This window comes from Pantherophis guttatus, chromosome 2 (assembly GCF_059756535.1).
Source record: "Pantherophis guttatus breed Tessera chromosome 2, ASM5975653v1, whole genome shotgun sequence".
Classification (NCBI taxonomy): Eukaryota; Metazoa; Chordata; class Lepidosauria; order Squamata; family Colubridae; genus Pantherophis; species Pantherophis guttatus.
In genome coordinates, this window is record NC_142064.1 from 277,789,988 (window position 1) to 277,930,917 (window position 140,930).

The following is a 140,930-nucleotide window of genomic DNA, read 5'->3' on the forward strand; positions in this document are numbered from 1 at the left end:
TAACAATTTGTATACCTTGTTAAGTAGTTTCATTTTTTAAAAAATCTAGAGATAGCCTAGTTAGCACCTTCATTAATTTCTCTGACAGAGACTAAGAAGGAAAAGAGAATCTGGATCTATCTATCTATCTATCTATCTATCTATCTATCTATCTATCTATCTCCAGTGGTGGGATTCAATTTTTTTTACTACTAGTTCTGTGGGCGTGGCTTGGTGGGCATGGCATGGCATGGCATGGCTTGGTGGGAGTGGCTTGGGGATGGCAGGAGAAGGATACTGTAAAATCTCCATTCCCTCCCCACTCCAGGGGAAGGTTACTGCAAAATCCCCATTTCCTCCCGATCAGCTGGGACTCAGGAGGCAGAGAATAGATGGAGGCGGGACCAGTCAGAGGTGGTATTTACCGGTTCTCTGAACTACTCGAAATTTCCGCTACCGGTTCTCCAGAACTGGTCAGAACCTACTGAAACCCACCTCTGCTACCTACCTACCTACCTACCTACCTACCTACCCACCCACATTAGAAATACAAATGCTGCACTTTCTGAGATTCCAGGAGACTGGAAGAGGGATGCTGACCTCCCCATGGGCTATGCCACCCTGGTTTCTTCTCTTCAGACTCTGTGACTCCTGCTTTGGCCAAGTCAGCAGTGTGTGGCGGCAGCCAAAAAAGCTGATACGATCCTTGGTTGTATAAACAGAGACATAGAATCCAAATAACGTGTAGTAATTAATACAGCTTTATAAAGTACAGCCTTTATAACACACCTGGAATACTGCATCCAGGTTTGGACACCACATTGCAAAAAAAAGCGTTGAGACTTTAGAAAAAATGTAAAGAAGAGCAACTAAGATGATTGAAGGCCTGGAGAAAAAATTCCTATGAAGAACGGTTGCAAGATTTGGATTTGGCCAGTCTAGAGAAAAGAGGGGATGGGGGAAAAAATGATAGCAGTATTCCAATATTTGAGAGGCTGCCAAAAAGAGGAGGGGCTCAATTTATTTTCCAAAGGACCAAAAGGCAAGAGAAGAAGCAATGGAGGGAAACTAATCAAGGAGAGAAGCAACCTGCAGGTTAAGGAATCCTAATAATGAGGAAAATTAACCAGTGGAAAGCTTGTGTTCAAACATCGTGGGCGCTTCATCACTGGAGGTTTTTAAGAAGCGACTGGACAGCCACTTGTCTGAAATGGTGTAGGATCTCCTGCTTGAGCAGCGGGCTGGACTAGAAGACCTCCAAGTTCCCTTCCAACTCCATTCTGATTCTAATATTCAGTCCTGGTTAGATTGAATAGTCTCTAACTGCCCTGTTCAGGAGTTCCACCTTTTGAAGCACTGCTGTTTTCTTTCTTGGCTGTGTCTTTTTGGCAGAGCGCCTTCCGGAGCCTTCTGGGGCCTCCAGCTGCCATAGGATGCCTTGTGCTGCAAGGAGAGAAAATGGAGAAGTCAACCCGCCCCATCCCCAATTTTATATCAGGGAGGTGTGTTTATTCTCCACCCCTTAGATCTCTCTTTCCCCCCCCCCACTGCAACCTCAACAGGTCAAAGAAGAAACAGCCAAAGAAGAGAAAGGTTTGCAATTCTCCTCCACGTAGACTCCTCCTGGTCCTTCCCGGAGAGAGGAATTCCTGGAGAAGAGTCCACATTGGCTCAGAAAGACACAGGGGTGGTCATCAGAGGTTGGTGTTTCACTCACATCTCAGGAAGAGAATCCAAAGTCCCACGTTTATGGCAGCCACAATTGCCACAGGGATCCACCACATTGTAACTAAAGGAGGAGAAATTCAGAACTTCTGATTAGACAAAGGCTGGGGTCCCTGATGGGGAGATACTCAGCAAGAGAACATTTCCCAACCCGCACTGGCCTCCAGGCTGTGCTCCCACATGAAAGAAGCTAACTCTCTAACTCCTAACTGTCAGGAAAGTTCTCCTTAGTTCTAGAACCAACTTCTAACTGTCAGGAAAGTTCTTAGTTCTAGAACCAGCCTCTAACTGGTCTCTAAGTCTCTAACTAAGACTTTTTTATTTCATCAAGCTGGCCTGGCCTAAATCTTCTCCCCTTTTTAAATGTAAATTTTAATTTGTTTTTAAATTATGGGGTATTTTAAATTCAGCCAAATTATTTAATTCGTTTTTAATTTATTTTAAATTTTTGTATTTATGTGTTTTATCTTGTGGCTGTTCACCGCCCTGAGTCCTTCGGGAGAAGGGCGGTATAGAAATTTAATAAAATAAAATAAAAAATAAAATAACTAACTCCTGTCAGGAAAGTTCTCCTTAGTTCTAGAACTAACTTCTGTCAGGAAAGTTCTTAGTTCTAGAACCAGCCTCTAACTAACTCCTGTCAGGAAAGTTCTCCTTAGTTCTATTATTATTATTATTATTATTATTATTATTATTATTATTATTATTATTATTATTAATTAAATTTATATACCATCCCGAAGGACTTAGGGCGGTGAACAGCCAAAAAATAAAATACACATAGTACAAACGTTAAAAAACCATTTAAAACATATTAAATACTTTGGCCCAGAAAACAAATTTAAAACACCCCAATTTATAAGACAAATTTAAAATTTAAAAGCAATTTAAAAGAGAAGTTAGGCCAGGCCACCCTGCTGGAAAAGGAATGTTTTGAGGGCACGGCGGAAAGCCGGGATCCTCCATATCTCCGGAGGGAGCTCGTTCCAGATGGCAGGTGCCCCAACAGAGAAGGCTCTCCCCCTGGGGACTGCCAGTCGACACTGTTTGACCGATGGCACCCTGAGGAGCCCCTCTCTATGGGTGCGTACTGGTCGGTGAGAGGCTACTGGTGGCAGAAGGCGGTCTCATAGATATCCCGGTCCTAAGCCATGGAGCGCTGTAAAGGAGGTGACCAAAACCTTGAAGCGCACCTGGAAGACCACCGGGAGCCAGTGCAGCTCGCGCAGGAGGGGAGGTCACATGGAGCACCACATCACTCCCATAACCACCCACGTGGCCGCATTCTGGACCAGCTGAGCCTCTGGGTGCTCCTCAAGGGGAGCCCCATGTAGAGAGCATTGCAGTAGTCCAGGCGGGAAGTGACGAGGGCATGAGTGACTGTACTTAACAAGTCCTGATCCAGAAAGGGACGCAACTGGCAAATCAGGCGAACCTGATAAAAAGTCTCCCAGCCACAGCCGTCAAGTGCTGTTCTAAAACCCAAATTGCGAGCCCTCTCCGTGGAGGCCAACGACTCACCCCCAATAGTCAGTGATGGCACCAACTGACTATATCGGGACGTCAGAAACCACAGCCATCCGGTCTTGGATGGGTTGAGCCTGAGTCTGTTTCTCCCCATCCAGATCCGTACATCCTCCAGGCACCGGGACATCACTTCAAGGGCATCATTGGGGTGATCCAGGGTGGAGATGTACAGCTGAGTGTCATCAGCGTACTGATGGTACTTCACCCCGAAACCACGGATGATCTCACCCAGCGGCTTCACATAAATGTTGAACAGAAGGGGCGAGAGGACCAACCCTTGTGGCACCCCACATACAAGGAGCCTCTGGGTCGACTTCTGGCTCCCCATCAACACAAACTGCGACCGGTCGGAGAGAAAGGAGGAGAACCACCGCAACATGGTGTCCCCCACCCCTAACTCTTCCAACCGGTGCAGCATGATACCATGGTCGATGGTATCAAAAGCCGCTGAGAGGTCTAATAGAACCAGGACAGAGGAGCAACCCCTGTCCCGAGCCCTCCAGAGATCATCAACCAATGCGACCAATGCCGTTTCCATGCTGTACCCAGGCCTGAAGCCCGACTGGAACGGATCCAGATAAGCTTCTTAGAACCAACTTCTAACTGTCAGGAAAGTTCTTAGTTCTAGAACCAACCTCTAACTAACTCCTAAATGTCAAGAAAGTTCTCCTTAGTTCTAGAACCAACTATTGTCTATCCACTGCAGGATGAAAGCCTCTTCCATGTGTTTCCAACAAATACAATCGTGTCATGTATTATATATCATCATATACCATATACCATATGTATCTAGCGTCCATGAAAGAGATCTAAAACAAGATGGATCAACGACATCAGCAAGTGTTGCGGGCCCAATTGGCAAAAAAAAAAACAAAAAAAAAAAACACCTCAGGACCATATGGGTTGGAAACATGTGGGAGTGGCCTTCATCCTGCAGTGGATACATAATGGCTAAAATGATCTTATGATTATGATTATGATTAAGATGATGATTTATCATGTATCGTATGTTTTGACTTTTTCTCTCCTTTCCAACTCTGTTACTCTGTTAAAAAAGTTACCATTTGTACTGTAACTTCCCTGTCAGAAATCCCTTCTCTCCCATCACTAAATGTAGGACTGACTTTATTTATTTATTTATTTATTTATTTATTTATTTATTTATTTATTTATTTATTCTAATTATTTGTCAATAAGCACAAGGAAACAGTATCAGTATAGACCAGGCTTCGCAACCTCAAACACTCAAAGAGCCATAAAGGTCCTAACTGGAAGCCCCCCATTCAATTCTGGAGCCGACCGGAAGCAGGGGTGAAATGTAAAATTTGTTACTACTGGTTCTGTGGGCGTGGCTTGGTGGTGGTGGGTTAATGTGCCTAGGTGTGCGTGGCCAACTATTTTTTTTTAACTTTTCAAAGCATTTTTTCTAATGCTTTGAAAAGCCTCTGCCAATCAGGCAACTCAGCTGGGATCGTCAGAGACTTTTCAAAGCATTTTTTTTACCACCTCTTCGGCCAAGGGGTTGCAGAAAAAAATGCTTTGAAAAGCCTCTAATGATCCCAGCTGAGCCGCACGATCATCAGAGGCTTTTTTTTTTTTACTTTTAAAAGCATTTTTTCGTCGAAAGAGGTTGTAGAAAAAATGCTTTTAAAAGTAAAAAAAAAAGCCTCTGATGATCATGCGACTCAGCTGAGCATGGTGGGGGAGTGAGCAGGGATTTTTGCTACCAGTTCTCCGAACCATCTGCTGCCATCGCTACCGGATCGCGCGATCCGGTCCGAACCGGGAGCATTTCACCCCTGACCGGAAGTCCGCTTCCCCCACCATAGAGTCTCCTCCTAGCATGGCATCCTTTTTCCTCTACCTGTCCTAACCAAAAGCCCTATCAATTGTGGAGCCAACCAGCGACAAGGAGCCACAGCAGAGGGATGAAAGAGCCACATGTGGCTCCAAAGCCGCAGGTTGCTGACCCCTGGTATAGACGTAAACATGGACACGTAAATGGATAAAAAATAAGCAAAACATAGCCATAAACGTATAAAATGAGTACATATAAATGGGGACAGTAGGACAGAGACGGTAGAACGCTGGTGTGCTTATGCACGTCCCATTTGCTGCTCTCCACCTGAGAACTTGAGAGGGTGCAGCAGAAGACTTTCTTCTCCCCACTCTTTCCGACACTGGTGAAAAATCGACTTCTACACATCACAACCCCTCAGTCTCTCACCTGTTTCCTCCTTCCAAGCCAAGACCAGGGGCTCCTGCAAGCCCTTATGCTCCAAGTGACACCGAAAATGGCTCCTCTCCTTGGGGTTGATTTCAGTGCTGAGCCAGACATAATAGGTCCCGTCTGAGTTGGGGGCCACGTTCCTACGGAGGGTCTCGTACTTCCAGACCTCTCTTTTCCTCCACCAGGTGGCCTGGATCTCCTTGGGGTAGAAGCCATAGGCCTGGCAGATGAGGATCTCCAGGCTGTTATTAACCATTTTACGAGTCACTTTCCCCGCCGGGGGCTCTGCAGAAACAGCAACGCTACATTCCTGGAATGTCTAATATTTCTGTCAAGATGATTTAATAACAGGTAAGGCCTCATTTGGCCCTCCTCCCCCACTGCTCCCTCCTCCATGCTTGAACCTGGGAGAACCTCAAAGATGGGGCATTGAAGCTCTTTAGATTTAGCTTTGAAAGACACCCATGTTTTCCCGAAAATAAGACCGGGTCTTATTTTCTTTTGGGGCCCTAAAATAAGCAGTAGGGGTTGTTAGGGAATTGTTATTGCCCAACTGGTTGGTCAAGAAATATATCAACCAACATTGTGTGTTTGTAGCTAAAAGTATTATGTAGCTTTAAAAACTGTGTTGCATCATCACGCTCGGGGTGGATTCTAAATTTTTTTACTACCGGTTCTGTGGGCGTGGCTTATTTTGTGGGTGTGGCTTGGAGGTCATGTGACTAGGTGGGCGTGGCTAGCTGGTCAGAGTCATTTCTGGAAGGTCCTCGCACTTACGACCAGTCCTCGCACTTACAACCCGACTCATTTGTTTGCTTTTAACACTGATCAGCTGTAGGACGGCCCTTTGAAGCCCCGCGGCAAGAGTTTATTTATTTTATTTATTTATTTATTCAATTTATATACCGCCCTTCTCCTAGTGGACTCAGGGCGGTGCACAGCCAAAACTAAAATACATAACAATACAAAATTTAAAATTAATTAAAAGAATTATATACTTTGGCCCGAATTAAAACAGTGCGAATTAAAACCCATTAACAAATTAAAACTAATCAATTAATAACCATTAAAAACTAAAAAAGTTTAAACAGTTTTTTTCCCTCTAGTCATCAGCTGGGACTCAGGAGGCAGCAATAGATTGGGGGGTGGGACCAAATAAAAGGTAAGAATAACATGTGGGGGTGGGGGGGGTGGGAGGGCGGGGGATGGGAGAACCGGTTCGGTGACGTCATATTGTCACCGTTACCGGCTCGGCCGAACCGGACCGAACCGGGAGGAACCCACCACTGATCATGCCTCCTGATTGGCTGAGCTCTGTAGCCAATGTACTTAAGGAGAGCTGAATTATGGTTTGTGTGGACACTATACCATTTTACCTGCTGATATGCTGTAATTCTATATTTGATCTCTCAGCATGATCATTGCTTGATCATGGCTACTTATTGTTTTTCTAATATTTATTGACTGTTTTTATATTGAACTGTGTTCCTGATTGAAACTAAAGAAGATCTGTTTTATTGTATTTTTCTACAACTGGTAAGAAGGCTTTAAATATGAAAATATCCCTGGACTGATCTTTATCTCACTTTATATGTGAATGAGCCTGGTGGCGCAGCAGACTAATAGCCTGTTATTATCATCCAGCTGCCTGCAATTACTGCAGGTTCGAATCTCCCCAGGCTCAAGGTTGACTCAGCCTTCCATCCTTTCTAAGGTAGGTAAATTGAGGACCCAGTTTGTGGGGGCAATAAGCTGACTTTGTATAAATATACAAAAGGATGAAAGCTGTTGCTTAACGCCTTGTAAGCCGCCCTGAGTCTCCGGAGAAGGGCGGCATATAAATCAAATTTTTTTTAAAAAATGACTTGGAATGTTTTTGGACTATGATTTTGCATTTTCCCTAAAAGTAAAATAATAATAAAAAAAACCAGTTTGTTTGTATGTTAACTTTTATTATCCACAATCATTCTCAGTCGCTTTCGTGCGTAAACTAAAAGGGTACTCTGCTCAATAACCCACAACATTGGTTATGAGCCCAGTATATCCTTAACAGGGATTATTTTCAGGGTATCTTACTTTTTTCCATATACACTTCTGCTTGCTCGTCATCACAAAGCAGGGGGGATGGAGCTGCTCCAGGAGCCCCAAACCAGCTTACCTCAGGGCCCCCACATCCAGGCCACCCACGCCTCGACACCTGCCTTCTCTCAGGGCCATGGCCCCAACACATCGCTCAGCTTCCTGCTCTGTTGTGGCCGCGAGCAAGCAGAAGTGGGCCAGCAGCAACGTGGGCTCCTGCTGCACGTGGCTGCCAGTTCTGCCGCAATGAGGCAGGTGTTGGGACATGGGTGGCCTGGCTGCAGAGGCCCTGAGGTTATCTGATACCTGATAGATCTCTACTCTACTCTACTCTACTCTACTCTACTCTACTCTACTCAACTCTATCTACTTTACTCTACTCTACTCAACTCTATCTACTTTACTCTACTCTATTCAACTCTACTCAACTCTACTGTACTCAACTCAACTCTACTCAATTCTATCTACTCTACTCTACTCAACTCTATCTACTCTACTCTACTCTATTCAAATCTTTTACTCTACTCAACTCTATCTACTCTACTCTACTCTATCTACTCTACACTACTCAACTCTATTTACTCTAGTCTACTCTACTCTACTCAACTCTATCTACTGTACTCTACTCAACTCTATCTACTCTACTCTACTCTAATAAACTCTACTCTACTCTACTCTACTCTACTCAACTCTATCTACATTACTCTACTCTATTCAACTCTACTCAACTCTACTGTACTCAACTCAACTCTACTCAATTCTATCTACTCTACTCTACTCAACTCTATCTACTCTACTCTACTCTATTCAAATCTATCTATTTTACTCTACTCAACTCTATCTACTCTACTCTATCTACTCTACACTACTCAACTCTATTTACTCTAGTCTACTCTACTCTACTCAACTCTATCTACTGTACTGTACTGTACTGTACTCTACTCTATCTACTCTACTCTACTCTACTCTACTCTACTCAACTCTATCTACTCAACTCAATCCATATAGAAATAAGGGACAAACTTATCTTTTTGTTCTGATCCAATGTTAGTTTCTTTTGTTTTGCAAGATTTTCTCATGGAAATAGAACGAGACCTTCAGCATTAATTTCTTACTCGGGTAATGTCTTTGACTTTGAAGTCCTTATTTTTTGGGGGGGGCATTGAAGATTATTTTCCTTCTGTGATGTGGGATACTGCCTGACCTTTTTCTACAAAGGGTGGCCTGGCTATATAGGGAAGAAATAATATGGGGAGGAGGAGCCTATAGAAACATGCTCAGTGGAGATCCCCCTTTGCCACTCACCTGGCCTCTGCAGAGCCTCCTTCCCGTAGGACAGGTATCTCTGCAGCCCCTCAATGCAGCTCTCCTCCAGGAAGACTTTCACTTTCTCTGACCACCCTGGATCCTCCTTCCACTTCAGCTTGACATTCTCGACCTGGGGCTGAGCTGCCCCCAATCTGTGGGTCTTATTCTTGAAGCTGATGAAGTCCCACCTGTTGGAGCCATAGTGCAAAAACCCTCCTTTGCTCCCATTTTCCCTGAGCTCACAGCCCAAAATCACCTGCCAGATATGAAGCCCTGAGAGAGACCCAGAGAAGGGTGGATGAGAAGGGCTCAGGAGTCCTCTCCTCAGCCCCCCTCCCCTCCAGAAGGACCATTAAGATAAGAGCTTTGGTGGCGCAGCAGATTAAAGTGCTATTAAGTAGCACCAGTTGCCTGCAATTACTGCAAGTTCAAATCTCACCAGGCTCAAGGTTGACTCAGCCTTCCATCCTTTCGAGGTAGGTAAAATGAGGACCTGGATTATGGACTTGGTATAAAAAAGAACACCGCTTGGGGGTGGGGGCGAAAGCCCTACTAAGCAGGTATATACAAAAGTATGAAGGCTATTGCTTAACGCATTGTAAGCCGCCCTGAGTCTCCGGAGAAGGGCGGCATGTAAATCGAACCAATAAATAAATACAATAAATTAAGAAGTCTCAGGCAAGGGGTCTTGCCCTTATCTGACCAATCTCTCCATCCTTCCCCTCTTTATCCCACATGGAGGAACATGTTTTTGGGTTCAGAGAGCATAATCTGGGTGGGGTCAAGCCATGAAGAATTTCCAGGTGAGAGAGAAAATTCAGTTTGTGCGTGTGTTTGTGTCAGGGGTGGGTTCTACTTACCTTTACTGTCACTGCGTTATTTTATTTACCAGCTGAGCCAATTATTTCTGGACTATCAGACTTTCCGTACCTTGCCAAGAATTGTTATCAGAAACTACTACGCATGTGCATCCACCCACATTCCTTTACATTCCTTCATTCACACTCCTTCCTTTGTTCTCTTGCCAAAAAGGTCTGGCTGAGAAATAGCCGGCAAAAGCTATTTCAAAAATGTAGCAATTACTTTTCTCAGTTAGTGAGGTGTTTTATTTTCTTTATAACAAATAAATGAGTTTTATTAGAGAACTTTTCTTCGGGTTTTTCTTTTCAGAATATTGCAACAAGGAATAAGCCTCGATCCATCCTCATTAAACCAGGGTGATTTGTCCCAGAGCCAAACATGGGATTAATCAATGCCCTGACATTTACTACCAGTTCGCAACGGGTATTGTCTACATTTGGGTAGACAATATATCAAAAATGTGTACTATGACTTTAACTACTGTAAAGTAACTAATTGAGTAATTGGTTGAAACGGAATATAAGGAAGGCAGTAAGCTCAGCAATTCCCCCTTCCCCCTTTTTTCTTCGCATGTCGCTTATGCTTTGCTGATACTGCTCACTCCTACTCGTGATGTTTATTGCTGAGAGATATTGTGTCGGAGTTACGGAACTAGAAATGTAAGCAACAATGTTTTGTATTGAAAGCTTTATCTTTGTTTACGAGAAGCTTTGTTTGAACTATCACAGTAAAGACTATTCTTTTTACTAAAACGTTCAGAGTTTGGAAGTATCTGTGTTGCAACGCTGCCTGGTATACCACTGTGCTCTGCAGAGGGCAATTTACCCTCAACAGCTTCGCTCATGCGTGCATGCTTCTGCACATGTGCAGATCGTCAATTATGACATCCGGGCGGGTGGGCGGAGCCTCCCGCCACTTTTACTACCAGTTCTAAAGAACCGGACAGAACCGGGAGCAACCCACTACTGGTTTGTGTCTTTCCTTTGCAAAGCAGGGGATGTAATGCATGCATATTGTCAACGTTCCAGAAAGTCCCCAACTCCAAGTAAAAACTCCGTATTAGCACCAGAAGCTTCCATGCTGCCACATTGGAGGCCAAATGTGGCACTGCCTTTGCTCACCTCCAGCATGGTGGTCCTGTTTTGATAACTTCTCCTGGTCAGTCCTGAAAACCCACTCGGGGGCCAGGAAGGTCTGGTTTTCCACCCCCTCCATCCAGGGCACCAGAGGCTCCATCTTCCTGGTGAGGCTGTCAAAGCGAGCGATGGGCTGGTCATCCAAGTAGCCTCTGATGAAGGACTGAGGTGGCCCCTGGCTGGGCTCTGAGAGTTGCAGGTAGAAGTAGCACAGGGAGTGTGTGAGAGAGCCTGGAGAGGGAGGAAGAAGAAGGGTAGAATTAAGAAGTCTACACTCCGTCCCCTCCGACATTTTATTATCGCTGAGCATCTCCAACAACTGGGTTGCCCTCTTTCTCCTCTACTTGGAGGAGAAGCCTCAGCATCCATTGGCTGAGCTTAAAAACATCTGGGCAGGCCCACATCTGGTTCAGATCCCACTCCCACCTTGCCTGGACTCTTGGGATTCTCAGCCACCTGCTTGTGCGCCTGACTCAGATCACAACTCCCTTGCCAATTGTAGGGAACTGATGGACCTGGGACAGGACTGACCACATAATTGGCACTTAAAATTGCTTCGCCCCAATACATCTTACTCATTCCTGCATCTGCATCTTCACAGAATAACAGAGATGGCAGGGACCTTGGAGGTCTTCTAGTCCAACCCCCTGCTTAGGTAGGAAACCCTACACCACTTCAGACAAATGGTTGTACAAATCTCTTCTTTAAAACTTCCAGTGTTGGAGCATCCATAACTTCTGGAGGCAAGTTGTTCCATTGATGAATTGTTCTAACTGTCAGGAATTTTCTCCTTAGTTCTAAGTTGCTTCTCTCCTTGATTAGTTTCCACCCATTGCTTCTTGTCCTGCCCTCAGGGGCTTTGGAGAATAGCTTGACTCCCTCTTCTTCTTGGCAGCCCCTGAGATATTTTATTTATTTATTTATTTTATTCAATTTATATCCCACCCTTCTCCTAGTGGACTCAGGGCGGTGCACAGCCAGAACTAAAACACATACCAATACAAAATTTAAAATTATTAAAAGAATTATATAACTGTGGCCCCAAATTTAAAACATTGAAACTAAAACCCATTTGACAATTTAAAAAGCTAAAAAAGGCTAAAAAAGGAGCAATGCTATCATGTCACCCCTAGTCAGTGGTGGGATTCAAATAATTTAACAACCGGTTCTCTGCCCAAATGATTTCTTCCAACAACCAGTTCACCAAACTGCTCAAACTTTAAGAGCCTTGGTAGTACAGTGGTCTAAGGCACCCTGTTATTAAGCTGGTTATTAAGACCAGCTGCCTGCAATTACTGTAAGTTCAAATCTCCCCAGGCTCAAGGTTGACTCAGCCTTCCATCCTTTCTAAGGTAGGTAAATTGAGGACCCAGTTGTGGGAGCAATAAGCTGACTTTGTATAAATATACAAAAGTATGAAGGCTATTGCTGAGCACATTGTAAGCCGCCCTGAGTCTCCGGAGAAGGGTGGCATATAAATCAAATTAAAAAACAAAACAAAACAAAAAAAACGGTTCTCCCGAAGTGGTGCGAACTGGCTGAATCCCACCACTGCCCCTAGTCCTTCTTTTCATTAAACTAGACATACCCAGTTCCAGCAACCGTTCTTCATATGTTTTAGCCTCCAGTCCCCTATGTGGGAATCAGGTGGCCATAGTATATGTGTAGACCAGTCTAGCTGGTTGGACACGTGTACGGAGCTTGGCACCGAAATAATCTGAGTAGAAAAAGCAGGTTCAGCTGGATGATCACTGAAGGGCCCTATTCGTTCTCTCTTTGTTCATAATATTGTAGAACATAGGCTGTGTTTGCATAGCATAGACATCTCCTTGTAGAACATTCCTGAGGACTGAGGTAACCTCTGATAACGGGGAGATGGGCCTCTCAGCTAACAGAAGAATATGCTGGGAACGAAGCCAAATATGATAACATAGCAAGAGTTAAGTTTTGTTTTTACCTTAGGTATCGCTTTCCTAGAATTCACGTGATTTACTGTAATATTGTAGAATGTGAAACCTATATGGAAAATATATGGATGCTTTCCTTTTTCATGTATGTAATATGAGACGTGTAGCCATAATAACGCCTTTTGATGACGCTGTACTTTGATTGCTAATAAAAGAGATTGCGGGGCTTTGTGCTTTGCTCTCTCATCCCGAGAAACACCTGTCCCTGTGTCTTCTCTAATCTGGACTACTCATGAGGAGCCCACCAAGATGATTGCAACACCCCTAATCATCTTTGTTGCTCTTCTCTGCACTCTTTCTAGAGTCTCCACATCTTTTTTACACCGTGGCGACCAAAACTGGATGCAATATTCCAAGTGTGGCCTTACAAAGGCATTATATATATATTAAATTTGATTTATATGCCGCCCTTCTCCGGAGACTCAGGGCGGCTTACAATGCGTTAAGCAATAGCCTTCATACTTTTGTATATTCATACAAAGTCAGCTTATTGCCCCCCACAAACTGGGTCCTCAATTTACCTACCTTAGAAAGGATGGGAGGCTGAGTCAACCTCGAGCCTGGTGAGATTCGAACTTGCAGTAATTGCAGGCAGCTGAATGTTAATAACAGGCTATTAGTCTGCTGCACCACCAGGCTCTTTATTTATCAATATTTAAGTGATTGTCCTTTCTTTCATGATTTGTAACACACCCTTCCTGTGTTCAGCAACTCCATTCTCTCCCAGAGTTTGGGGGGGGGTACATTTTTCTACGGGTTATGCCTTTCTTTCTTTCTTTCTCACCCACTGCTGAAACATGTTAGATGTGAATTCTGTTTATAGCTGGCAAACCCTTGGATTGACCTACAGCTTCCTTGTTAGAGACCTGGCTGCTCTCCAGAGAATCAACCCAACCCTTTCCTGGCCCTCCAGCCCTTCCCAGGTGACTCTTATTTTCTGATAAGGTGGACTCCATAGCAGGTAAGGGGAGGAAAGAGATGGGAGAGAGACGGATTGAGTTCTGAAGGTTCCTCTGTGATGGAATAATTGAAGAAAGAATAAAATAAAGCTGCAAACTCTTCTACAAACAGCTTTTTCTGTGCCCCTCCTGTCAACCCCCCCCCCAATGTCTCCTGCTGCAACCTCTTTTCCTACTGACTGTTGTCCCTATCCTCCTCCCCCCACTTACATATGTAAATTAGACCAGTTCCAGAATCATGTATAAACTCAACCCTGGCTGTGTTTTCGCTGCCCAAATAGACCTTTGCTCTCTATTTCGACAGCTCCCCAGAAATACCAATGGAATTGATGGCAAAGAAACACCAAATGTTCTTAAACAAGGGTTGGTAAATCAAGAACCTCCTGGAATACGACTGATCCCGGACCTCCGGACCTTCCGTAAGGCCCTGAAGACTTATTTATTCCAGCAAGCCGGCCTAGCCTAAATGGTTTTTAATGGGATTTTAATTCTATCGACTTGGGGTTTTAAATTGGGAGGCCGATTGATTTAATCTTTTTTAATTATCTTAACTTTTGTATTGTATGTATTTTAATTTTGGCTGTTCACCGCCCTGAGTCCCTTCCAGGAGAAGGGTGGTATACTTACTAAATAAATAAATAAATAAATAAATAAATAAATAGGAAGATGTTTCTGTCTTGGAAATCAATCTTTCCTTCCTTCCCTCCCTCCCTTCCTTCCTCCCTTACTTGCCTTCCTTCCTTCTTTCCCTTTCCTTCCTTTCCTTCCTTTCCTTCCTTCCTTCCTTTCCTTCTCTTTCTTTCCTTTCCTTCCCTTCCTTCCTCCTTTCCTTTCCCTTCCTTCCTTCCCTTCCTTCCTCCTTTCCTTTCCTTTCCTTTCCTTCCTTCCTTCCCTTCCTTCCTCCTTTCCTTTCCTTTCCTTTCCTTTCCTTTCCTTTCCTTTCCTTTCCTTTCCTTTCCCTTCCTTCCTTCCTTCCTTCCTTCCTTCCTTCCTTCCTTCCATTCCATTCCATTCCCCTTCCCTCCCTTTCTTTCTTTCTTTCCTTCTTTTTCTTTCTTTCTTTCTTTTTCTTTCTTTCTCCTTTCTTTCTTCTCCTTCCTTCCTTCCTTCCTTCCTTTCCATTCCATTCCATTCCCCTTCCCTCCCTCCCTTTCTTTCTTTCCTTCTTTTTCTTTCTTTCTTTCTTTTTCTTTCTTTCTCCTTCCCTTCTCCTTCTTCCTTCCTTCCTTTCCTTCCTTTCTCCTTTCCTTCCGTCCCCTTACCTTTTCTTTCGTTCTTTTGTTCTTTCTTTTTCCTTCTCCTTTCCTTTCCCTCCCTCCTTCCTCTTTCTGTCTGTCTGTCTTTTTCTTTCCCCTTCCCTTCTCCTTCTTCCTTCTTTTCTCCTTTCTCCTTTCCTTCCATCCCCTTGCCCTTCCCTTCCCTTTTCTTTCTTTCTTTCTTTCTTTCTTTCTTTCTTTCTTTCTTTCTTTCTTTTTCTTTCTTTCTTTCTCCTTTCTTTCTCCTCCTTCCTTCCTTCCTACAGCCTTTCCTTCGTTCCTTCCCTCCCTCCCTCCGTTCCCTTCCTTTCCCTCCCATTTATCTGGAATAGTATCAGGTCTCCTGCTTGAGGAGGGGGCTGGACTAGAAGACCTCCAAGGTCCCTTCCAACTCTGCCATTCGGTTGTCCCAAAGGGGCTTTTTCCAAGACATTTCTGGGTTTTCTTTGAAGACTCATCCAAGAAGCGCGAGAGCTGAAGCAGCTCCTTGGATGAGAAGCGAAACGTCTTCAAGGAAAAACCGGAAAGTCCAGTTGCCTCTTGAGAAAGCCCCTTTGGGGCAACCAGGACCGAGAATCTCCCGAGACTGTGATTCTGCTATCGATGAGCTTGGAGGGGGAGAGACCCAGCCCAGGACGTGGCTCCCCCTCCTCTTCTCCTTCCTCTGCCCCCTTCCCCCCTTCCCCCGCAGCCCCAGGTGGCAAGTCCTTCCAGGAACTCACCGCAGCAGCTCCCGGGCACGAAGGCCCCCAGCACCGCTCCCACGAGCACGAGGGGCACCCTATGCAGAGCCATCGCCCTCCAGCCACGGTGGAGCTCTTGCCTCCCAATCAGTCAGGAGATCGTGAGTTCGATCCTAGGTAGAGGCAGATGTAGGGCCTCCTGCTTGGCCGGGGAGGTCGGACTAGATGACCTCCAAGCTCCCTTCCAACTCTGTGCCTCTGTTAAGAAGCTTGCTTCTTCTGGGAAGCCACGGGCGCCTTTCCACCCGAGACACCGGGTTGCACCCAAGAGCCCAACCGGATCAGGCAAAGGAAAGGCCCGCCCTGCCCTTCGCTCCCCACAGCGATGAGCCTCCGGGGCTGAGTGAAGCGGAGTCCTCGACTCCCCCGTCCAAGGCGGGCAGATCTGCCAAGGAAGAGAGGAAGAGAGCCCTGGTACCCTCAAGGGGGGCTTATGAGGTTGAGGACTGAGGTTCCCTGGTTCTTGGGGGGGGGGGAGAACTTCCTTCCTTCCTTCCTTCCTTCCTTCCTTCCTTCCTTCCTTCCTTCCTTCCTTCCTTCCTTCCTTTCCTTTCCTTTCTTTTCCTTTCCATTCCATTCCCCTTCCCTCCCTTCTTTCTTTCTTTCTTTCTTTCTTTATTTCTTTTTCTTCCTTCCTTCCTTCCTACAGCCTTTCCTTCCTTCCTCTTTCCTTTCCTTTCCTTTCCCCTTCCCTCCCTTCCTCCTTCTTCTTTCTGTCTTTCTCCTTCCCTTCTCCTTCTTCCTTCCTTCCTTTCCTTTCCATTCCATTCCATCCCATTCCCCTTCCCTCCCTCCCTCCCTTCTTTCTTTTTCTTTCTTTCTCCTTCTTCCTTCCTTCCTACAGCCTTTCCTTCCTTCCTCTTTCCTTTCCTTTCCTTTCCTTTCCCCTTCCCTCCCTTCCTCCTTCTTCTTTCTGTCTTTCTCCTTCCCTTCACCTTCTTCCTTTCCTTTCCTTTCCATTCCATTCCATTCCCCTTCCCTCCCTCCCTCCCTCCCTTCTTTCTTTCTTTTTCTTTCTTTCTCCTTCTTCCTTTCTTCCTTTCTTTTCCTTTCCCCTTCCCTCCCTTCCTCCTTCCTCTGTCTGTCTGTCTGTCTTTCTCCTTCCCTTCTCCTTCTTCCTTCCTTCCTTCCCTTCCTTTCTCCTTCCCTTCTGTCCCCTTACCTTTTCTTTCGTTCTTTCTTTTTCTTTTTCCTTCTCCTTTCCTTTCCCTCCCTCCTTCCTTTCTGTCTGTCTGTCTTTTTCTTTTTTTCTCCTTCCCTTCTCCTTCTTCCTTCTTTTCTCCTTTCTCCTTTCCTTCCATCCCCTTGCCCTTCCCTTCTTTCTTTCTTTTTCTTTCTCTTTCTTTCTTTCTTTCTTTTTTCTTTCTTTCTCTTTTTCTTTCTCCTTTCCTTTCCTTTCTCCTTTCCCCTTCTCTCCTCTACCCCTTCTAGAATCCTCTGTTCTTTCCTTTTCCTCGTCTTTTCCTTTACTGCCTCCCTTCTGAATTCAGTTGCTCTTTTCCTTTTATTGCCCCAAACCACAATCTAGAGATGGGGGAGGCTTGCCTGGGTCAAATGCCCCTCAAAATCTTCCCGTAAGGAGGGCTGTGTGTTCAGGCTGGTTCATCTCTAGCTGCTTCTCCCTAAATGAATTGCCAATGCTGCCGTTTGATGGCTTGTGCCCCACGAGTTTGTGTGACTTTTCCCCTTTCTTTGGCTCTGTCTTTCCCCCGTCACATCCCAGACAGGCATGATGAACCAGAGAGGAGAAAGATTTGAGGTTCCCCTCCACACAAACAGTTCTTCCATGGAGGAGTGCCAGGCACAAGTAACCAGGAACTGGAGTTGAGTTCAAAGTAATAAAATTTTATTACATGTTACCCATACACCAGGATCTGGTCTACTAACAGTTGAAGCTAAACTGACGCTTGATAAGGATCAATTGAATTAACTTGATATGTGTGGCTGGATTCTGAACTGATGACACGTGTCTATGGAGATTCTCCATCATCCAAGTCATGGTTGTCCCAAAGGGGCTTTTCCATAAGGCAGCTGGACTTTCTTGTTTTTTTCCTTGAGAATATTTTGCTTCTTGCCAAGAACTGAAGAAGCTTCTTGGACGAGAAGTGAAATGTTTTCAAGGGGAGAAAAATGAAGTCCAGCTGCCTTGTGGAAAAGCCCCTTTGGGACAAACTGGTGACTTGTTTAACCTGCCTTCCAGCTCAGCCTGTTGATCTCCTACAAAGAGCTTGGCCAAGATGGTCCTCTCAATGGACTCTTCAAGGGCTTCTAACCCTTGGAAGAACCACCTGCTCAATTTGACGCCCCTCCCACTGCAGCCAACTTCCATGAAGTTGTTAAAGGCAGCCCTTCTCAGAAGCTCTAGAGATGAACACCTGTGCTGTCTCTCCATCCGTTGTGCTTTCTTCATTCTTCAGTAGCCTCTCTTGGTGGTTTCAACCTCTGAAGTTGGTGCAGCACCGACAGATGGGGAATTGTGTTGATGTGTAAGTCAGAAAAGAAGTACGGTGACACCAGACAGTGCAAGAAGCAAAGGATATGAGGATGGGCTCCCTCCAAACCCATTCTTGGGAAAATAAATCAACCGAAGAAAGAATTTCTAGATTTTATTGTTCCTGCTTTTGGTTCCTTAGTGCTCTCTAAACCTCCAAGCACATAGCTGGGAAAGGGGCAGAGAGAGACACTTGGAAGAATGTGGCAAAGCCTCAGGATAGTGCTTCAAAGAGCATCTTGGTGGCGCCGGGGTTAAAATGAAGCATTGCAGGCTGACTCTTATATACTGCTCCATAGTGCTTTTACAGCCCTCTCTAAGTGGTTTACAGAGTCAGCATCTTGCCTCCAACAATCTAGGTCCGTGATGGCGAACCTATGGCACGTGTGCCACAGGTGGCACGCGGAGCCATTTTAGTGGGCACGCTAGCTCAGCTCTGGGGCGCATGCGCGTGCCGGACAGTTGATTTTCGGGCGTTCTGGGTTCACCAGAAGTAGGGAAACAGGCTGTTTCCTGCCTCTGGAGGGTCTGGTGGGGGGTGGGGAAGGCCCGTTTTTCTTTCTTACCTGCCTTCAGATCCTTTCTATGGATCTGGGAAGGGCGAAAAAAGCCTTTCCCACTCCCTCGGAGGTCCTACAGAGGCTGAAAGGGCCCATTTCCCGACTCCCGGTGGGACAGGAAGTGACGTTTTTTCCTGTCCCCAGCCTCCAGAGACTCCTAGAGAGGCTCCTAGAGACTCCTAGAGAGGCTCCTAGAGACTCCTAAAGAGGTTCTGGAGGCTGGGGACAGCAAAAAACATCACTTCCTGTCCCACCGAGAGTTGGGAAATGGGCCCTTTCAGACTCCGTAGGGACTCCAAGGGAGCGGGAAAGGCTGTTTTCGACCTTCCCGGATGCATAAAAAGGATTTGGAATCAGGTAAGAAAGAAAAATGGGCTTACCAGGAGCGGGGGTGGGTGGGGTTGCGTGCGCATGTGCATGTGCATGCGTGACCCTCCCCTGCCACCCCCCCTCTCCTGGCACGCGATGGCAAAAAGGTTAGCCATCACTGATCTAGGTCCCCATTTTACCCACCCTGGAAGGATGGAAGGCTGAGTCAACCTTGAGCTGGTGAGATTTGAACTGTTGACCTGCTCTGTTGGGTGTTTTGTGCCAGCCATGGCAGTCTCTTCAAAGGCCACCAGATGGGGGCAAAGAGGCACCTTTGATCCCACTGGTGGATCAAGGGGCTCCAGCCCCTGCAGCCCCATTGGGGAGAGTTAATGGCCCTCCAGCCCGCTCACACACATGGGTAAGGGAGGGGCCAGGGGCTCCTATAAGAACCCCTGCTCCCTGCCTTCTGCTTTTTTCCTTTTTTCCTTTTTCCCTGCTCTTGTTCTACTCTCCTATGGGACTGAGCCATGGGCTTAATCCAGGCATGGATGCCTCTATGCCTGGGAACTTATTTTACTCTACTTTTACTTCTAAATAAAGACTTAATTTGATTGCATCCCTGCGTGCTGACCATTTACTTATTTATTTATTTATTTATTTATTTAATTAATTACTTTTTATACCGTCCTTCTCCCGAAGGACTCAGGGCGGTGAACAGTCAAAATAAACATATATATAAAATGTGAATAGAAGCAATAGATAATAATTAAGTCAATTTGGCTTATCAGTTAAGTTAGGATCTTCAGAATAAAATTTACACAATTAGGAAAAGGAAAGAAAAAAAAAATTAATTATGCCAGCCCGGCTTGGTGAAAGAGGAAGGTCTTAAGTGCCCGACGGAAAGTACGAAGATTTTCTTGGAAGCGCCCTCAACGAACCATCGTTCTTCGTGAGATCCCTCACATGCTCACTCTAACCACTGCACCACCTCCGCTCTCACTTAAACATGAGTTCGCAGTGTACAGCAGCCACCAAAAAAGCTAAGAAATCCTTGGTTGTAGAAACGGGGGGCATAGCATAAAAATCACGTGAAGTATTAGTACAACTTTATAAAACCTTGGTAAGACCACAGCCGGAATACTGCGTCCAGTTTTTGGTTACCACATTACAAAAAGGATGTTGAGACTTTGGAAAAAGTACAGAGATGAGCAACCAAGATGATTAGGGGACTGGAGACTTAAAACATATGAAGAACGGTTGCAGGATTTGGGTTTGGCTAGTCTAGAGAAAAGAAGGACCAGGGGTGACATGATAGCAGTATTCCAATATTTGAGGGGCTGCCACAAAGAAGAGGGAGGGGGTCAACTTATTTTCTGAAGGCAAGACAAGAAACAACGGATGGAAACTTATCCATCCGTTGAGAGGAGCAATCTAGAACTATCTAGCAATCTAGAACTCTCAATCCGTTGAGAGAGAGAAGCAATCTAGAACTAAGGAGAAATTTCCTAACAGTGAGGACAATCAACCAGAGGAACAGATTGCCTTGAGATATTGTGGGTGCTCCATCACTGGAGGCTTTTAAGAAGAGATTGGTTGGAGAAAGCAAATTGCTGCCTTGTCTCATGGGGAGAGGGGGGGAAGGAAGTGTTTGTCTTCTTTGGGCTTTGCTTCCCACCAGCATAACGTTAGCATAATGGCTATGGGAGCACTCTGGGGCCTCGACTCTCCAAATTCCAGGAAGTTGTAAATGCCGCAGTTCTCACAAGTTTTGCAGATGAACATCTCTGCTGTCTCTTCATCTGTTGCCCCTCCCCCTTTTGTGTGTGTGTGGTTTGGGTATTTCTCTTGGGGGTCGCAGGCTCTGAGTTTGGTGCAGCAACAGCAGGTGCAAAATTGTGCGGATGTGTAAATCAGGGGAAGAAAAATATGATGCCCCATACAATGCATGAAGCAATGGACACCAAGATGGCCCCCCATTCCACCCAATCCTAAAAAAAAAAAAATCCACCAAGAATTTGTCTACATTTTATTGTTCGTGCCATCAGGGCCTTTCCATTTCTGTGGGGCTCTTTCAACTTCCAAGCACAGGGATTGCTGGGGAGGGGAAGAGACAGAGATCCTTTGAAGAAGGTGGTAAAATACCTTCATAAACAATCTGGATGAGGGAATCAAATTTGCAGATGATACCAAACTGGCAAGAATACCCAACACGCCAGAAGATAGGCTCAGGATTCAGATGGCCGGGACAGACTTGAATATTGGGCCCTATCTAAGAAAATGAAATACAGTGTACAGTGTAAAGAGCCTTGGTAGTACAGTGGTCTAAGGCACCCTGTTATTAAGCTGGTTATTAAGACCAGCTGCCTGCAATTACTGCAGGTTCGAATCTCACCAAGGCTCAAGGTTGACTCAGCCTTCCATCCTTTCTAAGGTAGGTAAATTGAGGACCCAGTTGTGGGGGCAATAAGCTGACTTTGTATAAATATACAAAAGGATGAAGGCTATTGTAAGGCTTAACGCATTGTAAGCCGCCCTGAGTCTCCGGAGAAGGGCGGCATATAAATCAAATTTTTAAAAAAAAAAAGTAAAGTTTTACACTTAGGCAAGGAAAACCAAATGCACAGGTACAGATTAGATCAGGAGTGTCAAACTCAAGGCCCGAGAGCCGGATCAGGCCCATGGGGTGTTTAGATCTGGCCCGGGGGGCCGCCCTGGAAACAGCGAAGGACTGGCCCACGGTGCCTCTGCCAGTGAAACCAGAGCTCAGGAGGGCCACAGGTGGCCTTCCCAAACTCTGTTTTTGCTGAGAGTAGGTTGCAGGAGGCCATCGCAGCCAAAAATGGATCCCGGGAGCCCGTTTTCACTGGCAGAGAGCTTGGGCCACCATAGGTGCCCCCAACACGAGTGATGTCGAGCTGGCCATGTTCACCCTGGCCACGCCCACCCCAAACCCCCCACCCCAAGGTCAAACAAAATCCTAATCTGGCCCTCAATTAAATCGAGTTTGACACCCCTGGATTAGGGGATGATCTGTCCCCGTCTACACACACACACAAACACAGCCAGCCGAGGGTTAAGAAAGTACTTGGCACACACACAGGTCGTTATCTCAAACTTGGCAGCAATATAAGCACCGTCTGCCAAGAGTTTTACTGCAACAGATAACATAAAATTACATACGCATTGCAAATAGTCCAGCAAAACAATATCCCTTCGGCAGCTTCAGACGTTGTTCAAGTGACTAGCCAGAGTTAGTTTTTGTTCGTCACAGATTTTTACCAGCCACCATCCTCTCTTATATAGTCTCTGGGGTGTGGTCCAGTGACTCAGCTATAATCCCTAGCACGCCTCCTTAACTGCTGCAACCGTTTATCACGCCTTTGTTGGCGTGCATCCAGGAACGACGGCTCTCCTTCCTTGCCCTCATCAGAGACACCTGGCTCCTGGCCAATCTCCCCTTCCTCGGCCGGCACCTGAGGCAGTGCCAGAGGGGAGGGGCCTGGAGAGGGTGGCCTGGCTGACTCCTCTCCCTCATGTTCGGAACCTTCTTCCTCCGATGAGATAGGCTCAGAGGGCGGGGCCACAACAGGGGAAACTTGGCTCAGTAGCAGTAACTGTGAGAGGGATCTTGGAGTCCTAGTGGACAATCACTTAAATATGAGCAGTGTGCGGCAGCTATCAAAAAAGCCAACACAATCCTAGACTGCATTTGCAGAGAGATAGGATTGCTTAATAATGCCTTGGTAAGACCACACTTGGAATACTGCATCCAGTTTTGCTTGCCACAATATAAAAAAGATATTGAGACTCTGGAAAGAATGCAGAGAAGAGCAACAGAAATGATTAGGGCACTGGAGCAGTGGTGGGTTGCCCCCGGTTCGCACCGGTTCTATAGAATCGGTAGCAAAGCCGGCGGGAGGCTCCGCCCACTGACCCCGATGTCACAAAAACGATTCTGTGCATGCACAGAAGAGTGCATGCACTTACGCGTGGCCCCAATGCGAACTGATAGTAAAGATAAGTAGAACCCATCCCTGGATTGGAGGCTAAAATATAATAAAGAGCCTCGGTGGTGCAGCAGACTAAGTGCTGTTAAGTGCTAGCACTTAGCTGCCAGCTGCCTGACATTAGTGCGAGTTCAAATCTCACCAGGCTCAAGGTTGACTCAGCCTTCCATCCTTTCGAGGTAGGTAAATTGAGGACCTAGATTGCGGGGGCAATAAGCCAGCTTTGTATAGAACAACACCGCTTAGGGGGGGCCAAAAACCCTAATAAGCAGGTATATACAAAAGTATGCAGGCTATTGCTATAATGCATTGTAAGCCACCCTGAGTCTATGGAGAAGGGCGGCATATAAATTGGACTAACAAATAAATAATAAATAAAGAACTCTTGCCGCAGGGCTTCAAAGGGCCGCCCTACAGCTGATCAGTGTTAAAAGAAAACAAATGACTAGACTGGTGCCTGCAAAAATAAATGGGTAGACCAGTGCCTCCAAAAACAAATGAGTAGACCACTGCCCGCAAAAATAAATGGGTAGACCAGTGCCTCCAAAAACAAATGAGCAGACCAGTGCCTGCAAAAATAAATGGGTAGACCAGTGCCTCCAAAAACAAATGAGTAGACTGGTGCCTGCAAAAATAAATGAGTAGACCAGTGCCTGCAAAAATAAATGGGTAGACCAGTGCCTCCAAAAACAAATGAGTAGACCGGTGCCTCCAAAAACAAATGAGTAGACCAGTGCCTGCAAAAATAAATGGGTAGACCAGTGCCTCCAAAAACAAATGAGTAGACCGGTGCCTGCAAAAATAAATGGGTAGACCAGTGCCTCCAAAAACAAATGAGTAGACCGGTGCCTGCAAAAATAAATGAGTAGACCGGTGCCTGCAAAAATAAATGGGTAGACCAGTGCCTCCAAAAACAAATGAGTAGACCGGTGCCTGCAAAAATAAATGGGTAGACCAGTGCCTCCAAAAACAAATGAGTAGACCGGTGCCTGCAAAAATAAATGAGTAGACCGGTGCCTGCAAAAATAAATGGGTAGACCAGTGCCTCCAAAAACAAATGAGCAGACCGGTGCCTCCAAAAACAAATGAGTAGACCAGTGCCTGCAAAAATAAATGGGTAGACCAGTGCCTCCAAAAACAAATGAGTAGACCAGTGCCTCCAAAAACAAATGAGTAGACCGGTGCCTGCAAAAATAAATGGGTAGACCAGTGCCTCCAAAAACAAATGAGTAGACCGGTGCCCTCAAAAATAAATGGGTAGACCAGTGCCTCCAAAAACAAATGAGTAGACCGGTGCCTGCAAAAATAAATGGGTAGACCAGTGCCTCCAAAAACAAATGAGTAAACTGGTACAGCTCTGCAAGCAGTTAAAGCCTGATAGACCAGTACCTCTGCTAAATCCTAAATAATTGTCACATGACCATGAAGCCACGCCCACAAAATAAGCCACGCCCACAGAATCAGTAGTAAAAAAACTTTAGAACCCACCCGTTACAGATACACAGAAAAAAAGAGTTAATGAAGCGAATAGATATTCAGATAGTTAAGAAAGTAAAATATTTAGGAATTCAATTAATGGCAAGATGTGTAACTATTAAAGAAGTTAATTATTATAAACTGATGCAACGAATTAAAACAGACCTGAAGAAATGGAAAAACCTGCAATTGTCGCTGACAGGAAAAATAGCTACTATAAAAATGAATATCCTGCGGAGTCTATTATATTTATTTCGAACAATTCCGATAAAGCTGGAAAAAAATTTTTTGGAAGAACTAAATAAAATAATATTAAGATATATTTGGCAAGGGAAATAAAAGCAAGAATAAGCTTGAAAATGTTGCAAGGCTTGAAAAATAGAGGTGGTTTTGGGTTGCCAGATTGGGAGTGGAATTATCAGGCGTCGGTAGTTACTTGGGTGAAAGAATTAATTGGTTTGTGGCACAAAAGACTGCTGACTTTGGAGGGACATGATCTTCAACTGAGTTGGCATGCTTCTTTATGGCATGAGAAAAACAAAATACATGGTTATTTCCAAAGCCATTGTATTAGAAATGCATTATTGTGTAAAATTGTGTGTGCCTTTAAAGAGAGACTGGACAATCATTCGTCTGAAATGGTACAGGCCAGTGATGGGGGGAGTGTGGGGAGGTTGCACGCCTGTGTGCCCACACCCATAATGCAATGCCCCCTGTGCTCTACTCCCCCCGCTTTTGGCATGCAACGGCAAAAAGGTTATTGGTGGGCCCAGAAGGCCTGTTTTTTGCCCTCCCCAAGCTCCAGAGGCTTTCTTGGAGCCTGGAGAGTGCAAAACAACCTTCCCCACATCCCCGGAGGCCCTCTGGAGGCCAGAAATGGCCCATTTCCTGACTTCCACTGGGCCCGGAAGGCCTGAAAATCAGCTGGCTGGCACGCATATACACACTGGAGCTGAGCTAGGGCAACGTTCGTGTGCCCACAGATATGGCCACCAGGCCCTTTGCATGAACCGGTCCGAACCGGCTGAATCCCACTCCCGTGTTTTGTGATTTTACCGTCCGGTGACATGCCTAGTGTTATGCACTCCAGAACCAATTTATAAACAGTCATAAAACTCTTACAGGTACAGTGGTACTTTGGTACTCAACTGCTTTGAAACTCATCGAATTTGGTACTTAACGCATTTTGACGTGGAAATGTTGTCTCAGTACTCATCGTTTGTTTGGTACTCAACACACAAGCTAGAATTTGTCAGTGTCGGCTGCCTTGTGACTCACTACATTATTCCTTATCGGAAAAATGATTTAGTACTCATCATTTTTGGTACTCATCCCATCTCCTGGAACCAATTTACGATGAGTACCAAGGTACCACTGTAAGTCTTAATTTCACTCTGCAGGTGTAAAAATAGAAACTCAGTGAAATCTCGGCTTGCAAACAAGCCACAGGGCTTAGTAAAGTTTAAGATAGAGTCAGTACAAATTCCACAAAGGTCGTAGTGTCCGAGCCTTCGTTTGTGTTCTTTCAAAGTCCTCCATCATCGTCCTCTGCTGCCTCTGGTCCTGGTCTCGCAACTAGTAGGCAAAAGACAAGAAAACTTTGCAGACTCCACAGGAGTCTTGAGCTCAGGAGGAAGGTAGACAAACAGGAGAAGACAACAGGAGAACAACTGAGCCAACCACCTGGAACTGAGGGCTGTTTTTATCAGCGAGATAGCAGTCAACTAACCACTTGTTCCTCATGGGACACATTTCCCTCCCCTTTTCGCCAAATATCTGAGTTAGCAAAGTAGATTCCAAAATAAGTGAAAAGAAAAACCTTGCAACAGGTTAATTTACATATGTTCCCCAACACTAAACACACCACACCACACAAACAAAACTGTTGCGGCCTATTGGCCGCCAGCCCCTCGAACAGCTGAATCAGATGAGGAGGAGAAGGCGTGGGAGTCAGGGTCAGCATCAAGGGAACCTGAGAGCTCCGAGGGAGAAGAGGGAATGGAGCTGGTGTTGTGACCTAAGCTTCCTGAGTCATTAAAACACCCGAGTAGTCCCAAAAACCGCTTTTATTGCAACAGCTGTGAATTACTTTCATTCACAGCTGAGTCCTTCAGGATAATCACCAACCTTTATCTCCCTTGACACGCTGCCAAAGACCTACTTGGCAAGGCCACACGGAGTCCAGAATCAAACAGAGATGCCGACTGGGAACAGAATTAACAACGCTGCTTTCCTGCAAAGGGCCCATGTGCCTTTGCTGCTCTTTTAAGCCTTATGGGAGGGGCCAATCATCTCCAGGCCTTGCTCTCAAGTCGTCCCTTTTGTTTTAACTGTTCTTGCCTTCTGGCAGCTCTGCACATGGGCTCCTCCTGTTCCTTTGCTTCTCTGATGTCTGACTCTGGAGGCTCTGGAGTCCGTGCATAACTCCCAGATGGCCCTGGCTCCATCTCTGCCTCCGACGCAGAGCCCTCATCCAAGCCTTCCCCAGACTCCAGAACTGGCCCATGTTCCTCCTCAGCCTCCTCACTGTCCGACTCCGCTGCCAGCTCCACAGGCTGCTGGCGAACCACAACAGCTGGCAGAGAGAGAGACAGAGACAGAGAGACAGAGGCAAAGCCTGGGCCGTCTGTCAGCCCTCAGATGGAGAGTCAACAGCCCCCAGGTCTGGAGGTGGCTGATGAGGAAGAGGAGGAACAGCTGGGTCCAGTGCCTGATGCACGGATGAGCAGAAGGCAGAGGAGAGGAGAGCAGTGGAAATCCATGGGCCAATCCTTGGGAAGGAAGAGCCACTGCTGCTAGCAAAGCCCCACCCTAGCTCTGGGGATAAAAGGCAGGGGGCGGAGATGAATAGATGTGGCAGACAACTATTATCTCCCTGCTGGATGGTCTTGTTAGCCTGAGGTAAAAGAGAAACATTTTGCCGGAGCTGCTATGCTTCTAATAAAGGAATCATTGCTTCAACTACAGATGGTTTGTCGTGTTTGGGGAGCTGCGTCAGAACAAAAACATACCCACAAGCCTTTCCAATACCAAACATTACTTTCATTCAGTTCAAAAGCAACAACATGAATTACCCATAGCTTTCCTACATATTTCAATTATCAAAACAAGGGGGAAAAAAGAATCTCGGGTCAGGAGAAAATACACTCCTTCTCTCCCACGTTCTCTTCTTCTCAGTCATACAATCTTTCACAGCCCTATTGAAGCATGCGGATCTTACTGGTCCCCCTTGCAATTCAGGGTTCTCTGGTCGTCACCCACCAGAGCTAGTAGAGATCTGGGGGCGTCTGGAATCCAGTTCGACACGCAGTTTTGAACAATAGGAAAATTTTACGACAAAGAGGTATCACTCACACAATAGAATTTCACAGGTTTTCACCAACCATGAAATGACTTAATTCATGCAACTGTTTGGCCCAAGACCCAAATTCCCTTTTCTACGTTCCAGGCCAAGCCACCAGCAAGACATCACCCTTTGGGCAAATGGCTCCATGCGCGGCTGTTTGGGGACTCAGCCCTCCAGGGGAGCTCTCATGACTCCTGGCTGCCTCACCAAAATTGTGGGAGAATTTGGTACCTTACCCAGTTCGCCCTCAGCCGGGTTGATAAAAAACACCAGGCCGCCGCATGAAATTGAGTTCTTTATTCCTCACACAAGAATGACGCAGGAAGCTGTTGGGTGGGAGGGCAACCAAGGTCCTTCCATCCAGGTTACCTACACTACAATGCGCCCCTCCTATAGAAGAACCAACCCCTTATACAGTCACTCATTTCCCTCCTCACGTCATTCCAGTTAAGGTCCAGGGGTCTTTTACGACTTGTGGACTTCAACTCCCAGAATTCTGGCAGAGGAATTCTGGGAGTTGAAGTTCACAAATCTTAAAATTGGAGACACCTGATGTAAGGAACTTCCTTCCTTGCCAGGGCCTTTAGGTTTTTCTGAGAATAATTATCTGAGAAGAATCCTTGGAATTATACCTTATCTACAGTAGCCTTAGAAGATATACTTTAACTCACTTTCCTGGCTAAACTACTTTTGAAGATTTATGGACACGGAAGTGTGAAAAAGTTTACAAATCTGAAAGTAAACCAGGAAACGTGGTTTGTGAGCCTTCATAAAAGTATAAATGCTCAAATAAGGTATTCTAGTACTATATCATAAAAATTATCCTAACAATGGAACGAGAGTGAACCAAGAGCTTCTTCAGGCATCGTCACATAGAGTCAGATTTCCTAGGTGTACTAGACAGGAAGCATGACCAGATAAGCTAAGTCCACATTATTGTAAGGCTACATTAACAGAACTTTGCAAGTCTGAAAGTACAATTCTCCTACAGTCCCCTTCACAGCCTAAGAAGCTACATCCCTTCCAAGTTTCTCACCCTGTCTATTATGCAACTCTGGGCTACAGGTTCTCTTATCTGACCCTTCCCTAGGCAGCATTTTTTCTCCCCTTCACTCAAGGTCTTTCACAGGCACTATTGCAGGTAATGCTAAAGGTATTGCATTAGCAGAGAGAAGACCTGGATTCTGATCTTGCTTCAGCCATGGAGCCCACTTCCTTGTTTTTCCCAGTGCAAGTTCTGAAGAGCAGAGCAACACGCTGTATTCAGGCTGACAAGGGGTCCCCTTAAGGCAATCTTGCTGTGGGTGGGGTGATCTGGTGGATCGCAGCCCCTCCCTCCTGGTAATCCCGACTACATTCCAACACAAGTAGAATACTAAAACATGATTGTTGCGCACTGCCTGGAATCACTTTCAATAAGGTGAGCGGCTAAATTTCTTTTTCTTTCTTTCTTTCTTTCTTTCTTTCTTTCTTTCTTTCTTTCTTTCTCTTTCTTTCTTTCTTTCTTTCTTGTCTCCTCTCTCTCTCTCTCATTCTCTCTCTTTCTAAGGCTAGGATACACACCTGAAACAAAAACTCCTTTGGATGAAGCTGGCTTACTATCTGCACCCCCACCCCTGCTCTTCCCTTCCACCCCTCCTCTTTCTTTCTTTTCTTTCTTTCTTTCTTTCTTTCTTTCTTTCTTTCTTTCTTTCTTTCTTTCTTCCTTCCTTCCTTCCTTCCTTCCTTCCTTCCTTTCTCTTTCTTTCTTCTCTCTCTCTCTCTCTCTCTCTCCCTTCCCCCTTCCCTCTCTCTTGCTAAGGCTCGGATACACACCTGAAACAAAAACTCCTTTGGGTGAAGCCGGCTTACTATCTGCACCCCCACCCCTGCTCTTCCCTTCCACCCCTCCTCTTTCTTTCTTTCTTTCTTTCTTTCTTTCTTTCTTTCTTTCTTTCTTTCTTTCTTTCTTTCTTTCTTTCCTTTCTTTCTTTCTCTTTCTTTCTCTTTCTTTCTTTCTTTCATACATACATACATACATACATACATACATACATACATACATACAATATTTTGTCAGAGTATATTCATCAACTGGAATAGGCCATGGTAACAAGGTCAGCCAATGAATAGGCATAGCAACTAAATCAGCCAATTAGGAGCTGAGACAGACTGGAGCCAGTCTGGAGACCAAACTAGTCTCTCTACTGTTCTCTGCGTGTGAACTTGTCTGCTGATCTGAACTGAAATGAAACTGATCTCTCCTGAAAGAACAACTGTTGGTATTGTAAATTTTCTTTATGTGTTATTATGAATATAAAGAAGTTAACGAATCCTGTTGAATCGGTTATCTGTTTTTTCTGGATTTAATTGTACAAGAAATTCTGATATATTTTGTTTCAGTACTAGAGATTTTATTTTTTTTTCCCTCTGATGAAAGAGATACGATCCTACAGCCTCGCACCCCCTACTTACCACTGGACGCAGTTCAAAACACCGGCTGGTGGCTGTAACAGAGAGATGAGAAAAATCAAGATCCAAGACAAAGTGAGATGTCTCCTTTAGTCAGATAATATATCGACGGGTTCACACACAAGCAACCACAAAGTCCTGGGCCTCTCCCTCATGTATTCCTCCTTTTTTAAAAAAAAAAAACATCAAGAGAGTTTCCTTTTGCCATCCGTCACCTCACAACATCTAGAACAAGGGTTCTCAACAGTGGAGGGATTCAAGTAATTTAACAACCGGTTCTCCGCCCTAATGATTTCTTCCAACAACCAGTGTGCCAAACTGCTCAGAAAGTTAACAACCGGTTCTCCCGAAGTGGTGCGAACTGGCTGAATCCCACCACTGGTTCTCAACCTTTTCTTCATCACGGACCCCTTTTAAATACCTTTTGTGCCCACAGGAAACCCCCCCCCCAAGACTTAACTCAAGATTCAAATCATAACATTTCTTCAAACCTTCGCAGGCCTCCTGTGATGATATCATGTCCCCCCGCCCAGGGGTCTGAGGACCACAGGTTGAGAACAAGTGATCTAGAACAGGGTTTTTCAAAATGTGTTCTGCGAGAACTTGATGGACATTTTTTTAAAAAATATGCACTCAAATCCTTAGTAGTTTTTCTACGATAAAGCAGGAAAGCAAAACTGGTGGCCCCTATCATTGCTCATGAAAATGCCTCAGACAAGGGTGATCTCCAGCATCAATCAATCAATCAATCAATCAATCAATCCATCCATCCATCCATCCATCCATCCATTGCCCTTTTGCTCGTCTTGACCCCGTCTCCCACCAACTCAGCCTGCCCCAGTGCTACTTCCCTCCCCTTTCCCCAAATGAGGTCTAATGGAAGGTTTCAGGGGGATTGTTAGGCACAGCCGACAATTTGTTTCATTTATTGTCACTTTTGCTAGAGCTTTGCCTCTTGATCAGGGTTGAAAGATAAATGAATAAAACATATTGTGGTTGATCAATGGAGTCTGACTTTTACTACAACATGTATGTTTCAGCTCAAATTCTCTGTGTGTGCGTGTCTCTCTCTTTCTCTGTGTGTCTTTCCCTGTTTCTCTCTTCCTCTTTCTTTCTTTCTTTGTTTCTCTTTCTCTGTTTTTTTCTTTCTCTTCCTGTTTCTCTCTCTGTGTGTGTTTCTCTCTTTCTTCATTTCTCTTTACCTGTTTCTCTCCTGTTTTTCTCTATTTCTCTTTTCTCTCTGTCTGTTTCTCTTTTTCTGTTTTTCTCTCCCTCTCTCCATTTCTCTCCCTTTCTCCCCGTTTCTCTCTCACACTGTTTTTCTCTCTCCCCGATTTCTTTCTCTCTGTCTTCCTGTTTCTCTCTGTGTTTTTCTCTCCCCCTTTCCCTGTTTCTCTGTGTTTTTCTCTCTGTTTCTCTTTTTCTCTCCCTGTTTCTTTCTCTCTCTCTATTCTCTCTCGTTTCTCTCTCTCTCCATTTCTTATCCCTCTCTTCGTTTCTGTTTCTTTCTCTCTCCATTTTTCTCTCTCTCCGTTTCTCTCTCTCTCCCCCCCCCCTTTCTCTCTCTCTCTCTGTGTCTGTGTTATTGTAAACTGCCCAGGGAGATTTGGCTACTGGGCAGATAACAAATTGTAATTTATAAATCAATAAATACACTGGTCTATAAAAAACTTTCTTCTATGTAACACGATCAGATATTTCCCATTGCAAAGGAAGCCATAAATTGCCACAACTTCATTTGGGCTGATCTGGATTGTTCCCCTTTCCACCCCAAAGGTGACAAACTGTAAAAAAATTACATTTCGTGGTCACTCACCCAAGATTTCTCTGCCCTTGGCTCCAAAACATTTGGCTGCAAGACAAAATCCAGAAATTAGAGGTTCCCACTTTAGAGACCCTTATTTCCCCCTCGGCCTTTGTTAGATGGGAAGTTCAGAGCCTCGGCGCTTCCTCAAGCAGCATCAAAAAGCCGTCGGACAGACTGGGAAGTCAGAAAACCATGCTCCTAAATCCATGGGTGCGAACCAGGGGTGAAATGCTCCCGGTTCGGACCGGATCACCCGATCCGGTAGTGATGGAGGTGGGTGGTTCGAAGAACCGGTAGCAAAAATCCACCCCCCATGCCCAGCTGCGCAATCATCAGAGGCTTTTTTCCTTTTAAATGCCTCTGACGATCCAAGCTGAGTTGCCCGATCAGAAGAGGCTTTTTAAAAAAGTGTCTGCCAATCAGGCAACTTAGCTTGGATCGCCAGAGGCATTTAAAAGAAAAAAAGCCTCTTTTTTTCTTTTAAATTAATGCCTCTGACGATCCAAGCTGAGTTGCCTGATCATCAGAGGCTTTTTTTCTTTTAAATGCCTCTGGCGATCCAAGCTGAGTTGCCTGATCGGCAGAGGCATTTAAAAGAAAAAAAGACTCTGATGATCAGGCAACTCAGCTGGGATCGTCAGAGCCTTTTGAAAGCATTTTTTTACAACCTCTTCGCCGAAGAGGTTGTAGAAAAAATGGTTTTAAAAGTTAAAAAAAAATTGGCCACGCCCACCCAGTCACATTACCCTCCCACCAAGCCACGCCCACAGAACCGGTAGTAACAAATTTTAGATTTCACCACTGGTGCAAACATATCATTGGCTGACCTTGATGGCTTTAAAGAAGCTAAGTAGGATCAATGCAGGTTAGTGCTTGGGTTTACCACTTTCAGCCTGCAGGCCTTGGATTTCTTGGTGGTCTCCCATCCCAGCACTAATCAAACCCAGCTCTGCTTTGTTTCTTAAAGCCTCCCAAGTTTGGCTTAATGATGCTACCAGTTAGGCAGAATTGCTACCAGCTGGCAAACTAAAACATCCAAGCTAAAAGCAAGTGGTATATAAATCAAAGTGCTATTGCTATTATGGCAATGTTTCTCAACTCTGGCAGCTTACATGGACTTCAATTTCCAGAATTCCCCAGCTAGAAGTCCACGTGTCTTCAAATGTCCAGGTTGAGAAACAATGGCTTAGGACTGCGATGGTGAACCTATGCACACGTGCCACAGGTGGCACACGGAGCCATGTCACCTGGCACGCCAGCCAGCTCCGGCCAGCTGATTTTCGGGCCTTCTGGGCCCACCAGAAGTAGGGAAACAGGCTGTTTCCTGCCTCTGGAGGGCCTCCAAGGGGATGGGGAAGGCTGTTTTCACCCTCCCCAGATGCATAGAGAGGATCTGGAGCCAGGTGAGAAAGAAAAATGGGCCTACCGGGCCATCACGTGCCAGGAGGGAGAGGGGGGTTGCGCACACATGCGCAGGGCGGGGCATATAGAATTATGGGTGTGGGCACACGCACGTGTGAAACCCCCCACCCCTTTTCTGGCACGCAATGGCAAAAAGGTTAGCCATCACTGGCTTAGGGTCTGTAGAGATTCTCAGTCATCCAGATCACAGTTGTCCCAAAGGTGCGTTTTTCAGGAGGCAACTGGACTTCCTTGTTTTTATTTTGAAGACGTTTCGCTGTCTGCAAGGAATATAAATCCTTCCATTCCCCACTAACCTGTCAGAGCTGAAGAAGCTTCTTGGATGAGAAGCAAAACGTCTTCAAAAGGAAAAAAACCAGAAAGTATAGTTGCCTCCTGAAAAAGCAACCATGACCTGGATGACTGAGAATTTCTATAGACTTTTAGCTATATAATTTGGGATGAAAACCAGTGGTGGGCTCCTCCCGGTTCTGCCCGGTTCCGCCGAGCCGGTAGCAATGACGATATAACATCACCGAACTGGTTCTGCCCCCTGCCCCACCCCTGCGTTATTTTTACCTTTTATTTGGCTACACTGGTCTATAAAAAAACTTTCTTCTATGTAACACGATCAGATATTTCCCATTGCAAAGGAAGCCATAAACTGCCGCAACTTCATTTGGGCTGATCTGGATTGTTCCCCTTTCCACCCCACAGGTGACAAATTGTATAAAAATTACATTTCGTGGTCACTCACCCAAGGTTTCTCTCCACGGGACTCCAAAACGTTTGGCTGCAAGACAAAATCCAGAAATTAGAGGTTCCCACTTTAGAGACCCTTATTTCCCCCTCGGCCTTTGGTAGATGGGAAGTTCAGCGCCTCGGCGCTTCCTCAAGCAGCATCAAAAAGCCGTCGGACAGACTGGGAAGTCGGAAAACCATGTCCGGAGAAGGGAATGGCCCCTAAATCCATGGGTGCGAACGTATCATTGGCTGACCTTGATGGCTTTAAAGAAGCTAAGCAGGATCAATGCAGGTTAGTGCTTGGGCTTACCACTTTCAGCCTGCAGGCCTTGGATTTCTTGGTGGTCTCCCATCCCAGCACTAATCAAACCCGGCTCTGCTTTGTTTCTTAAAGCCTCCCAAGTTTGGCTTAATGATGCTACCAGTTAGGCAGAATTGCTACCAGCTGGCAAACTAAAACATCCAATAAATACTTTCTTGTTTTTATTTTGAAGACGTTTCGCTGTCTGCAAGGAATATAAATCCTTCCATTCCCCACTAACCTGTCAGAGCTGAAGAAGCTTTTTGGATGAGAAGCAAAACGTCTTCAAAAGAAAAAAAACCCAGAAAGTACAGTTGCCTCCTGAAAAAGCAGCTTTGGGACAACCATGACCTGGATGACTGAGAATTTCTATAGACTTTTAGCTATACAATTTGTGATGAAGACCAGTGGTGGGTTCCTCCTGGTTCCGCCCGGTTCCGCCGAGCCGGTAGCAGTGATGATATGATGTCACCGAACCAGTTATGCCCCCTGCCCCCCACGTTATTTTTACCTTTTATTTGGTCCCACCCCCAATCTATTGCTGCCTCCTGAGTCCCAGCTGATCATCTAGAAGGAAAAAAACTGTTTAAATTCTTGCCGCTGGGCTTCAAAGGGCCGCCCTACAGCTGATCAGTGGTAAAAGTCGGTTTGGTGGTAGACCGGTGCCTCCAAAAACAAATGGGTAGACCAGTGCCTCCAAAAACAAATGGGTAGACCGGTGCCTCCAAAAACAAATGGGTAGACCGGTGCCTCCAAAAACAAATGGGTAGACCGGTGCCTCCAAAAACAAATGAGTAGACCGGTGCCTCCAAAAACAAATGAGTAGACCGGTGCCTCCAAAAACAAATGGGTAGACCAGTCCCTCCAAAAACAAATGAGTAGACCGGTGCCTCCAAAAACAAATGAGTAGACCAGTCCCTCCAAAAACAAATGGGTAGACCAGTCCCTCCAAAAACAAATGGGTAGACCAGTCCCTCCAAAAACAAATGGGTAGACCGGTGCCTCCAAAAACAAATGGGTAGACCGGTGCCTCCAAAAACAAATGGGTAGACCAGTCCCTCCAAAAACAAATGGGTAGACCAGTCCCTCCAAAAACAAATGGATAGACCAGTCCCTCCAAAAACAAATGAGTAGACCGGTGCCTCCAAAAACAAATGAGTAGACCGGTGCCTCCAAAAACAAATGGGTAGACCAGTCCCTCCAAAAACAAATGAGTAGACCGGTGCCTCCAAAAACAAATGGGTAGACCAGTCCCTCCAAAAACAAATGGGTAGACCGGTGCCTCCAAAAACAAATGGGTAGACCAGTCCCTCCAAAAACAAATGGGTAGACCGGTGCCTCCAAAAACAAATGAGTAGACCAGTCCCTCCAAAAACAAATGGGTAGACCGATGCCTCCAAAAACAAATGAGTAGACCGGTGCCTCCAAAAACAAATGGGTAGACCGGTGCCTCCAAAAACAAATGAGTAGACCGGTGCCTCCAAAAACAAATGGGTAGACCAGTCCCTCCAAAAACAAATGGGTAGACCGGTGCCTCCAAAAACAAATGAGTAGACCGGTGCCTCCAAAAACAAATGAGTAGACCAGTCCCTCCAAAAACAAATGGGTAGACCAGTCCCTCCAAAAACAAATGGGTAGACCGGTGCCTCCAAAAACAAATGAGTAGACCGGTGCCTCCAAAAACAAATGGGTAGACCGGTGCCTCCAAAAACAAATGAGTAGACCGATGCCTCCAAAAACAAATTGGTAGACCGGTACAGCTCTGCAAGCAGTTAAAAGCCTGGTATACCAGTACCTCTGCTAAATCCTAAAGAATTGTCACATGACCATCAAGCCACGCCCACAGAACTGCCAGTTAAAAAAATTTAGAACCCACCCCTGATGAAGACCCTTGGAATGGTGTGGGAGTAGGAATGGATTTTCAGAGGGGGAAAAATGCAGACTACAGGAACTCAGGTGACCCTGAGGACACAGATAAAACTCCAAGTGGCCTTAACAACTCTCTAGAAGAATGCAAATGACCAGCTGCCTGCTGTCCCATCATCCAGTTGGAGTTGAAGAAGCTTCTTGGAGGAGAAGCGAAACGTCTTCAAAAGAAAAAACAGGGAAGTCCAGTGGCCTCCTGAAAAAAGCACCTTTGGGACACTGATTTAAGGTACGACGTGGAGCAGCTCTCCGGGACCTTCAGGAGATCCGGAGGGTGGGTTCAGGGAGCTTGTAGGAAATACAGGTAGTCCTCGATTTACAACAATTTGTTTAGTGACCATTCAAAGTTACGACAGTACTGAAAAAAGGAACTTGTGACCGTTTTTCCACCGTTACAACCTTTGAAGCCTCCCCATGGTCACGTGATTTACATCCGGATGCCCGACAACTGGTTCATGTTTATGACCGTGTCTGTGTTCCCAGGGTCACGTGATCACCTTTTGTGACTTTCTGACACGCAAAGTCAGTGGGGAAGCAGGATTCCCTGAACAACCAGGTTACTAACTTGTCAACGGCCATAATTCACTTCACAGCTGTGGCAAGAAAGAGGGTGCAATGGGGCAAAACTCACTTAACAAATGTCTTGCTTACCAAGGCACAAGTTTGGGCTCAACTGTTGTAAATCAAGGACTAGTTGTACCTGGTTTTGGGGGCCTGGAAGTTGGCAGCCTACACTTTTTGTGAATGGTGGACCCCGTGCCAGTGGTGAAGTTCAAAAATTTTCCCTACCGGTTCTGTGGGCGTGGCTTGGTGGGGCGTGGCTTGGTGGTCATGTGACCGGGTGGGCGTGGCTTGGTGGTCTTGTGAACGGGTGGGCGTGGCTGCACAACAGACTCACACACCATATAAAAGCAGCTGGACTTCACACAAAATGGCCCCTGCAACAAGCAGGAACCTCACAGACAATCAGGCACAGCTGATTTTCTAACAGCTGATTGGTAGTAAAAAAATGCTAAAAAAAAAAAAAAAGTAAAAAAAAAAGTTCCAACATTGCCTGGCATAGCTAATTGTCGCACAGCTGATCTTCAGAACTGTTTTGTTTTGTTTTTTTTATTTTTTTAAGCATTTTTTTACTTTGATTTGGCCGAATAGGTAGTAAAAAACTGCTTTAAAAAGTAAAAAATAAGTTCCAACGATTGCGCGGCCCAGCTGATTGTCGTACTTCTTAAAGCATTTTTTTACTTTGATTTGGCCGAACAGGTAGTAAAAAAGTGCTTTAAAAAGTAAAAAATAAGTTCCAACGATTGCGCGGCACAGCTGATTGTCGTACTTCTTAAAGCATTTTTTTACTACCCGTTCAGGCAAACGGTAGTAATTATTACTACCGGTTCAGGCAAACCGGCCCAAACTGGTAGCATTTCACCCCTGCCCCATGCCCACCCAAGAGTTACTTACCAAAACAGAATATCACAAGAATGAAGGCCACAGCTGACACAACTCCAACAATGATCCACACTTTGTTGTCTGTTTTGGAGAAAAGGCAAAATGACTGGAGGAGCCCTGGGATTTCTCTTCCCTTGGAATGAACCAAGGGACAGTGCTCTAAAATTTCCTTAATAGTAGGCGCAGAACGTCTGATCCAGAGAGATGATGGATTTGCCCAGGATCAGCCCAACAGCCATCTTTCTGGGATGGTTTAAATTGGATGCCTGAACTGAGCAGGGGGTGGATTGGATGATCCCAAGGGACACTTCTAACTCAAGGATTTTGACATGCAGTCAAAACATGCTATAAGCCTTCCTCCCCTCCCCACACACTTGTTCCTTCTTCTGGCATCCCACAGGAGTCAAGTTTTACATACCACACTTCATACCAGGGTCACCGATCTTTCTTGCTCTACGGATCGACAGCAAAAGAGGCAGCGGCGGCGAGGGAGAACGGGATGGTCTTGCAACCTAGCTCCCATGCTTGCACAAATGAACCTTTGTGCACTCGCCTGCAGCTTGTGTGGCCCAGTTTCCAAACAGGCTGCGGCCCAGGACTGGTTTGTGATCCGGGCGTTAGAGAACCCTGCTCTGAAGTTTCTCCTCTTTCAGATGGCCTTAACCCACCAGCTCAGATTTACACAAAGATCTGGATGGTCGAACACACTGAACCTGGTCAAGGGTTCATTTGAACCTAAGGAAGGGTCTTTCGGGGCCTGGCGTGTTGAGTGAATTCAACCTGTGGCCAATTTAATAGCAATAGCGCTTAGTCTTGTATACCGCTTCATGGTGCTTTACAGCCCTCTCTAAGCGGTTTACAGAGCCAGCCTGTTGTCCCCAACAATCTGGGTCCTCACTTGACTGACCTCGGAAGGATGGAAGGCTGAGTCAACCTTGAGCCGGTGAGAATCGAACTGCCGAACTGCTGGCAGCCAGCAGTCAGCAGAAGTAGACTGCAATACCGCATTCTAACCACGGCGCCACCACGTCTCTTAATTTAAGGTCCACGCCATCAGGTGGTAAAGGAGGAAACTCCATCACCACGTTCATTATGTGATATGACCACTCAAGGGTCAAGTTTGCTCAGGTTCAACTGTATCTCACCCCACTTTCTCTCACCAGACTCCTCCCAGGCCACGATCAGAGGCTCCAACAGCCCAGCATGTTCCACGTAGCAGCGATAATGATTCCTCTTGTCCTCCGGGTCAACCTTGATGCTCAGCGAGGTATAGTAGGTCCCGTCTGAGTTTGGAAGAACACCTGACGAGGAGGTATTTTTGGTCCTGATTTCTCCATCCTCCCTCCAGGTGACATTCACCTCTTTGGGATAGAAACCGTAGACTTGGCAGACGAGGCCCTTGTACTGGATCGTGTGAGTTACTTCAACCACTGGGGGTTCTGTAGAGAACACAACTCCGGCATATTTTAACAGTGCACATGTGTAGCCTGGGGGACACTGTATCACAGGTTGAGCATTATTATTCTCACCCAGCTCCCCAAACACCACAAACCCTCTATGGCTAAATCAATGATTCCTTTATTAGGAGCGGCAGCAGCCCTAGCAAAAAAGTCTCTCTCTCTCTCTCACCGCAGGCTAACAAGTCTGTCTGGCAGGGAGATGAATAGTTGTCTGCCACACCTATTCATCTCCGCCCCCTGCCTTTTATCCCCAGAGTTAGGGTGGGGCCTTGCTAGTAGCGGTGGCTCTTCCATCCCAAGGATCGGCCCATGGATTTCCACTGCTCTCCTCTCCTCTGCCTTCTACGCATCCACGCATCAGACACTGGACCCAGCAGTTTCTCCTCTTCTTCATCAGCCACCTCCAGACCTGGGGGCTGTTGACTCTCCATTTGAGGGGCTGATGGACAACCCAAGCTACACCTCTGTCTCTATCTCTGACAGCTCCATTCCCTCTTCCCCCTTGGAGCTCTCAGGTTGCCTTGAAGTTGGCCCTGATTCCCACACCGCCTCCTCATCTGACTCGGCTGCTGGAGGGGCTGATACCTGACAGGCCACAACAACTATCCTGCGACATCACCAACCCTTGGCTCCCTCCTTCCAGCCTCACCTTTCCTCAGCAGGGAATCCTTTCCATACATGACGCACTTCTGAAGGAACTCAATACATTTTTCCTCCAAATAGTCATTCCAGATATGGGCGATCAAAGGATCAGCTTCCCACAGCCTCTTGATCTCCTGTGCGTGGACACTGACTGCGACCCAGGAGAGGGTCTTCTGATCCAAGCTGATGAAGTCTTCCCCATCATAGCCATACTGGTAAGTGCCCTGCTTCTGGCCTTCGTCACTCAGCTTGCAGCCAATCAAGTTCTGCCAGCTGTGAAACCCTGCCGAGAAAATGGGCACGGGATTGAAAGGTGACATCACAGGAAGAACAGATAACCATCTATGGAGATTCTCAGTCATCCAGATCATGGTTGTCCCAAAGGTGCTTTTTTCAAGAGGCAACTGGACTTCCTTGTTTGTTTGTTTGTTTGTTTTGAAGATGTTTCACTTTTCATTCAAGAAGCTTCGTCAACTCTGACTGGATGGTGGGGAATGGAAGAATTTATACCAGGGGTGAAATGCTCCCGGTTCAGACCGGATCGCCTGATCCGGTAGCGATGGCAATGGGTGGTTTGGAGAACCGGTAGCAAAAATCCCTCCCCCACCTCCACCATGCCCAGCTGAGCTGCACGATCATCAGAGGCTTTTTTTTTTTAACTTTTAAAAGCATTTTTTTCTACAACCTCTTCCGAAGAAAAAATGCGTTTAAAAGTTAAAAAAAAAAAAAGCCGCTGATGATCGCATGGCTCAGCTGGGATCGTCAGAGGCTTTTCAAAGCATTTTTTTCTGCAACCTCTTGGTGGAAGAGATGGTAAAAAAAAAATGCTTTGAAAAGTCTCTGGCAACTCCCAGCTGAGTTGCCCGATCGGCGGAGAGGTATTTTTTAAAATGCCTCTCTGACGATCCCAGCTGAGTTGCTTGATTGGCAGAGGCTTTTCAGAGCATTAGAAAAAATGCTTTGAAAAGTTCAAAAAAAAAAAAAGTTGGCCAGACCCACCCAGTCACATTAAACCCCCCCCACCAAGCCACGCCCACGGAACCGGTAGCAACAAATTTTACATTTCACCCCTGATTTATACTCCTTGCAGACAGCTGGACGTTTGCATTCTCTTAGAGAGTCACTGAGACCACTTGGATGTTTGTCTGTGTCCTCAAGGTCACCAGAAACTGCAGCTCCACAACACAGTCCTTTCAGCAGTTCCAGGAAGGATCCACACCCATTTGCACTACTCAAGTGACTCTGAGGAAACAGCAAACCTACAAGTGGCCTCAACAGCTCTGTAAAAGGATGCAAATGACCAGCTGTCTTCAAGGAGTATAAATCCTTCCATTCCCCACCCTCCAGTCAGAACTGAAGGAGCTTCTTGGCTAAAAAACGAAACGTCTTCAAAGAAAAACAAGGAAGTCCAGTTGTCTCTCGAAAAAAAACGCTTTAGGAAAATCACATCCCTGTCCCTATTTTTGACACACTTTTCGTGGGTTTTTTTCCCCCTCCACTTTGGTATTCGAGAATCTACAGATTGAGACGTATTTAGGGGATAGTTTTGTAAACAGCCAGTTCGGTGGTGAAATCTAAAATTTGTTACTATCGGTTCTGTGGGCGTGGCTTGGTGGGAGGGGGTAACTGGGTGGGCGTGGCCTTTTTTTTTTTTTTTTTACTTTTAAAACCATTTTTTCTACAACCCCTTCGGCGAAGAGGTTGTAAAAAAATGCTTTCAAAAGGCTCTGACGATCCCAGCTGAGTTGCCTGATCAGCAGAGGCTTTTTTAAAAAACTCCGCTTGGATCATCAGAGGCATTTAAAAGAAAATGCCTCTGACGATCCAAGCTGAGCCGCGCGATCATCAGAGGCTTTTTTTTACTTTTAAAAGCATTTTTTCAGCCGAAGAGGTTGTAGAAAAAATGCTTTTAAAAGTAAAAAAAAAGCCTCTGATGATTGTGCGGCTCAGCTGGACATGAGGGGCTCAGGGATTTTTGCTACCGGTTCTCTGAACCACCTGCCTCCATCGCTACCGGATTGGGCGATCCGGTCCGAACCGGGAGCATTTCACCCCTGAGCCAGTTTCTGTTGGATGAGAAGTGAAATGTCTTTAAGGAAAAACAGAATCCAGCTGTCTTTTGAAAAAAAACAAACACCTATGGGTTAAACATCTGTACCTTATAATAAAGGACAATCCTTTATTTTAGAAAGCTGACCTGTAGGTTTTTTGATCTTTTTTTTTTTAAAAAAAAACCTCACTGTTATCCTTTATTTTGTCCTTTTCACTTTCGCCATACAAAAACCCCTTAATTCAGTCTTCCACATTCATGCATAAAGTAAGGAAAGCATATGGTCTTTTTAATATAAATTTACACATACTGTTTTAGATATTTTGATTAGGATACGCACAAGCCCATTTTCTTTGCTACTATTTCCTACCCATCCAGATTCCTCTTGGAGAAGAAGAATGACCTGAGAAGGCCAAAAATCCATGGTCCCCAATCCCCCTTGCACCCAGTGATGGGATCCTTCCGGTTTAACAACTAGTTCGGTGATCACGCACTTCGCTGCACAGTTCAACGAAAAATTCCGCATTAGTGCTAGGGAATTAAAACAGCTGAGGTGGGGCAATCTGCTCTACCACACTAATGAGCTGTAAAGATAAAGTAAGGTGACCAGACGTCCCGCTTTTGGCGGGACAGTCCCGCTTTTGAGCAATTTGTCCCGCGTCCCGCGGCGTTTTAAAAAAGTCCCGATTTTTCATTCTGCCTCCTGAGTCCCCGCTGATGGCTAGAGGGAAAAAAAACTGTTTGAACTCTTGCCGCGGGGCTTCAAAGGGCCAACCTACAGCTGATCAGTGTTAAAAAAAAAAAACCTTGGTATATTTGCAGCGCAAGGCAGCCCTCGTTTCCTGCCGACTCGGAGCGGTAAACAGCGTCTGGTTCAGGGAGCAGCCGGATTTTGCTCTCCATTGCTCTCTCGGTCCCCTGCAAGCTCTCATCTCTCGAGAAGCCCAACCAAAGTTTCCCGCGCCATTTCAGGGAGCGTTCCTCGAGAGACGAGAGCTTGCAGGGGGCCGAGAGAGCAATGGAGAGCAAAATCCGGCTGCTCCCCGAACCAGACGCTGTTTACCGCTCCGAGTCCCAAGTGACAGGAGAGGAGGGCTGCCTTGTGCTGCAAATATACCAAGGTGGAATCCTGATGCCGCCCTTACAGCGGAGAGAAGAAGCCGGATTTTGCTCTCCATTGCAGACACCAGATCGTAATGCACCACCTGCAAAAATGCGAAAATTTCCAAATGTAGCCCTGCCCTCTTACAGCTCTCCTGATGTTCAACTGTTGTCTCTCAAGGAGGATACTTGGCCAGCCTCATGCTTGATGTCTCCCACCTTGGCAGCTTTAAGACTTGTGGACTTCAACTCCCAGAATTCTCCACAATTCCCCAGAATGGGCTCGGCGGGAGTTGAAGTCCAAACGTTGTAAAAGAGCCACAATTGCCCAGCCCTGGGCTAGGGTAGGCTGACGCCGCGCGGATGGGAGGAGGGGCGGGCGACCCAGCAATTAAGTTGTGGTTTGGAGGTATATATGGGGGAAATTATTTGGTTTATTATTATTGATAGATATAATTAATTGATTTGTAAGAAATTGGATTGCATGGAAATAATTGGAATATTCATGTTCATATTGATTAATATACAAAAAAGATAGTTATATAACTAATTGATTTATATTAAAATGTTGAATTTGTATTAAACAACTGTATTACATAATTACATAATTAACCAATGTGAGGATGGATATAAAAATAGATGACAATGGGAAGGGGTATAATATAGAATAGAAGGGGAAAATTGAATTTGATTAAGATTAGAGATGAGGATGAAGGGTTTTTTTAAAAAATAGATGAGGAATAAATATGGCAAAAAGGAAATATAGAAATTGTAAATTTAATTGAAATGACTAAACGCTGTTTAAATTTGTGAACCAGCCAAATATTCTGTTCAAAGAAAATACATTGTATGTTTGTATGTGTGTTTCTAATTACTGCTATTTATTCATATTTGTTCTCTTTTATTCTTTAAAGTTTAACAATTCATTCTTTATCTTAATATCTTTATATTTGTTTGGGGTTGGCTTTCTTCCCGTTCATCTTTTTTATTGAACAGCAATCTTTCTCCTCAAACCTACCACCTCTCTCTTTTCTTTCCTTCTTACTTACTATTCCCCCCCTCTTCTTCTCCTCCCTACTTCCTCTTCCTTTCTCCTCCTCCTCCTCTCTTCCTCCCTCTCTTACCCTCACTCCTACTCTAATTTCCATTCCTTCATCCCTCTCTATTGCTGTATCCTTTAATGCATATGGACTACTCAGAGGGCTGAAAAAGTTATTTTTGACTGGTCCTCACACTTTTGACCAGTCCTTGAACTTACGACTGTCCTCACATTTTACATTTTTGCCCTATCTTGTCATCATGGTGAAGAGAAGCAGTTGTGAAATGAGTGACATGGTTGTTAAGAATGCTGCATGGGCATAAATGTGAGGATGGTCATAAGTATGAGGACAAAAGTGCGAGGACCTGTCAGAAATGACTTTTTTCAGCCCTCTGGTTAGTCCTTTTGTGCATATGGACTACTCAGAGGGCTGAAAAAGTTATTTTTGACTGGTCCTCGCACTTTTGACCAGTCCTCGAACTTACGACTGTCCTCAAATTTTATGTTTTTGCCCTATCTTGTCACCATGGTGAAGAGAAGCAGTTGTGAAATCAGTGACATGGTTGTTAAGAATGCTGCACAGGCATAAATATGAGGATGGTCATAAGTGTGAGGACCAGTCAAAAGTGCGAGGACCTGTCAGAAATGACTTTTTTCAGCCCTCTGGGTAGTCCTTTTGTGCATATGGACTACTCGGAGGGCTGAAAAAGTTATTTTTGACTGGTCCTCACACTTTTGACCAGTCCTCGAACTTACGACTGTCCTCACATTTTACATTTTTGACCTATCTTGTCATCATGGTGAAGAGAAGCAGTTGTGAAATGAGTGACATGGTTGTTAAGAATGCTGCATGGGCATAAATGTGAGGATGGTCATAAGTGTGAGGACCAGTCAAAAGTGCGAGGACCTGTCAGAAATGACTTTTTTCAGCCCTCTGGTTAGTCCTTTTGTGCATATGGACTACTCGGAGGGCTGAAAGTTATTTTTGACTGGTCCTCGCACTTTTGACCAGTCCTCGAACTTACGACTGTCCTCAAATTTTACGTTTTTGCCCTATCTTGTCACCATGGTGAAGAGAAGCAGTTGTGAAATGAGTGACATGGTTGTTAAGAATGCTGCACGGGCATAAATGTGAGGATGGTCATAAATGTGAGGACCAGTCAAAAGTGTGAGGACCTGTCAGAAATGACTTTTCAGCCCTCTGAGTAGTCCCTATGTGTAGTACACATAGCCATGGCCACCCGGTCACATGACCAGCTAGCCACGCCCACCCAGTCACATGGCCTCCAAGCCACGCCCACACAATAAGCCACGCCCACAATGGTGTCCTTACCAATGTTAAAATCTGTTCACCTTACCCTATACACATAGCCATGGCCACCCGGTCACATGACCAGCTAGCCACGCCCACCCAGTCACATGACCAGCTAGCCACGCCCACAAAATAAGCCACGCCCACAATGTCCCTCTTTACCAATGTTAAAATCTGGTCACCTTAAGATAAAGGTAAGTAAAGGGCAGGGATGGGCGGGCAGGCCCAGCTGATCGTTGGAGCGAACTGGTTCGCTCCCAGCTGATCATCGGAGCTACCAGTTCACCTGAACCGGTCCAAACCAGTAGAATCCCACCCCTGCTTGCACCCCGGTGTGCCTTACCTTTGCTGGAGTTGTGGTAGATGCGCAGTTCATTACTGAACGTCAGCTCCGTGATGTTCACTGTCCAAGATATCGTGTCCCAGAAATGAGAGTCCTCCTCTGTTACATTATGGAGCCAGGCTACTTGAGGCAACATTCTTCTGGTGGTGGGATCAAAACGTGCCACCAGCTGGTTGTCTACATATGCCATAATGTAATGGGCCCCGTCCTGGTTGGAGTCCACAAACAATGTGTAGAAAAGGTGTAATGAATGGGAGGAGGAGCCTGAAAAGAGCAGGGGGGGAGGGGAAAGAAGATTTGGGAGAGGTGTGTCTCAATCTTGTGTACTTACAGAGGTGTATCAGGAAAGACGTTCTGATGGTACAAAATGAGGATGGACTGAGAGGTTCTTGGTGCTCTCTGAGCTTGGTTGTTTTCTTGAAGATGTTTCATTAACCAGACTAGGTAACATCATCAGTGCTAATCAGGAGTGGGGTTTACTCTCAACTTATATTGACAATTTATATTGACATCTGGTCACTTCACACGTCATCCTTAGTGAAGCGTGCAAACCGACGTCTTCATTTCCTTTGTCGGATGAGGAGAACACATCTTTCTCCTTCTGTCCTGGATACTTTTTACAGAGGCACAATTGAGAGCAATTTACAAGCTGCATCACTGTTCGGTTTGGTGGCAGCAGTGCCTCAGATAGAAAGTCCATACAGAGAGTGGTAAGGACAACCAAGAAGATTATAGGAAGCTCGCTTCCTTTTATTCAGGATGCTGCTATGTGCTTAGAGCTCAAAGCATTGTTAGAGACCCCACACTCCCATTTCAAGATCCGTTTCTGTTGCTCCCCTCTGGCAGGAGGTTTCAAAGTATTTTTAGCATGACTACCAGATTCTGTAACAGCTCTCTTTGCCATCTGTCTGGTAAACTCACAAGATTTGCTTTTCTTTGCATAAACATGTATACACCCGAACTGGACTGTGTTGTTTCTCTGTGTCATATAATAAGGTAAAGGTTCCCCTTGCACATATGTGCTGGTCGTTCCCAACTCTAGGGAGTGGTGCTCATCTCTGTTTCAAAGCCAAAGAGCCAGCGCTGTCCAAAGACGTCTCCGTGATCATGTGGCCGGCATGACTAAACGCCAAAGGCACACAGAATGCTGTTACCTTCCCACCAAAGGTGGTCCCTATTTTTCGACTTGCATTTTTTACGTCTTTCGAACTGCTAGGTTGGCAGAAGCTGGGACAAGTAACAGGAGCTCACCCCATTACGCGGCACTAGGGATTCGAACCACTGAACTGCCGACCTTTCGATCGACAAGCTCAGCGTCGAAGCCACTGAGCCACCATGTCCCTTATGTGTCAAATTATATACATAATTTTGTATGTATGTATGTATGTATGTATGTATGTATGTATGTATGTATTTATTTATTTATTTATTTATCGTGTCATGTTTATGTAGTGCTATATTGGAGGTGGTGATCCTTTAAAAGCTGTATGCAATGAAATTTCATTTTTAATGTACGCCACTTAGTGTACATTCAAAGTGACAATAAAGTAATCCTATTCCTATTCCTATTCCTATTCCTATTCCTATTCCTATTCCTATTCCTATTCTATTCTATTCTATTCTATTCTATTCTATTCTATTCTATTCTATTCACTGTTGGCTTCTTTGGCAGTTCCTTGACTGGAGTATTGTTTACTTTTTTATTGTTAATCTACTGTTAATCTTGCTGTTAAATCTACACTTGTCTCAGTGCTGATTGGTGCTGGGGAGGGGCTTTAGTCGTTTTGTTCCCCTTTTTGATTTGTTGATTGCCTCTTTTGCATAGGATGTACACATTGTTTATGACTATGTGTCTATTGATGACTAATTTGACAGAGTGCCAAGCTTCCAGAAATTCTCTAGCACTTCTGGAGTTGGCTTGGTCTTGGATGGTCAAAGTTTCCCAGTTGAAATTATGGTCAAGTCTGTCCACACATCGTGACATTAAAGAGTTTTCATCATGTCTGCAAACTCCTAGCTAGCTGCTGTTCATCATTATGTTCTCCTAGGCTGTCCTACAGAACCTCGCTCCTTACTAGCACTGGTGATGGTTCCTGTTTTGGGTAATGAAATATCTACAAGAAAACAACCAAGCTCAGGGCTTCCTGTGACATTTGGGACTTTTTCTTCATGGATACTAACAAGGTTGAGGACTCTCTGAGAAAAAGAGATCTGATAGACATCCCAGAGAAGAAGAAAACTGTCAATCCTGAAGCTGGCCTGATTGAGGCCATTTTGAGTCTTTAGTGCTGAAACACTGGAGCCAGAAGACAGGGATGGGGGAATAGATAGTTGGGGTAATATAGCCAAAACAAAATATTTTCTCTTGGGAACCAAGGACATTCCTCCAGGCATTCAGAAGGAGGGGACTGATGTCATCTAACAACTGGGCTATATCCTGATTGGACCATGTGAGTGGTTGTTTTGGGAAAGTGGCAAACTTTTACTTTTAGTTAGGTGAAAACGTGGAAATATTCAGAGTCGGTTTTCACCAGAATGTGCCAATATGACATGCTCAATAAAACTTATTCTTTGAGGAATCTACCTGCCTCGGAGTTTTCTTTGCTACGGGTATGTTACTTGGAACTCTGACAAAAACTTTATTCTATGTGGAAGAGCTTCAAGTTTTTAACAGAACCATTTGGGGATTTTTAAAATATATATATTAACAAATATTTGTTGAGGACATGGGACTTGAACAACATTCTTGAGAGAAAAATATTTTATCCTATAAGGATAAATTGGAGGGAGTGACTTACATTCAATGAATTAATCCGAGTTAGGATGGATCTTTAGAAGTTTGACATATGTATTGAAAGAAAGTTTCAATGTAGTATTGTGTTTTTGGATTCTGGGTTTATGAAGTGGGTTTGAAAGTAAAGTTTTTTTCTCCTTTATATATGAAGTTTGAGTAATCCTTAAAATTTGTAAAGTATTATTGAAAGTGAATTTTAATGTATGTATGTAAGAGGAAGTTTAAAAAGAGCAAAATTAAAAAAATATATGTGTTAGAACTTATTGGTTTTAGAAATGTTTTAAAGAAAATGTTAATATTTTAAAATTTAGAAAAATATTTTTTGTCCTTTAGGGTTAAAAAATGTGAAAGAATATACTGAATTTTATTAATCTACCGTACATTATGATGGTGTATAAATATTAATGAGCAAACAGAAATATATATTATTTCCCACAGCAAGGAAAAGCAATTAAATTGATTCTTTTATCCAAAGAAGAGAATATATTTAATTTTGTTTCAGTTTGAAAATTGCTTCCAGACTTTGTGCTTGTGATGGGGGGGGAAATGAAATATTGATGTTGTTTTTGTTGATTAGACAGGTTTGCTGTTGTAGAAATGGCTAGTATATACTATTGTACAAAAGTAAAAAGTTGAGATTATAAAATGTTCTTCTCTTCTATTGTGTGAAAGAATTGGAAGTCAATGCTTTTTTTTTCCTTTTTCCCTTCCCAATCCACATTTTCTCTTTTTCCTCCCCCCAGTTTTCCATTCCTTTTTTATTTTCCTTTGTTTCTTATGTTTCAATAAAAAAAGAATAAAATTTGAAAATCAAAGAAAACCACCAAGCTCAGAGAGCCACCAAGGACCCTGATCTAGAAATATTCTCCTTTAGAGGAGGGACTAGATGCCCTCTGGTAGACTTTCAGTTGGCAGTATAAAACCATGCAAAAAGTCTACAGCGAGACTAAAACGTGTATTTATTTCAGATTGATAGGATGCCAACCGGGCGAAGCCTTTGGAACTCGCTGCCACAAGAAAACCAAGTTGCCCGCCTCAGGTCTCCTTAGGTTCCCCCCTCCGGCCACTCACCTGCGCATCCTTCCCCGCATTGTCCTTGCAGCACCAGGACGGCCGCCGCGGACAGAAGCCCAAAGACCGCCACCGGGACCCCCATCTGGACCCGGACGGCGAAAGGCAGCCCCGATCAGCTTGGCGGCGAAGGAGAAAGTCTGTAAAGGGGCTGAGCGCTGGAAAGGGAAAGTGGCGCGGTCGTCATCCGCTGGCTCCCCTCGCCAAAGCTTCCTTTTGGGGGAAAAGGAAAGGAGACCACTTAGAGAGCCAGGAAAGGGAAGGAGACGGAATCAAAGGAGATTTCGGGGCAAAAAAAACCTGCCCGGCCTCCGAGCGTGCACAGAATAATAAAATTGGAAGGGACCTTAGAGGTCTTCTAGTCCAACCCCTTTGTTGCTGGGCCAGGCATCGTGGGAACGGGCTTTGTGGAAGAGCGGGTCAGCTCAGCGCTTCTGGTTACCCAAGAGAGAGACCCCTTTGCCCCCTTAGGCTAGGGGTGGGGGAGGCTACAATCCCCATCTTCCCCTGCGGCCTGGGGATGATGGGAGTTGGACTCCAACACCCAAGGAAGGCGCTAAATTGCCTGGTTAAGCAAGAGCCGTCTGGAATCGGCCGTTCTTTAAATCCACGTTAATTTAATCAAATCAAATCCTTCCCCTCCTCACCTGCCGGGCCTTCCCCGCTTCTTTGCTCCCCTCTTTGCTGCCTTCCGACGTTACGAGGCCGGCTGGTAACCTTCGGCAGGAAATGAATCGAGGCGGGACCCACAACGGATCCTACTTTGACCGATCCTCAGCGTTTAAGCGCCAGCCTTAATGGGGGGGGGTGTCTTGCAATGGGGGCGCTGTCCCGGGGTTGCCTCGCCCCCCCCTCTCCGAAACGGCTTCCTTCCCTCGTCCTTCCCCGAACTTCCCTTAAAAGTTCTGGAGTTTCTTCCGTTCGTGTTTCTGAGCCAGGAGCGAAAGTGAAAGAAGGTTCAGAGCTCTGCCCGCCTCCTCCTCCCCCCTCCCCCTCCCCCTCCTCCCCCCATTCTTATCTGGGCAAATCCTGCAGTCAGCTCTCCCCCCCCCCCACGCCCCCTCCCACCCGAAAGCTCCCCCGGAGGGTGGCGCCTTCTGGCTGTGATGCAGCTTCCAGGGTTGCGAAATTTGCGCCATTCCCCGATGCAGCTTCTCATCTGGGCCCATGTCCCCCAGCCTTTCGTGGACCTCAGGGACCACAGGATTTAAAATTATGAATTTAGTGGGTTTACTACCGGTTCTGTGGGCCTGGCTTGGTGGTGGTGGTGGGGGGGGGGGTAATGTGACTGGGTGGGGGTGGCCAACTTTTTTTTTTTTTACTTTCACATTTTTTTTCCCTCAACCTGAAGAAATTGCAGGGAAAAAACGCTTTTAGAAGCCTCTGACCATCAGCTGGGATCGTCAGAGGCTTTTAAAGGCGTTTTTTTTCCCCCCTACAACCTCTTCAGCCGAAGAGGTTGTATAGGGTTGCCGGGTGTCCACTATTTGAGCGGACAGTCCGCTTTTTTCACATTACGTTTGCTATTTTTTTTCACAAAATAGTGGACATTTTTTTTTAATTCAAAAGCTTTATGATGAAATGGTACGTAATCTAAAGCTGTACAGTCTAAGAGAATAAGGATAGGAGAATCGTGTTTTGTCTTTTTTTTCATAAGTTAGAATGAGAGAAAGATCGAATGCTCATTGCAATAATCACATTTTACACAACAGCGCAAAAAATGCATTAAAGCAGTTATCTTTTGATATAAAAAATGTAGTGCTGAAGGTTTTTGCCGAATTTTCGAATTCTGCGAAGAAACGAGAAGAGTTGAAATCATTTTTTGAGTTTTGCGAGTCAGAATTCCATGAAGTTTTGCGCCATGTTCCAACACGTTGGTTAAGTTTGTTTAAAGCGGTCAAAAAACTTCTTTTAAATTGTATATCTCTAAAATCGTATTTTATTTCTCTTGGATCTGATGAGTGCCATAAGGTTATCTGGAACCTTATTTTGGATCAGGAAAATGAACTCGCAAAGGACGATGAACCAACAATTTCAGAATTGTATTTATATTTCATGCACTTCTTCATGTCAATAATGCAAGACACCCTACTGAAGCTGGAAAGCAAGAAAATTCTTGCATGTGATCCTCACATTATCATGTGTAAGCTGCGTGATTCTTTGCAAAAAAAATACAATGAGCAGTTTTTTGGAATGAAAGTTTTATTTGCCTTACGTAAAAAACATTTGCCTGAGAATGCCGTGCAAAAGTTCAAGAAAGAAGCCATCAACGTGTATCAGAGCCACTGCGTACCTAGAAAAGTGGTATAATTTCACCGATTCAGTATATGAGACGCTAAGTTGTTTCAATCTAATTGATCGCAATAATCCTCCAACTTTAGAAGAAATGACGAACACCTGGTTATTATCACCATGGCGAGAAGAACTTCCACCCAACACTCTCTTCGATGAAATTTCTGCCTTAGAAGAAGTTGATGTTCATCTGCAGGGCGATTCATCCCTTGATAAGTGGACGTACTTTTTCAAGAAAGAGCCAGCTCCGAGTTTACTGAAACTGTTCCAGTATTGTGCATCAATTCCGGTATCAAATGCAAACGTTGAACGAATTTTCAGCGTCATGGAAAATTTGTGGACTGACGAACGTAACCGACTGCTTGTACCATCAGTTCGAAGTGAACTTTGTATATTTTTTAATATTTCTCAACGTTGTACTGAAATTAAAGAATTATTCCTTAAACACAAAGAATTGATCAAAGCTGCGCAGTCAAATAAAAAATACACACGACAGCAAAGTAAAACGTAATTTAATATTTTACATATTATTATAATATATTTGATGTTTTGAATTTTAAGTAAAGTTTTGAAGTGATTATTTTAATATGTGTTAAAATGTTTCTAAGAAAATATATAATTTAACTGTAAAAATTTATTTTTATTTTTTTATTACTTAACCCCCCCACCCCCACCCCGCTTGTCCACTATTTTTTGGAAGCAGACCTGGCAACCCTAGTTCTCCAAACTACTCAAAATTTTCACTACCGGTTCTCCAGAACTGGTCAGAACCTGCTGAAACCTGCTGAAACCCACCTCTGGTTGTCACTCAGTAATTTTTATCAACCAAAATAATTCATTTATCCAAGTATGGGCCTGGATGGCCAGAATGTCCTCCAAATGATGTCCCAGCATGGAGGGCCAGCAAGTGGGGGGATGCTTCCTCTGCTCAGTGCCTCTTTAGCAGGGGACTCAGCATCTGTACAAGAAGTCCTGGACAGCAGCCTCCAGTCTAATCAGAAAGGTGTTTCTCCTCCTTTAGCCAGAAATCGGCTACTTCCAGGTGGGACCATCCTTGTTCTCCTGCTGCTGCTTCTGATGATGCTCTTCCCGAGATGTAAGTGGAGGGGAAATGCCCTGGTGCTGTTGGCAGAGCCGCCCTGGTGGTGGCAGCCAGGACCCCTGAGGCTGCTTGAAGTTAGTAGCCCTCTTCCTTTAGGAACCAGCGAGCTGGAGCTGAGTGACTTTCGGAAGATCTCTCTGCTTTGGGCCCCAACAGCCAACTCTCTTCTGATTCTGTTGCTCCTGCTTTGTCCAGGGCCTCCAACTCCCCAGCCCAGGACATTGACCTTCGGAGCGGCTGCTGCTTCCCTTCTCGCCTGCGCAAGGTTGACCCAGAGTCTTCCACAGCTCTCTGGGAACTCCACCCTCCATCGGATGTCCTGTCCTGCAAAGAGAGAAAAATGAAAATCAAAACCTTGGAGGTTTTCTAGTCCAACCCCCTGCTCAAGGCAATAGTCCTTATGAGCTCTGTTATTCCCACCACAACACTGACAGCCAAAGAGGCTTGAAAGAAACAGCTCCTGGGGTATGTGGGTGTGTGCCGGTCCTCATTTCTCCCTCAACCAGCCAGCCTTCCTTCCTTCCTTCCTTCCTTCCTTCCTTCCTTCCTTCCTATCTACTCTGTTTCCCCCAAAATAAGACATCCTCTGATAAGAAGCCCAGTCGGGCTTTTGAGCACATGGCAATAAGGCCAAGCGCTTATTTCAGGGTTCAAAAAAATATAAGACAGGGTCTTATTTTCGGGGAAACATGATTATCTATCTATCATCTATCTATCTATCTATCTATCTATCTATCTATCTATCATCTATCTATCTATCTATCTATCTATCTATCTATCTATCTATCGCATCTATCTATCTATCTATCGCATCTATCTATCTATCCATTTGTGTTTCCCTGAAAATAAAACCAGGTCTTATTTTCTTTTGGGCCCCAACATAAGTATTAGTGCTTATTTTCAGGAGATAACTTACTTTTTTTTCCCATTTATGAGAAACCTATTTCTGCTTGTGGTGGGGCAGGAGATCACACATTGTGCTAGTGCCACTGCCACAAGGCAGGGGGGTAGAGCTGTCCCATGCACCCCACACCAGTTTACCTCAGGGTCCCTGCAGCTGGGCCACCTTGTGGCAGTGACTAGAGCAGCCCCGTCAAGCAGGACCCCCATGCAACGCTGGGCCACTTATTTTGCTTGCTTGCGGCTGCAATGGAACAGGAGGCTGGCAATGGGCCGGTGTCAAAGCCACAAGGTGAGGTGAAGAAATGGAGCTGCCCCCACATGTCCTGCACCGGCTTACCCTAAGACCCCCACATACAGGCCAGCCACACCCTGACACCTGCCTCGTCTCACGGCCGCGGCACCACCACACCACTCAGCCTCCTCTGCTGGATGGCCTGGCTGTGGGGGCCCTGGGACAGCTCCACCACCCTCCCACCTCGCCTCATGGCTGCGGCAAGCAACAAGAAGGAATGGGCAGGTGGGCGGCTGTGCAGGCTCTTAAGTAGGGCTTATTTTGGTGGGTAGGGCTTATATTAGGCACATGAATAAAAAAACCATGCTAGGTCTTATTTTTGGGATAGGTCTCATTTTTGGAAAAACAGGATATCCATCCATCCATTCACCCACCCACCCACCTATATCTATCTATCTATCTATCTATCTATCTATCTATCTATCTATCCATCCATCCATCCATCCATCCATCCATCCATCCATCCATCCTATCATTTATGTATCTCTCATCTATCTATGTAATCTATAGCTATTTCTATCTATCGATATATGTCCGTCCGTCCATCCCTCCCTCCCTCCCACCCTCCACCCATCCGCTCATTTTAAATTCTCTGCTTGAGGAAGGACAAATCTCTCTCTCTCTCTCCCTCCCTCCCTCCCTCATCATCTCCAGGGAACTTTTTCCTGGGCAGCCCCCTTCCCCCCGCCACCCTTTGTTTTTCCATCCTCCCATTCCATCCCCCCCTCCCTTCCAGTCCTTCTCAGACAGAAATCCCACATTGCCCCAAGGTAACCCCAGCTCCAGCTTCTGTACCTGGCTCTCCCCCCTCTCAGTCTCCTCCCTCAGAGCTGATGGGTGCGAGAGGATCACAGAGCCCCAGAGGAGCCCCAAGCAGCTCTTCATCCCATCATGGTTGCCTTAGAAAGACTTTGGGGACGAATGTTCCCCCACCCAACACTTCGATGGTCTTGGCTCTTGGGTATTTCCCAAGATCAGAGTTTTGCATCTTACATAGACTTCAGAAACAATCAGACTCACGTCTAATGTTATTTCGGATTGCAGCGATGAATTTAATAGTCTCTCATTTTCTTTTCTGCCAGAAGTAGTGGGAAGACAGAGTATTTCTGATGGAGAACCCTCAAGTGAAGACTTTGCTTTCCGATTGCAACCCCTCCGGTACTTGCCTGATAGGTGGGAAAAAGAGAGGACAGCTGGCTAATTTTGGGGGGCAGCAGCTCCTGCCTCATGCTGAAAACCTCTAGTCTCGAAGACTTCTAAGTCTGGATGTCTAAGACTTCTAAGTCTAACCCAGCACCTTGAGAAAATTGCATTAGTGCTGCCATCTGTTTGTTATGGACAAAACACAAAATTGTTGGCTGTCAAAAGTTGCTGTTTGTGTGGAAAGGTCTTGTGGGGGTCATGCAGGGGTGAAATTCGACCACCTCCGGCCACCTCGGCCGAGGCGGTAGGGATGATTTGAATTGGTTCACCAAACAGAATGGATTCAACTCTCCTTCCCGGCAAGCTGCAGGCCTTCACACGTTGGCTTGAGGGGCTTCGGCAGTGAAGCGAGCAACCGGCTGCTCTCGCCCTCTCGAAGCCTCAGCAAAAGCCGCTCAAGTCGCCAACGCTTCCCTGGCTCCCTGTCCGGATGTCATCCCATGCGCTGACCCTCTGTGCATGCGCAGAAGAGGCGCATGGGAGCATAGCGTCATCTCTGAGCAGGTAGCAAAGGTAAGGTGACCAGATTTTAACATTGGTAAAGAGGGACATTGTGGGCGTGGCTTATTTTGTGGGTGTGGCTAGCTGGTCATGTGACTGGGTGGGCGTGGCTAGCTGGTCATGTGACCGGGTGGCCATGGCTATGTGTATAGGGTAAGGTGAACAGATTTTAACATTGGTAAGAGGGACACCATTGTGGGCATGGCTTATTGTGTGGGCGTGGCTTGGAGGCCATGTGACTGGGTGGGCATGGCTAGCTGGTCATGTGACCGGGTGGCCATGGCTATGTGTATAGGGACTACTCAGAGGGCTGGAAAGTCATTTCTGACAGGTCCTCACACTTTTGACTGGTCCTCACACTTATGACCATCCTCACATTTATGCCCGTGCAGCATTCTTAACAACCATGTCACTCATTTCACAACTGCTTCTCTTCACCATGATGACAAGATAGGGCAAAAACGTAAAATGTGAGGACAGTCGTAAGTTCGAGGACTGGTCAAAAATGCGAGGACCAGTCAAAAATAACTTTTTCAGCCCTCTGAGTAGTCCATATGCACAAAAGGACTAACCAGAGGGCTGAAAAAAGTCATTTCTGACAGGTCCTCGCACTTTTGACTGGTCCTCACACTTATGACCATCCTCATATTTATGCCCGTGCAGCATTCTTAACAACCATGTCACTCATTTCACAACTGCTTCTCTTCACCATGATGACAAGATAGGGCAAAAATGTAAAATGTGAGGACAGTCGTAAGTTCGAGGACTGGTCAAAAGTGCGAGGACCAGTCAAAAATAACTTTTTCAGCCCTCTGAGTAGTCCATATGCACAAAAGGACTAACCAGAGGTCTGAAAAAAGTCATTTCTGACAGGTCCTCGCACTTTTGACTGGTCCTCACACTTATGACCATCCTCACATTTATGCCCGTGCAGCATTCTTAACAACCATGTCACTCATTTCACAACCGGTTCTCTTCACCATGGTGATAAGATAGGGAAAAAAACGTAAAATGTGAAGACAGTCGTAAGTTCGAGGACTGGTCAAAAGTGCGAGGACCAGTCAAAAATAACTTTTTCAGCCCTCTGAGTAGTCCATATGCACAAAAGGACTAACCAGAGGGCTGAAAAAAGTCATTTCTGACAGGTCCTCACACTTTTGACTGGTCCTCACACTTATGACTATCCTCATATTTATGCCCATGCAGCATTCTTAACAACCATGTCACTCATTTCACAACTGCTTCTCTTCACCATGATGACAAGATAGGGCAAAAATGTAAAACGTGAGGACAGTCGTAAGTTCGAGGACTGGTCAAAAGTGCGAGGACCAGTCAAAAATAACTTTTTCAGCCCTCTGAGTAGTCCATATGCACAAAAGGACTAACCAGAGGGCTGAAAAAAGTCATTTCTGACAGGTCCTCACACTTTTGACTGGTCCTCACACTTATGACCATCCTCACATTTATGCCCGTGCAGCATTCTTAACAACCATGTCACTCATTTCACAACTGCTTCTCTTCACCATGATGACAAGATAGGGCAAAAATGTAAACTGTGAGGACAGTCGTAAGTTCGAGGACTGGTCAAAAGTGCGAGGACCAGTCAAAAATAACTTTTTCAGCCCTCTGAGTAGTCCATATGCATAAAAGGATACAGTAATTGAGAGGGATGAAGGAAGGGAAGGGAAATTAGAGTAGGAGTGACGGTTAAGAGAGGGAGGAAGAGAGGAGGAGAAGGAGAAAGGAAGAGGAAGTAGGGAGGAGAAGAAGAGGGTGGGGGGAAGAGAAAGTAAGAAGGAAAGAAAAGAGAGGTGGTAGGTTTGAGGAGAAAGATTGCTGTACAATAAAAAAGATGAAAGGGAAGAAAGCCAACCCCAAACAAATATAAAGATATTAAGATAAAGAATGAATTGTTAAACTTTAAAGAATAAAAGAGAACAAATATGAATAAATAGCAATAATTAGAAACACACATACATACAATGTATTTTCTTTGAACAGAATATTTGGCTGGTTCACAAATTTAAACAGTGTTTAGTCATTTCCATTAAATTTACAATTTCTATATTTCCTTTTTGCCATCTTTATTCCTCATCTATTTTTTTAAAAAAACAATATTACCCTTCATCCTCATCTCTAATCTTAATCAAATTCAATTTTTCCCTTCTATTCTATTTTATACCCCTTTCCATTGTCATCTATTTTTATATCCATCCTCACATTGGTTAATTATGTAATTATGTAATACAGTTGTTTAATACAAATTCAACATTTTAATATAAATCAATTAGTTATATAACTATCTTTTTTGTATATTAATCAATATGAACATGAATATTCCAATTATTTCCATGCAATCCAATTTCTTACAAATCAATTAATTATACTTACCAATAATAATAAACCAAATAATTTCCCCCATATATTCCTCCAAACCACAACTTAATCATTTCTGCTTTCAACACAGTATACAATTAATAATATCTCAATTATTACAATTCCCTAGTTAAAAAGAGCTTTTTTTTCTTTTGTGTTTTAAAATCTTGAACTCTCCTCTTTTGCCCTAAATAATTTTCCATTGTTTGCACTTACCTTTTTTGGTGAGGAAAAGGAAAATAAATCTGCTGCCTAATTTTCCAACGTTGCAAGCAAACCGCAAAGCCAACAGCCTGTTTTACTTTCGGTTTCGTTTTGAGCTTGGTTTGCACAAAGAGGGAAAAAAAACTGAGCAATTTAGCAAGAGCAGAGCCCTGTGCAAATCAGCTGAGAGGGGGAAGCCGAGCTAATTAACGTAGGGCGGCCCTTTGAAGCCCCACGGCAAGAGTTTAAACAGGTTTTTTCCCTCTAGCCATCAGCGGGGATTCAGGAGGCAGCCGGGAACCAGGAGGCAGAATGAAAAATCGGGACTTTTTTAAAACGCCGCGGGACACGGGACAAATTGCTCAAAAGCGGGACTGTCCCGCCAAAAGCGGGACGTCTGGTCACCTTAAGCAAAGGTAAGTGCATTTTACCCCTGGGGTCATGGCTGAAACTCTCAGAGAGACTTTTCCATCCTCACCAGCTCAGTCAATACAAAAAGATCCAGGGGTGGGTGTCAGTGGATGTGTTTGTTTCACTTACCTATCAGGAAGAGAATCACAGCTAGGATTAAGCCTCCTATAACAATTCCCACAGGAATCAGCCACCCTGTAGCTAAAGAAGGAGAAACATGGCTGTGATTAGAGAGATGCGGAGATCTCTGAGGTCGAGAGGCTGAGCAATGGAAGCATTTTGCAAGCTGCACTGGCCTCCAGGAATAGCCATAGCACTAAGACTTATATATCGCTTCACAGTGCTTTACAGCCCTCTCTAAGCTGTTTACAGAGTCAGCCTATGGCTCCCAACAATCTGGGTCCCCATTTTACCCACCTTGGAAGGATGGAGGGCTGAGTCAACCTTGAGCTGGTGAGACTCGAACTGCCGAACTCCTGACAGTTGGCACTCAGGAGAAGTAGCCTGCAGTATTGCATTCTAACCACTGCGTCACCAGGGCTCAGGTACGGGGAGTGCCCCCACCTGAAAAAAGCCCCCCCCTTCTTCAAGGCCATTCTCTCTGGCCTTTGCAGCCTTGTAGGGTGTAGGGCTTACTACAGGTGGGGGGCACTGCCTGCAGGTTACAGAGGGAAGATGGAATGGCCTTGGGAGGGCAGAAAGAAGAATCACAAGCAAAGCAGCAGCCAGATAAGGGAGGAGGGGGCTAAAGGCTAAGTAAATATGTCCACCTCCTCCTTAGTTCACCTGAAGATAGATGGTGGGAAGGTGAGCCACGTTCAGATTGCAAGATTTTATCACTATCGTTTTATAATAAAAGTAGCACTGATGTAAATGACATCGGTTTCTTACTCTGGTCTACCCTGTTGGGTTGAGCAAGGGCCAGCCTCCCCTCCTGAAAAGGACATTGAATGACATGGGATAACGTGTCCCATCAGATAATTCCCCCGGAAAGGAAAACATTGTTTCCGCTCCATATCATTTCTTTAAAAAAAATTTTTTTTTTAATTTTTTAGACAAACATTTAATAGATCAGTCATTCCTTCCATGTGACATCTCACTGTTGTCTCCAAAACTACTTCTTTTTGTTGTTTATTCTATCTTCATTCTCACCAAGTCCATTACAACAATTCTTCACTAACACAATATTCCAATTGTAGCATTTTTATACATAACTATTGATTTACTTATTTGTATCTCTTTTCTAACCAATGGTACAATTGATTCCATGTCTTAAAGTATTCTGAATCTTTTCTTTCTTTAATCATCCAAGTCAATCTATTCATTCCTGCAGAGTCTAAAATTTGTTTAATTACTTCTCCTTCCAAAGGTATTTTCTCTGCTTTCCAATTTTGTGCATAAACAATCCTTGCAGCTGTTATTCCCCCAGAAAGGAAAACATTGTTTCCACTCCATATCATTTCTGTTATATCTACTACTTCCACATACAGCAGCCCTTGACTTATGACCACGATTGGAACCAGACTCATTGAGCAAAGCAGTCATTAAATGAGACTTCCACGTAACTGCATTACTCAAAGACAACTTTCCCAATTGCAATCATTAAGCAATTACACGGATCATTAAGTAGTTCCCCAACTTTTCTGGGTTGGCGGCCCAGGGAGGGAGGAAAGAGGGATGATTTTGTGGGAGGGGCAGGTGCAAGCATACGGGCATACGTGCCTGTAACATTCAGGGCGATGCTCACAGGAGTGGGGCCACCAGCGCCCGCAATGAGGCTCGCAGAAGTGGGGGCATGCATGTTTCGCAGACGCCCATGTACCGGCTGGCCACTCATGCAGCCCAGTGGCGATTAGGCCATGGCCCAGTAGTTGGCTGCAGCCCATAGTTTGGGGACCCCTGAAGTCGAACGTGTGGGTTGGGAAAGCTCTGGAGGCTTCAGGCTATTCCCAGGCTCAGGAGGCCTTGGGCAGCTACAGGGCTCGCCAGCTGCTACAGTCCAGGAGGTTTTGGCCAGCTACAGGTCCCAGTGGCATAATTCTATGTGTAATAACCATTCAACCTCTCACCTGTTTCCTCCTTCAAGGGCAAGACCAGGGGCTCCTGCAGGCCCTCATGGTTCAGGTGACACTGAAAACGGTCCCTCTCCTTGGGGTCGATCTCAATGCTGAGCCAGACATTATAGGTCCAATCAAAGTTGGGGGTCATGTTCCTATGGAGGGTCTCATTCTGGCAGACTTTTCCATCCCTCATCCAGGTGGCCTGGATCTTCTTAGGGTAGAAGCCAGAGGCATGGCAGATGAGGACCTCCAGGCTGTCATTCACCACCTTGTGGGTCACCGTCCCCACCGGGGGCTCTGCAGAAACACCAACACCAGAGTTCCTGGGATTTTCTGGTCAGGTAATTGAATAACAGTGAAGAACTTATCTGGTCATCCTCTCCCGCTGCTCCTTCTCTTCTCCTGACCCTGTGGGACCCCTCAAAGTTGGAGCATCGAAGCTCTTTACATTTATTTTTGAAAGGGATACAAAGAGCTTTTGGGTAAAGTTCTCACTGTAACAAAAATAATGGCAATGCTTGGGGATTGATTCAGTTTTGCCCTCCCCCCACTCCCAATTAAATTTGTTCACATCATCCCAAACGGAAACCAGGACAGAGTCCTCTTTGGGTTCAGCGGGAAGATGTAGGAATTACAATTTCTTTTTGCTTTGCAAGATTTTTTCATGGAAATGGATCTCAGCCTTCATCCCTGGCTTAATTAGTTTTTGTCTCTTTGAAAAACCTATTTCAGAGGGCATAGACCAGTGATGGCTAACCTTTTTACCATCGCGTGCCAAAAGCGGGGGGAGCACAGGGGGGACACACGCATGTGTGCCCACACCCATAATTCAATGTCCCCCGGGGCCTGCGCATGCGTGCACGACCCCTCTGCGCTCCCCCCGCCGCTTTTGGCACGCGACGGCAAAAAGGTTACTGGTGGGCCCGGTAGGCCCGTTTTTGCCCTCCCCAGGCTCCAGAGGCTTTCTTGGAGCCTGGGGAGGGCTGAAACAGCCTTCCCCATCCCCCTGGAGGCCCTCTGGAGGCTGGAAACGGCCCGTTTCCCGACTTCCGGTGGGCCCAGAAGGTCTGAAAATCAGCTGGCGCTGAGCTAGGGCAACACTCGCTTGCCCACAGATATGGCTCACAGGTGAAACACGTGCCATAGGTTTGCCATCTCGGGCATAGACGATTCTTTTCCCCATTGTCCTTCTAGAATCTGGTGTGGGATACACCCAGATTTTATTTTTTATTTTTTGCTAAGGGCATGAACGGTGGCTTGGCTAAGTAGGGCAGAAATGATACTGGGAGACAGAGAGGAGGGAGCCTGCAAGCGCAATGGGAGCCCATTTGGTCACTCACTTGTGTCCTTCGGAGTCTCCTTCCTGTAGGACAGGTATCTCTTCAGCCACTCAATGCAGTTTTTCTCCAGGTAGTCTTTATTTCTCTGGAACCACTCTGGATTCTCCTCCTGGGGCTGAGCTGCCACCCAGCTGAGAGTCTCATTCTCGAAGGTGATGACGTCCATCCCATCATAGCCATAACGGAAAAACCTTCCTTTGCTCCCGTCTTCCCTGAGCTCACAGCCCAAAATCGCCTGCGAGGTGTGAAATCCTAAAAGAGAGGAATGGGTGAGAAGGATTCCCCTTTTCAGAGACCCTCCCCTCTAGAAGGGCCACTAGGAGGGAGCTTTGCTCTAGGAGGTTATCTAGGAGTTTTCCACTAGGAGATTATCTTCGAAACCGCCTTCTGCCGCATAGCTCCCAACGACCGGTGAGATCCCACAGAGTTGGTCTCCTCCGGGTCCCATCAGCTAAACAATGCCGGCTGGCGGGCCCACGGGGGAGGGCCTTCTCCGTGGCTGCCCCAGCTCTCTGGACCCAGTTACCTCCTGAGGTCCGGACCAGCCCCACCCTATTGGCTTTCCAAAAAGCGGTGAAGACCTGGCTTTTCCGGCAGGCCTGGGGCCGTTGATCTCGTTTTTGTGATCTGGCGAGATCCGGCCATGAATGGCGTGAATGAGTTTTTAATTTTTAAATGTTTTTTTACGATGATTTTTTAAAATGTATTGTGAGCCGCCCTGAGCCTTCGGAGAGGGGCGTCATATCAATTGAATTGAATTGAATTGAATTGAATTGAATTTTGAATTGCTCCCCTCCCACTAAGGATGGGAAACCCAATCTCTCCTCCTCTTTCTATCCCACAAACAGAAAAGTCTTTTAGTGATCAGAGGGCAGTTAATCCTTTGGGGGCAGGAGCAGAGTGTGAAGAATCTCAGAAGGTGAAGGAGAAAAATCTGGGGGTCATACCTTTGCAGGAAATAACATCTAACCTGGGCATCAAGGTGGCAGTGCCTTTGCTCACCTTCAGTTGGGCGGCCGGGTGTTGACAACTCCTTCAGTTTAGCCTGGAACACCCTCTCAGGGGCCAGAAAGTTCTCCTTCTCCACCTCCTTCATCCAGGGCACCAGAGGCTCCATCTTCCTGGTGAGGCTGTCAAAGCGAGCGATGGGCTGGTCATCCAGGCAGCTCCTAACGGAGAACTGTGGCTGCTCCAGGCTGGGATCCGACACTTCCAGGTAGTAATAACACAGAGACGCATTTGCCTTTACTTAGAGGATAAAACCAAAATAATATTTGTTTAATACCAGCCTAAGTCCTTTAGATGTCAATACCATGTTTCCCCCCAAATACCCTGAAAACAATCCCTCACCCAATTTTCATGCCTGTGCCTAATATAAGCCCTACCCCAAAAATCAGCCCCAGTTAAGCCCTGCCTACTCAGTCCCACCGTCTGATTGTACAAGATGGGGTGTGTCACATGCGTGAAAATCAAGCTAGGGCGGAGATGGGGGTGGAGCTGCCCCATGCGCCCCACACCTGTTTACCTTAGGACTGCCATAGCAAGGGCCCTCCCATGCCCAGACACCTATGGAACCACTGGCTGACTTTTTCTGTGGCCACTTGCGACCAGATGCCACATGGTGTGTCACGCCAATGTCGCCACTCGTGGCAGGACGTTGTGTGGCGTATCATGCCAGTGCCGCCGCTTGCGGCAGGAGACTGCATGGCATGGCATGCTGGTACCCCATTGTGCCAGTGCCACCACTCATGGCAGGAGGCCACACGGCACATCACACCAGTGCCACCGCTCATGCTCACAACACAATACGCCTCAGGGCCTCCTGCTGCGAGCGGCGGCACCGGTGTGATGCGCCACACTGCATCTGGCTGCAAGTGGCCTCAGAAGTCAGAGAGCAGCATGATAGGGGTTGGGGCATGGGAGGCCTAGCTGCAGTGGTCCTAAGGTAAGGAGGTAAGACATCCCCCGAAAATAAGACCTGGTGCTTATTTTGGGGCTCAAAAGAAAATAAGATCAGGTCTTATTTTCAGGAAAACATGGTAACTTCAGCTAAGGTGATGTTTTTCTTATTTTATTTTCTTTAGTATCTCTACCCTTACAGGGTTTTCTCCCCATGGCTCAAAGATACTTACATGTTTGCAAACATAAAAAATATATGAGGGAGGGGGGAGAGTCTCAAGTTTAAATATTATAAAAAGACCCTGATCTTTTCTCAACGTCCCATTTATATGCAAACTTTCCAAACTGTGTTAAAGTTCAGTGTAAATATTCAAACACGCAAATACAGCACAGAATTTTGGCTTCCCCCCCCCCTTTTTTTTACTTCTGCCCTTTGGTGGCAAATAGTCAGTGAGACAGCCAGAGATATAATGATGGGGGGGAAGGAAATGGGTAGCTGAACTGAATAAATGTTAAATTAGGATTTACTATATAGTCTTATAGTGGAAGGTTGTTTTGAAATGTTATATTAATATATACAAAAGATTTGACTTAAGAGATATACGTATGGGGGGTAGTAAAAGAGTAGATTATGAGCGGAAATCGCTAAATTGGGAGATATAATAATATTATTATGTTAAATTAGGAGTTATTAGATAATGTTATAATAGAATGTCACTTTGAAATGTATAGTATAGTATAGTATAAGGGGGATATGATAATTTTATTAGAAAGAAAGGGTCAGCATATGGAGATGGAGTAAGTGGATGGTAAAGTATGATATAATCTGTTATGAATTTGGGTTTTATTATGAAGAGGTCACAGGGGAAGGGGAGGGTGAGGGGGGGTTAGGGAGGAGGGGGGGGGAAAAGGGGGAAAAATCTGTATTTGAAAAACTTTTTCAATAAAAAAAAAAAAGACACCCGACCTCGCCAAATTCTAGTTTATGCCTTGAGTACTAAACAAACGAGGAATATCAGGACAAAAATAAAAAATCAGTTTTGTGATTTTGCCTTCTGGTGATGTGCCTGGTGTCGTAAAACTCTTACAGGTGCAGTGGTACCTTGGTACTCAACTGTTTTGAAACTCATCGAATTTGGTACTTAACACATTTTGGGGCACAAAAGAAAATAAGACCGGATCTTATTTTCGGGGGAAACACGGTAGTAAGGAGTGGGGTTTATTCTCAATTTATATTCTTAGTGGCTTGCGTGTCAGTGTCGGTAGGAGTGGCCTTGAAGTTCTTTGGTTTGGCTCGCACTGTTGGCTTCTTTGGCAGTTCCTTGATTGGATTATTGTTTACTTTTTGATTGTTAGTCTACAGTTAATCTTGGTGTCAATTTACACTTGTCTGGGTGCTGATTGGTGGTGGGGAGGTGCTTTAGTCTTCTTCTTCCCTTTTTAACTTGTTGATTGCCTCTTTTGCATAGGTAGGACGTATACATTGTTTATGTCTATGTGTCTATTGATGGCTAATTTGACAGAGTGCCAAGCTTCCAGAAATTCTCTAGCACTTCTGGAGTTGGCTTGGTCTTGGATGGTCACAGTTTCCCAGTTGAAATTATGGTCAAGTCTGTCCACACATCGTGACATTAAAGAGTTTTCATCATGTCTGCAAACTCCTAGCTAGCTGCTGTTCATCATTATGTTCTCCTAGGCCCGTGATGGCGAACCTATGGCACGCGTGCCACAAGTGGCACGTGTAGCCATATCAGTGGCCACGCCAGCTCAGCTCTGGCATGCATGTGCGTGCCGGCCAGCTGATTTTCGGGCCTTCTGGGCCCACCAGAAGTATGGAAACAGGCTGTTTCCTGCCTCTGGACGGCCTGGAGGTGGTGGGGAAGGCCTGTTTTTCTTTCTTACCTGGCTCCAGATCCTCTCTATGCATCTGGGGAGGGCGAAAACAGCCTTTCCCACTCCCTCGGAGGCCCTCTGGAGGCCTGAAAGGGCCCATTTCCAAACTCCCGGTGGGACAGGAAGTGACGTTTTTGCTATACTCAGCCTCCAGAGACTCCTAGGGCATGGGAAAGGCTGTTTTCGCCCTCCACAGATGCATAAAGAGGATCTGGAGGCCAGGTAAGCCCGCTCCTGGCACGCGATGGCAAAAAGGTTAGCCATCACTGTCCTAGGCTGTAGTACAGGTCCTCGCTCCCTACTAGCACTGGTGATGGTACCTGTTTTGGGTACTGAAATATCTACAAGAAAACAACCGAGCTCAGGGCTTCCTGTGACATTTGGGACTTTTTCTTCATGGATACTAACAAGGTTGAGGATTCTCTGAGAAAAAGAGGTCTGATAGACATCCCAGAGAAGAAGAAAACGCTCAATCCTGAAGCTGGCCTAACTGAGGCCATTTTGAGACTTTAGTGCTGAAACACTGGAGCCAGAAGACAGGGATGGGGGTGGGGGAGTTGCTGCTCAGGCGCCCAGCCTTCCTTCCTTCCTTCCTGTTAAGGATATTGGTGTTGTGTTTATTCATTGCTCTCAGCAACGTTTCCTTGTGCATTTACTCTGCTGGATGGTAACACAACAACAATATCCTTAACCCTTCCTTCCTTCCTTCCTTCCTTCCTTCCTTCCTTCCTTCCTTCCTTCCTCTCTCTCTCTTTCTTTCTTGTCTCCTCTCTCTCTCTCTCTCTTTCTCCCTTCCCTTCCTCCTTCCCTCTCTCTTTCTAAGGCTAGGATACCCACCTGAAACAAAAACTCCTTTGGGTGAAGCCGGCTTACTATCTGCACCCCCACCCCTGCTCTTCCCTTCCACCCTTCCGCTTCCTTCCTTCTCCTTTCTCTTTCTTTCTTTCTTTCTTTCTTTCTTTCTTTCTTTCTTTCTTTCTTTCTTTCTTTCTTTCTCTCTCTTTCTTGTCTCCTCTCTCTCTCTCTCTCTTTCTCCCTTCCCTTCCTCCTTCCCTCTCTCTTTCTAAGGGTAGGATACCCACCTGAAACAAAAACTCCTTTGGGTGAAGCCGGCTTACTATCTGCACCCCCACCCCCGCTCTTCCACCCCTCCTCTTCCTAGCGCCTGAGCAGCAACTCCCCCAACACCCACCCCCACGCCTGCGCTTCTGGCTGCCAGCATTGGCAACTAACCAATTGGCTGGCGGCTAACCATCCAGGGAGGCAAAAAGCCCGGGACGAACAGTGTGGTGTCGAATGGGCCATGCCGAACCATGTGGGACGGAGGGGCCGTGGGCGAATGGGCTGGGGTGTTTTAGCTGAGGAGAAAAGCTAGAGGAGAATCCCCCGAGGCAGAAGCCTGGCGGAGAAGCAGGTGCGGCCAAGGACAGGAGGCTAAAAGTCCGAAACCCAATATGACATACTCAATAAAACTTATTCTTTAAGGAATCTACCTGCCTTGGAGTTTTGTTTGCTACAGGTATGTTACTTGGAACCCTGACAAAATCTTTATTTTATGTGGAAGAGCTTTGAGTTTTTAATAAAACAATTTTAGGATTTTTAAAAATATATTAACAAGAATTTCCTAGGGAAATGGGACTTGAACGACATTCCTGGGGGAAAAAAAAGTATTTTATCCTATAAGGATAAACTGGAGGGAGTGACTTAAATTCAGTGAGTTAATCCGAGTTAGGATGGATCTTTACAAGTCTGGCATATGTATTGAAAGAAAGTTTTAATGTAGTATTGTGTTTTTGGATTCTGGGTTTATGAAGTGGGTTTGAAAGTAAAGTTTTTTTCTCCTTTATATATGAAGTTTGAGTAATCCTTAAAATTTGTAAAGCATTAGTGAAAGTGAATTTTAATATATGCATGTAAGAGGAAGTTTAAAAAGAGCAAAATTAAAAAAAAATCTGTGTTAGAACTTATTGGTTTTAGAAATGTTTTAAAGAAAAGTTTAACATTTTAAAATTAAAAAAAAGTTTTTTGTCATTTAGGGTTAAAAAATGTGAAGGAATATACTGAATTTTATTAATCTACCGTACACTATGATGGTGTATAAATATTAATGAGCAAACAGAAATATATATTATTTCCCACAGCAAGGAAAAACTGTTAAATTGATTCTTTTATCCAAAGAAGAGAATATATTTAATTTTGTTCGTTTGAAAATTGCTTCCAGACTCTGTGCTTGTGATGGGGGGGAAATGAAATATTGATGTTGTTTTTGTTGATTAGACAAAATTAGCTGTTGTAGAAATGGCTAGTATATACTATTGTACAAAAGTAAAAAGTTGAGGTTATAATGTTATTCTCCTCTATTGTGCCAAAGAAAGTTGGAAGTCAATGACTTTTTTTTCCTTTTTCCCTTCCCAATCCACATTTTCTCTTTTTCCTCCCCCCAGTTTTCCATTCCTTTTTTATTTTCCTTTGTTTCCTTTGTTTCAATAAAAAAATAATAAAATTTGAAAATCAAAGAAAACCACCAAGCTCAGAGAGCCACCAAGGACCTCTCGTTTCAACCCTGATCTAGAAATATTCTCCTTTAGAGGAGGGACTAGATGCCCTCTGGTAGACTTTCAGCTGGCAGTATAAAACCATGCAAAAAGTCTACAGCGAGACTAAAAGGTGTATTTGTTTCAGATTGATAGGATGCCAACCGGGCGAAGCTTTTGGAACTCGCTGCCACAAGAAAACCAAGTTGCCCACCTCAGGTCTCCTTAGCTTCCCCCCCTCCGGCCACTCACCTGCGCATCCTTCCCCGCATCCTCCTCGCAACACCAGGACGGCCGCCGCGGACAGAAGCCCCAAGGCCGCCACCGGGAGCCCCATCTGGACCCGGACGCCGAAAGGCAGCCCCGATCAGCTTGGCGGCGAAGGAGAAAGTCTGTAAAGGGCGCCTGCACAGGGGCTGAGCGCTGGAAAGGGAAAGTGGCGCGGTCGTCATCTGCCGGGTCCCCTCGCCGAAGCTTCCTTTTGGGGGAAAAGGAAAGGAGACCCCTTAGAGAGCCAGGAAAGGAAAGGAGACGGAGCCAAAGGAGATTTCAGGGCAAAAAAATCTGCCCAGCCCCCGAGTGCGCACAGAATAATAAAATTGGAAAGGACCTTAGAGGTCTTCTAGTCCAACCCCTTAGCTGGTGGGCCAGGTGTCGTGGGAACGGCCTTTTAGTATTTAGTATTTTTAGTATTTTATTTAATTTGTATACCGCCCTCCTCCTGCAGGACTCAGGGCGGTGAACAGCCAAGATAAAACAGAACATACAAAATTTAAAAACAGTTTAAAAGGTAATTAAATATTTTTGGCCACAATTTAAAACAACCCAATTAAAATCAATTTCAAATTAACCAAAACTGATGGGGTCAAGCCAGCCCAGCTAGGTGAAATAAGTAAGTTTTCAGGGCCCGACGAAAAGTCCTTTGTGGAAGAGCGGGTCAGCTCAGCACTTCTGGTTACCCAAGAGAGAGACCCCTTTGCCCCCTTGGGTTAGGGGTGGGGGGTGGGGGAGGCTACCATCCCCATCTTCCCCTGCGGCCTGGGGATGATGAGAGTTGGACTCCAACACCCGAGGAAGGCGCTAAATTACCTGGTTAAGCAGGAGCCGTCTGGAATCGGCCGTTCTTTAAATCCACGTTAATTTAATCAAATCACATCCTTCCCCTCCTCACCTGCCGGGCCTTCCCCGCTTCTTTGCTCCCCTCTTTGCTGCCTTCAGACCTTACCAGGCCGGCTGGTAACCTTCGCCAGGAAATGAATCGAGACGGGACCCAAAACAGAACCTAATTTGACTGATCCTCTGTTTCTTACGTTTCAATAAAAAAAGAATAAAATTTGAAAATCAAAGAAAACCACCAAGCTCAGAGAGCCACCCAGGACCCTGATCTAGAAATATTCTCCTTTAGAGGAGGGACTAGATGCCCTCTGGTAGACTTCCAGTTGGCAGTATAAAACCATGCAAAAAGTCTACAGCGAGACCAAAACGTGTATTTATTTCAGACTGATAGGAGAGCCAGGAAAGGGAAGGAGACGGAATCAAAGGAGATTTCAGGGCAAAAAAAATCTGCCCGGCCTCCGAGCGCGCACAGAATAATGAGATTGGAAGGGACCTTAGAGGTCTTCTAGTCCAACCCCTTTGTTGCTGGGCCAGGCGTCGTGGGAACGGCCTTTGTGGAAGAGCCGGTCAGCTCAGCGCCTCTGGTTACCCAAGAGAGAGACCCCTTTGCCCCCTTGGGTTAGGGGTGGGGGGTGGGGGAGGCTACAATCCCCATCTTCCCCTGCGGCCTGGGGATGATGGGAGTTGGACTCCAACACGCGAGGAAGGCGCTGGGTTGCCCGGTTAAGCAAGAGCCGTCTGGAATCAAATCACATCACATCAAATCACATCCTTCCCCTCCTCACCTGCCGGGCCTTCCCCGCTTCTTTGCTCCCCTCTTTGCTGCCTTCCGACGTTACGAGGCCGGCTGGTAACCTTCGGCAGGAAATGAATCGAGGCGGGACCCACAAGGGAACCTAATTCGACCGATCCTCAGCGTTTAAGCGCCGGCCTTAATGGGGGGGGGGTCTTGCAATGGGGGCGCTGTCCCGGGGTTGCCTCGCCCCCCCCCTCTCCGAAACGGCTTCCTTCCCTCGTCCTTCCCCGAACTTCCCTTAAAAGTTCTGGAGTTTCTTCCCTTCGTGTTTCTGAGCCAGGAGTGAAAGTGAAAGAAGGTTCAGAGCTCTGCCCGCCTCCCCCTCCCCCCCTCCTCCTCCTCCCCTCCCCCTCCCCCTCCTCCCCCCCCCCATTCTTATCCGGGCAAATCCTGCAGTCAGCTTCTCCCCCCCCCCCCCACGCCCCCTCCCACCCGAAAGCTCCCCCGGAGGGTGGCGGCTTCTGGCTGTGATGCAGCTTCCAGGGTTGCGAAATTTGCGCCATTCCCCGATGCAGCTTCTCATCTGGGCCCATGTCCCCCAGCCTTTCGTGGACCTCAGGGACCACTAAATTCATAATTTTAAATCCTGCGGACCAGGGGTGGGTTCTAATTTTTTTTTTTTTTACTTTTAAAAGCATTTTTTTTTATTTTTATTTTTTTATTGAAAAAGTTTTCAAATACAAATTTTTCCCGCGTTTTTCTCCCCCCCCTCCCTAACCCCCCCTCACCACCCATCCCCCCCCCCGTGACTTCTTCACAACAAAAAAACCTAATTCATAACAGATTATATAATATAATATTTTACCATCCCCTTACTCCCTCCTCTAAATACTGACCCTTACATGCTAGCAATATTATTAATATTATTGCTTCCCCCTTTTACCATACGTTTCAAAATAACATTATATAATAACTTCTAATTTAGCATAATAATATTATTATAACTCCCAATCTAGCAACAATCTGCCTTTTTTAACAATTCAAATAACCTTCCACTTTAGGACTATATAATAAATCCTACTTTAACATTTAATCTTTTGTATATATTAATATGACATTTCAAAGCAGCCTTCCCCATAAATTTTAAAAGCATTTTTTCTACAACCTTAATACGACTATCTTGTATGTACCCGAACGTACAACCAAAATGTTGGAGATGTGATTGTGAGGATGCTACATACTTTCATATTTGGTGGACATGTAAAAAAGGTTAAAGCGTTCTGGATACAAATTTGGTGGATTTTACAAAATATTCTTAAAAAAGAATAGGTTAAAAAAGGTTAAAATTTACACCGCAGTTGTTTCTGCTGGGTATCGTTACGGACTGTACGGTTATAGAAACTAATTTGATTTTGAATGTAATAACTGCAGCAAGATTGTTGGTGGCACAATATTGGAAGAAGCAAGATTTACCTACAATCCAAGAATGGACAATGAAAGTAACAAACCGAGTGGAGTTGGCAAAAATTTCGGCGTACTTGAAGGAACATTCAAATGAAAGATATTTAAGGGACTGGAGAAGATGGATAGATTATATCCAAAGTAAATACCGGAATAAGAAGTTGCAGATAGGTTATGAATAAATATGTAGATATTTGGCGTGTTTTCAGGTAATTAAGCTAGCAGGGTAATTAGGGAATTGAAGGAATAAGAGATGCTGAATGTTATAATTATTTAGATTAGGATGGATTATGATGGTTGAATGTTATATCCTGTAATTTGTTCTGGGAAGAGGGGGGGGACATGGGCGGATGGGAAGGGGAAGGGGTGGGGGGAGGGGTGGGGGAGGTAAGGGAGGGGAGGGGAGGGGGTGGGGGTGGTAGGGAAGGGGGGCAAACATGTAAACCTTCTGTAAAACTTTTTAATAATAATAATAAAAAAAGATGTTGCAGAAAAAAATGCTTTTAGAAGCCTCTGACGATCAGGCAACTCAGCTGAGATCGTCAGAGGCTTTTAAAGGCGTTTTTTTTTTTCCCCCTATAACCTCTTCGGCCAAAGAGGTTGTAGAAAAAATACTTTTAAAAGTAAAAAAGAAAAGAAAAGCCTCTGATGAGGTGGGCAGGGTAAGCGACTGGCGACTGGGCTGGGGACCGGTTGGGGGGCGTGGCCAGCCAATGTTATTACCAGTTCTCCGAACTACTACAAATTTTTACGACCGGTTCTTGCGAACCGGGAGCAACCCACCACTGCTGTGGACCACTAATATAATCTGTTTAATGACCGGCTGGGTGGGCGTGGCTAGGTGGGCATGTGACTGGGTGGGCATGGGCAACTCGATGTCACTCACATCGAGGGGTGCCTCGCTGGCCTCTATCATCCATTTCCTGCCAGCCACTCCTCGCCTCCCCACCTGGGCTTCTTAGGACCCCAAGAGGAAGCAGTTGTTGGAGCTAAGCAGCCACCATGAGAAAGAGTTGGCAAAACAGCTCAGTTCCAATTGGATCTGACCGAGAAGGAGGCTCAGCAGTAGCCCCTCACTCAGGACTAGGAGCATGGGCTTTCCAAGCAGAGGGAAGACCTGCGGGAGTGCAAGGCCAGGTATCAGCGCTGGAGGCTCAACAGGTTGAGATGGTCAGTCAGTTCCAGGCCATGATGCAGTCCCACTGGAACGAGGCCCTCCGGCTCTGTGCCACCAACAGCACTTCCCTCCAGCCTTCGCCCAAAGCCTCGCACCAGGAGGCTGAAGGAGACCCCAAGTTGGAATTTCTGCCCCCCCTCCAACCCGCACAAAAAGACCCCGAAAGGGAAGACTCTCTGCAGCAACACAAACGTTCATTGCACATATCTGGCCCAGGGGGCGTAGTTTGAGGACCCTTGATTTAGTGCAATATTAAAAAATGCAAATAATTTTTCTGCGGACCACCAAAATTTTCTCGTGGACCACCAGTTGGTGACTGCTGATCTGGGCAACAGGTGTGTGAGCTCAAACGGGGTAAGGCTCACAAGCAGTTGCACGCGGAAGGCCTCCACCCCCTCACCAGATGTGGCCCTGTCCAGCTGTTTCCAAGCTCAGCCAGAGGTCGCTTAGAATCCTGTTTGGTCACTTTCCAGGACGAACCTCCCAAAACTGGAATCCTCCCCGACAAACCAGAAAGGGGTGCCCTTGTTTGAGAGCTGCTTTTCACAAGAGCAGTGAGGAAAGAGCTGGAGCTGCAGACACCCCCCTCCCCAATTCAGCCTGGCTAGGTGGCTAAGACACTGAGCTTGTTGATCAGAAAGGTCGCCAGTTTGGCGGTTCAAATCTCTAGTATAGGTCTCCTGCGTGAGCAAGGGGTTGGACTAGATGATCTCCAAGGTCCCTTCCAACTCTGTTACTGTTACTGCCCTTCACCCTCTTTGGGTTTTGTGGTTCTCGGTGTTTAACAACTGCTTCTCTGCCCTAATGACTGGCTGGGTAGGCGTGGCTGGGAGGGGTGTCATGTGACTGGTGGAAATGAGTGACTTTGAGTTGGCCACGCCCACCCAGGTTTTGTGGCTCCCGGTCTTTTCTTTTCTGCGGGGAAACGAGTCCAAATGGCTCTTTGAGTGTTTAAGATTGGAGACCCCTGGCCTGGGCCCAGAAATCAGATTAATGACATGCCTCAAACAGACTGGCCTTTAGTTCGCCTGAGGATAAAATGGAGGGAGCGGAAAGCCCATCTGGATTGCAAGATTCTGTTATGATAAGTTTTTTCTAAAGAGGAGTGCATTGATTTCGGTCTCGTTCAGCTAAGAAAAGCCCATCCTCCCCTGCCGAAAAGGGCTTTTTTTTAAAAAAAAAATTGATTTATATGCCGCCCTTCTCCGGAGACTCAGGGCGGCTTACAATGCGCTAAGCAATAGCCTTCGTCCTTTTTTTATATTTATACTAAATCAGCTTATTGCCCCCACAAACTGGGTCCTCAATTTACCTACCTTAGAAAGGATGGAAGGCTGAGTCGACCTTGAGCCTGGCGAGATTCGAGCCTGCAGTAATTGCAGGCAGCTGGTCTTAACAACAGGGTGCTTTAGACCACTGTACTACCAAGGGTCTTGAATGACCGGGGATAACATGTCCCATCAGATAATTCCGTTAGAAAGGAAAAAGAAAAGGTGTCCCTCGTTCACCTGAAGACAAATGGTGGGAGGGGGGAAGGATATCCAGACTGCAAGATTTGGTCATGATACATTTTTTAAAAGGATAGTCCCGATGTAGCCAAAAGCATTTTTTTTTTAGCCTGCGCTACCTTGTTGGGCTGATAAAAGAGCATTGAATGACATGGTATAACTTGTCCCTTTCTACCTTTCCACTTCTCCGTGATCTACCTTTCAGGTGGATCACGGAGAGGAACTGGGGCAGCCCCTACCTGGGCTCTGACACCGTCAGGCAGGAATAGCACAGGGAGTGTCTGGAGGAGCCTGGAAGGAGAAAAGGGGGAAGGAGAGAATTGGGGAGACTGCATCTCCAGCTCCTCCCTCGAGGCTTTTGTGAAAAGCCCCTCTCCTCCAACAGGGAGACCAGCCAGGACTTCCTCTTCCTGGAAGCTGCACCACATTCAGGAAAAGCCACTCTCTCTTTTACAGTCCCTCCCGAAATTTTCCTCATCAGGTGGGAGCTGATTGGAGGAGAGCCTTGGGCAGATTCAGGGCGGGGGAATCGAGGAGGAGGAAGAATCGGCCTGAAATGGAATGGGACAATTGAACGTGGCTGCCTTAACACGCAGTGGTGGGTTCCTCCCGGTTCGGCCCGGTTCTCCCGAGCCGGTAGCAGTGACAATATGACATCACCGAACCGGTTCTGCCCCTCACACCCCGCGCCCCACTCTCACCCCCCGCATTATTCTTACCTTTAATTTGGCCCCACCCGCAGTCTATTGCTGCCTCCTGAGTTCCAGCTGATGGCTAGAGGGAAAAAACCTGTTTAAACTCTTGCCACAGGGCCACCCTACAGCTGATCAGTGTTAAAAGAAAACAAATGAGTAGACCAGTGCCTGCAAAAAATAAATGGGTAGATCGGTACAGCTCTGCAAGCAGTTAAAAGCCTGGTAGACCAGTACCTCTGCTAAATCCTAAATAATTGTCACATGACCATCAAGCCACGCCCACAAAATAAGCCACGCCCACAGAACCGGTAGTAAAAATATTTAGAACCCACCCGTTAACACGCCCCGCTGCATCTCAGGCATCAGACCTTGGCTGATCCAACATGGATCCTTTCCCGCCATTGGTCGGCCAGCGATCTTTTTCCCCCATCTCCCGCCCCAATGATTTTGTGTGTGCGTGCGTGCGTGTGTGTGTGTGAGAGAGAGCGCCCTTTTTTGTAAGTTTGCTTACTCTGCAACGCTCGCCATTCCCCACACTTTTTCTGTCTGTCTGTCTGTCTCTCTCTCTTTCACATCCACACACCCACCCACTCTGCTTTCTCGCTCCTTCCTTCCAGCAGCACCTGGACGGGAGTTGGTTAAAAAGAAGAGACGGGTGTGTGTGTGTGTGTGATGATAAATGTAATGATAAATGGAGAATTGACTGATTCTATTGAAATAGAAAAAGGTACTAGACAAGGATGCCCACTGTCCGCACTGTTGTTTATATTGACATTGGAAGTCTTAAATAGAAATATTAGGGAAGAAAAAGATATAAAAGGCATGAGAATTCAAAGAGAAGAATATAAACTGTAAGCATTTGCTGATGATCTGGTATTTATTATTGAAGAACCACTAACATCAATAAATGGAGCCTTGGTAGTACAGTGGTTTAATGCACCCTGTTATTAACACAGCTGCCTGCAATTTCTGCAGGTTCAAATCTTACCAGGCTCAAGGTTGACTCAGCCTTCCATCCTTTCTAAGGTAGGTTAAATGAGGACCCAGTTTGTGGGGGCAATAAGCTGACTTTGTATAAATATACAAAAGTATGAAGGCTATTGCTTAACGCACAGTAAGCCGCCCTGAGTCTCCGGAGAAGGGCGGCATATAAATCAAATTTAAAATAAAAATAAAAATAAATAAATAAATTGATAAGAGAACATTGGAGAATTCGGGAAAGTAGCTGGTTTGAAAATTAATAAAGATAAAATGAAGATTTTGACTAAAAATATGTTGATAAAGCAAAAAGATGAACTGATGGAGATATCCAAGATGCAAGTTACAAATCAGATTAAATATTTGGAGATATATTTGACAGCGAGATGCAGTACACTTAAAGAAAATAATTATAATAAACTTAAGCAACAAATAGGGACAGATTTGGCGAAATGGGGAAATTTGCAGCTTTCTTTGATTGGTAGGATATCCACTATTAAGATGAATATTTTGCCTAGACTTTTATATTTGTTCCAGACAATTCCAATTAAATTGGGGAAAGACTTTTTTGAAGACTTGAATAGAAAGGTGTTGAAATATATTTGGCAGGGAAAGAAGGCGAGGATAAAATTAAAGTTGCTACAAGATGCTAGAATGAGGGGAGGCTTTGGTTTACCTAATTGGGAACTTTACTATCAAGCAACAAGTTTGATGTGGATTAAAGAATGGAAAACTTTGTGAAATACTAGATTATTGAATTTAAAAGGGCATGATTTGTTGATGGGGTGGCATGCAGGAGTATTTTAGAAGACATCAGTTACGTGAAGCTTTGTTACTGAATTGGAAGAAGATTAAAAAGCAACATTATTTGAAAATTCCAGTCTGGGTATCTACAATAGAAGCATTTTCATATTCAGTAGTATTTAGAAGGGAACAAATTGTTAGATATAATGAATTAATGGATGAAAAGGGTGAACTTAAATTGAAGCAAGAATTAGAAGAACAAGGTCTTAAGATGGATTGGTTTTCTTATTGGCAAATACGTTCTAGAAGAACGTATGAAGAAGATCTTAAGAAAGTTTTTACAATGTTATGACTAACTTAGATAAGATGTTAATGGGTTCTGATCACTATGTAATTAAAAATTATATGGATATTTGCTAGAGGTAAAATTGGAAGAAGAACAAGTTAAAGAACCAATGATAGCATGGGGGAAAAATTTTGGTCATGGTATTGATTTAGAGAAATGGCAAAAATTGTGGGTGCAAAATTATAAAATGACAATTTCTACAGCATATAAGGAGAATTTGTATAAGATGTTTTACAGGTGGCATCTACCTCCGACGAGGATAGCCAGAATGTTCAAGAATAAATTGGAGAAATGTTGGAAGTGTCATCAAACTCCAGGATCATACTACCATATGTGGTGGACATATGTAGAAGCTAAGAGATATTGGACTAAGATACACATGTGGTTGGAAAAAATGATATAGAAACACATTGACTTTAAACCAGAGGTATTTTTATTAGGGATTTTACCAGAAACATATAACAGAGAATTGCAATATTTAATTGTGAATGTTCTAACAGCGGCTAGAATTGTATTTGCTGAAAATTGGAAAGGAGCGAAGTTACCTACTGAGGAAGAGGTTATTAAGAAAATGATGGAATGTGCTGAAATGAGTAAATTGACATTTGAAATTAGAGAACAGGAAGATAAACGATATTATCTGATATGGGATTTGTTTTAGCAATGGATAGACAATAAAACATGGAGATGAAATATGAAATATGAGATTGATGCAAAGATAAAATATGTGAAGTTCTTTCTTACGAGAAATAAGCATCTGTCACAAATTGGTACTTTGGAAATGGGATTAAGCACAAAAGAATGTTAACTGATCGACACACTGTCTGTAATTGTTTGGAATGACGAGGGTTTTATGTTTTGTTTTTGTTTTAAAATAAAAAAAAATATTTTAAAAAAAAAAGAAGAGACGGGGATTGAGAGACAGGGGGGAGCTCCTTTGTGTGTTTTTTCAGTTTGACCTCCCCCCCTTCCTTTCACCCAACTGGCAGCAGGACCAGGAATTTATGGTTTTATTCTGACGGGCAACATTGGGGTCTAGATTGCAAGAGATAGGGGTTCCTTTATAACTTGCCTAGATTCCCATCCAAGACGTCCCCAAACTCAGTTAGCAGCTTCTCGAGATGGTCTCCTTGGACAGGGTGGATGCCGGTCACCCCCAAGCCCAGGGGTCTGAACCATTCTACCCCCAGCAGGCAGGGTCGGTTGCTCTCCACGACGGTCAGCTGCAACGGTTCGCTGAACTCTTTAAATTTCACTTGGACGGATGCTCTTCCCAGAACAGGAATACGCTTTCCTTGGAAGTCGTTTAATATAATTCAAGCACTCAAGCACTCGTCATCTCTCGTCTCGACTATTGTAACGCTCTCTACATGGGGCTCCCCTTGGGGTACACCCGGAGGCTCCAACTGGTGCAGAATGCGGCTGTGCGGGGGATTATGGGAGCGACTGAGCGCTCCCATGTGACTCCTCTCCTGCGCGAGCTGCATTGGCTTCCGGTGGACTTCCGGGTGCGCTTCAAGGTGTTGGTGATCACCTTTAAAGCGCTCCATGGCTTAGGGCCAGGGTACTTACGGGACCGCCTTCTGCCACCAATAGCCTCCCACCGGCCAGTTCGCTCCCACAGAGAGGGCCTCCTTAGGGTGCCGTCGGCTAGACAATGCCGGCTGGCGACCCCCAGGAGGAGAGCCTTCTCTGTGGTGGCACCTACCCTCTGGAACAATCTACCCCCAGAGATACGAGTGATCGCCGACCTCCGGACTTTTCGTCGGGCCCTAAAAACTCATCTCTTTCAGTTAGCCGGTCTCTCTTGATTTTATGATTTTATGGTTGATTTTAAATTTTGATACGGATTTTAAATTGATAAATTTTAAACTATGGGCCAAATTTAATTATTTTAAATCTATTTTTAATCGTACCTTATGTATAAATGTTTTTATTTTGGCTGTTCACCGCCCTGAGTCCGAAAGGAGAAGGGCAGTATAGAAATTCGAATAATTAATAAATAAATAAATAAATAATTCTCTGCGCCTTTAGGTGTTTCTGCTCCATTTTCAGGATTAGTTCCTTAATGGTCTGCCAGGACACGATGGTGAAAAACGAACCAGTGTCCAATTCCATGTGACACGGGGATCCCTCAGTGTGGATGGTAACATGGAAGTTCTCCACATGCATTGGAATGCCCCACGGTTGTCTGGTGGGTTTCCCTCGTTTCTGGGTATTGGCCCTCTCTTCGCTTATTCCTCCGGAAACCCGATTGTGGGGCAAATGGCCGAGTTGGGGAAACTGGTTGCCTCTGGTGAAAGGAACTTGGCTGGGTTGCTCGGCAAGCCTCTGCTATATGTCCCTTCCGTTGGCATCGCCGGCATCACGCCCTTGTTACCTCTAGGTTGGACTACTGTAACACCCTCTACATGGGGCTGCCCTTGGGATGTGTCCGGAGGCTTCAACTAGTCCAAAATGCAGCCGCGCGGGTAGTTACAGGGGCGTCTAGATACTCCCGTGTAACACCTCTCCTGCGTGAGCTGCACTGGCTACCAGTGGCACTCCGGATACGTTTCAAGGTGCTGGTGCTCACCTATAAAGCCCTTCATGGCTTAGGCCTGGGGTACTTGCAGGACCATCTCTAACCGTTCCCCCATCGTCCTGTGCGCTCTCACAGAGTCGGCCTCCTCAGGGTGCCATCGGCCAAACAATGTCGGCTGACGACCCCCAGGGGGAGGGCATTCTCTGTGGGAGCCCCAACCCTCTGGAATGGATTGCTCACTGAGCTCAGGACAGCCCCCGACCTTCTTTCCTTCCGTCACAAGCTGAAGACGTGGCTCTTCCGCCAATTAAACTGATCCGTTTGGGGGTACACTGGTATAATTTTAAATCGTTTTTTAATTGGGTTACTGATTTTAATTTTGTATTGTATTGTGATTTGTATTGAAGTTGTCATTTTGTAAGCTGCCTTGAGTCCCTAGGGAGAAAGGCGGCATATAAATTGCAATAAATAAATAAATAAATAAATAAATAAATAAATAAATAAATAAATAAATAAATAAATATGGCGTCTTTAAACTTACATGCCAATCTGGGATGATTTCCCGTGCAACCGGCAGAATGGAAATGTTTATATCCCGCCTCCGAATGTCCTACCTTCCTTTCGGAATTTATGCAATGAATTTTGTCTTCCCCATTGGTGGTTTCTTCCGATTCTGTGTTATCTTGCTGTCCGGCGGCCGCTCCTTGCGGGAGACGGACACCGTTTATTTCCTGATGGACACTGCGGATTTATCAGAGGATTCGGCTCCCTGGGCTTTGTCTAGGGCGGCTTGAAACGTGATGCTCCCTTCCACCAGCAGTTGTTTTTTTAGGGACAGGTCCCTCAGACCCAAAACGAGCCTATCTCACATCATTTCTTCTAGATTGATAAATTCACATTCAGATGCGATTTCCCTCAGATTTGCAACAAAGTCATTGATGGTCTCACCCTCCTGTTGGCATCTGCGATAAAACTGGTGCCTGCTAACGAGTGGCGATGCCGAGGGTGCATAATGATCGTTTAATATGCTCTGAAGTGTTGTCCACGATAGGGTCTTTACATCGGTTGGTGCTGCTAAGGATCTAGCCATCCGGTAAATTCGCGGCCCACAATAACATAGAAAAAAATGCCCTTTTCCTTGAGTCCGACACATCTTGAAAATTATTCTCCTCCATAAAGATTTGAAATCGATCCATATTAGGAAGACCATTTTTCGGTATTAGGGTTGAAAGGAGCTGGTGGAGCATGTGTGGTCATCTTGGAATGGCCGATGCAGGCTGCTGTTTGCTAGGAAGATGGCCGCTGATGCCACGCAGATGGTCAGTCCTTCTTTGTCCTCTTCTAGGATCCCACCTGAGTGGATTGAGGGAAGAGGCAGGAAGAGTCTCGTGAGAAAACAGCTCTTTATTCTAAACCGGGATAAAACCAGGGGTGAAATGTAAAATTTGTTACTACCGGTTCTGTGGGCGTGGCTGGGGGGGGTTTAATGTGACTGGGTGGGCGTGGCCAATTTTTTTTTTCAACTTTTCAAAGCATTTTTTTCTAATGCTTTGAAAAGCCTCTGCCAATCAGGAAACTCAGCTGGGATCGTCAGAGACTTTTCAAAGCATTTTTTTAACCACCTCTTCGGCCAAGAGGCTGCAGAAAAAAAATGCTTTGAAAAGCCTCTGACTATCTCAGCTGAGCCGCGCGATCATCAGAGGCTTTTTTTTTTTACTTTTAAAAGCATTTTTTCGTCGGAAGAGGTTGTAGAAAAAATGCTTTTAATAGTTAAAAAAAAGCCTCTGATGATCCTGCGGCTCAGCTGGGCATGGGGAGGGGTGCAGGGATTTTTGCTATCGGTTCTCCGAACCACCCGCCACTATCGCTACTGGATTGGGTGATCCAGTCCGAACCGGGAGCATTTCACCCCTGGATAAAACGTGTGTGCTTCCTGGCAGCTCCCTCTTTTAAAGGGAGCTGTCCAGGCAGCTCAGCCAATGACAGTCCTCCGATTTCCTGCCTGGAAATTGGACCAGTGGGTGAGGCTTTACCCCAGGGGTCTCCAAACTTGGCAGCTTTAAGACTTGTAGACTTCAACTCCCAGAGTTCCTCAGCCAGCAAAGCTGGGAGTTGAAGTCCTCAAGTCTTAAAGTTGCCAAGTTTGGAGACCCCTGCTTGACCCCCCTTTTTCATATTTAACAGGCTTCTCTCTCTCTCTCTCTCTCTCTCCCTCTCTGTCTCAGTATCTCTCTCTCTTTCTCTTTGTCCTCATCCTCCCTTCTCAAAACTAGTGCTGGAAGATATGATTCACTCCTCTCCTAGAAACAAAGAAAAGAAACTAAAAAAATATTAAAAGAGCAGGGAAATTCCCCTAAAAGAAAATAAGCAGCCCCCACCTTTATCAATGGGCCACTAAGAATCTGAAGCCATCCTATTTTTCACAACAAAGGAAGGACAAAATTACAGGGGCCTGCCAAAGGGGTATGGGACACAGAAAAAAGGCAAACAGCCAAAAAGGAAAAGAAATCAAGCCAAACTAATTTGAATTTTAAACACATGAGAAAAGGAGATATTCACTAAAACACAGTAATAGCAAACTGAATAATATTTATTTACTTACTTATTTTTATTTTATTTTATTTTATTTTATTTTATTTTATTTTATTATTTTATTTTATTTTATTTTATTTTATTTTATTTTATTTATTTTATTTTATTTTATTTTATTTTATTTTATTTATTTTATTTTTTTATTTATTTATTTTATTATTTTATTTTATTTTATTTTATTTTATTTTATTTTATTTTATTTTATTTTATTTTATTTTATTTTATTTTATTTTATTTTATTTTATTTTATTTATTTTATTTTATTTTATTTTATTTATTTTATTTTATTTATTTTATTATTTTATTTTATTTTATTTTATTTTATTTTATATTTTATTTTATTTTATTTTATTTTATATTTTATTTTATATTTTATTTTATTTTATTTTATTTTATTTTATTTTATTATTTTATTATTTTTTTATTTTATTATTTTATTTTTTTTATTTTTTTTATTTTTTTTATTTTTTTTATTTTATTTTATTTTATTTTATTTTATTTTATTTTATTTTATTATTTTATTTTATGAGATTTATATGCCGCCCTATCTCCAGCTGGACTCAGGGCGGCTCACAACAGTAAAAAAAAACATCTAATGAAAAAGTTAAAAAGAAATTAAATCCAAATCTCATAATTTAACAGTTAAAAGTGCAATTAAGACTAACGTTAAAAATTAAATTAATTATAGGGAACGAACAACTACAAAGGGCTAGGAAAAACAGAGATTGGACTATAAAACAATTAGTTCTTTGCCAGATCCAGGACGGAAGAACCCAATCACAAAAAAAAAAGCATGATTTAACACCATAAAACAATCACACACGCACATCAAAGGCTTCACATGCTAAATCAAAAGAATTTCAAAAGACTTTAAAGGGTCACATAGAAAAATCAAAAGACCTTTTAGGATATAAAAAGGGGTTTTTCTTACAGTTCAAACAGGCTAGCCTCAGAATGCTGTGCTTGTATTTGTTTCTTGCCTGCCTTCCTATAAACAATAAACTAATTCTGCTCTCAAGCAGCTGACCTCCAATCCTTTCCAAGTAATCTCCCAGCCGGGAGTTTTGAATTCAAGAATGGAAAGCTCTGCCTTCCAACAATCCTTAAAGGGAAAGGCTCCTTTTTTCCTTCCAACACTTTTTTTTGCCGCCTCTCCTCTCCCTGCATTCTCCCTTTAAAGTTCCGCCATTTGAAGGAACTGGGAATCAGCAGCCGCGGTTTCATCCTTGCTGTTTCTCTTTGAAGATTTGGAAATAAAGAAATATCAGCCTATTTTGCAGCCATGCGTCCAAACCGGATCAGTTTGTTAGTAACCTTGTTGTGCTGTTTCAGATAGTGAATTAGTTACCTTAAGAATTAAGAGCTGTCTCCTTAAGAGATTGCATTGTGGGAGATGTAGAGAGAGATTGCATTATGGGAAATGTAATCCATGACATGTGACCCACGGCTGTGTCTGATTGGTCACTGAGGCGCTCTGCCTGGGTTGTAGTACAAAGCCTGGCCATTATGAATTGCCACCGGAGGAGAGAAGGGTCCTTTCTGAATAGGGGGACAGATCTACCATCATTTTACACTAGGAAATGGGAGAGATTATGGAATATAAGGATGAATCTCACTGTGACTCACATGATCGTAAATCTATGGTTTCTGAAGAATACCCAAATAAATGATCTGTATGAAAACCTGTTTGCTATAGTTTAACTATGTAGGCTGGTGACCCCCAGGGGGAGGGCCTTCTCTGTGGGGGCACCTACCCTCTGGAATCAGTTGCCCCCAGAGATAAGGAGAATCCAAGACCTCAGTGCCTTCCGCCGTGCCCTTAAAACCCACTTTTTCCAGCAAGCCGGGCTGGCTTAAGAAGAAATTTTTAAAAGTTTTAAATTGGTTTGTGATTTTTAATTTTTGGGCCAAATTTATATATATTTTAATGTTTTTTAATATTTGTATTTCATGTCCTTAATTCTGGCTGTACACTGCCCTGAGTCCTCAGGGAGAAGGGCGGTATATAAATTGGAAATAAAATAAAATAAATAAAATAAACTGCCTGTTCCCAGTGAAGCCAGATGCCTGGGGAACAGAACACTTGTCATTTTGCGTGCGTGTGTGTGTGTTGTTGGGGGGGGGCGCACAGAATGTTCCCTTTCATCTTCCCTCCTCCCTCAAAAATATAAAATGGGAAATGGTGACAAATGGAGTACCAAAAGTTCTTTAATCGAGGCTGAGGGAAGGGAGTCGTTTTAGGCAAGTCCTCCTTTTCTATTTTGTCAGTTTAGCTCCTGTGCAACAGACAACGCCATAGAGGTCCATAGAGGTTTAGCCGTGACCATCAAATGCGGAAAGAATGATAAATGGATTTAGCAACACAAAAGTACAAAAACAGCCATAAAATAATTAAAGCTGATTTGTTGAAATGAGAGGGGGGGGAATACTTAGTGCAGTTCATTAATAGACTTGAAAAAAATCAGAGCTTGTCAATCAGAAAGGTCGGGGGTTCCAATCCCTAGTACACGTCTCCTGCATGACCAGGGGGTTGGACTTGATGACCTCCAAGGTCCCAACTCTGTTACTAACCTTACTGGGAAAGGAACTTGAGAGGGGGGGGGAATGTAGGGGAGAGACCCAGGCAGGATATGCCTCCCCCCTCTCGCTTTCAGCTGCCTCCCCCCACCCCCAGGTGGCAACTCCTTCCAGAAACTCACTGCATTGGCCCCCGCGCAGCCCAAAGGACCAAGAGGAGCATCCAATGCAGCAGTATTGCCCTTTGATGGCGCTCATGTCCCTCCCTCTCTGTTAAATACCAGGCACTTTAGGCTCTCCTCCCCCTGGGAAATCGTCTGCCCCCCTCCCCTCCGAAGAAGAAAGAAAAACGATGACCTGAAGAAGGCAGGGAGGAAGCAGAGCTCTCCCAGTAGGGGGAGCGCCTGCCCTCCGCTGGGTCTTTCTCTCCCCCATTCCCCTTCCATCCCTCGCTCTTTTCCCTAAAGGAAATGTCTTCCTTCCTTCGCGCTTCACCCGGAGCCTTGTCTGACACTTTAGTAATCCCTTCCCATTTGTATTTCTGGCAGAGTAAAATGTGAAAGTAACAACAGAAGTTTTCGAATTACAGTGTTTCGGAAGATGGTCTGTCCGGGGAGCAGTCAGGGCTCCAACTCGATTGCAAATATAGGGTCTTAAATTCAATTTTTTTTACTACTGGTTCTGGGGGTGTGGCTTGGTGGGCGTGGCAGGGGAAGGATACTGCAAAATATCCATTCCCTCCCCACTCCGGGGGAAGGATACTACAAAATCTCCATTCCCTCCCCACTCCAGGGGAAGGATACTGCAAAATCCCCATTCCCACCCCACTCCTGGGGGAAGGATACTGCAAAATCTCCATTCCCACCCCACTCCTGGGGGAAGGATATTGCAAAATCTCCATTCTTACCCCCACTCCAGGGGTAGGATACTGCAAAATCTCCATTTCCACCCCTCTCCTGGGGAAGGATACTGCAAAATCTCCATTCCCTCCCCACTCCAGGGGAAGGATATTGCAAAATCTCCATTCCCACCCCCACTCCAGGGGTAGGATACTGCAAAATCCCCATTCCCACCCCACCCCACAATGCTTAACGCATTGTAAGCTGCCCTGTGTCTCCGGAGAAGGGCGGCATATAAATCAAATTAAAAAAAAACAAAACTCTGGGACCAGCCAGAGGTGATATTTGCTGGTTCTCTGAACTACTCAAAATTTCCACTACCAGTTCTCCAGAACCTGTCAGAATCTGCTGGATTTCACCCCTGGTCTTAAGTCACTTTTTCCCTTGCCGTTGTAACTCTGAACGGTCACTGAATTAACTGTTGTAAGCCGAGGACTACTTGCAAAATAAGACTGCAAACTCTTCCACAAACAACCCCTCCTTTTCTTTGCCCCTCCTGTCTGTCCCCCAACTTTCCTGCTGCAACCTCTTTCCCAGTTGCCCTCTGTTCTCAACCCCCCCCCTTACATATGTAAATTAGACCACTTTAATAATGTATCCCTCAAACCTGGCTGGGTTTTCCCTGCCCAAATAGCCTTTCACTCTCTTTAAACGCTATTTTCTCAGGAATACAAATAGAATTCTTTATTGGCCAAGTGTGATTGGACACACAAGGAATTTGTCTTTGGGGCATACGCTCAGTGTACATAAAAAGACAAGATACACTCATCAAGAATCACAAGGCACAACTTGTTTCCCCTACCAGTTCTGTGGGCATGGCTTGTTGGGGGGGAGGTCATATGACTGGGTGGGCGTGGCCAACTCACCATCACTCACATCCAGGGGCTCCTCACTGGCCCCTCCCCTCCCCTCCCCTCCCAGCCACTCCTTGCAGCGAATGGCAGGAGAATGGGGAGGGGAATATTTCTGCCTACTATTCTTCCCTCAGTCCGTGCTGAGATTGAGGAATGGATGACAGACAGGAAAATCCCCTTCCCCATTTTCCTGCCTTTCACAAAAACGACTCCATTTTCCTGAGCGCTGCTCCCACTATCCATAGCTGGGTTTAGTCCCTCATTGCTTGGCAACAACTGAGTGAGATTTGCATATCCTTTCCGTGGCTTAGTCACGCCTCCCATCCCATGATCCCCAGTCGTCACTCAGTTGCTGGCAAGAACTGTTTGAGAAATTTTAGCTCAGAGGAATTTCTTCCCCAACCTTTCCTTTCCTTCCTTTCCTGGCTAAGGTTCGTTTAGGCTTTTTATTTATTTTTGATTATTACCTCCCGGTTGGTTTGCTTCCCTCGTTCTGCATCCGAAGCGGAAAAAGATCAACTCTTTCAAGGGGGAGCGTATCTGGGGCTCCACAACAGCCAGGATAAAAAACTTTACTGCTCGGCCCCCGAACTGGAGGACCTTTTAGCACTCCCCTCAGTGGACCAGCCGGTGGCCGCCTTGGCCTCCACCTCGGTGATCTCCACCGACGCCCTGGACGGGCTCAGATCTGAGGACAAGAGAGCAGAACTGACCTTTCGGAAATCACACCAGGCAGTGGCATGGGCTATCAGAACAGCAACGGCCACGTCATTCTTCAACCGAGCAACACTTATCTGGCTAAGGCAGCTTCAAGAGAGGCTGCCTCCCGAGGAGACTAGGCTGCATCAGGACATAAACAAAATTGTGGCAGCCACAGAATATTCAGCGGATGCCTCCCTGAATTCGGTCAAATTCGCTTCTAGGGCCCTGGCTTCCACTGTCACAGCCAGAAGGCTGTTTTGGCTTCGCCATTGGAAAGCAGACCTCAAAGCAAAATGGAAGCTGGCAGCGGCCCCATACCAGGCCCCATCCTTATTTGGTGCAGCGCTAGATCCTGTCCTTATTGAGGACAAGGACAAGAGGAAGGTGTTGCCGTCATCGTCTCGTCGTGCAGAACGCCGCTACACCCCGTATCCTCAGAGGCAGCCCTTTCGGAACAGCGGAGGACCAGGCGGGTCCTCATCTCAGAGATCCATGTTCCAGGGAGGAGGCAGCTATCACGACAGACGACAGTTCCAGGACCGCAGCAGGAACCAACAACCTTCCAAACGCCCAGCCTGTGGATCTGGGTTCAAGCCCTTCAGGAGGGGCAAGTGACTCCCAGGCGCGGGGCCCCATAGGTGGGAGACTGCTCCAGTTCCACCGGCAGTGGGCCCGCTCATCATCGGACTTGTGGGTGCAACGCACTATCTCGCGAGGGCTCACTATCGAATTCATGGGGGCCCCGCCCAGACGATTTCTACGCTGCAAGGTCCCGGCATCCCTGGACCTCAACCTGCTCATGAACGCAGAGATCACACATCTTCTGGACATCAGAGCCATAGAGAGGGTGCCTCCAGCCCAACACCGGGACGGGTTTTACTCCACACTCTTCCTGGTCCCAAAGTCTTCCGGGGGCTGGAGGGGCATACTGAATTTGAAACATCTGAACCTGTCAGTCCAAGTTCAAAATGCACTCTCTCAGATCAATCCTGACAGGCGTGAGGAGGGGAGACTTCCTGCAGTCAGTGGATCTGAGGGAAGCTTATCTGCACGTCCCAGTTCACCCCGACCACCGACGATTCCTAAGGTTCGAGTTTGCGGGCCAACACTTCCAGTATCGAGCGATGCCATTCGGACTCTCATCAGCTCCCCGCACCTTTACCAAGCTGGTGGCGGTGGTGGCTGCAACACTCAGGACCATACCAGTACGAGTGCTCTGTTACCTCGACGACATCTTGGTCCTTTCATCTTCGCTGACCCAAGCAGCCAGGGATATGGAGGCAGTCATAAAGGCCTTCCTGGACCACGGATTCACCATCAACTTCGAGAAGAGCCAGATGGTCCCATCCACCCGACTACTCCATCTGGGAGCCGTGATAGATTCAACCAAGGGCCAGGTGTTTCTAGCCCCGGACAGAGCACGGAGCATCGTCGAAGTGGTTCAGCAGGTCCTGTCCTCGCAGAAGGTTCCCCTGCTCCTCCTTTCAAGCCTACTCGGGAAAATGGTGTCCTGCTTCAATATCATTCCGTGGGCACGCAGACACTCCCGCCCCCTCCAGTGGTTCCTGCTCCCCTTCCAAAGAGCAGGCAACTCGGACTCAGTCCTTGAGGTGCATCTGCCCCCGCAGGTCCGGCACTCCCTCAACTGGTGGACATCCCCGGCTCTCACCAAGGGCTGCGACTTCCTGGAGCCGGACAGGCTGGTCCTAACTACAGATGCCAGCCTTCAGGGTTGGGGAGCTCATCTTCTCACCCTAGTGGCACAAGGTCAATGGTCGAAGAGCGAGCGCCGCTGCAGTATCAACCTACTGGAACTGCGGGCAATCAGGCTAGCTCTAATGCAATTCCGCTCGACGGTGGAGGACCGGCACATCCTAGTCCTCACCGACAACATATCGGCCAAGGCCCACGTGAACAGGGAGGGGGGCACAAGGTCACGGGAGCTGATGTTCGAATCAGAAGCCCTATTCAGTTGGGCGGAGAGGCATCTTCGCTCCATAAAGGCGGATCACATCTCGGGAGCAGCCAATGTACGGGCCGACTGGCTCAGCCGAGAACAAATAGATCCAGCGGAGTGGCAACTCCACCCCCGGCTGTTCCAGAAGATAGTCACACGATTCGGATCCCCAGTTATCGACCTGTTCGCGACCCAGTCCAATGCTCAGGTGCCTCGATTCGTGTCACGCTACCCAGCTCCCAATGCAGAGGATCACGATGCCCTACGGTGCAGATGGCCGGGGGGGCTCCTGTACGCGTTCCCGCTGATTCCGCTCCTACCGCGGCTCGTCAGGAAACTCCTGGCAGAGAGGGCCGAGTTGATCCTGGTAGCGCCCAACTGGCCCCGTCGACCATGGTACGCCGACCTGGTAGCCCTCTCCATAGAGCAACCATGGGTGATCCCCCCTCAACAGATTGTCCTATTCCAGGGGGCTGTCTGCCACCCAGACCCCCAGTGGCTCCAGTTGGCCGTCTGGCATTTGAACGGGGCCTTATGAAGAAGGACAATTTGCCTGATAATGTCATCAGCACGATCCAGGCAGCCAGACGCCCTTCCACTGCACGTATCTATGAAGCCACGTGGAGAGCGTTCTGCCAATGGGGCTTGGCTCACCAGGCCGACCCCACCTCGGCAACAATTAACAACATTTTGGAATTTCTCCAGGCAGGCCTGGACAAAGGCCTGGCGCCCGCTACCTTGAGGCGTCAGACAGCAGCGTTGTCTACGGTGATCACATGCGCACCTTACCCATCTCTCTCCCACCATCCACGGATTAGAGGGTTCCTGCAGGGCGCCACAAACTTGAGGCCAGCCACGGTCCACCGATACCCGACGTGGGAGCTCCCATTGGTCCTGAGAGTGCTGACCTCTCCACCGTTCGAGCCTATGGGGTCGATCTCCATCAAACACCTGTCGTACAAGGTGGCCTTCCTCCTGGCTATCACATCAGCCAGGAGGGTGTCAGAAATTGCGGCCCTATCAATCAGGCAAGATCTATGCCAGTTCCGAGATAACACAGTGGTCCTCCGGCTGGATCCTTCCTTCAACCCTAAAGTAAATTCTCCCTTTCATTGTGCGCAGGAGATTGTGCTACCGGACTTCTGCCCTTCCCCACGAGACCAACGAGAACAGCGCTGGCACAAGTTGGATGTGCGGAGGGCCCTAGATCACTACATCCGTCGGACGGCTAGTTTCCGGAAGTCTGAAGCATTGCTGGTTTCCTTCAACCCGGCGTCAATGGGTGCAAAGATCTCATCTGCTACAGTGGGCAGGTGGATCAAGGCCTGCATTGCATTGGCGTATGAACAGTCATCTAGGCCGGTTCCGGACAGGATCCTCCCGCATTCCACACATAGCGCAGCCACGACAGCGGCCTGGACCACCCAAGCATCGGTGGAAGATGTCTGTCGGGCGGCTACCTGGTCATCGCTTTCACCGTTCATCCGCCACTACAAGATAGATGCCTACGCTTCGGCAGAAGCATCGTTTGGCCGGTGAGTTTTACAATCGGCCCTCAGTGACACGGACTCGGGGGGCACTCAGCCTCCCACCCTGGAAGTTTAGGCTTGGGTACATCCCAGCTATGGATAGTGGGAGCAGCGCTCAGGAAAATGGACATTGTCTTACCTGAACGTCCCTTTTCTGGGCGCTGCGACCACTATCCATTCCCTCCCCTGTTAGGCTTCCTGCCCCGGTTGGGGTTGGACTCGTTGCCTGTATTGTTTACTGGTTGATTGTTAATAAAAAAATTTTCGAACCTTTCATCGTGCTGCGCCTTCGTTCCGACTGGGGATCATGGGATGGGAGGCGTGGCTAAGCCACGGAAAGGATATGCAAATCTCACTCAGTTGTTGCCAAGCAATGAGGGACTAAACCCAGCTATGGATAGTGGTCGCAGCGCCCAGAAAAGGGACGTTCAGGTAAGACAACGTCCATTCCAGCTGCTTCCCCCCCTCCCTCCTGGTGTTGTGGAATGATGGGACCAAACAACATTCCTTGGTCAGCCAGAGTCAGTTTATTGCGCAGTTTCAGAACCAGATTTGTATCTGCAATTCTGAACAAAGGAAGAGTTCTGATACAACTGCTTTTGTACATATCCAAGACAAAGGACTTTGCTGGCACAGCAGTTTTTCATATATGGTTAACATACATCCGTTACATGATAATTGACACTTTTTAATTACTAAATTCCTGCCTTAATTTATAGTACATGAGATAATTTTAGCTAAACATCCTCCTTAGTTCTGTATCCGCTGATGCGTAGATTCATGGCTGGCCTTGGATTAATAAATTAAGTTTTTGTTTTAGATGGATGTCTCTGCATCCTTGACAGAATGGCCCCTCAGAAGATATGCTGCCAAGAATGGAATTTAGCTGACAGTGTAATCTCTTGTTGGAAGAAACATCCTTCTAGGTTCTGCTCCAAGTGGGGAAAACAGACACTGGAAACATGGAGACTGCTTGGAAAGATGGTTTAATGGTGGACAGGATCACATGGCTTGAGTTCCTGAACAGAAAAGGGGGAGATACAGAAAATCCTCGGGTTTTTATGCTCTCTCTGGCTCTGCATTTCTTGGGGCCCCAAGAGAGTATCCTGATTGGTTGTCAGACTCCCAGGGGGTGGGGGTCTTGCTGGCTGATGCAATCTTCCCAGGTGCCATGTGGTGAGCCTCGGCTAGATGGGTCCCATTGTGTTAGTTTCTGTTGCTATTGTGTTGCAAATGTCCTTTGACAAAGGATTGGGTTTCTGCCTCTGTCCCATTAACAAAGGGTGGGGGGCAGGAAGGTAGGAGCTGCTTCTCCCAGGGAAATATAATATTCTGCCTTTTTCATATTTCCTAAACTATTTCACTCTTCCAGGAAAGGGGTGGGTGCAAACTTCCTACACTCTGAACAAGCACATTTCTTTCTTTATAATAATGTGAATAAAGAGGATCCTCCAGTGTTCATATAGCTGACCTTATACTATTCACATTATTCACATTATTCTATTATTCACATTATTCACTTTACTGGGGACTACCTTAAAAGGGACAGGTTGCAGCAGCTCTAAAGTAGGACGTAAAGTGAGATTTGGATACAAGAGTGAAATGATACGGGGTTGGCTTGGATGATCTCTAAAGGTCCCTCGAGCTAGTTATTGTAAGAGACAGTTTCTGAGTTCAAAAAGTCAAACCGCAGAGTTAGCTAACTTTCTTACTTCCATGTCAAAATGCAGAACTAAAAACCACATGGGACAGCATGGACACCTGTGTCTCAGGCACAAGATATCATCAGCTTTTCTGCCCAGCAATAAGGGGCTTAGCCAATAGGAATGATTTCACATATTTCCGTGTTTTTGCTGCTTTTGAAGACTATGAGAATGCGTGTCTTAATCAGAACGTTGTTCAGATGTTAGATGGTTTATCTTTTCTGTCTGAACCTTTGGCCAAATAAAGCTTCTTGTGAACTCGAAGTCTAAGCCCTTTGATTTTCTGCAACATTTCCCTTGTGAATGGAGGGAGAAAAGTTAGCATTCTCTCTGCTGCATTTAACCATTGAATTCTGTGGCAGAGAGAATGCTAACTTTTCTCCCCCCATTCCCAACGGAGCTGCTGCTCCCTTTATGGTTCCCTCCCGGCTCCCTCCCTCCTGGGGACTACCTCAAAGGGACAGGCGGCAGCAGCTCCATTCTCAATGGGGGGGGGAGGGAGAAAAGTTAGCATTCTCTCTGCTGCATTTAATATTGAATTCTATGGAATATCCAGTGGCTGGAAGAGGTGAGCACCTGGGCATGAGTGGGGCCAAGGAGGGGTAATTACAACCAGTTCGGCGAACTGATGCCCATAATACCGGTCCGAACCAGTAGGATTTCACCCCTGCACCGCATCCTCCGAGCGTTAAGTGCCAGCCCTTCTTCGCAGGTTCAGGGTCCCCTCAGCGAGTCTTGCAATGGGGGAGGGGGAAAGCGGGGAGGGAAGGGAGAGAGGCGCTGTCCCTGGCTGGCCCTCAAAAATGCCTCCTTTGCAAGAAAATGCCTTTCTTTCCTCCCTCTTTAAGGAGTTTCAGGGTTTTCTCATATTTCTGAGCCAAGAGTGAAAGTGAAAGGAGACTGTTCAAAATTCTAACCACCACCTCCTCCCCCTCCCCCTCCCCCCCTCACGACCAGCCCTTTCCAGTTAACGGCTGAGCTTCCCTCCAGTCCCATCCTCCCAAACTGGGAAAGTCTCCAGCCGAGGTCTTTGAAGGAGGGAGGGGGGCGTCTTCTGGCTGCGATCCAGCTTCCACAGCTGTGAAGTCAAATCTTTTCACAATCGCCTGAAAGGAAGAGCTGGAGCTGCAGATCCTCCCTTCCCCCAATTCTGCCCTTCACCCTCTTCCCTTTCCAGGCTTCTCCTGGCTCTTCCTGTCTATTTGGACGGGGAGATGTCAGAACTCAGCTGGGGCTGTGCCTCCACCTCACCATGCGAACATCTTGCGAACCGGTAGTGGAAATTTTGAGTAGTTTGAGAACCGGTAAATACCACCTCTGCCTGGCCCCACCCTCAATCTATTTGCTGCCTCCCGACTCCCAGCTGATCGGCTAGAAGGAAAAAATCAGGGCTCACTTGACAAAGAAGAGGAAAAAAAAAACAAGACACCTTAGCTTTAAATTGAGAAGCCGAAAGCCTTCCAAGTGATCGGTTTGAACCAATCAGCTCCTTGTAAACCGCTCGGTGGTGGTAGACTGGCAATTGAGGCCAAGCTGCCTGAAAGCAGTTTCCGATGGTCTCGGTGGTGGCAGAGTGGCAAAAAACTGCTTAAACTCTTGTCATGGTGCTTCAGAGGGCCGCCCTACAGCTGATCAGCAGTAAAAGGCAGTGTGGTGGTAGACCAGCGCGCTCCAAAAACAAATGGGTAGACCGGTACGGCTCTGCAAGCAGTTAAAAGCCTGGTAGACCAGTACCTCTGCTAAATCCTAAAGAATTGTTTGTCACATGACCATCAAGCCACGCCCACAAAGTAAGCCACACCCACAGAACTAGTAGTAAAAAAATTTAGAACCCACCCCTGCTCCACAAGCAGGAGGGGAAGCAGGGGTGAAATGCTCCTGGTTTGGACCGGACTGCCTGATCCGGTAGCGATGGAGGCGGGTGGTTCAGAGAACCGGTAGCAAAAATCCCCCCCCCATGCCCAGCTGAGCCGCACAATCATCAGAGGCTTTTTTTTACTTTTAAAAGCATTTTTTCTACAACTTCAGCGGAAAAAATACTTTTAAAAGTAAAAAAAAAAAGCCTCTGATGATCGCACGGCTCATCAAAGGCATTTAAAAGAAAAAAGGGTTTTTTTTTCTTTTAAATGCTCCGACAATCCCAACTGAGTTGATCAGCAGATTGTCAGAGCATTTAAAAGAAAAAAACCCCCTTTTTTTTCTTTTAAATGCTCTGACGATCCAAGCTGAGTTCCCTGATCGGCAGAGGCTTTTTTAAAATGCCCCTGCCGATCAGGGAACTCAGCTGGGATCGTCAGAGCCTTTTGAAAGCATTTTTTTTACAACCTCTTAGCCGAAGAGATTGTAGAAAAAATGGTTTTAAAAGTTAAAAAAAAATGGCCACGCCCACATCACACACACACCACCAAGCCACGCCCACAGAACCGGTAGTAACAAATTTTAGATTTCACCCCTGAGCTGCTGGTGAGGGCCTCCTCACTTCTCACACAAGGGTTCCTTGTGTCTCCAGTTCATCATGGCCAAGAAGCCTTCCCCCCCACCCCCAGATAGCCCCTTTTTCTTCTCTCTCTCCCCGCCAGTCCTTCCTGGACAGAAATGCCCCATTTCCCAGGGAGCCCCAATTCCTGCTCTTGGCTCCTTCCCTGTCTCCCTCTCTCCTGCCTAGGAGCTGATGGGCCAAAGAGGCTGAACTGAGCTGGATCTTCCACTGCAGAGCAACCTATCAGGGGAGCCACAGGAAGCCCAGGATCCCCACATTATTACCTTGGGAAAATTTAATTCCCCATCCCAAAAACCCGGATGGTCTTGTTCTCTCAAGTTTATTGGAAGCCCAGAGTTTTGTCTCTTAAATAGCAGCAATAATCGGCAACAGTCACCCTCACCTCTGATGTTAATTTAGTGTGCGGCAACAATACGTTTTGAATCTCAACTTCTGTACTATACACAGAGCAGGTTGTCACTTCCACGTAGAGATTATTTCTGTGTCTTCTCCACAACCAGCCTGACAGTTGGCAAAAAGAGAAAACAGCTAGTTTATTTCGGGGGTAGCAGATTCTGCCTGAGCTGGAGAAGGATTTAATCCTGAACCACTTGCAATTTCGTTGGTACTAACTAGACAGATGATGTTCCCCATATAATCTGGGTTTACTTGCTCTTAATGCAACTGTCACAACTTTTGTGACCCAATCTTAACCTAGCCAGATCTTAGAACCAGCAACAGTGGCTAATCTTGAAAGGTTAAGATGGGACTAGCTGGGTCATAGAATCACAAGCCACTCAGAAGGTCCGTCCTGGAAGAAGGAAATGGCAAAGCACTTCCGAATCCTTGCTGAGAAAATTACCAGGAAGTGCTGAGATGCATTTGGTGGAACTCAATTGAGGAGACATGTCCTGCATCCTCCCTCCCTCTCGTGTCTCTTGCTCTGAGTAGGAGCAGAAGCAGCAGCAGCAGCTTCCACCACTGGACCTCCCTCCCTGCTCTTGCCTGTCCCCAGGTGTGATTTACTAGCAGGGGAAGAGGCCATGGGGCCCCTTCCTCCGTGGACCTCCCCTTCCACCAGAGCTTTTTGCCAGGTGACATGGCAAATAGATCTTCTTCAGGGAGAGGATTATGGGTTTTCTAGTACTTCCCAGATCATTTAAGAGACTTTTCCTGGACTCCCGAGCTACTGATATTTGCTCCTCTGAAGAAAGTCTACTAAGGCCAAAGAGGTTTTCTCCCACACAACAGGAATGTATTGAGATTTGCAGGAAGTGGGAAAATGGCTGCATAGTTTCTGACCCATGTTCAAAACACTATTCCTAGGGAAGGGTCTTGTGGGGGTCCTGTCTGCAGCTCTTAGGGAGGCTCTCTCCCATCCACACCAGCTCAGTCAACACAGAAGGACCCCGGGGTGGGTGTCAGAGGGTGTGTTTGTTGCACTTACCTATCAGGAAGAGAATCCCAGCTCCCAAAACTAAGACAGCCATAATCACCCAAAGAATCCACCACTCTGTAATTAAAGAAGGAAAAATATGGCTCTTTATTAGACAGATGCTGAGTTCCCTGAAGTGGAGATGCTGAGCAATGGAGATGCTGCTTTGGCCACCAGAAAGTGCCCCCACCTGAAGGAAGCCCCTTCCCTCCAAGTCTAAAGAAGGCGGAGCTAATGGCCTTGAAGGGCAGAAGGAGGAGCCACAACCACTCATGTATCATAATCGTATCACATATCATCATGTGTCATTTCTTCATACGTTTGCTGTTACCACTTTCAACTTGTTCTGATAGAAATCACTTCTCTCGTATTACTAAATGTAGGATTATATTTCTTGCTCTCCACCTGAAAATATGAGATGGTCCCTATCAGTGGTGGGTTCTTACTGGTTCGCACCGGTTCGGGAGAACTGGTAGTAAAAATTTGTAGTCACTTGCAGAACCGGTAGTAATGGCTGGCTGGCCACGCCCCCGAACTGGTTGCCCGGCTGCCATGTTCGTCGCCACCATGTTCTTCACGTATGGGCATCCCATTGCCTTGCAAGTCCAATGGGATGCGAAGAACATGACGGCGATGGCAGCAGCTTGCCTTCAGAGAAAGTGGATGGCAAAGAAGCCTTTTTAGAGGCATCTTTGCCAGCCGCTTTCCAGCAACGGCGGCTGGCTGGGGGCCACTGAAAACTAGAGTCAGCTTGCCTTCCTGACTTTGGACCATCCGCTGCATAAGGTAAGCAGCCTAACAAAGAGGCGGTGGTGGGGGAGGAAGGCAGGCAAGCAAGCATGTCAGGGCCGCCCGGCCATAGGAAGGGAGCTAGCAGCCTACTCCCTACCCGGTGGCCTGGCATGCTTGCCTGCCTTCCACACGGCTTCCCAGCAGTCCCCCACACCTTTACCTTCCGAGGTTGGGTCACACATGCAGCCCATGATGGGAGACGTGCCGCTTCTGGCCCAGCCAGTGGGTGGGTGGGCGGCTCTTCGGGGAGACGGAGCCATTGCGCTGGGGCTGACAGGGGCAATGGCAGCATGGTGCTGCGGGAGGGTGAGCGGATTTCCCAGGGCTGCTGCACATGTGCACTGCATGTGAAGGGACGCAGACACTGCGCCTCTGAGAAAAAGAGGCACTGGTGATTGATTTTAAGAGCACTGAGAGCAAAAGTAGCAGCAGCGGGGGTGACAGGGGCATGTGTGTGTGTGTGTGTGTGTGTCACTCTGCAAGGACTTGGAGGTGAACACCACACCTCTGAGGAAAAGAGGCGGCGGAGAAGCCCTGGCTGTTACTCGGGAGGGGACCATGAAGGGACATGTCACACGCCCCTGTTGCTCTCGCCGTCACTACTTTTGGTCTTGGCTTCTCGGCGCTCTTAAAGTCGATCTTGAAGAGCTGGAAGATGTTTCCTTAGATTGCCACCAACTCATCGTCGGTGAGAATATCCGAGAAGTCTTGGGCAAAGTTCTTCCAAAGTTCGGCCAAGTCTTCTCCTCCTTCTCAGCCTTAATGTGTGTGAGCAAAGACGCGCACCATGATGTGTGTGCGCCATAAGGTATGTGCGACTGTGCGTGTTTGCTCTGTGATACGAGGCCAAAGAGGAGGAAGAAGACGTGGCCGAACTTTGGAAGAACTTTGCCCAAGACTTCTCATATATTATATATCCGCGCAGGAAAACTCCCCAGGAGTTCCCGGATGCCCCGTTACCGCCACTGCCACCGCTGCTGCAGCAAAAACCGCACAGGAAAACTCCCTGGAGTTCTGAAGCATCCCGCCACTGCTGCTTGAAGATCCCATTTCGGCCCCCACCCCTGCCTGCCACAGCCTGAAGCTCCCATTTTGAGTGCCATTGCTGGTGTGGTCGGCACCGCCGCCAGGCACTTTCTCTCGTGCCTCCAGAGAAAGAAAGAAAGAAAGAGAAAGAAAGAAAGAAAGAAAGAAAGAAAGAAAGAAAGAAAGAAAGAAAGAAAGAGAGAGAGAGAGAGAGAGAGAGAGAGACAAAGAAAATGAGAGAAAGAGAAAAAAAGAAAGAGGAAGGGAGAGACAAGAAAGAAAAAGAAAGAGACAAAGAAAGAAAGAGAAAGAAAGAAGGAAAGAGGAAGGAAGAGAGAGAGAGAGAAAAGAAAGAATGAAAGGAAAAGAGAGAAAGAGAAAGAGAAAGAAAGAAAGAGGAAGGGAGAGACAAGAAAGAGAAAGTGAAAGAAAGAAAGAGAAGGAGAGAAAGAAGGAAAAGAAGAGAGAGAGAGCGAAAAGAAAGAAAGAAAAGAGATATAGAAAAAGAGAAAGAAAGAAAGAAAGAAAGAAAGAAAGAAAGAAAGAAAGAAAGAAAGAAAGAAAGAAAGAAAGAAAGAGGGAGGGAGAGAGGGAGGGAGGGAGAGACAAGAAAGAGAGAAAGAAAGAAGAAAGAGGAAGGAAAGAAGAGGAAGGAAGGACCACAAACCCTGGCACCAGACGTGGCTTCAGGAGACACCTTGAAACAGGACAGCAATCTAGGGCTGGAAGGGACCTTAGAGGCCATCTAGTCCAACCCCCTGCTCCAGCAGGAAACCTTACATTGCCTGGGTTATTTTGGTGTCTCTAACAGAGAGGAAAATTGCCAGAAAGGAGAAGGAGTTTACTAGGACAAGGCTGCCATGCAGAAGAAGGCAGAGATAGTCCTTGACTTATGACCAGAATTGAGCCCAAAATTGTGGCTGCTAAGCAAGAGCGTTGTTAAGTGAGTTTCACTACATTTTACTCAATCCATGATCTCTCCTGGCTCTAACAGTCATGTGCAAGTTAGGGAAGAACATCTGAAGGTGTGTGTAATGTTCTAATGCACAGAAGTTATAGTTACATGTGTGGCAGAAAGTGTGTGTGTGTGTACATACACACACAGTATACAGTAGACAATGTATCTTTTTGTGTGCCTATACACACGCTATACTATGTAATATGTAGGTACACATATGGCATATGTACATAGGATTAAATAGTGTATTTTGGATGTTTAGTAGTAGTAAATAAATAGACAGGGAAATTGTATCTCGTTGAGGCCTTTGAGGTGAGGAGAGGCCAGGCACCCTAACCATAACCTTTGACATGAGTGACGTCAAGTTGGCCACGCGCACCTGACACCAAGCCATGCCCACCCAGTCACATGACCACCAAGCCACGCCCACCAAACAAGCCACGGCCACTGAACTGGTATTAAAAGAATTTGGAACTCACCACTGGTCCCTATACATATTTCAAACATTGGTGAAAAATGTACTTCAACATGTCACAACCCCTCAGCCTCTCACCTGTTTCCTCCTTGAAACTCAACATCAGGGGCTCCTGCAGGCCCTCGTGCTCCAGGTGACACTGAAAACGGTCCCTCTCCTTGGGGTCGATCTCAATGCTGAGCCAGACATAATAGGTCCCGTCCGAGTTGGGGGCCACGTTCCTATGGAGGGTCTCATACTTGCAGGCCTCTCCATCTCTGGTCCAGGTGGCCTGGATCTCCTTGGGGTAGAAGCCAAAGGCCTGGCAGATGAGGACCTCCAGGCTGTCATCCACCACTTTGCGAGTCACCTTCCCCACTGGGGGCTCTGCAGAAACAACAACACAGTTCCCAGGATTTTGAGTGTTTCTGGCAAGATGATTTAATAACAGGAAAGAAGGTACAGTATCTCTGGCTCTCCTGTCACAACTACTGGGGAAGATGGTGTCCTGTATTTCCATCATACCATGGGCACGTCTTCATGCCAGGACCCTGCAATGGTTCCTCATGCCTTACCAGAGGTCAGGCAGGAGCAACTCGTCCCTCAGGGTCCGGATTCCACTGAAGGTACGTCAGTCCTTCCAATGGTGGTTGTCCCAGGCCACTGACAGGGGAAGCCTGCTCAAAGAGCCCGCCCTTCTGTGTTCTGCCCCAGCTACGGACCCCAAAGAACGCAGCACACACAGTCTGTACAAACCTTAGTTTACTAAATTAAATCAGTTTTTTTTTTTCAAACAAAGGCTGTTAATTAACTTTCTTAACAGCTTACAAGAATCCAAAGAATAAATAATCGTAATCTTACTATGGTTGGCAGAAAGCCCAGAAGCAATTTGCAGAGAACTAAGATCAAGACGCGAAGGAGAGTGAACTAAGTTGTTCCCTGCAAATTGCCTCAGTCGTTGTCCTTCCTTAAGTAGGCTAAGGGAGTGGCCAATTAGTTCCAAGCCTTACTGTGCCAACTGCACAGGCTGCTGGCGAAGCACCACACCAGCCTCCTCGCTGTTGGAATCAGCTACTAGCTGCCCAGGCCACTGATGGGCCACAACAGTCTGACCATCAGAATGGACGCCAGCCTATTCGGTTGGAGAGCCCATCTCCAGTCATTGATAGCTCAGGGCAGGTGGTCTCAACCGGACCTGAGCCATAATATCAATTGGCTGGAGCTCAGGGCAGTGCACCTGGCTCTCAGGCGATTCCAGAGTACTGTTACCAGACAACATACTGTATATTGATTTTGATGGACAACATGGCCACCAAGGCCCACATCAATCACCAAGGGGGGACTCATTCCAGGTCCTTCATGGAAGAGGTCATGCATCTGGGCCTCTGGGTGGAGAGACATCTTCTGTCTCTCCTATGCCCTCATATGGGCAGAACATATATGTCATTAGGCAGATCATATTAGTGGTCCGCGGGATTTAAAATTATGAATTTAGTGGTCCCTGAGGTTCGAAAGGTTGGGGACCCCTGCTCCAGAGGTCCATACTGAAGGGGTGATGGGACCAGGCTGCTTCCCACCCTTAGCACACCCGGCTTTGATAAGTCCCACTCCTGGATTCCCTCTATCCAGTGCCATGGAGAAGAGATGTTGGTCCTACCTGAACATTCTTTCTCATGGCGCTGATAGAGGGAATCCATATTGTACCTTCAGCCTCTCCCACTGTTCCCTCTCCTTGCCTCAACCTGTAGGAGCGCCTAAAATGAGGCATTGGAGCTCTTCAGATTTATTTTTGAAAGGGATACATAGAATTTGGGGTAATGTACTCACATGGGCCAACTTAATCCCCAATTGGGCAGATTGATGCAATTTTAAGCCCCCAAATTGAACTTGTTCAAGTTATTCAGATAAAAATCAGGAACCGACTGATGATTTCCTTCCCACCCAAACACAGGACATCTGTTTCTTCTGCTCTGCAAGACTTTCCCAGGGAAATAGGAGGAGACCTTCAGCATGAATTCCTTTCTTTTTTTTAAGTACTTCCTGGGGGGGGGCCCTGAAAATTATTTCCGTCCTGTAATGTGGGATACTTCCTGACCCTTTTCTGTCACTAATTTAAAAGGTGTCTTGGAAGATTAGGATAGAAACAATATGGGGAGGGGGCAGCCTACAGAAACATGCTCAGTGGAGACCCCCTTTTGCCACTCACCGATTCTCTGCAGAGTCTTGTTCTTGTAGGATTGGTATTTCTGCAGCCCTTCAATGCAGGTCTCCTCCAGGAAGAATTTGCTTCTCTCAGACCATCCTGGATCCTCCTCCCACTTCTCCTTGACCTTCTGGGCCTGGAGCTGAGCTGTCTTCCATCTGAGGGTCTCCTTGTCAAAGCTGATGAAGTCCATCCCGTCATAGCCGTAGTGTAAAAATCCAGCTTTGCTCCCATTTTCCATGAGCTCACAGCCCAAAACCACCTGCCAGGTGTGAAGCCCTGAAAGAGACCCAGAGGGAGTGGGTGCAGTGGTGGAATCCAAATTTTTTTACTACTGGTTCTGTAGGCGTAGCTTGGTGGGCATAGCTTGGTGGGCATGGCAGGGGAAGGATAGTGCAAAATCTCCATTCCCACCCCACTCTGGGGCCAGCCAGAGGTGGTATTTGCTGGTTCTCCGAACTGCTCAAAATTTCTGCTACCGGTTCTCCAGAACCTGTGAGAACCTGCTGGATTTCACCCCTGGGTGGGTGTGAAGGAAAAAGGTCCAGGGTTCTCCTCCCTAGACAACATTAGAATCTACCCCCCTTCCCATTTCTCCTCCCCACCTTTGTCACACAAGGAGAAACGTCTTTTACTTCAATTAACCCTGTTTGGCTGGTATCAGGCCCTGTAGAATTTCTAGGTGAGAGAGAAAATCAGGTGTGTGTGTGTGTGTGTGTGTGTGTGTGAGGGTGTCCTTCCTTTTCAGGAAAGAAAATCTCACCACTATGTCTTCTGCAACCATCAGAGGCCAAGGGTGCCTCTGCTCACCTTCAGCCTGGTGGTCCCGTTTTGATAACTTCGGGTCAGTCCTGAAGACCCACTCAGGAGAAAGAAAGGCCCCCTTCTCCACCTCCTCCATCCAGGGCACCAGAGGCTCCATTTTCCCAGTGAGGCTGTTATAGCCAGTGATGGGCTGGTCATCTAAGTAGCTCCTGATGATGAACTTGGGCAGCCCCTGGCTGGGCTCTGGCAGTTGCAGGTAGAAGTAGCACAGGGAGTGTAAGAAGGAGTCTGGAGGGGGAGGAGGGAGAAGAGAAGATTTTTTGGGGTGGGATCTGCACTGCAGCTCCATCCCCTCCAACATCTTATTGTCACACAGCAGCCCCCAAAAGAGTGGGTTGCCATATCTGGGTAAGATGATGCTCCTCCTGCTGCTCCTCTGGGCCCTCGGGGTTCCCAGACTGCTGTTTGTGGTACTGACCTCCAGGACAACCCCCCACACACACCTTTCCCAAGAAGGGAAGACTCAGGTAGGCACTATCTGCATGGAAATTAACAAGAGAGTCGAAGGCCTGAACGCTGCCCAGAGAGGCAACCTTTCCAAACAAGGGCAAAGTTTGCCGATCAGGGTGGGGCTGGATGGCAGGATCTGGCCCATTGCCCAGGCAGGAGAAGGAAGCCAGGAACTAAAACTGTGAAAATTCTCATTTCACTTTTACTCTCTATTCTCACAGAAATACATAATTCAAATAATTCTAAACAACAACAACAACAATAACAATAATAAATAAAATAAATATTTAAAATAAATTAAAAATAAATAATGCTAAACAAATAATTCCCTCAACATATCTTATAAGATATGAACATGGAAGAGAAAAAATTGATTTCAATAAATATAAATGGACTTAATTTAGCTATTAAAAGAAGAAAAGTATTTCATAAACTAGAGAAATTAAAGTTTGATATAATCTATTTGCAAGAAGTACACATTAAAAAGCAACATGAACAGTTACTGGTGCAGCCAAAACTAGGGAAAATTTTTACTTCATTATCACAATGTAAGAAAAGGGGAGTTGTCTTATACATTAGAAATACAATCCAAACGGAGCAAATATATGCAGGTGATAAGGGAAAAATTTTGATGGTGGAAATAATAGATAATAATATGAAAATAATTTTAATAGCGATATATGCTCCAAATAACAATCAAGATGACTTCTATAAAAAGCTACATAAGAAAATAATTGAACTGGACTATGAAAATATTTGCATGATGGGAAACTTCAATGGTATAGTCACTATACTATAGTGGATGAGAAATTAAACTATAAAACGCACAAGGCAATAAAACACTGCCGAAAAACACTGCCGAAATCTTTTTTTAAGATGACAGAGGAAATAAATCTAAAAGATACATGGAGAGAAAGAAACGCAAAAAATTGACAATATACTTTTTATTCTGACAGACATTCATCTTGGTCTAGATTAGATATGATTTGGACAACAATGGAACTGACTTCGAATATAGAAGAAATTGAAATAGAAGCAAATACCTGGGCAGATCATAACTCTGTGACAGTGAAATGGAAAGGACAAAGAAGAAGATCCAGATGGACTTTAAATAATACTGTATTAAAAGAAAAAGATTTTGTACAGAAAATGGAGAAAGAATTGGCTTTTTTCTTTAAAGAGAATAGAAAAGAGGACACATCAATGCAAAATACTTGGGATACAATGAAAGCCTATGCCAGAGGTCTGATAATGGGTTATACAAGAAAAAGAAATATTAAGAAAAGACAAGCCCATAAAATATTAGAAGATGATTATAAGAGATTTGAAAAGGAACTTCAGAAATCCTCACAAAAGAAAGACATTAAAATAAAAATGGATACAATAAAACATAAAATGGGATTAATGGAGAAAGAAGACTTAGCACAAAAAAATAGAAGTGCTAAACAGAATTATTTTGAAGATGCTAATAAACCAGGTAGATGGTTAGCATATAAATTGAAAAAAGAAAGACAATCAAGAAAAATAACACAGCTAATGGATGAATTAGATTTGGGAATAAAGAGAAGAAAGAAATTATACAAGATTATTATAGAAATCTGTATGAACAAGAAAATATAGAAGAGGAAAATATCAAACAATATTTGCAAAAGACGAATTTACCCCAGATTTCTAAAGACACTGAAGAGATGCTAGAAAGAAACATAACAATGATGGAATTAACAGAAGCAATTTAAAAACAAAAGAATGGGAAGGCGCCAGGCCCGGATGGATTTCCAGCGGAATATTATAAGACACTACAGGAATCGTTGAGTCTCCCATTGTTAGAAGTTATGAATGAAGTTATGTTAAAGAAGAAAATACCCAAGTCATGGTCAGTAGCATATATTACACTTGTGCCAAAGGAGGATACTGACTTACAACAAATCAAAAATTATAGACCTATATCCCTGCTAAATTCAGACTATAAAATCTTTGCTTCAATATTGGCAGAAAGACTCAAAAGATATTTAAACAACTTTATACGCTCTGATGAAAATGGATTTCTGCCAAAGAGACAGATTAGGGACAATATGAGAATAGTTCTGGACACTTTGGAATATTATGAGGCCCACCCTGAAAAGCAAATGGCCTTGATATTTCTAGATGCACAAAAAGCCTTTGATAATTGGTCATGGAATTGATTTAGAGAAATGACAAAAACTCTGGTTGCAAAATTATAAAATGACAATGTCAACAGCATATAAGGAAAATTTGTATAAGATGTTTTACAGGTGGCATCTACCCCCGACGAGAATAACCAGAATGTTCAAGAACAAATCGGAAAAGTGCTGGAAATGTCATCATACCGGACTCATATTACCATATGTGGTGGACATGTGTAGAAGCCAAAATATACTGGACTAAAATCCACACATGGTTGGAAAAAAATGACTATAAAGCACATTGATTTTAAACCAGAGACTTTTTTATTAGGGATCTTACCAGAAACATATAACAGAGAATTGAGTTACCTGATTGTGAATGTATTGACAGCGGCTAGAATTGTGTTTGCTAAAAATTGGAAAAATGAGGAAATACCCAAACAAGATGAAGTTATTAGGAAAATTATGGAACGGGCTGAAATGAGCAAATTGACATTTGAAATTAGAGAACAGGAAGATAAACAATATTATAAGATATGGGATTTATCAATGGCTAGATAATAAAACATGGAAATGAAATATGAAATATGAAATGGATGTTATAATACAATATATGGAAATGATTTTAATGGGATGAAAATGCCATTGTTAAATGAATGACAAATGAGAATGATATAAAGATATATGTTAGATTGATAAAATGAGAAATTAGAGAATTAGTAAATGATGAATGAGATGGAAGCACAAAAGATTTGCAACCCACCAACACACTACTTGCAATTGGAATGGATGATGGATGTTTTGATGTTTTGTTTCAAAATAAAAATGAAAATGAAAATAAATAATAATTCCCTCAACACTGCCTCAACTATTTACTAAGTCTGCACTACTATTAATCTTCTCATCGTTCCTATCACCCATCTCCTTCCACTTATGACTGTATGACTGTAACTTTGTTGCCTGTATTCTTACGATTTATATTGTTTCCTAGTATGATTTGATTGCTAATTTGCACCCTATGACTATCATTAAGTGTTGTACCTTATGATTCTTGATGAATGTATCTTTTCTTTTGATGTACACTGAGAGCATAGGCACCAAGAGAAAATCCTTGTGTGTCCAATCACACTTCGCCAATAAAGAATTTTATTCTATTCAAATCAGGTGCCAAAGTTTTAAGACCAGGCTCGCTAAAGCCTGGGCCTGGTGGCTCAGCAGACTGATAGCATTGTGATTAACACCAGCTGTCTGCAATTACTGTAAGTTCGAACCTCACCAGGCTCAAGGTTGACTCAGCCTTCCATCCTTTCTAAAGTAGGTGAAATGAGGACCCAGTTTGTGGGGGCAATAAGCTGACTTTGTATAAAATATACAAAAGTATGAAGGCTATTGCTTAGTGCATTGTAAGCCGCCCTGAGTCTCCGGAGAAGGGCGGCATATAAATCAAATTAAAAAGAAAAAAAGCGCGAGAGAAGGAAGATTTTTCCATCTGGGACTGAGGGGGGAATGGGGGAGAGAAAGGCCAAACCCAGGACATGCACCCCTCCCTTTCTGTTTCCTCCTCCCCACTCCCCACCCCCGTGGCAAATCCTTCCAGAAACTCACCGCAATGCCCGCTCGGCAGGAAGAACCCCAGCGCCGCTCCTAAGAACAAGAGGGGCGCCCGGTGCAGCAGCATCGCCCTCCAACCAGGCGCCCCCCGTGCACCAACAACCGATGATGCCTCATCCACAAAGAAATCTAACTCCGCCAAACTTCTCCGTCCCGTCCAGGTCCGCGAAGGAGCGAGAAAACAGCACCCTTGCCTTGCAGTCTTCCGGGGGCCCTAGAGGGAGGGAGGGGTCCTAGGGACACGTTGCCCGATTGAGGCCAAGGTATCCTCACTGGGGCAACGTCCTGGTTCCCCCGGTTGTGTGAACGCAGCCGCTGCGGTATCTTCCTCGCTAATTCTTCTTCTGAGGCTCTCCAGTCGGTCCCATTTCGCCCTATAGGGCTTTGGGGGGAACCTCCCGGCAGAAGGTGGCAGTCGATGATTTTAAAGGATCGCTGCGTGTTTGGGCAGCTCGGACCCCGCTCCGTTCCGCCAAGGGCCCCCGGGAGACTCGCCAAGGAGCCGCGCTCGTTTCCTTTGGTGCTTCTCACCACCCGCAGCTCCCAGGAAGAAGGACCCGCCCGCCGTCCTCAGGAACGAGAGTGGCACTGGCCGGGCAAAACGCGCGTTTACCTGCGACTGACGACATCTTAGCTCTGCCAATGACAGCGCCGCTCTCCACCCTCGCCTCACCCGCTTCGGCCCCTCTCCCGCCCCCCCCCCACCAAGCTCCGCTGAAGTTCTCCGCCCGTCCCAAGGTTGCGAATCCGTGAGGGAAGAGCGGAAACGGCGTTTGCGCGCAATAAAAAAAATCCGCGTGTGTTTGTTTCCCGCGTTTCTGAGAACGGCAACTCTATGCTAACCAGCCTAACCAGATCCTTGGGAGGGGTGTACCTGTAATGTAACCTGTAATGTAGGGGGTGAAATTCAGCAGGTTCTGACGGCTCTTGAGAACCGGTAGCGGAAAATTTTGAGCAGTTCGGAGAACCGGCAAATACCACCTCTGGCTGGCCCCAGAGTGGGGTGGAAATAGAGATTTTGCAATATCGTTTTCCCCAGGAGTGGGGTGGGAATGGAGATTCTGCAGTATCCTTCCCCCCAGGAGTGGGGTGGGAATGGAGATTTTGCAATATCTTTCCCCCAGGAGTGGGGTGGGAATGGAGATTTTGCAATATCTTTCCCCCAGGAGTGGGGTGGGAATGGAGATTTTGCAGTATCCTTCCCCCCAGGGGTGGGAATGGAGATTTTGCAGTATCCTTCCCCCAGGAGTGGGGTGAGAATGGAGATTTTGCAGTATCCTTTCCCCTGGAGTGGGGTGGGAATGGAGATTTTGCAGTATCCTTCCCCCAGAAGTGGGGTGGGAATGTATCCTTTCCCCCAGGAGTGGGGTGGGAATGGAGATTTTGCAGTATCCTTCCCCCAGGAGTGGGGTGGGAATGGAGATTTTGCAGTATCCTTCCCCCAGGAGTGGGGTGGGAGTGGAGATTTTGTAGTATCTTTTACCCTGGAGTGGGGTGGGAATGGAGATTTTGCAGTATCCTTCCCCTGCCACGCCCACCAAGCCACACCCACAGAACTGGTAGTCAAAAAAATTGGGATATCACCACTGCTGTAATGTAACCTGTATTGAATCCTCCAGCGGGAAGGGGCAGATTTCAATGCAGAGAAGAGTCTTATATTCTTATATCTGGACATTCAATTTATGATGGAGGAAGAGACCAACAACATGCTGGCCTTTCTGGATGTGCTGGTCAACCGCAACCCAGGCGGGAGTCTTGGCACATGTGTGCATCGGAAAACCACGAATTTTACATAATGAGAGCAATCACTTCACGGCACATAAAATCAGTTGTATTCAGGCACTGTTCAGTAGGATGGACGCTCATTGTAGTACACCAGCAGCTAAAGCCAAGGAGCGGGAATATCTTTATCAGGTCTGCAAGCTCAACCGATACTCAATGGACTTTATCCGAAGGTGTGCTACACCTAGGGTTCGGCAGCCTGCTGAAGGTGCCAGTGGAACTGCTGCGTGGAGGGTATTCCTATATGTACAGGGGGTATCCGAAACTGCTGCACGCATCCTCTCGGCACATGGAGTCAAAGTGGTGCACAAGTCGGACCAAACATTGAGAATGAGAGTGATGCGCCCAAAGGAAGCATTATCCAAGGAGGAGACATCTTCAATAGTTTACCGCATCACGGTAAAGACTGGAATATTGAACCTAGAAAGTCATGATCTTGAATTTGGTTGGCATGCATAGTTATTCTATGAGAACAAAGTGGATAAAGTATTTAAAAGCCACATACTCAGGAATTCTTTGATGAGAGTTTGGAAGAAGCACCGACTCAAATGGGATTACAAAATACCGTTATGGCTGGATCTTGGTCATATCATGTGGAATACAAATATAATGTCACTCGGGGGGGGGGGGTTATACAAAGAAGTTCTTTTTATGGATGGGGGCAGATGGCAACTAAAGACATTAGAAATACTGTTGGAAGAAGGGATTAATTTAACTTGGTTACAGTATAATCAACTTCAACTGAGATGGAAAGATGATCAAAAAACTGGTATAATGATGCATGAAGAAGAATTGGTTAGACATATAAAAGAGAAAGGTCCAATGCATATTAAGAGGGTTTATAATGTCTTGTTAGAAAGAGACTCGGAAAATGAACTGGTTAAAGATTGTATGATAAAATGGGCACAAAATTTTGCAGAACCAGTGATGTTGGAAACATGGGAAAAAATATGGGTCCAGAATGTTAAATTTACACAGTCGCAGAATTTGAGGGAAAATTTTTATAAAATGTTTTATAGGTGGCATTAAGCTCCTAAGAAATTATCGTGTATGTATCCTAATGTTCAACCAAAATGCTGGAGATGTGATTGCTTAGATGCCACATATTATCATGTGTGGTGGACTTGTAAGAAAGTGAAGGCTTTTTGGATAAAAATTTGGTGGGTTATGCAAAATGTTATGAAGAAAAAACTTCAGTTTTCTCCACAACTGTTTTTATTAGGTATAGTTAAGGGTTTTACATTGGGTGAAACAAAGCTGATATTGCATATGGTGACAGCAGCGAGATTATTGATAGGTCAATATTGGAAAAATGATGCTATGCCCACTATTGTAGAATGGACTTTGAAGATGGCCAGTTTTGCAGAGATGGCGAAGATCTCAGCATATCTAAAAGACCGAACTCAAGAGACTTATGTATGGGAGTGGAAAAAGTGGATAGATTATGTGCAGAAGAAATATCAAACCAGGAAATATCAGATAGCTTTTAGCTGAATGTATTATGTAGGGATAGATTAATTAAGTTTTATGAAGGTATAAATAGTATACAGGGGGTGGAGGGGTTTAAGTTTCATAAAATGTATTTTTGATTAGGATTTTATCTTGTGGAAGTCTTGAGGGGAAAAGGGGAGGGTTAGGGAGGGTTTGGGGGGGGGAAACTGGGGAGAAAATGTATTTGTAAAACTTTTCAAATAAAAAAAAATATAGTTTACCGCATCAGCTGTAGTAATTGTGCAAGCAATTACGTAGGGGAAACGGCCAAGCGGTTACAGACCAGGGTACACGAACACAAACTGGCTGTCCAACGCAAGGAACAGTGCTCCCAGATCTGGACGCATATGAAGGAGCACAACCACACATTTGATTTTCGAGAAGCTGAGGTTATTGCCCATGATAAGACTAAAGGAGGATGCCTACTAAAAGAAGCCTGGTTCTCCAATAACAATTCCATCAACAGGCATATCGAACTGCCACCGGCCTACCAAGTTTGAGACACCAGGAAAGACCCTGCAAGAGGAGCAGAGACGGCTTTCCATCAGTGAGGAGAGGCCAAAGGCACCCAACCCCTACCACTGGGCATGCAGACCCAGCCTGTGAAGGCACAACTGTGCCTGACCAAACACAGAGCAATCCGGCAGGGCTGTCTCAAACTGCAGCAGATAGGATTACTGAGAAACAAACCTGGCTGACCACGAGGTCACAGACAAGGCAGCAAATTGCAATAGCTGACAGGTTAACATCATCCCGCACTGATAAGCAAGCTAGGAGGGTGGAAACAGCAGGAATCAAGCCTCCATCATCCAGCATGACGAGAGCAAAAACAAAACAGCTGATTACAAGTGGGAGACGGCTGAAAGGGCCTATTACACGCGCAAGGGCTAAATTGATTAATGGCATATAAAGGCAGAGATCTCTGTAATGGTAGTTTAATACTCTGGCGATGTCAGCAGATGGCTGACAAAAGCTTAGTAAAATAAAATTTTAATTCTTCTAAAATTTTAGAATCTTAAGTTCCGGAGTTCGCAGTATGTCTGCTTCTTTTTTACTAATATACCTGGAACTCGTATTTTTAGAATAGTTTGTTATATAGAGATAGAGATAGAGATAGAGATAGAGAGATAGAGATAGAGAGATAGAGATAGAGATAGAGAGATGGAGATGGAGATGGAGATAGAGAGATATAGAGATATAGATATAGGTATATATATATATATATAGATAGATAGATAGATAGAGAGAGAGAGAGAGAGAGAGAGAGAGAGATAGAGATATAGGTATAGAGATAGATATAGAGATATAGAGATATAGAGATAGAGAGAGATAGAGATAGAGATAGAGATATAGATATATAGATATAGGTATAAGTATAGAGATAGAGAGATAGAGATAGAGATAGAGAGAGAGAGAGAGAGAGAGAGAGAGAGAGAGAGAGAGAGAGAGATGGAGATAGAGAGAGAGAGAGAGATATAGGTATAGGTATAGGTATAGAGATATAGAGATAGAGATAGAGATAGAGATAGAGATAGAGATAGAATGTATGACCTAGGGTGATTCCTAGGAAATTGCTGAGGATTTGGGAATGAGTCCCGCTGGCTGTTAATCTCGGTTCTTCTGGAGTTGTGAAGAAGGAGCTCCTTGGCAAGCTTGCTCGAACCAAGCTGTAGTTAGGGATGCTCTTCTGTGTAATCAAACCAGGCCCAAAGCAAAGAATCAAGGCTTGACACAGTGTTTGTTACAGTAACACATTCTTGTGGCAGTCTTTCCAGAGAATATTGACAGACATCCCACCCCACAAAAAGGGGGGCACTGCTATTGATTCCTCTCTGAAAGGCGAGAGAGAACAGATGTCGTAAAGCAAACATATTCAGAAATGAAGAATCTCAAATTATTACAGGCAATGGAGCTCAGGTTACTTCCTGTACCTGTTTTCCAGCACAAACCAAAAGGAGGAGTAAGGCAATAAAACAATAACACATCTCCCATAAATCAATAGATGGGAGCAATTTAGGAATGCCCAAGACCAAGAAAGAAAAACATTTTCCATTGTTAATCCATGGGATTGTTTTAATAATGCAACAAGGTTATTTCTCTCTATATCAATCGATTTAATCAGTTCCATTCATCCAAGAATTGACTTTGTCTATGACAATTTGCCGTGGCCTACTCGCCACAGGACAACTCACTGCAGGACAAGAGTTACACTAATACCAAAGAAAGGATGGAATAGAATCATGAAAGAAAGGACGCAGAAGGAGGGACAGAATGAAATGTGAATGGCAAAAATTAAAATAATATCTATTTATTTTAAAAAAATTAAATAAAATTGTTAAATTGTCCCATAGCGAATTGGCCATAGCAAGTTGTCCCATTCCTGACTTTCCCAACACTGTGAAGTTTCAAAACGTCTCTTTGTTTTTGTTTTTGTTTTTTTGAAAAAAGTTTTATTTTAGATTAAAAATAAAATAAAAAAAACAAAACAAAAAAAACACCACAACAATAACATAAAAATATCATCCTTACAAACGATCATAGACAGCATCTCAATCGGTTAAAATCATTTCGTGCTTACAATTCTCCAAATCTCCTCATATAACAATTATTCTTTACTTAAACTAAAAATACATACTTAAACATTTCATATATGCTATCTCATCTCCATACTTTTTTATCAAACCATTGATAAAATATCTCCCATATGAGATATTTTTATATTTATATTTTTATATTTATATATTTAGCACATATACTAAAATTGGAAGGATACAGAGAAGATTAGCATGGCCCCTGCGCAAAAGGTCTCTTTGTTGTCCCTCACCCCAGAGACTATTTCAGGCATTACCTCCCATGCTTGGCTTAGTTTTAAGTAATCAGTTTTCTTTCCATATAGAGCAGGCTTGCTCTCTTTTCTTTGATCCAATCCCCTTGCACCTTTGATGGGCTCCTGAGATGCCTCCACTTGACTTGCTCCAACCCTGGTGAGCTTGTCATAGGGAGCGATGGGCGGGTCGTCCAGGTGGACCATGATGAGGAACTGGGGCAGCCCCTGACTAGGTTGCAGGTAGGAATAACACAGGGAGTGCTCAGAGGAGACTGCAAAGGGAAGAGATTTCGGGGGTCCGGACTGAACCTCCACTCTCCCCCTTACGTTATTGTCCCCCAATAGCAACGAAGTAGAGCTTCCTGGCATTGTTGATATGTCTCGATATGTATATAAACGGAAATAAAAAAATAGACGAAGGTAATTTAAATCAAATACCAGATTTAAATTAAACACCAAACTTTCTTAAACGAGGCTCCGCGAAGCACGAAGGAAGCAAGAGGGAGGGGCGGGAGGGACGAGATCCCTTTTCCCTTCCTCCTCCCCCAGGTCGCCGATCCTACCAGAAACTCACCGCGGCACCAAGGACCCCAACACCGCCCCCAGGACCAAGAAGGGCACCCGGGGCAGCGGCATCACCGTTCAAAAATGCGCGCCTTGGCATCTGCGACCGGAGACACCTGCCCTCCTCCAATGGCAGCGCCGCTTCCCGCCCCCGCCCCCGCCCCGCCCCTTCTGAGCTCCGCTGAAGTCCTTGCTCGATTCAAAAGCTTCGGGTCCGCGAAAGGGAGATTAAAATCAGCGCTGCCCCTTGGCTGCTTTCCGGAGTCCTGGAGGAAGAAGGTGTGTGTGTGTGGGGGGGGGGTTTCCTATCCAGACGTTTCCCACAACACGCAACGATCCTCTAATAAAATTCTCCCCAGCCAAGTTTATCATCCAAACGATCTGGACATCCTGGTTGTGTGAACGCAGCCTCCGGGACTCACCGACCTCCTCCCGCCTCTCCCCCCCCCCGCCACAAGCTGGCTATTTCTTCACGTGAAGCCCCTCCGAGAGACCCCCGCTCCACAGGCACCGCTGGGGATCTTCCGGCAGGATCTGGTTCTATCTTCCAGCTGCTGTTTCCCTTCTCAATTTCTCGGAGAACTCCGGAGATCCCACCCATAATTCTAGAAGAAAATAAGAATTTTTCATTGGGTCTTCAGAGATAGCAGAAGTCCCTGTTTCTTCGCAGCATAATCACTTTTTCCCCTCTTATTATTGAAATCTTCTCTTCTCCTGATCTGGTTTTTTCCCCTTCAGTGGCTTCTGTTCTTGCCTTTTCTCCTCTCCTTTCCTATGCTGCCCCCTCTCGGCTGAGTTCGTTTATTGCCCTGAAGCCACAATCTCTCCTGGGACCAAGAGAGGCTCGCCCTGGCCACCACCACCCCTTCCCCACAAGGCCTTCAGGGAGGGAGGGACTCACCATGAGGTCCAGCGGCTTCTCCCTGATTTAAATTGCAGAAAGGGACACCCAGGTCTATATATGTTTGAACATCCCGAGGGCGGGGAGGGGGAAGAGAGGGAGAATTGTTGGTGTGTAGGCCTATGCGTGTGTTTTGTGCATGCTTGTTAAGCACACTCTGCTCCTCATCTCATGCTGGGTTGTTCCATCTCATGCAGGGAAGTGAAAGTCAGAGAGGAAGTGTGCATGTAAAGTACTGTGTGCAGGCGTGTCTGGCAAAATCTGTTAGTCATGCCACGCTGGATTGTTCCTTATTAGGCAGGTGCCAGATTTGAAAAAGAGAAACTGGAAAACAGGATGTTGGACCTGAAAGAGCCCCCAAGCCTTAGGCTGCTGGTTGTGACTGGGGCTGCCCCTGGACACTGTCTAGAGCGGTGCTTCTGAACCTTGGCAAATTTCAGCCCCGTAGACCAAAACTCCCAGAATTCCCCACCGAGAAAGACTTTGTCCCCTGTCCAGTGGTGAAATCCATTTTTTTTTACTACTGGTTCTGTGAGAGTGGTTTGGTGGGCATGATATGGCTTGGTGGGCGTGGCAGGGGAAGGATACTGCAAAATCTCCATTCCCTCCCCACTCTGGGGCCAGCCAGAGGTGGTATTTGCTGGTTCTCTGAACTGCTCAAAATTTCCGCTACCGGTTCTCCGGAGCCTGTCAGAACCTGCTGGATTTCATCCCTTGCCCCTGTCCCTTCTGGAAACACTCTGGTGAAATGGCAGCTGTGCAAACCAGCAAGTGTGGAAAGGGGGGAATTCTTACACGGAAGCCATGGAACATCAAAGAAAGCAACGGCCTTTTCTTAGGGCCTGATCCCCCCCTCCAAACACTCTTACCCACACACACCCCAGTCACCCCCTTGCAACCATCAGGTCCTCCAGGTACTTCAGACTATAAAAAAGCATTTCTTCTGATTCTCCATCTCCCACAACAATCCTGAGAGGTAGGCAGAGGTGAGAGATACCCTTCCTGGGCTGAGGGTGGGCTTCCTACCTCCAGGGGAGAAACCAAGAAACTGAGCAGTAGTGAAATCCAATTTTTTTATTACCGGTTCTGTGGGCGTGGCTTGGTGGGCGTGGTGTTGCTTGGTGGGCATGGCAGGGGAAGGATACTGCAAAATCTCCATTCCCACCCCACTCCTGGGGGAAGGATATTGCAAAATCTCCATTCGCACCCACTCTGGGGCCAGCCAGAGGTGGCATTGCCGGTTCTCTGAACTGCTCAAAATTTCTGCTACCGGTTCTACAAAATCTGTCAGAACCTGCTGGATTTCACCCCTGGCGTCGAGGCTCCTGGGGCCCAAACGGTCGCAGGGCCGCCTTGGCGAGGCTGCTGCCCAGAACCGAATAAAGAACTGAAGGTCGTGGGGGAGGGGGGGTGAAAGGTGGGAGGGAGGCAAGGACCGTCTTCCCTCCAGAGGAAGCCCCGAACAGAGGCGCAGAGCCGGGCGACGGGAAGGGCGGCAACCAGGCGGACGCTCTGCGATTCCTGGTTCTTGCCCTGCGACGGTGGCATCTGCGTGGAAACGGAGGCTGCGGAGGGATGGAGAAACCGCACCCCAGGCAAGGAGGGAAGAAGCGCCCGGCTGTGTTTCGGAGCTGCGGGGAGGCCCCAAGCGGAGACGGAGGAGGCGGGAGAGAGCGAGCGAGGGTGGCCGGAGAGCCTGCGGGGAGTTCGAGTCCCTCTCGGACCTTCAAGCTTTGGCCGCAGATGGACTCGGAAACAGAGCTAGTTAAGGACTGTATGATTAAAATGGGCGCAGAATTTTGAACAGCCAATAATGATGGAAACGTGGGAGAAAATATGGGTGACAAATGTGAAATTTACCAAAGCGCAAAATTTAAGGGAGAACTTTTATAAAATGTTTTATACATGGCATCTAGACCCAAAAAAGCTATCTCGTATGTATCCAAATGTACAACCAAAATGTTGGAGATGTAATTGTGAGGATGCCACTTATTTTCACATTTGGTGGACATGTAAAAAGGTTAAAGCGTTTTGGATAAAAATTTGGTGGATTTTACAAAATATTCTTAAAAAGAGGTTGAAATTTACACCACAGCTGTTTCTTTTGGGTATAGTTACGGATTGTACAGTTATAGAGACCAAATTGATTTTGAATTTAATAACTGCAGCAAGACTGTTGGTGGCACAATATTGGAAGAAGCAAGACTTACCTACAATCCAAGAGTGGACAATGAAAGTTACAAATCTAGCAGAAATGGCAAAAATCTCGGCGTACTTGAAGGATCATTCAAATGAAAGATATTTAAGAGACTGGAGAAGATGGATAGATTATATTCAAAATAAATACCGGAATAAGAAATTGCAGATAGGTTATGAATGACTATATAGATATTTGGTGTGTCTTTAAGTAATCAAGTTAGGCGGGTAATTAGGGAATTGAAGGAACAAGAGATGTGGAATGTCATAATTGTTTAGACTAGGATTGATTATGATTGTTGAAGTTTATACCCTGTAATTTGTTCTGGGAAGAGGAGGGGGGGAGGGGGGAGGTTGAGGTAGGGAAGGGGGGGGGAAATATGTAAACTTTTTGTAAAACTTTTCAATAAAAAAAAAAAAGCTTTGGCCGCGCCCGGCGGGAGTGGGAGTGACGGGATGGGATCTCTTCCCTCTCACACACACTCACCCTTGAAAAGAGTCTTTTAAAAGATAAAGGTTCCCTCTTTTTACACATCCACGTGAACTTTTCAATTGCCTCAACACAGTTTAATTTACTCCCCCAGGAAAGACACTCCCTCCGCCCAGGGCCGAAGAGCTGCCAGGGGTGAGCGATGGCAGGGCAAGGCGATGACTGGAGCATAAGTGCAGGAGAGAAGCCGTGTCCTGTTAAGACCCTCCTTAAGCGAGCGGCCGCCCACCCCGCACGCACCTTTGCTGTGCTTTGCTCCCGGCTAGGGAGTTATGAGAGATGGGGGGAAGGAGGAGGATGGTCGCCTGAAGGGAGGGGAGAGACACACCCACAGACACCCACACAGAGAGATACAGAGTGATACATAGAGAGCAGGTGAGAGGGGAAGAGAGGGAGAGGGACAGACCCAGGGATACAGAAAGGGGGGGAGAGAGACAGAGAGAATGGATGCGTGACTTGTTAGGATATGGTTTGAGCCTAACTATGTTGTCCAGGCAATATAAGTATACTGTTACTTTATCTGTATATGTATAATGTGGCTTTAATGCTGAGTCATGCTGTAATTACATAATTACTGGTTGTAAGAATATTTAAGCAAGGTACTGCAACATGTTCAGTTGCTGCTATGATATGCTGTTGAGAGGTTGCTGCTATGATGAAGCTGTGATGATAAGCTACCATTGAGAGGAGTTGCTATCTGTAATCATCGTTGGATGGATCTGCAACCATCGTGGTTTGTGAACCAGAGTGAGTTTGTTATTCTAACCAACTACTGTTTGTTGAGTAAGAAGATTCTGTAACTACTGGACTGATTTACTGATTTACTGGCAAAGACTTGAATTTGTTTAAAGACTATGAAACTGTTTTTCCACTATAAAGTAAGCTTTTGATAAACCAGTTTGCATATCTCTTATTCATTGCTCTCAGCAACGTTTCTCTGTGCAATCTACTCTGCTGGTTGGTAACACAACAACAATAACCTTAACATGACTGGATGGAACTGGGGGACTGGGTGGGAGTGAATGACATCGAGTTGGCCACACCCACCCAGGTTTTATGGCTCCCGGTGTTTTGTTTTTTTTTAATTTATTAATTTATTATTTAAATTTCTATACCGCCCTTCTCCTTTCGGACTCAGGGTGGTGAACAGCCAAAAATAAAACATTGGTACACAAAAGTTAAAATAGTTTTAAAATAATTAAATAGTTTGGCCCACAATTTAAAACATTTCAATTAAAATCAGCATCAATTTTAAAACCAATATAAAATCAGGCCAATATAAAATCTGTAGGAAACAGGTCCCTTCCTGTTTTATTTTTAAAAAATAACAATGAAAGAGTCCCCCCACTTTCCTTTGCCCCTCCTGCCTGCCCCACAACTCCCCTCCTGCAATTTCCTCCCCCCCCACACTCTCCTGTCACTGCTTCATTTGCATATGTAAATTAGACCAGCTCCAGAGTAATGCGTGGCTCAGATCTGGCTAGGTTTCCTCTGCCAAAAACTGCCTTTCGCTCTCTATTTACTTATATTCTCAGGCATACAAATGGGAATGGATTAGAAAGCCTTGGTAGTACAGTGGTCTAAGGCACCCTGTTATTAAGCTTATTAAGACCAGCTGCCTGCAATTACTGCAGGGTTCGAATCTCTCCAAGGCTCAAGGTCGACTCAGCCTTCCATCCTTTCTAAGGTAGGTGAAATGAGGACCCAGATTGTGGGGGCAATAAGTTGACTTTGTATAAATATACAAAAAGGATGAAGGCTATTGCTTAACGCATTGTAAGCCGCCCTGAGTCTTCGGAGAAGGGCGGCATATAAATCAATTTTTTTTAAAAAAAAAAAAAGAAGAAGAAAAGAAAGGAAGGCTTGGCGAAGCGCCAGAGAAGGCAGACTTTCTCTCTCTCCTTGGAAAGGAGCTTCGAGGAGGAGAGACCCAGCCCAGGACACGCCCCCTCCCCTTTCTGCTTCCTCCCCCCCTCTGGTCGCAAGACGCTCCAGGAACTCACCGCAGCAAAAACCGCCCCCACTGCAAGAACCCCCCCCCCATATAGCTTATGAATGATTGTTAGTATTAGAAGTATTTGGTTATCGATAGTGGAGTTAAGGTTTCAGTGGGGGAGGTAGTACTTTGAGGATAAGTAGATTAATCTAGTTTATGCTTGACTAAATGAAATACCTTGTATTTCGCTCTGGGAAGTGGGGGGGGGAGGGAGGGTGGGAGGAAGGGGGTAAAGGGTGGGGGGAACAGGGGGGGAAATTTTCTCTTTTTTGTAAAACTTTTCAATAAAAAAAAGTTGTATTTAATGAAAGGATTCTATGAGCAGATAATGGGGATCTTAGTTACAACTCCGCATATGGGATAATGACTTTCTGCAAGAGAGAATCTGTCTTTCCTTCCTCTCCTCTACTCCTCTCCTCCCCCTTCCAGAGTGCTAGCCGGGAGAGAAAGGGAAGAGGAAGAAGCCGAGGTGGTAAAAAAAGGGGAGCTTCCACCTTTCTCTCCGCGGCCTTCTGGTTTTCTTTTGCTTTGTTTTAGTTTTAACATCTTCCCATTTCGTCCCGCTGCAGCTGGAGGGAAAGAACGAAAAGCAGGAGAAAGCAGGGTCTGTCTCCCTCCCTCCCTCCCTCCCTCTCTCTTTGGGTCCCAGCCCCGAAGCACCCTTTGGGCAGAAGGAAAGGATACCTCCTAGAGAGTTAAGAAAGGAAAGGAGCCGGAGCGAAAGGAGACTTCGGGCCATAAATCTGCCCAGCCCCGAGTGCGCAGAGGAACATCGAATAGTAAAATTGGAAAGGACCTTGAAGACCTCCTAGTAGTCCAACCGCTTAGTTGGTGGGCCAGGCGTTGTGGGAATGGCCTTTGTGGAGGAGCCGGTCAGCTCAGCGTCTCTGGTTACCCAGGAGGGAGACCCGCCTGCTCCTTTGGGGTGGGGGTGGGGGGCGTGAGACTACAATGCCCTTCTTCCTCTGCGGCCTGGGGATGATGGGAGTTGTCTCAAACTGGATTGCCTGGGTAAATGAGAGCCATCTGGGATCGGGCGGCCTTTAAATCCACGTCATTAAAGAAAAGAGCCTTGATAGTACAGGGGTTTAGTGCACCCTGTAATTAACACAGCTGCCTGCAATTTACTGCTGGTTCAAATCTCTCCAAGGCTCAAGGTCGACTCAGCCTTCCATCCTTTCTAAGGTAGGTGAAATGAGGACCCCGTTTGTGGGGGCAATAAGCTGACTTTGTATAAAACATACAAAAGAATGAAGGCTGTTGCTTAACGCATTGTAAGTTGCCCTGAGTCTCCGGAGAAGGGCGGCATATAAATCAAATAAATAAATAAATAAATAAATAAAATCCTTCCCCTTCTCACCTGCCAGGCCTTCCCGCTTCTTTTAAGTTTAAGTTTATTTATTTGTCAAGCATATACAAGATAACAGGTAAAAGTGTAAACATGATTTGGATACAGGAAAAGAGTAAGTACAACAGGGACGGTAGGCATGCTGGTGCACGCATACCGCTTCCAGGGCAGACGGAGGAAGAAGGGGTGCGGCTTGCCGGTCTGATCCTTTGTCTAAAGGGACAAGTGGCTGGAGAGCGATGGCTCTTTACCGGGCGTGCCTCTGGCTCCTGGGAGCGATGCTGGGGGCCTCCTTGCGGAGCGGCTGCTGCGGTGAGTGCCTGAAGGGACGGGAGGGGGAGCCTGCCCTGGGCTGGGTCTCTCCCCGTCGAAGCTCCTTTCCCAGAAGGGAAAATCTGCCTTCCCTCGCGACGCTTCGCTTTCCCTTTATAATCCATTCCCATTTGTATATCTGAGAAAATAGCGGAGGAGAGAGCGAAGGGCTATTTTGGTAACTGAAACTTGGCCAGGTTCCACTTACGGATTATCCTGGGACTGGTCTCATTTATCTACGCAAGGGGAAGGGAGTAGGGACAGCAGAAGGTGGCAAAAGAGGTTGCAGCAGGAGACACGGGGGGGGGGGGGCGGACAGGAGGGGGAAAGAAAAGAAGGGCTATTTGTAGAAGAATTTGCAGCTTTATTTCATTATTTAATTTTTCCAGCACAGGGATACCTTCAGAGCTCAAACACTGGATGGGGGCTACCTGCTACTCATCAGAAAATAGAATCATGTTGGAAATGCAACCACCACAAAGGCACCTATTACCATATGTGGTGGACCTGCCCAATGGCGAAACAATATTGGCAAAGGATCAAAATACAAATAGAGGAAATAACACACCAAAAGATAGAACTAAGACCACAAAGCTTCCTACTAGGCATAGTGAATGGATACTATGAAAAAGAAATAACCTATTTAATTATACATATGATAACAGCAGCACGAATACTATACGCGCAACACTGGAAGAATAGTGATATACCAACACCAGATAAAGTAATCAATAAAATTATGGAATGTGCGGAATTAGATAGACTCACAAAGGAATTACAAAATAGGGAAGAACATGACTTTTACTTAGTATGGGAAAAGTGGTATAGTTGGTTGAAAGATAGGAAAGAGATGAAGCAATAGGAAGTAAATAAAATGACCAAATATAATATGATGGAAACAAAGAACAGACATAGGGAATGACCAAATAAGGAAGAGTCAAAATACAAAGAGAAATGTATATTATAGTTGCGACAAACTGGACATGTATTGAAATGGATGTTTATATGTTTTTATGTTTTATACGTTTCATTGTTCTGTTTAGTTTATACTTATAAATAATATATATATATATATATATATATATATATAGATAGATAGATAGATAGATAGATAGATAGATAGATATCCCACCTCTACGGGGAGGAAATCCACCATCTGACCAGGACCTATGAAAAACTCGAAGTCCAAAGAGCTTCCATTTTATGTGACCTTGCATTCCTACGCAACTGCCGAGATCAAAATTTAATCCCCACAGGCTTCCAACTGAAATTCCACTTCAACTCTGCAGCCACCAAACGCATTCTGAAAAGAACAGAACTAGCCCTAATCAGAAATGAACTCCACAGAAAAAGATTCCTCCTAGACCGAATCAACAAGGATCTCCTCACACTTCACCTCAAACTCAGCAACAAGATCCACCCCGCACTTTGGGACAAATCCAAACAACTTGCCATCTGGAGAGCCGAAACACAGACCACCCTCAAGACAGACACACACACCAACAAACTCTGAAGACTACAAGAACGCCAGAAACAATCCCCTCCACCCTCACAGCCACACATGAAACAAACAGTGCATAACATCTCAGATAGGATCCTCACCAAAGCCGAAACCAATGTCCTTTCCAAAGGATTCAACTTTGCAGTCGCTCCCAAAAGCATCCCCACTGAAACCATTATATGCAGAGTTGAAACCAGCCTGACCAAAATCAACCCCGACGATGCAAACAGAATCAGACTCGAAATCACCAACATCCTCTGCACCAGCAAGCCACCCAAAAGTAACTTACCCAAAGAGGAACAGACAGCACTACTTAACCTGAAAGAAGACACCAGCATAATAATCCTACCAGCAGACAAGGGCAATGCCACGGTGGTTATGAACACATCTGACTACCAAACCAAATTAAACAACCTACTCCAAGACTCCATATACAAACCCGTAAACACAGACCCCACCACCTACCTGGAAAAAACCACCAGATCCAAAATAAAAGCCTCCCCCATCAGCGAAGAGATTCAGCAAAGAATCATACCCAGAGAGAAATCATCCAGATGCCCTAAGCTTTATGGTCTCCCCAAGATACACAAAGAAGGAACCCCACTTAGACCCATAGTCAGCTCCATAGGCTCACCTCTACAAAACCTAGCCAAATTTCTCGCCAAACAACTACAGCCCTATGCAGAATCCATCACCTCATACGTAAAAAACTCATTCCAGTTCATAGACATCATAAAGCAACAAAACTTACAGCCCAGTGACCTACTCGTGAGCTTTGATGTCATATCCCTCTTCACCCAAGTACCAATCAAAGAAGCCTTGACAGTTATCCAAAACAAATATAACCCCCCCGCCCAAGCACATCTTAGATCTGACCAACCACTGCCTATCCAACACATACTTCATCTATAATGGACAGAAATACAAACAAACAGAAGGAGCACCCATGGGATCACCCCTCTCACCTGTCATTGCCAACCTCTATATGGAATACTTTGAAACCCAAGCTCTAGAAAAATCCGATCACAAATCCAAACTCTGGCTCAGATATGTGGACGACACCTTCATAATCTGGCCACATGGGAAAGAAAAACTGGACAACTTCCTCACACACCTCAACAGCCTACACCCCAAAATACAGTTCACCATGGAAACAGAAGTGAACAACCAACTTCCCTTCCTGGATGTCTTAGTCTACAGAAAATCCAATGGCTCCCTAGGACACACTATATACCAGAAGAAAACACACACAAACCGCTATCTGCACGCACTCTCACACCACCACCCTGCCCAGATCAACTCTGTAGCCAAGACACTCATTTCCAGAACAAAACGCTTAGCTGACGAACAACACCTAAAAACCGAACTACACACCCTCACTAACGTACTAACATCCAATGGATTCCAAAGAAATAAGATCACCAACCTAATCCAAAAAGAAACCCCCACTAAAATCCAAGACAGAGAACAAGAAAACGGCAAGGCCCTCCTCCCATACATAAAAGGCACCACAGACAGAATAAGCAAAATCCTCCACAAACATAACATCAAGACAGCATTCTGCACAAACCGAAAAATATCCACCATCCTAAGGAACCCCAAAGACAAAATTGAGTTAGAAAATCAAGGAGTATATGAAATCCCATGCACCGCCTGCCCCACCACATACATCGGACAAACCAACAGACGAATAAGTGCACGCATAGAAGAACACAAGAACTCAGTCAGAAAAGAGGAACCAACTTCTTCCCTGGTCCAACACCTTAAAGCCACAGGACATGATATTGACTTTAAAAAGACCAGAACTATCGCCAAAACTGAACACTTTAACAACAGAATAATCAGAGAAGCCATCGAGATAGAAAAACGCCCACACAGCATGAACAAACGAAACGATACCTCCCGCCTACCAGCCATTTGGAAACCCGCCCTTATTGACAAACGAGTCCCTAACACGACGAATGACACCAGACCCACACTCACGAGTGCCACACCTGATGTCACCATCACACATCCACGCAGAAAGCAGACTCAAACCCACACTGATAATGAGCCACGACCAAGGACCAGAAGCCAGACCGCAGCTGCATCATTAGCCACTTTAAACCTCTCCAATCCATACATGAAGCAGACTGACACCCACCATGAAGAGCTCGCACGGCCACAAACACGAAGCCAAACAACAACAACGCAGCTCACCAGCTCAAATCCCCCTGCAACTCAGACTAAGCTGAGCACAACCAAGCCCCCACCCAAACAGAACACACCCCCAGCCAATCAGAGCACAGCCAAGCCCCTAACCAATCAGAACACACCTCCACCCAATCAGAACACAGCCAAGTTCCCACCCAATCAGCTCACACCCCCACTAGCAGTTAAAAGGAAGAGACAGCTGCGATCTCACATTGCTCCTGGAAGCACGAAGCCGAGAACACCAGCCTGAAGATGACGAATGAGACTTCGTCGAAACGTCGCCAAGACACTTCCAATTTTACGTGGGAGAAGACCCGAATAACCAAAGACCTATCTATCTATATATATATATATATATATAAAAAGAAAATAGAATCAGCTGGGAAGAACCAGAGGGTGGGGGAGGGGCTGGGTTGCCTCTCTACCACTCTTAACAAGGAAGCTACAGATCAATCCTCCCCTTCCTGATGACACTCCCCCTCCCCGTGGTTGGCAAGGGGCTTTGTGATCAGAGTCAGGCACACAAGTAGCCTGAGGGCCCAGAGAAGCTGTGTGGATACCATAAGCAGATGTTTGCTTGCCCAGGTGTTTTCAAGGTCAGCCAAGGGATGCTGGGGCTTCTTCCTTAGGTTTAAAGGAAGGAACTTGAGGCAGGAGCCTCAAAAAAAGTGAACACCATCCTTGGCAGGGGTGGGTTCTCCTTACCTTTACTACCGGTTTGCAACGGGATCACGCGTGAGCAGATCGCTTCTGATAACATCAGGGTCAGTGGGTGGAGCCTCCCGCCGGTTTTACTACCCGTTCTATAGGACCGGTCTGAACCGGGGGGGGGGCAACCCACCACTAATCCTTGGTTGTATAAACAGAGGCATAGATAGAATCAAAATCATGTGAAGTTTTAGTACCACTTCAAAAAGCAACACCTGGAATACCAGATTGCAAAAAAGATGTTGAGACTTTGGGGAAAAGCGCAAAGAAGAGCAACTCAGATGATTAATGGCCTGGAGACTAAAACATATGAAGAACAGTTGCAGGATTTGGGTACGGCCAATCTAGAGAAAAGAAGGACTAGGGGTGACATGATAGCAGTATTCCAGGATTTGAGAGGCTGCCACAAAGAGGAGGGGGGTCATCTTATTTCCCAAAACCCCAGAAGGCAAAACAAGAAACAATAGATGGAAACTAATCAAAGAGAGAAACAATGTGGAATTAAGAAGAAACTTCCTAACAGAGGGGACAATTAATCAATGGAACAGCTTGCCTTCAAAAGTTTTAGGTGTTTAATCACCGGAGGTGAAGACTGGACAGTCTGAAATGGTATGCAATCTCCTGCTTGAGCAGGGGTTGGACTAGAAGATCTCAAAGGTCTCCTCCAGCTGTATTCTGATTGATTGAAGGAGGGCGGCCCACTTATTGGGGATTCCAGGTGGCTATAATATGTTGGATGGGATAGAGCTGCAGGGCAGACCCCCCAATTCTGCTCTTCTCTCTGCTCACTCTCCAGGCTCTCCCTCACACTCCCTGTGCTACTTCTACCTGCAACTGCCAGAGCCCAGCCAGGGGCTGCCTCAGTTCTTCATTAAGACCTACTTGGATGACCAGCCCATCGCTCACTTTGACAGCCTCACCAGGAAGATGGAGCCTCTGGTGCCCTGGATGGAAGAGGCAGAGGAGGAGAGATTTCTGGCTCCCGAAAGAGTCTTCAGGGCTGACCTGAAAAAGTTATCAAAACTCAACCTCCTGAGTGAAGGTGAGCAGTGGCATCTTTGGCCTCTGATGTTTGGAGGTGGGTATGATGGGGAGATTCTCTTTCCTGGTAAGTAAAGACACCCTACTCCCCACCCGCCACTCCTGATTTTCTCCCTCGCCTAGAAATTCCTCATGCCCAGCCAAAAGGTTTAATTGAAGTATCCTTGTGTGATAAAGAGGGGAAGGAGAAGTCAGGATCCTCTCCCCAGATGGGAAGTGGGGGTAGGCTCTAATGCTGTCTAGGGGGAGGAACCCTGGACCCTTTTAACAGAATAACAGAGATGGAAAGGAGATCGTCTACTCCAACCCTCTCTACCATTTCAGAGAAATGGTTGTCCAATCTCTTCTTACAAACTTCCAGTGTTGGAGCATTCACCATTTCTGGAGGCAAGTTGTTCCACTTCTCACAGGAATTTTCTCCTTAGTTCTAGGTTGCTTCTTTTCATGATTAGTTTCCATCTGTTGTGTTTTGTCCCGCCTTCAGATGCTTTGGAGAATAGATTCACTCCCGCATCGCTGTGGGAGCTCCTCAAATATTGGAAGACAGCTACCATGCCACCCCGCTAGTTCTTCTCTTCATTAAACTAGACGTACCCAATTCCTGCAACCGTTCTTCATATGCTTTAGCCTCCAGTCCCCTAATCATCTTTGTTCCTCTTCTCTACGTTCATTCTAGAGTCTCAACATCTTTTTGATATCGTGGCAACCAAAGCTGGATGCAGGATTCCAAGTGTGGCCTTACCAAGGCCTTATAAAGTGGTATTAACACTTCACGTGATCTTGATTCTATCCCTCTGTTAATTCACACCTACCTGCTTTGGATCTTTTTCAGGGCTTCACACCTGGCAGGCAGTTTTGGGCTGTGAGCTCTGGGAAGATGGGCGCAAAGGAGGGTTTTTGCACTATGGCTACAATGGGTGGGACTTCATCAGCTTCGACAAGGAGACCCTCAGATGGGTGGCAGCTCAGCCCCAGGCCCAGAAGGTCAAGGAGAAGTGGGAGGAGGATCCAGGGTGGTCAGAGAAAGTGAAAGCCTACCTGGAAGAGACCTGCATTGAGTGGCTGCAGAGATACCTGTCCTACAAGAAGGAGGCTCTGCAGAGGACAGGTGAGTGGCAAAAGGGGGTCTCCATTGTGCATGTTTCTGTAAACTCCCCCTCCCCATATTATTTCTGTCCTACATAGCCAAGCCACATTTTGCAGAAAAGAGCCAGGCAGCAATCCCACATTGCATTACAGAAGGAAAATAATCTTCAATGCACCCCAAAATAAGGGCTTCAACAATACTACTTGAGCAAAAAATTGATTCCGAAAGTCTCATTCCATTTCCCTGAGAAAATCTTGTAAGGCAGAAGAAACAAATGTCCTGTTTTCAGGTCAGGAGGAAAAGATCAGTCTCTTCCTGGTTTTTATCTGGAACAATTTGATCAAATTCATTTTGGGAGGGGGAGGGGTAAATTAAATCAAAGCCCAAGCATTACAATGATGTTGGTCAATTGGAGAGCTTTATCCAAAATCCTATGTACCCTTTTCAGATCTAAAGAACTTCAATGACCCATCTTGGAGGCTCCCAAGAGGTTCAGAGGAGGCAAGGGAGAGGATGGCCATATTATGGCTTCCCTGTCCTTAAATCATCTTGCCAGAAACTCTAGAAAACTCAGGAATTCTGGTGTTGCTTTTCCTGCAGAGCCTCCGGTGGGGCAGGTGAATTCAAAGGTGGTGGATGACAGCCTGGAGGTCCTCATCTGCCAGGCCCATGGATTCTACCCCAAGGAGATCCAGGCCACCTGGATGAGGGACGGAGAGGCTTGCAAGTACGAGACCCTCCATAGGAACGTGGTCCCCAACTCGGACGGGACCTATTATGTCCAGCTCAGCATTGAGATCGACCCCAAGGAGAGGCACCATTTTCAGTGTCACCTGGAGCACGAGGGCTTGCGGGAGCCCCTGGTCTTGGCCTTGAAGGAAGAAAGAGGCAAGAGGCTCAAGAGTTGGACATACAGAGGTAGATTTTTCACCAATGTGGGAAAGGGTGGGGAAAAGACTTTCTACTGCATCATCTCTTGTTTTCAGGCAGAGAACAGGAGAGAAGCAATTTCTAACAGGGGAGTTAGAAATTGAGAGCAAAGGTGTGAAGATATATGAGATACAGTATGATTTCATGTACTATGATATACATGAAGATGGGAGATACAATAGATATGGGATGAAGCTGAAGGGTAGAATTTTCTGATGGGACAAATTATACCATGTCATTCGGTGGTGACCTTTTCAGCAGGGGAGGATGGGCTTTTATTAACCCAACAAGGTAGAGCAGACTAAAAGAGCGGATGTTAGCTACATCAATACTACTCTTTGTACAAAAGTATAATGACTGAATCTTGCAGTCTGGATCTGCTTCCTCCAGGAGGGGGAAACTTCCAGTGCAGATTAGGAAATTGCTCAGCATCTCCACTTCAGCATCTGTCTAATCAAAACCATGTTTCTCCTTCTTTAGCTACAGGGTGGTGGATTCCTTTGGGAAGTGCCCCAATCTCAGGAGTTGGGATTCTCTTCCTAATACGTAAGTGAAACAAATATGCCTTCCGACACCCATCCCTGTGTGTTTCTGTGCTGATTGAGCTGCTCAGAGAGTCTCCCTAAGAGTTGCAGCCAGGAGCCCCACGAGACCCTTCCCCACAAACAGCATTTTGAACATGGTTCAGAAAGGAAGGAGAAACTCTTCAGCCATTTCCCCACTTCCTACAAATCTCAATGCATTCCCCCCATTCCTCTTGTCTGGAAGGAAAACTCTGGCATTAATGGATTTACTTTAGAGGAGCAAATATCAGCAGCTCAGAAGTCCCTTAAATGATTTTAAGTGCTAGAAAATCCATAATCCTGTCCCTGAGCAAGATCTGTTTGCCATGTCTTCTGGCAAAGGGAAGCTCTGATGGAAGGGGAGGTCCATGGAGGGAGGGGCCCCGTGCCCTCTGCCCCTGCTTGCAATCACATCTGGGGACAAGCAAGAGCAGGGGGGAAGGTCCAGTGGGGGAAGTTCTTGCTGCTTCTTCTGCTCCTCTGCTCAGAGCAAGAGACACGAGAGGGAGGGAGGATGCAGGATATTTCCCCTCAATTGAGTTTCACCAAATGCATCCTGGTAATTTTCTCAGCAAGGATTTGGAAGTGCTTTGCCATTTCCTTCTTCCAGGATGGGCCTTTTGACTGGCTTGTGATTCTCTGACCCAGCTAGACCCAGCTTAGCCTTCCAAGATCAGCCAAAATTGTTGGTTCTTAGATCTGGTTAGGTTAAGATTGGATCACAAAAGTTGTCACAGTTGAATTAAGAACTTCTGAGTCCAGAGTCCATGGGGAACACCCTCTGTCTTGTACCAGCAACAAGAATCCAAGAGGTTTAGCATAATTGTTGTAGAGTAATTGATGGTGATTCAGTTCAGGTTCCTTCCTTCAGTGTTCAGGATAAATCCTTCTCCAGCTCAGGCAGGAGCTGCTGCCCCCAAAACAAACTAGCTGTCTTCTCTTTTTCCCATCTGTCAGACCTGTGGAAGAAACACAGGAAAAATCTCGATGAGGAAGTGACAACCTGCCGTCTTCCAGAAAGCAATCTTTCTCCCTCTATGGATGGTACAGAAGAGGAGATGCAATCACAGAGGTTGCTCCAACCTAAAACAACATCAGAGGTGAATCTGAATTTTAAGAAACAAAACTCTGGCCTTGGGATATACCTGAGAAGCAAGACCATCAGGGTTGTTGGGGTGGGGGATTAAATTTTTTCCAAAGTAATCCTGTGTGGATCGTGGGCTTCCTTTGGCTCCTCTGATGACCTGTTCTGCAGGGGAAGATCCGGCTCAGCTCAGCCTCTCTGGCCCATCAGGAGAGAGAGAGGGAGATGGGGAAGGAGCCATGAGCAGGAGTTGGGGCACCCTGGAGAAATGGGTTTCTGTCCAGGAAGGATTGGAGTGGGGGGTGGGAGGAAAAGGACTGCTGGAGAAACATGCGGGGGCTCCTTGGCCATGATGAACTGGAGGCATAAGGAACCCTGGGGGAGAAATGAAGACAGCCCCATCAGCAGCTCTTTGTGCATAGGAGGGTTGTAATCCTTCCTTCCTCTTTGGCTGCTTCCCCTCTTGCCTGTGGAGGTTGCAATGGGGGGGAAAGAGTTGAGGGGAGGAGAGAGGAAACCCCCCCCATGCAAATGGGGATGTTGACTTCATTTTTTTCTCTTTGAAGCACAAGGTATCCAATGGATGGCAAAGGCCTCAGAGTGATCCAGAAATCATGGTGGTGTCATTGCGCAAGCGAGAAGGAGAGCTGCCTCAAAGACCTAAGTCATGGAATGGGAGAGACCTCTCCAGGCCAAGACCAATCCTACTCTAAACCAAGTAAAGCCCTCCTAAACCAAAAGACCCAGAAGCCCCAGAAGAAAGAAAGAGTCACCTCCAACATATACTATGTAGGATAAGCAGGCAGAAGACTGTGGGAATGCGGTGGCCATAGTACATGTATAGACCAATTTAACTGGTTGGACAATATATGGAGCTTGGCACCGAAATAATCTGAGTGGAAAAAGCGGGTTCATATGGATACTCTCTGAAGGGCCCTATTCGTTCTCTCTTTGTTAATAACATAGGCTGTGCCTGCATAAGCAGAGACATCTCCTTGCAGAACGGGGCCTCTTTGTTGGCAGGTGATGGGATGCTGGGAACAAAGCCAAATATGATAACACAGCCAGAGTTAAGTTTTGTTTTGCACCTTAAGTATTGCTTTCCTAGAATTCACGTGATTTACTGTAATTGGTAAGAATGTGAAACTTATATGGAGAATATATGGATGCTTTTCTATTTCTTGTATGTAATATGAGATGTGTAGCCATAATAACGCCTTCTGATGACGCTGTATTTTGATAACTAATAAAAGAGATGGTAGCCTTTTGTTCGCTGCTCTCTCATCCCGAGAAACACCTGTCCTTGTGTTTTTCCTAATCTGGACTAATCATGAGAAGCCCACCAGGATGAATGCAACAGAAGACCAGCAAAGCACATCCGTGTACACCAACTAGCAGTCGGAAGACACGTTGGAAACTCCTTAATTTTACAATACAGGGATAGACTGAGCCAGAGTTTCAACTGGGATCTAATGTGAGCAACATTAGATCAAGCCAAATCCAAAAACCGGGAGAGAATTCCTGGAGGCCTGGCGCTCAGACAAAGTGGCCATCAACAGGCACACAAAGATAAACAACATCTACAATCCAAATGCCCAAAAGGAAACAAAAATACCAAAACACCTTTTAACCAGAAATCAACACCTATATGAACAGAAATTAATATCAAGATCAACATTAGACCAACCATCAAATAAACAACATCGCAATCGAGCAGTTACCCCCAAATCAGACAAAGAAGCTAACGGTAAACAACAGCTTAATCATGGAATCTCCAAGAACATTCCCACCAACATTGACAGGGAAAACCACAAGTATACAAAAATAAGAGCAAATCCTGCTCCCTTCTAGCACTGATGATGTTACCTAGTTTGGTAATGAAACGTCTCTCAGAGAGCACCAAGGACCCGGCTGCAGGAGGTGTTAAGCATCTGGCAATCCCCTCCGTGTGAGGCAAGGAGCAGATCCAATGCCATGTGATTTTCCTTGACTTTGAGCCCCGTTCTGTTCCTCCCTGCAGGAGTCTTATATCTCTGGTCGGGGAGATCACAGCTAGTCCCACTTGAGCAGAGACATTAATGATGGGGCTCTCCAGCTTTGTCACCCCCAACCCCGGGGAAAGTCTCCTTACAAAGGAATGGAGTCAAGGAGGCATTGGAGTTTTGCTTAGGGAGATGCAGGGATGGAGATGGGGGCCTCAGGGTCTTGTGAATGCTTACTACGGGGATATGAGAAATCATTGTGCACATCGATTTTTAAGAAGAGATTTTTAAGAAGACATTTGTCTGAAATGGTATAGAGTCTCCTCCTTGAGCAGGGGGTTGGGCTAGAAGACCTCCAAGGTCCCTTCCCACTCTGCGATTCTGTTATATTGTCCTGAAGAGCTTTGTAAATCTTTGTCCCACGTTGCCAAAACAATCTCTTTATTTTTCCTTTTTGTTTGCATTCTCCAATGTCGCTTCCCCTTACGCCTTTATCTCCCTTTTTAATTCTTTTTTTCTTTGCTTTTTTGAATTTTATCCTGTTTTGTAACTAAATTAAGTTTTGGGGGGGACAACAAAACCTACAATTTTCAGAGGACAATATGCTCCTAGTATTTGGAATTTGGCAACCGGACAAAGGAATGGATTCTCGGTGTCTTTACCTCCGCCAAAAGACACATACTGCAGCATTGGAAAAATAACAGCCTCTTTCCCTCCGTGGAGTGAGTACTTGCTACTTATGAGCCTTTCCAGGTAGGCTTGTATGGACAAATACGATGAAATGCGAGAGTCACTTTTACAAAATACGCTATTAAAATACACTATACACCATGACAGTTGTATAGATGTACTAAAAACATACTATATATACACCTGAATAATAATTTCACTAGATAACTATATATAGAATGCTAAATATTTAGTGCTAAAATGACACACTTTTTCTCATTGTACTTTACTTTTTTAAAAATTCTATTTTTGTTTCCTTTGACTACGTATGTATTGCTTTGGGTCATCCTGGATTCTGGTTTATCATTCAGGAATGAGACTTGGAAAAAGAGGAATTGGAAAACAGGATTTGGGTTTGAAAACCCACTCAAAGCTTAGACTGCTCCTTGTGCCTGGGGCTGCCCCTAGAGACCGTCTGGAGCTATGCTTCTCAACTTTGGCATTTTTAAGCCACGTGGACTTCAACTCCCAGAATTGTCAGTTTGCCCCAAAGGGGCTTTTCCAAAAGGCATCTGACTTCCTTGGATTTTTCCCCTTGAAAATGTTTCACTTTTCATGCAAGAAGCTTCTTCAGTCCTTGGATGAAAAGCGAAACGTTTTGAAGGAAAAAACCCAAGGAAGTCCCGTTGTCTTTTGAACAGCCCCATTGGGACAGCCAGGACTTGCATGATGGAGAATCTCCACAGGAGTAATGCGATTCTCCTACTATTAGTAAATAGAAATGATGGGCTAGAGGAATACAAAAGCAAAAATTGTAAGTGTAGGTGAAATGCTGTAAAATTACCATTAATGTTATGTAACGTTTAGTATGTTATGTCTTGACATGTTTTTTTATATGTATGTGATTGTTTTTTGTGTTGTTTTAAAAGACAAACTGTTTTAATAAAAATTATTTTTTATAAAAGAGAATCTCCACAGACACGTGTCATCCATTCAGAATCCAGCCAGACAACCCAATGAATTCCACTGACCCTTATCAAGCGCCGATTTAGCTTGGACTGTTCCTAGATCAGATCCTGGCGTCCAGGTAGCATGTAATAAACCTTTAATGCTTTGAATTCGGCTCCAGTTCCTGGTTACTTGTGCGTGACTTTCCTGCAGGGAAGAGCTGCCTGTGTGAAGGGGAACTGCAAACCTTTCTCCTCTCCGGTTCATCCTTCATGCCTGTCTGGGTTGCAGTGGGGGAAAGGCAGAGCCAAGGACAGGGGAGAAGGCCCTCATCCCCCTCTTCCTCCATTTTCTCCCTTTGCAGCACAAGGCATCCCGTGAAAATGGGGGGGGCAAAGCACCCCGAAAGCCACTGTATCAACATTGCACTGGCAAGAAATGAACCCCAGACAAGACTCCCGATGGAAAAAGACTGTGATTTGCAAGGTCCCTTCTCCGAGGTGAGGTTGGGCTGCTCTTCCTGCCTTTCCTCTCATTCCCTCTGTCTGGAAAACTATTCCACTGAGAAGCCCAACCAGTGGTGGGTTCCTCCCAGTTCGGTCCGGTTCGGCCCAGCCGGTAGCGGTGACGATATGACATCACCGAACCGGTTCTCCCCCCCACCCCCCCACGTTATTCTTACCTTTTATTTGGTCCCACCCCCAATCTATTGCTGCCTCCTGAGTTCCAGCTGATGACTAGAGGGGAAAAAACTGTTTAAACTCTTGCCATGGGGCTTCAAAGGGCCATCCTACAGCTGATCAGTGTTAAAAGCAAACAAATGAGTCGGGTCGTAAGTTCGAGGATTGGTCGTAAGTGCGTGGACCTTCCAGAAATGACTCTGAACAGCTAGCCATGCCCACCTTGTCACATGACCTCCAAGCCACACCCACAAAATAAGCCACGCCCACAGAACCGGTAGTAAAAAAAATTAGAACCCACCCCTGTGGTGCACTTATGCACGCCCCTTACAGACCTCTTAGGAATGGGGTGAGGTCAATAGTAGACAGTCTAAGATTAAAGTTATGGGGGATTTGGGATGAAACCACAGAGACAGGTAGTGCATTCCAGGCATTGACCACTCTGTTACTGAAGTCGTATTTTCTGCAATCGAGTTTGGAACGGTTTACCTTGAGTTTGTATCTATTGTGTGCTTGTGTATTGTTGTGGTTGAAGCTGAAGTAGTCATTGACAGGACGGACATTGTGGCAGATAATTTTATGTACTACGCTTAGGTCAGACTGAAGTCGGCGTAGTTCTAGATTGCCTAAGCACAAAATTTGAAGTCTTTTATTGCAGCCTTCCAATGTTGTTCGTCCGCCAGTTACTCTCAGCGGGAACTGAATCCAGGCGGGACCCAAAACGGAGCCCAATTTGGCGCTTTGATCCTCAGCGTTAAGCGCAGCCTTTCCCCGCAGGCTCAGCGGCCCTTCGGGGAATCTTGCAATGGGGGCGCGAGTGGGGGGAGGGCTGCTGTCTCAGGCTGCCTCCCCCCCTCTCCGAAACACCTCCTTCCTTCACAAAAAAATGGCCTCCTTCCCTCGCGCTTCCCCGAGCCTCCTTTAAGGAGTGGCCGTGTTTTGTCCATTCATGTTTCTGAGCCAGGAGTGGAAGTGGAAGTGGTAGGAGATTGTTCAGAGTTCTGCTGCCCACTCCTTCCCCCGCCAACCAGAAAGTTTCAGGGCGAGGTCTTTGAGGGAGGGCGATGTCTTCTGGCTGCCGTCCAGCTTCTTCCAGAGCTGTGAAGTCAAATCTATTCAGAACAGCCTGGAGGGAAGAGCTGGAGCTGCAGATCCTCCCTTCCCCCAATTCTGCCCTCCACCCTCTTCTCTTTCCAGGCTCCTCCTGGCTCTTCCTGTCTATTTGGACCGGGTGGTGTCAGAACTCAGCTGGGGCTGTGCCTCCACCTCACCATGCTCTGAACTGAACCCAGAAGCAGCCTGAACAAGCAGTGTGACTCCCAGAGCAGAGGTATAAAGTCTGTTCTTTTGGAAACTCACGTCACTGCCTGTGCCACTTCATTTGGCACCAGCTGAAGCTTCCGGATACTCTTCAAGGGCAGCCCCATATAGAGTGCCTTGCAGTAGTCCAAGTAGGAAGTGAACAGAGCATGAGTGATTGTGAGCAGAGCACCTCCGTCTAGGAATGGGTGCAATTAACACACGACAAAATTCAATAAAAGCTGTTACAGGGGAACACACACACACACACACACACACACACACTTCCTTAATACCAGTGGGGTGTTTTGGCCCTCTGAGCTCATGCCCAGAGCCTGGACAGGGGACCCCGGGAGACCACCCAGGCCTTTGGCTGCTGCTGCTGAACACTCGCTTGGTCAACAAGAAGGAATTCGGAAGTCCTAAATCTGAAGTCTTGGCTGGAACGAAGGGAGATCCAACCTGGAATTAAGGAGAAAGGTCTGCAGGGAGAACAATTAATCAGTGGAATGATTACCTCCGGGAACTGGTGGTGCTCCAAGACGGGAGGTTTTTAAGAAGAGTTTGGGCAGCCATTTATCTGGAGTGGTAGGGGGTCTCCTGCTTGAGCCAGGGGCTGGACTAGAACAGTGGTCCCCAACCTTTTTATCGCCGTGGCCCGCTGAGCGCGCGCAGGGGTGGGGGCACGGCCCAGGAGCCTTTGCGCTGCAGCGTTCATGTCCCCCGGCCGCTGCGCGGCCCGGTGCCAGGTACTCCACGGCCCGGCACCGGTGCGCGGACCGGGGGTTGGGGACCACTGGACTAGAAGACCTCCAAGGCTCCGAGGTTTACGGATTAACGGAGTTGGAAGGGACCTTGTAGGTCATCTAGTCCAACCCCCCCCACCCCCGCCCAAGCAGGAGACCCTACACCATTTCTGACAAATGGCGGCCCAATCTCTTCTTGAAAGCCTCAAGCGATGAAGCTCCCACAACTTCCGTTTCACTGGTTGAACAGCTTCCTTCCAACTCTCATTCTGAATTCTCTTCTGTTCCATTTTCTCATGTGTCACACACACTTTTGCAGAGCAGGAATCCCTGGGGCTTTCTGGACTGGGAGTGGGTGAAGTGAGTGCCAGACCCAGCCTGCATTGCAAATGAGTCAGATCCGGAAGGCAGAGCATTTTTATTTATTTATTTATTTATTTATTTATTTATTTATTTATTTATTTATTTATTTATTTACTTATTTATTATTTCTTTCTCTTTCTTTCTTTCTTTCTTTCTTTCTTTCTTTCTTTCTTTCTTTCTTTCTTTCTTTCTTTTTTTAATTTGATTTATATGCCGCCCTTCTCCGAAGACTCAGGGCGACTTACAGTGCGTTAAGCAATAGCCTTCATACTTTTGTATATTTATACAAAGTCAGCTTATTGCCCCCACAAACTGGGTCCTCATTGACTGGAGGTGGCTGACAGATGTAAAAACCCCAAAGGCAAAACTCAATAAACCCCCCCCCTCCTGGTGACAAACAACCAAACCAATAGCTCTGCCCACCCCCAGCCCCCAAATCAAAGCAAAACCAGGGCATTTGAGAGAGTATCAAGGTGGAGGCCAATCTTATCTCCATGGGGATGAGGTTCCCCAGGGAAGGAACCACCAAGCAGAAGGATGTCCTCCTTGGTCCCATTAGATGGACCTCCTTAAGGGAGGGGACCCATAACGTACACTGCCTCCCCACTTCGGTCTCTCTGGTCGAGGTCATTGGGAAAGATTGCTAGGCCTCCAGTGTGGCCTTTAACTCCCATTGGGACCCTAAAAGTTCACGTTCTAGCTTAGGGAGCTGGAGAAAGAGGTGGTAGAAATTGCACGGGGCTCTATGGAACAAATACCTGGGGACTCTAAGGGGCAATAGTTCCACATGGTAGAAATAAACTCATTGTGGTGCTAAATCACTCTGGAACCCTAACAACAGCAATAGCACTTAGTCTTGTATACTGCTTCACAAAGCTTGACACCCTTCTCTAAGCTGGTTAGGATCGAACTGCTGGCAGAGGGCAGAGCTAGCTTGCAATGTTGCATTCTAACCACTGAGCAGAGTTAGCTAGTTAGCTAGCTAAATAGATGGACAGACAGATATAGGCAAACAGATAGACAGAGATAGGTAGATATTGTAGAAAGACAGTAGATAGAGAGTTATTGGATAGATGATAGTTAACAAATAGCATTAGACTTATATACTGCTCCCCACTGCTTTGCAGCCCACTCTAAGTGGTTTACAGAGTCGGCATATTGCTCCCAACTATTTGGATCCTCATTTTACTGACCTTGGAAAGATTGAAGGCTGAGTCAACCTTGTGCTGGGGAGGACTGAACTGCCAAATTGCTGGCAGGCAGCAGTCAGTAGAAATAGCCTGCAGTACTGCACTCTAACCACTGGGGCTCTTGTCTGTTGTGGTGATTCTGATTTCAGAGCTGGTAGTTGGGAATTCCTGAGCTTGGACAGAAGGTCTGGTTGGATTCTTTTTCTCCATTTGCTGTGGGGCCTCTTTAAAATGACCCTCCCTTCCCACCCATGGTAAGATTCCCACACCTGTTTGTTAAAGTTGTTCTTTACATTTTTATTTTATTCAAAAACTTTACAACAGATTCTTTAAAAAAGACTTACAAAGAGAAAACAAAACTAGATCAAACATTTTTTAAAAATTGTGCATCAAAAAATACAAAGGACAAAAATACACATACATATACAGTATTGTCCCCTCTTGAATACTGATAGATGTGTTACAGCAATAATAGTGCAAAACAGGCCCACATGTTTATTAGACTCCTTCTTTAACGTTTTCTCTTTTAAATAAGTGACCATTCTTAACTGAAATCTTCCTGCCTCAGGAAACTGATTCTCTGCACATTCTTTTGCCCAATTGTTCTATAAACAACTATTTTTAAAGATCTTTTGCCATATTTTTGTAACATAAAAGCTCAAAGGCTACTTGGGAAAAACTGGGAGTTCCTTTCCCTGGCATCAAGTCCAACAACCACACCTGATAGGTGGAAAAGTGTAAGACTTTTCTTTATAAAGAAGCGAGTTCCAAAATGGGACCCCCCCTTGCTCCACAGAGGACGCCTTTTTATACAGTTTTGGAAAGCACAACTTGCCATGAACCAGTCATACACCAATCACTAAGAGCAATATTATATATACTGTCCATCTTCTGTAATCATAGTTACAGCTAAAGTTCAAGTAAAGCTTAGGAGGTGTGGGAGACCTTGACCTGATCAATAGCTTTCCTACACTGAAAGCATCCCTAAGCCACTCGGGTACCAGCATCTCTTCCATCACCTTCACGGACAGGCATCCTTCAGCAGGAAGGCCGATGATCTGATTTTCATCTATTGCAGGTCAAAAGCAGATCAACCAGTGGATAACCGCATCAATCGATACATGGTATCTTGCCACTGTAATCTCTAGGTGTTAAAACCAGCAATAAATATATTAATACATGAATGAAAATGGTCTATCAATACATGCATTAAAATACATTAAACTGGACTGTCCCAGGTCAATCAGTGTGTAAGCACAACCAACAGATGCAATGACCACAGTTACCGTGTTGTGCTAAAGAATATTAAGCTGTTTCCCTTCTCTACTGGGCAACATAGAAACTGATAGTCCTTTGGGGCCTCCACCTTCCATATATTGTGTTGTGCTACAAAGCAAGAAAATGGAGGAAGTCAGCCTTGTACGGGGAGGGCCTTTTCTCTTCTCTCCTTGGTTTTCTCTTCCCCCCACAGCAACCCCAAGCAGGCATAGGGGCAAGAGGCCAAACTGGGGAAAGGTTTGCAATCCTCATCCACAGAGGCAGCCCCTCCCTGGAGAGAGGACTACTTAGGCAGGGATCCTCAGTTCTCCCTTTAGAGTTCCTTTCCTGTTACCTCTCCAACTCAGCATCCCCAAGCAGCATTTTTCCTGGATCACCCCCAATATTTCTCCAGCCCCCAATGTCCCCCTTGCAGAGACATCCCTCATTTTTCCAGGGGGCCCAACACTTTCTTCCATTTCTCACATTCTTCCCTCAGAGCTGGTGGGCTGGAGAGGCTGAGCTGGGCTGGATGTTTCCTGCAGAGCAGCTGATCAGAGGGTCCCAGGCAGGAGGGGCTGAGACCCCAAGGAACCCCAGGCATCTCTCTATGGCTGCCATGGAAAGACTTTAGAGGGTGGAATCCTCACCCCCAACAAGCCTGATGGTTTTGGCTCCCAAGTATTTGCCAAGGTCAGAGTTTAGCTTTTTAAATAGATTTCAACAACAGTCAGGCTCACCTTTGGTTATTTTAGGATGGAGCATCACCTATGACTGAGGAGAAGGAAGCAGTTCTGATGATCAAGGCCTCTTCCGGGTGGTGTTTTTTCCTGCATCTCCACCACCAGCCTGATAGATGGCAAAAAAAGAGAAGACAGCCAGTTTATTTCTGGGGCAGCACTTTTTTAGCACTTCCCAGATCATTTATGGGACTGTTCTTTGATTCTGGAGCTGCTGATATTTGCTCCTCTGAAGAAAGTCTATGAAGGCCAAAGAGGAATGTGGAACATTCTGAGATTTACAGGAGCTGGAAAAATGGTTTCATAATTTACTCTGATTCTCATTCAAAATGCTGTTTGTGGGGGAGGGTCTTGTGGGGGTCATGGGTGAAACTCTCGGGGGGGCTCTGCCATCCACAGCAACTCAGTCAATGCAGAAAGACACAGGGTGGGGGTGGGGGATGTCAGTGGATGTGTTTTCACTTACATATCAGGAAGAGAATCCCACATGCCAAGATCATGGTAGCCACCATCCACACAAGAATCCACCAAACTGTAGCAAAAGAAAGGAAGCATATCATTAGACAGATCCTGGGTTCCTGAAGTGGAGATGCTGAGCAATGGGAGCATTGGCCTCCAGGAAGTGCCCCCATGTTATGACCCAGGTGGTGAACCTGATCCCTCATTTCTCTGAAACAGGCAGAAGGACCTTCTGTTATGACCCAGGTTGTCAAGGCAAGGCAAGCAGAGAGTCCTTTAGTAAATGTTCTATGAAACAACCTTCCAACCAC

At 45.7% G+C, this 140,930-nt stretch overlaps 6 protein-coding genes, 1 long non-coding RNA gene and 1 pseudogene across 19 annotated transcripts in view; 2 read left to right on the top strand and 6 right to left on the bottom strand.

Moving 5' to 3' along the window:
• Positions 1-5,380: 5,380 nt before the first annotated feature.
• LOC132712333 (major histocompatibility complex class I-related protein 1-like) lies at positions 5,381-12,895 on the bottom strand. Its single transcript, XM_087885328.1, has 3 exons — positions 10,776-12,895; positions 8,846-9,036; positions 5,381-5,746 (listed from the first exon to the last, which is right to left on the bottom strand). Exons 1-3 carry the CDS (start codon positions 11,153-11,155, stop codon positions 5,430-5,432), a joined length of 888 nt encoding a protein of 295 aa, XP_087741454.1. The 5' UTR covers positions 11,156-12,895; the 3' UTR covers positions 5,381-5,429.
• A 9,342-nt stretch (positions 12,896-22,237) lies between these two features.
• On the bottom strand, positions 22,238-71,120 carry LOC117659875 (major histocompatibility complex class I-related protein 1-like). 11 transcript variants are annotated; one of them, XM_087884578.1, is made up of 11 exons: positions 70,759-71,090; positions 70,029-70,162; positions 69,110-69,335; positions 45,983-46,246; positions 40,145-40,420; positions 39,196-39,474; positions 38,048-38,116; positions 34,379-34,414; positions 32,230-32,265; positions 30,417-30,448; positions 22,238-26,191 (listed from the first exon to the last, which is right to left on the bottom strand). In XM_087884578.1, exons 3-11 carry the CDS (start codon positions 69,192-69,194, stop codon positions 26,090-26,092), a joined length of 1,179 nt encoding a protein of 392 aa, XP_087740704.1. In that variant the 5' UTR covers positions 69,195-69,335; positions 70,029-70,162; positions 70,759-71,090; the 3' UTR covers positions 22,238-26,089. The 11 variants fall into 11 exon arrangements, with proteins under 11 accessions (XP_087740704.1, XP_087740703.1, XP_087740705.1 ...); XM_087884577.1 differs by having other exon boundaries at positions 39,181-39,474; positions 70,759-71,053; XM_087884579.1 differs by having other exon boundaries at positions 70,029-70,156; positions 70,759-71,047.
• On the bottom strand, positions 52,635-64,324 carry LOC117656965 (major histocompatibility complex class I-related protein 1-like). The gene is made up of 7 exons (XM_087888244.1): positions 64,162-64,324; positions 63,534-63,779; positions 62,532-62,783; positions 61,201-61,488; positions 59,261-59,332; positions 55,457-55,602; positions 52,635-53,565 (listed from the first exon to the last, which is right to left on the bottom strand). Exons 1-7 carry the CDS (start codon positions 64,322-64,324, stop codon positions 53,317-53,319), a joined length of 1,416 nt encoding a protein of 471 aa, XP_087744370.1. The 3' UTR covers positions 52,635-53,316.
• Positions 71,121-78,028: 6,908 nt separating the features above from the next.
• LOC132712344 (uncharacterized) lies at positions 78,029-83,789 on the bottom strand. The gene is made up of 3 exons (XR_015731809.1): positions 83,666-83,789; positions 80,684-81,495; positions 78,029-80,577 (listed from the first exon to the last, which is right to left on the bottom strand). It is a non-coding gene; the product is annotated as an uncharacterized LOC132712344 (long non-coding RNA).
• Positions 83,790-91,696: 7,907 nt separating this feature from the next.
• LOC117668169 (major histocompatibility complex class I-related protein 1-like) lies at positions 91,697-114,058 on the bottom strand. Of its 3 annotated transcripts, none has more exons than XM_087884583.1 (7): positions 113,947-114,058; positions 103,053-103,295; positions 102,246-102,521; positions 100,139-100,426; positions 96,822-96,887; positions 95,778-95,896; positions 91,697-92,211 (listed from the first exon to the last, which is right to left on the bottom strand). In XM_087884583.1, exons 2-7 carry the CDS (start codon positions 103,162-103,164, stop codon positions 92,179-92,181), a joined length of 894 nt encoding a protein of 297 aa, XP_087740709.1. In that variant the 5' UTR covers positions 103,165-103,295; positions 113,947-114,058; the 3' UTR covers positions 91,697-92,178. The 3 variants fall into 3 exon arrangements, with proteins under 3 accessions (XP_087740709.1, XP_087740708.1, XP_087740707.1); XM_087884582.1 differs by lacking the exon at positions 113,947-114,058 and adding an exon at positions 107,267-107,862; XM_087884581.1 differs by lacking the exons at positions 91,697-92,211; positions 113,947-114,058 and adding exons at positions 94,393-94,596; positions 107,267-107,856.
• LOC148115967 (U6 spliceosomal RNA) lies at positions 113,277-113,346 on the top strand (annotated as a pseudogene).
• Positions 114,059-120,975: 6,917 nt separating the features above from the next.
• On the top strand, positions 120,976-131,580 carry LOC148115968 (major histocompatibility complex class I-related protein 1-like). Its single transcript, XM_087884570.1, has 7 exons — positions 120,976-121,179; positions 126,378-126,623; positions 127,455-127,730; positions 128,310-128,627; positions 129,120-129,185; positions 130,160-130,302; positions 130,853-131,580. The coding sequence occupies exons 1-7, from the start codon at positions 121,107-121,109 to the stop codon at positions 130,997-130,999; spliced, it is 1,269 nt and encodes a 422-aa protein (XP_087740696.1). The 5' UTR covers positions 120,976-121,106; the 3' UTR covers positions 131,000-131,580.
• Positions 131,581-139,413: 7,833 nt separating this feature from the next.
• Positions 139,414-140,930, bottom strand: part of LOC117658769 (uncharacterized) — a 21,497-nt gene continuing 19,980 nt past the window's right edge. Inside the window, exons 9-11 of the mRNA XM_087885329.1 lie at positions 140,627-140,692; positions 140,161-140,269; positions 139,414-139,549 (exon numbers count right to left, since the gene is read on the bottom strand). Of these exons, the coding sequence (XP_087741455.1) occupies positions 140,172-140,269; positions 140,627-140,692 (164 nt within the window). The 3' untranslated portion in view covers positions 139,414-139,549; positions 140,161-140,171. The remainder of the gene's footprint in view (positions 139,550-140,160; positions 140,270-140,626; positions 140,693-140,930) is intronic.

What these genes read in the sequence shown, in the direction of transcription:
- LOC132712333 (XM_087885328.1), bottom strand. Translation starts at nt 11,155, where the DNA reads ATGCTCAGCGATAATAAAATGTCGGAGGGGACGGAGTGTAGACTTCTT. An exon ending in TGGCAGCATGGAAGCTTCTG is followed by an intron (nt 9,037 to 10,775) that starts GTGCTAATACGG and finishes TGGCTCCAACAG; the next exon opens with GTGGGACTTCATCAGCTTCA. An exon ending in GGAGGCTCTGCAGAGGCCAG is followed by an intron (nt 5,747 to 8,845) that starts GTGAGTGGCAAA and finishes CTGTTTCTGCAG; the next exon opens with AGCCCCCGGCGGGGAAAGTG.
- LOC117656965 (XM_087888244.1), bottom strand. Translation starts at nt 64,324, where the DNA reads ATGAGCGGTGGCACTGGTGTGATGTGCCGTGTGGCCTCCTGCCATGAG. An exon ending in CCACGAGTGGCGACATTGGC is followed by an intron (nt 63,780 to 64,161) that starts GTGACACACCAT and finishes TTATCCTCTAAG; the next exon opens with TAAAGGCAAATGCGTCTCTG. An exon ending in TGTGATTCTCTTCCTGATAG is followed by an intron (nt 55,603 to 59,260) that starts GTAAGTGAAACA and finishes CCCACCTATCAG; the next exon opens with GCAAGTACCGGAGGGGTTGC.
- LOC117659875 (XM_087884573.1), bottom strand. Translation starts at nt 69,194, where the DNA reads ATGGGGCTCCCGGTGGCGGCCTTGGGGCTTCTGTCCGCGGCGGCCGTC. An exon ending in GTCTGGTGAGAGAAAGTGGG is followed by an intron (nt 38,117 to 39,180) that starts GTGAGATACAGT and finishes TCTCCAAAACAG; the next exon opens with ACAACAAAGTGTGGATCATT. An exon ending in CCCGTGGAGAGAAACCTTGG is followed by an intron (nt 32,266 to 34,378) that starts GTGAGTGACCAC and finishes TTTGTCTTGCAG; the next exon opens with CCAAATGTTTTGGAGCCAAG.
- LOC117668169 (XM_087884581.1), bottom strand. Translation starts at nt 107,339, where the DNA reads ATGCTGCTGCACCGGGCGCCCCTCTTGTTCTTAGGAGCGGCGCTGGGG. An exon ending in CCTGCCGAGCGGGCATTGCG is followed by an intron (nt 103,296 to 107,266) that starts GTGAGTTTCTGG and finishes CTCCCCCTCCAG; the next exon opens with ACTCCTTCTTACACTCCCTG. An exon ending in ACGGGACCACCAGGCTGAAG is followed by an intron (nt 102,522 to 103,052) that starts GTGAGCAGAGGC and finishes GGTCTCTTTCAG; the next exon opens with GGCTTCACACCTGGCAGGTG.
- LOC148115968 (XM_087884570.1), top strand. Translation starts at nt 121,107, where the DNA reads ATGGCTCTTTACCGGGCGTGCCTCTGGCTCCTGGGAGCGATGCTGGGG. An exon ending in CTTGCGGAGCGGCTGCTGCG is followed by an intron (nt 121,180 to 126,377) that starts GTGAGTGCCTGA and finishes CTCACTCTCCAG; the next exon opens with GCTCTCCCTCACACTCCCTG. An exon ending in AACCTAAAACAACATCAGAG is followed by an intron (nt 130,303 to 130,852) that starts GTGAATCTGAAT and finishes TTCTCTTTGAAG; the next exon opens with CACAAGGTATCCAATGGATG.